The sequence below is a fragment of the Pecten maximus genome, chromosome 10, assembly GCF_902652985.1.
Source record: "Pecten maximus chromosome 10, xPecMax1.1, whole genome shotgun sequence".
Taxonomy (NCBI): Eukaryota; Metazoa; Mollusca; class Bivalvia; order Pectinida; family Pectinidae; genus Pecten; species Pecten maximus.
In genome coordinates this window covers 8,820,477-8,964,655 of record NC_047024.1, presented here as the reverse complement: position 1 = coordinate 8,964,655, position 144,179 = coordinate 8,820,477, and the positions used below count along the sequence as shown (strand labels likewise).

Genomic DNA, 144,179 nt, shown 5'->3' with positions numbered 1-144,179 from the left:
AACACTTATCAGCGCTATGACGAAAGTACATTTAGATCAATCATTGTTCTACTGGTGTTAAACAACAGATCGGGTGTACGGGGATGAGAGGGATCAACAAGGGCAAAGCGTTCAAAGGTCATCAAGTACAGTTCCTCACGTGCGAAAAAGTAATACATGATATTTTCGTATTAAATTCAAAATCTTGTTACAGACGGATAACCAGTGATATTTTGAGACGACCACATATTAACCCAGTCTGCCATGACGGATATTGGCTACTCGGCTTACAAACTCAACAGAATCATGTTCAGGCAACGCATGCGCACAACAGGTGTAATGATGTGGAGAGTACATCCCGCTCCTTCTATTTGACAATTACTCGGTTACTATACGGGGTCAGAGGTCAATATGAAGGAGTGTCTTTTCTGGTTTGTTTTTATCGACCAGCATTATGACAATTTGCCAAAAAATGAAGTCGGCCATAAATCAAGAACTGGCAGCGCGGATGGTTTAGTTCAGAAAAGCTATAACGTCACTAATCACAGGACATATATCCGTCAATGAAAACATTCTGGAACACGAGTCACTGATTTAAATCCGCTGCAATATTCTTATCGTCACAACTGTATATATATCTAATTTCCTTTTTTCACTTCATATGTAACAGTTATGTTGTACATTATTACACATACACGTTAACTTTAAATACTCGTCGCTATATCTTATGTCAATAGGAAAGGTTTTCCCAGATTGGAATTTCATTACAATACAACTGATTTTTTCTTGTTAAATCTATCTATTTTGAATACACATTATATAATAATATATCACTTAGCAATATCAATTAAATAGAAAGATGGAATTTTAAAAACGAGAAACGATATGTATTTTCTTTAAAGTTGGAAACGCGTAACATTTACGGGACCGACCATTACAAGGCAATCCCATACAATCACGCTAACAGTGCGCATTAAAAACAGTACTGAAAGAGTCAGAAATGTTGTCACAATCGGTATCAAGGATATTTTCATTCCGAACCACTAGAGGCAGGATGTAACACTTACCGAGCTTACAAACTCTTAAATACAAGTGCTTAGAGTTGAAATTGGAAATTTGTAATATCACTGTCTTTATAACATCGAAACAATTCGATCTGATATGTGGGTTCGATCCCTCCTCGGATATTGAGATCACAGACCCCACTGTGATGTGGCTGTGACCTTAGGTAAGACATTTTATCACGACTTCTCTGTAGTACATGCGACGGGCCTCCCGCACAGTATGTTGTTCAGTAATATAGTCATCAGCTACTGCAAGGAGACCCGCCTCAAAATGACTCCGCCTTTTGACGACACATTTCAGAAAAAAAAACGCATAATACGTAAATGGATTTAGTGCTATAACGATGTGTGCACATGGTAGTTTGGTTGGATGTTCGATCTCACAGATACAGTAGTCGCTTAATACATGTAGTATGTCCGTCAGTTCGTCAGTCCGTCCGTCCGTCAGTCCGTCCGAACTCACTCAGATATAGATGAATTAACGATTTACACTCCGTAAAAATATCTCTGTTGCAAACCAAATTGAGGGCACTGTCCGTAAACCCTTCGCTCTTATGTAATTACCTCTTGGTCCATTGGATTTATAATTTCATAAACTTAACAAAATAAAAGTGTAATCCCTACTGTAAACCTTGACAAGGCACTAAAGTTGAATTGGCTGCTGAACGCATTTCTACATTTTCTTCGTTACTTGGTGGAGTTTCCTTAAAAAAATATTTTCAAATGTGAAAAAAAACCGGTATGTATGCTACATGCATTGATGTTTAGAAAAACGACCACTTCTATTTTTCATTTGCTTCGTTAGCATCTCCTTGCAGGGAGGGCATAAGAATATTACCGCCTGCCATCATTGCATGATTCGTAAGCGGCGAATAAATTTGGAACCTTATCTCTTTCTTTTTAAACAACTACAGCGATACCACATATTATTTAGCAAAAGAATTAACGATAAATACTTTGGACCCCTTTGATGTCCAACACTGCTCGCCGACACTCAGCATGCAAAATGTTTCTGATTCGCTGACCAATCAGTGAGCACTACAAATTTGAATACAAACGTTCGATTGGCGTACAAAGTACTTGAAGATTTGCAAGTAGGCGGGGCTAAAATGGATACGTCCAAATTTCCGAATCTTTTTTTAAAAACTGATTTTTAAATATGCAAGTACCTGGTAAAATTTTACATGTAATTTTAAAGTAGTGTTTCTTATCAAGTGTTCTAGATATCACTCTCACATTATGTAGCGAGTAACTCTTTTATTTGCATAATACGAGGGGATGGTAGGCTTTAATAACCATATAAACTTTCAATATTTTTTTAATAGATTAGCCAATAAGTTAAAAAAAATCTTGTAACACAAAACGAAACATGATATATATCAGAGTCTGATATATGACACTGGCATGTATAGTATTTTGGCCAAAAGCTTGAAAAGTCTATTAGATCTATAAATGTATTATAAGCGTAACCTTTTGTTGTTATTATGTTAAAAATTTGAAAATGAAGAACGTTTCGGAATATCAAAATATGTATATTAAATAGAACTACAATAATGATAATTATTATCGGTTTACTTTTCATTGTTCATTAACTGAGTTGAACTTTTTAAAATTTAAATATACAATATTTCGATAATACTTGTGGATGTATGCCAATGATATTTCACGCAGTGCTTCGGAAATTCCAACTTTCAGATTGTCGAAACAAATGTTTGCGTATCTTTCCTGTTTGATGAATGTTTTCAGCTTCCAAAACACATTTTCAGAAGGATTAAAATCGATACACTGTACATCAATCAAACGTTTGTATTCAAACTTGTGATGCACATTGATTGGTCAACCAATCAGAAACGTTTTGCCTGATGAGAGTCGCCGAGCTGTGTCGAACATTTAAGAGAGAAATATTGAGTTCCCGGAACTCCAACTTCCGGTCTCGTCACAGAATCACAGAATCACAGTCTTCGTGTCGTTGAAAGCTTTAGATTGTTTGTTGACACTTGATTGTCATTTCTTTACGAGAAATGGTTACATCTTCGTTTAGCTGCGCGTGACTCATTTAAGGATTGAATAATGTTATGTTGAGGTGTGTGGGGGTATAAACCTCAATAGGTCTTGAGACAAATTGTATTAACTGTTTCGCAGTTCATAAAATTTGTCTCAAGACCTATTGAGGTTTATACCCCCATACACCTCAACATAACTTTAAACAATCCTTATATTTATATTTTTTTTTATATTTTGTACAAGATTTTGTCTTTGACAAATAGGGACTTGTGCAAGTCTACCACAGAACTTACCGAAATATGGTTAATACTTTCAGGATTTCTTTCGTGAACAAACTTAATAACGAATTAAAACATATATTAGTTTTAAAGGAATTTATCTCATATAAATATGATCACTTAGGAAAAGGAATTAAAAAAAATATAGTCCAAGCTCGACAAATGTATTCCTACGCCGGACTTGATATAGTTCATTGAAAAATGACTCGAGTTAACTGTGGTAGGTTCATTGAGTCTGAATTGAGTGGAAATATAAATATTTATTGTTATCTTAGAATTTATGCAGTTTTGATGTACATGTACAATGTACTTCTATGCATGTACTATCCAAAGTTAAAAAATAAATAAATAAAACATCTCTTAAATTATTTTTGCTATACAGCATACTGTTGTAGTCATTGACACCCCCAGTAGCGCAACCTAGTGTTGTCGGTATGATATGGCTGTTCTATTAAACTCGTCGCTGTTCAAACGATGTGTTATCATGTAATTCATTTTTGAGCTGTTTTAAGAAATGCGGGGGTTACCTTTGTAATGCTAAGGATGTTTTATGATGTATATGAAGTTAAAATGGCCATCCACCAGGGTGACGTTTATATTTATTACTGAGAAAACCACCTAGTGACTTCTAACATGAAATAATTTTTATGATTGCAAAGCAGTTGCACCCCTACAATAATGCCAACTACATCAATATAAAAATGAAGACAAAAAAGAAGCTATGCTAGCCTTAGTGGGGTTGACATAGAAAAAACGCCACAAAAACCTTCATTGTATACATGTACCATATGATGAATGTCTCCCCTACTATATATTTAACTTGGCCCGCACCACACTGTATGTAGTAACCTCAACATAAACACACTTCGACTTAACAATGCAACACACGTGTGGTACCAGATTTGTATATATAAAATCTTATCATCTTTTTAGATCTAGGGTGTAACGGTCAGGAGGAGGGGAATAAATGAAGCGTATCATTATTTCCTATCATTCAGGTAGAAAGCGTGATCTGACAAACAGTGATGTTCTGAAGTATAATTTGACGAAATGTGATGTGATACAATTGAGGTGATAAAGTGTGATGTGATAAAGTGTGATGTGATAAAGTGTGATGTGACAAAGTTTGATGTGATAAAGTACATGCTAAAAGTAATGTATTTTGATCATGTTATATATATATATATATATATATATATATATATACACGAAGGCGGATTGATATGTTGTGAACCTCATATTGAAGGATTTGAATTTTGCCAGACATAATCCCCTTCGGTATCTATACACTTTTGCCAGTGGACGTTTAAGGGCTTAAATGCCACTTTTATAGAACTCCTTTACTTGGCTGTTCAGAAAGTCATCCACTGCATGTATGACGTCATCATCGGACTTAAAGTTGGTGCCTGAAATAGCTGTTTTCAGTTTTAGAAATAGATGAAAGTCTGATGGAGCGAGATCAGGTGAATAAGGCGGATGCTCAATCAGTTTAAAGCCATACTCGTGAATGACAGCTATAGCAACGACAGACTTGTGAACAGGAGCATTGTCCTAATGGAATAACACACCTTAAGTGAGCTTTCCGCGGCGCTTAAGTTTAACATTTTCCATAACTGCCTCAGAAGTGAAGCATAGTATGTGCCATTGATTGTTTGTCCCTTTTGGAGATAATCTATCAGCAGAATACCATCTGCATTCCAGAAAACCGATGCCATAACCTTTCCAGCTGATGGAACAGTCTTTGCCTCCTTTGGCGGGGGAGAGCTAGGGTGCTTCCATTGTTTCGATTGTTGTTTGGCCTCTTGGATAAAATGATGGACCCATGTTTCATTCATAGTGACAAATCTCTGAAGAAAGTTAACAGGATCTTCCTCAAAAAGTTTAAGATTAGCATGCGCCTGGTGTGCTTCTGATCAACTGTCAGAAGTCTTGGTACCCATCGGGCAGAAAGTTTTCTCATTGCAATATCCTAAGTCAGAATGGAATGTACTCTTTCCTGTGAAACTCTACTGGCAATATATATTTCTGTGACTCGTCTGCTGTCAGTCATAACATTATCATGGTCTTTATTTACCATTCTTGGGTTTGAAACATTGACAGGCCTTCCAGGACGGGGATCATCCTCAAGGATCTGCCGGCCGCGCTTAAATTCCGCCACCCACCTTTTCACGGTAGCATATGAAGGGACATCATTCCCCAGTGTTGTTATCATATCAGTATATATATCCTTTGGCGTTAAACCTTTTTTATGCTCTTTCACCGATTTTATTCATTTTGCAAAAGCTGCTTTTTGTTAACTTTCGAGTGCTACCTCGTTGATATAAACTAACCAAATGAGACCAGTCCTGGGATACACGGCCCTATACAGTCAGAAAATAGTAGGACTTAAAAATAACATCTTTGAGTACCTCATTCAATACGACACATATCAATCATCCCTCGTATATATATTTATGTTAAATCCCAAATAAACCCTGCTCGTTCGTGGCATTACTGAATTAAGACAACAAGTCTGCAGTGTGTGTATATGTTGTTTATTAACTTTAAACGACGTGATACAGTTTGACAGTATTATGTGAACCTGGAGGCCAATAGCCCCATAGGTATATCCCAAATCAGAAAAATATAGGATCAGACCTAATGATATGAATATTGGATTGCCACGAAGGTGGGGTTCCAAACCGCCACCACACATTTGTTAAACCTCTTACACATTTTGAAAAAAAATCATATGTACTTTCTATAGGCCAGTACTTCTGAACCTAGACAGTAATTGTTATGAGACCTGTAATCCCAATGGCAAATATCCTAACAATTCAACACATTAATGTTCCCAATCAATTTTAATTGAGACAGTGTTCGCAATTAAAATATAACTTTCAACATCTTGAGTATGGCAACAATAGTCATGAGACCTATAATCTCAATGACAACAGTTCAACCCATTAATTCTCATAATCAATTTTAACTGAGACAGCTATAACATTCAACATCTTGAGTATGACAACAATAGTCATTGTTATGAGATATATAACCTCAATGACAACAGTTCAACACATTAAGGTACATGTCCACACTCCTGACATAAAATCTCCGTTCAGATTTATTTTACCTGTAAACCCAGGGCTTTTTACGAAGCGACTACGGTAATCACACCTGGCAGTATATGCCCAGGGCTACTTAGAGAAGCCTTTTGTAACACCGTCATGCTTGACCGCAGACACCATACCTGGCTTCCAAACAGGTTTTGCTGGTGAGGTACTGCATTGGGTATTTAACGAAACTGAAACACTTTGTTACGTAAGATTCAATTGAAACTGTATATTGTACCCGCAATGGACCCCAGGTTACCTTGCACTTTTACAATCCAAGGACATACTATCTGTGTATTTCACCTATACATTGCCCAATATTAGCAAATCCAATGGCAACATTTATTTTCTTTCAAAAAAATCCAGAGCCATTTCTGGAACTATCATCATTATAAAAATATAATTTAATAAAAAAATTTGTATGAAACACGCATTTTCATTGGCTGAAATAATTTTGTTATACCTCCATAACAAAATTTTTGACGTTGCGAAATGTAACGTCATTTTTGATTGGCTGATGACGTTGCGTAATAATTTATCACAGAAAAGAGTTCGCCAAAGAAAGTGAAATATCTTGGTGTGTATAAGACGAAATCAAATTATAAGAATTAACATAAATATTTTTTTCTGTTATACAGTCATAACATAAAAAACTGGAGTGTACTCTCTTCATAAACCGCTTCGCGGTTTATTTAGAGTACACTCCAGTTTTTTTCTGTTATGACTGTATAACAGAAAAAATAATTTATGTTAATCCTTAAAAAAACAAGTTGTTTATCAATTTGTCTGAAAGGTACTGCTATCAATATGTTACCCGAGTATTTATTATAAATACCTAAAAATCATTGACACATGTACCTACCCCCTCTGAAGTGTCTGTTGTTACATACGGTAGGTGAGTTTGCAACACTGAAAGTCAAAATCTAGAATGTACTTTTAGAATTCAAGCATAGGAGTACCTTTGTAAATGCCATATGGTTATCCATAGAAAATTATAATTTCGTACCTGTTGCCTGTTTTGAGATAGATTTTTTTGAAGTTTCTACTTATCCTCGCAGTAAACGAACCAACAATTTGGTTTAGTAAGAAGAGTTGGTAGGCGTTTGTGAATACAAAGTGTTCCATTTTCAAAAGAAACACAGGTAAAACCATAGCTAATCTCGCAAACACCCTGGTGTTTGTACAAACTATTTCAATAGCAAATAATATTTACTGGAGGTCTGGTCATGAACCTTAATGCTCGCAATCAGTTTTAACTGAGACAGCTATAACATTCAACATCTTGAGTATGACAACAATAGTCATGAGACCTATAATCTCAATGACAACAGTTCAACATGAAACGGGGTGGGGATTTGGGCAGAGGCTGATTGATAACCACAATGGCACAGTTCTTTTCACGTTTTATTCATAGACAACTTCAGTCAGACACCCTAAAACAGTAGAAACAAATACTATCAATTTACAGTAGATATGGACATCACAGATACATTTAACAATACAGTAATAAAACTCTACATATGACCACATACAGTTACCATGATAATAATACAATTACATCATCCCCAAATTACATTGACAATAATATGGATGATAAGGAAAATGACCTTATAACTAATTTGACATGTCTTATGTTAATAACACTTACTCTATCAATGTGACAGGGGTTCTCAATATCAACTCCGTCCTGTTGTTACAAAGAACCTGACAAAATGAAAAGACCACCATATACCACTATACTTTATACAGTGACAAATATATATATATCTATAAAAATACTTCAGAGATAATTAATATACCACTTAAAAGTGCTATATTGGACAAATGGCCTGAACTTAGAAATAATTAAGAATTATTTTCAATATGGCCGCCAGGCCCAACACCTTACATATTTTTGCAGATAACGTAGATACTGAACCTGAAGACAATTGATTACCAGGTAATATTGTAATTGGCTACAATGGTATGTACAAATACAATTTCTAAGTGAACTACAATACTTAAAACTAACTTAAAGAACTTTATGCATATACTTAAAAATACCTTATATTATCATGGCTCTGTGTGTCCCCTGGTGGTCCAACTATCTCTGTCCCAGCTCTGCATGTGCAGGGTGGGCCAGGTGTGCAAAAGGTGGTCACATGGTTACAGGTGAAGGGTATGAGGTCAAGGGTCACAAATACAAAACATAAACACAAGCACATGGCACTTGACATGGACACTGACACTGAACAGGACTTGATTACAGTTGACATAGACGGTGACATACAATTGACAGAAACTCACAACCTCACTATTATACTGTTATATATATATTATATATATATATATATGTTATACACACTGTTTAAAATATTATATGAAAATTGTATTTAATATTAATTTCCAAGACTGGATGTCTCCGCCACATACACCCCCTCAAGGTTGAATGACGTCCCGGAATTCGAATTAAGTCCTGCGGCTACAAGAAAATAAAAACATGCTTATCAAAACTGCTATGTCATGCTGAAATAAAAAAAAACAACTTACCCACTACTGGACAAGATGTCTACCAAACAGTTTGCCACCCGGTCTAGAGTCCGAGCATTGACCAGGCTACCACGGTTGATCAGCCTCTCGAGGATATCTGCCTTTTCCTTCCACTCGGGCTCCACAATCTGCTGAGCCAAGACATACTCCTCGCTTCTCATCCATTTGGGAGGCTGTCGATTCCTTGTGGGGCGGCCTTCCGGTTCTGCCTTCCCAGATAAATCTGACTCCGCTCCACCTCCTTCCGATGGCTCGGCCGTGACAACCTCCTCCTCCCGCACAGCCTCAACGGGGTCGTCACCACCGTCTTGCTGTTGCGGCAAATATTCCGGTACCGGTGTCTGTACTTCACTAGTCTCCTCCCTGTCCAATAAAGACCTCTCCTCTGAGAGAGGTTTCCTGACAGGAGTTACTTCCAGTAGAATTGAGTTTTCATCCTCATCTTCATCATCTTCATCCTCTTCACTATTTCCTTTGTGATCTTCCTGTTTCTCAATTATAAGTGGTGCCTGTATTTTCCGTGGCCTAGGCTTAGGCTTAGGTGTTGGTGTTTCAGACTCTGATATTTTCGGAACCTCTTCCTCTGTCGGAAGATAACCGATAGGTAGTAGATTATTTCTATGGAGTGTCCTCCTACGACCATCAGCTTCACTCTCAACAACAAAAACAGGGATGTCATAACTTGGTTGCTTTATGACTGTGTAGGGCGCATCCTCCCACCTATCCTCAATCTTGTGTTTCCCCTCAAACGCTAACTTCCGAACCAAAACACGGTCCCCTTCCTGAATAGATGCCCCTCTGGTCTTAAGGTCATAGGTTCCCTTCTGACGGCTCTGTCTCTTCCGTGAGGCTGCAGCCGCCGCCTCATAGGAATGCCTCAGCCGTTCCCGTAAATCCTTCGCATACTTCGTCATGGGAACGAATGAACTGGAGTCATCTTTCCGGAGATCAAAAGCGATGTCGATCGGCAACCTCGGATCCCTGCCAAACATCAAGAAATATGGTGTGTATCCAGTACTCTCGTGTCTGGTACAGTTGTATGCGTGAACCAGCGGGGCCACGTGTGATTTCCAATCCTTTTTCTTGTCTACATCTAGAGTGCCTAGCATGTCCAATAAAGTACGGTTAAATCGTTCGGTCATACCGTTTCCCATGGGATGATAAGGAGATGTTCTAGATTTCCTTATCCCTGCTAATGCGCAAAGTTCTGTTATAACCTTACCGACGAAGTTCGCTCCCTGATCGGAATGGAGGCGTTGGGGAAATCCATAATGGACCATGAAATTCCGAAAAAGGATATCAGCGGTGGTCCTGGCTGTTTGATTTTTCGCTGGAAAGGCCTGCGCATACCTTGAAAAATGGTCGGTTACAACTAGAATATGTTGATATCCCCCGATTGAAGTTTCCAATGACAGGTAGTCAATGCAGACTAATTTCATAGGTTGTCTAGATGTGATACTGACCATGGGAGCTCTGTCCACCGGTGATTTTCGTCGAAGACATCTCGGACATGACTTAACCCATTTCTCTATATGAGTAAACATGTTTGGCCAATAAAACCGATCTCGAACTAAACTCGCGGTCCGATCCCTTCCCGGGTGTCCCGTGTCAGTGTGAAGTTCCTGAAGGGCTCGCTCCTGGTAAGCTGTCGGCAAAACAAGCTGTATGTGCTCAACATCCTCTACCATTGTCACCCTATGCAAGACTCCTTGCCTGAACTTGAGATTGGAAAAATTCTTAAGCAACGCTGCATTCTCCGGCGTATGAGGGATATCCTTCCATTTAGGTCTCACTCCCTTTCTCACTACAGACATCCAGGGTGCTAGCCTAGGATCCTGTTCCTGTCTTTTCCTCCAATCCCGGAATGTTAACTCAGTAAGATTATACTCGTCAGGCTGCTCAAAAACATCCACAGCATCAACAGACATACTGCATTTCCCAATGATAGGCTCCGTGGTGATAGCTCCACATAAGGCCTTGATGGTATCTTCTGCAATACACTCCAGGCTGGGTTGCGATTCCTGCCTTGGTAGGCGCGACAAAGTGTCAGCATCTATATTGCTGGTTCCAGGCCTGTACCGTATCTCAAAGTTATAAGCAGCCAATGCAGCCAACCAACGGTGCCCGGTGGCATCCAACTTTGCTGTAGAAAGCACATATGTTAATGGGTTGTTATCTGTTAATACTATAAACTTCTGTGCTCCATACAGATAGTCCTTAAATTTTTCAGAAATCGCCCATTTCAATGCCAGGAACTCCAAGCGATGGACCGGGTAATTCCTCTCGGCCTTGGTAAGGCCCCTACTGGCATAGGCAATGACTTTCTTCACACCCTCTTGTTCCTGGTAAAGAACAGCGCCTAACCCATCTTGCGATGCATCTGTGTGTAACTCGAATGGCAAGCTATAGTTCGCATATCCAAGAATGGGTGGTTCTGCTAGGGCCTGTCTCAAGGTCTGGAATGCTAACTGTTGCCGCTCTCCCCATTCCCAGGCTTTCTGCACAGAGTTCTGATTCCGCTTGGTCTTTGATGTTTTCCGTTTTGGCACTGGCATCAGCTCCGACAAAGGCCTAGCTATCTTCGAGAAATCTGTCACGAATTTCCTGTAATATCCCGCAAACCCCAGGAAGCGTTGGACATCCTCTGGGGTTTTCGGAGTGGGCCATGTCCGTATAACCTCTGTCTTTGCAGGATCGGGCTTAATACCAGCTGCCGAAACACAATGTCCCACATAAACGACCTCTTCCTTGAAAAACTTGCACTTCTTTGGGGAAAGCTTCAATCCACTCTCTCTGATCCGCTGAAACACTTTTTGAAGTCTTTCCATATGTTCTTGGTATGTTCTTGAGAAAATAATCACATCGTCGAGGTATATGAGACAGATGTTCAAATTGTAGTCTCCCAGGATATCCTCCATTAGACGTTGATAGGTTGCTGGGCTGTTTGTCAAGCCAAATGGGAGGCGATTGAATTCATAAAACCCTAAAGGGCCCACTGTGAAAGCCGTTCTCTCCTTATGTACTTCAGCAACCTCAACCTGGTGGTATCCACTTTTCATATCGATAACAGAGAAGAAACGTGAACCCGCCAAACAGTCGAGGATATCCTCCACACGAGGAAGTGCATAGGAATCCCGTATCGACATCTTATTCAGCTCTCTGTAATCAATGCACATCCTGAGGGAATTATCTTTCTTCCTAGCTAAAACAACGGCTGATGCCCAGGGGCTGTGAGATCTTCTAATGATACCAGAGTTCAGCAGTGTCTGAAGGTGGGCTCTAACCTCATCATATAGGCCAGGTGGTATTCGCCGGTGTTTCTGTTTAAATGGCTTGGTATCTTCTAAGTTGATGTAATGTTGGACCGTGGTACTGTGTCCAATATCGGTATCCCCGTGAGAAAAAATGTCATCAAAATACTCAATAACCTTGGTTCCCTCACGAAATTCCTCATCAGTGAGACTGCCTTGTGTGAAATCAATCTTGGAAAGTGTTGAATCATCTTTCGCAGAGTCCACACGAGTTTCCAACTGCTCAATACTTACTGGTTGCAATTCGCACAACACCGCCCCAGGTGCTATCGTTACAGTGCGAGTAGAGAGATTGGCGATACTTACCTGCACTGGTCCTGTCCCTCTGTAGTTGTAATTGATAACTGTCGGTGCAATACTGAGGTCAGATTCAAGGACAGAGTCCTTACATGCTTGTAATAAAGCACATGACTTAGGATAGTGCTGACCTTTGTCCACGTATCCTGACACAACAACCTGTCGGTTAGGGTTAATGGTAATACTTCTGCGTTCTGCACTCTTTACAATTCCCAATCGATGATGATGACGGGCCATTCTCTGCTCCCTTAGGGCTATGCATCTAAAAGCGATATAAGATGGGGTATCCATGGAACAACGCTGCATAAAGCGTGCTCCATGACGTGACTGAAAAATAGACATAATCCTGCCAAGTACATTAGTTCCCAGCAGAACAGGAACTCGGGAATTATATGTACTCTCCGCCACCACTAACATCAGGCAAGGTACTCTAATACCTTCAGGCTGTCCATCCCACGAAAGTTCCACCTCTATGAAACCTTCATAGGGCAAAGGATTCCCATCAGCACATTCTATGTTTAACAAAATATCCAATGGCTTCACATCTAAGTGTGGAAAATTAGCCTGGTAAAATCCAGTACTGATGGTTGACACACAGGATCCTGTATCCAGTAAAACTGGTGTTGCAATATTTTCAATAAATACTGTGGTCTCGTTGGCCTCACCAACTAGCTGCTGTGACTCGGACTGGGCCGCTATATTGGGACTATATTGTTGGTACAGACCTACAGAGTGTCCCTTCTCATAGGTCCTTCTCAAAAATCCTGCGGTCGTCGGACATGATCCACATTAACACGACAGCCGTATTGCAGATGTCCACTCTGTCCACATCTCCAACATGTTGGTTCGTCCCTCTGTTCCCATGTCCCACCATCATTGTGGCTATGGTGTTGAGGATAAGTAGATCCACCCCAGTTGTTTGTTGCTTGTTGATGAGAAGCCCTATCCTCCCTGTGTTGGTTGTTTCCTTGTTGGTTTTTGTTGTGCTTGTTATGCTGAGACTGTTGATGTCTGTCTCCTTGTTGTTTACTCTTGTTGTCATACTGTTTCTTGGAATTCCCTTTCTTCAACTCAGCCATATCCACAGTAAGCTGCTGTACCATAACTGCTAACTTCTGAAGGGGATCCTCTTGAGCTGACTTTGCAGGTACGGACTTCTTCCCTGTAGGCTCCTTCAGTACATCTGCACTGGTGGCTGGAATCTTATGCTGCTTCTCAATACGTCTCAGGGCTATACGAAGATCGTCAAAATTGGAAATCTGATCAACCAAATACCCCGATATATCCTTGAGGTCCTGTCTCAACCCTGTCCACAGCATATTTCTCAACATCTTGTTGGCCGAATGAGGCAGGTTACACTGCTTCTGTACAGAATCCAGGACACTTTCCAGCCTACATCCCCAATCAGCCACAGACTCATCCTTGAGTTGTTTGGCTCCATAAAATTCTGCAAGGAGATCAGCCTCACTATCAATCTCTCCAAAAACGCTGTCCATCTTCTTCAGTATTTCTTCAATGGAAGCTCCATTCCTAATCCTGGCAAATACACTTGCAGCCTTACCTTGCAGAGATGAACGGAGAGCATCCATGATATCCTGAGCCTTATGGTTCTCCTGCACCAAACTGATGAGTTGATGTCTCCAAACTGCATAGCTATCCTTATCAGTCCCATTAAACTTGGCAATCCAGGGTTTTCTGTTAAGATGAACCTGAACAGGGGCATTTTCATCTTCAAAGACTTCGTCATCATTGGTAGTGCCCTCATCTTCCTCCTTAATGGGCCGGTCAATATCAGCAGTAGTTAGGACCCCTTGCTGCTTTAGATAGTTCACCATCCATGACTGAAGCTCCTCCTTGTTGCTAGTCTTGGGCTTCACCCCGAGTTTATCAAAAAATTCCTTCATTGGATCCACTTCGGAATCCGCAACCTCAGACCTGTCAACTAATGGTTCTTGTCCACCCTCAGCCATTACAAATGGTAAAATGTTAAACAAGAATAGAACCAAAGCTGAAATAAATAGAAAATTCTGAAAACCAAGTCTAATATAAGTCATCAGCTGAAAGGGGGGGGGGGGGGGGGGGGGGGGGAACAAAGTAAGGAATAATTAACAACAACAACAAGAGAAAAAAAAAATAAAAAATAAAGAGTTATTCCCCTTATAACGCTAAGGGTCAAACCCTATGCAATTATCTCCCCTTGATTGGGAGGGGCACCTGCTCACTAGTTGCTACCGTCGACAGATGACCAGAATGACACCAAGTATGGACAGCCACACTGGGTACCCACTACAAAGCAATTAATCATATATATATGCAAAGAAAAAAATGAATATGCCAATGTAAAATATCTAGCTTACCAGATCCACACACAACAAATAAGAACATTCAACACTGAGTCAACAAAAAACAAGGGTGTACTACATATAACACTGAACATATAAACATAAAATGCAAGTGTGAATGAATGAGAGTAAGTTAATAGGGTAATGGGTAGGTGACCTGCTTCAGAGCTTTAACCCACTGGTAGAATTTAACACTATGTACTTACCAAAACTATGACAGTATTGTAACACGAAATATGAGTAATCTATCTATCGTACACAAGTTACAACTAGACTCGATCTAAATTGTTTTAAAAAAAGAACACGCAAAAACAATATTCATACACAATTAATTTAACAGTTCGAGTCTCACGTAGTATTCCCGGTGATGTATGACATTCCTTGTAACAGTAATTGTTCAATGTTCCATAAACTGCAGTAATAACTTCTCGGCGATAGAATGTAAAGTTCTGTTTTCCGCAATCACTTCCGGTATAACGTTGACTTCCGGTGTGACGTAACCTCTTGTTCGATTAGAAACTCACGTACGCGTATGGGGTCACAGCACACGTACCCCGTGGAATTCACTGGTCTTCTGAGAAGCGAGCACTTGGCGACTTCCCATGAATATATATATAGTTATATTCAAAAATAGCATGTTGGTGAAGTTCATAGGTAAAATTGGTTAAAAGCGTGGCAAATATCGTGTCTAACCGGCAACCGGCGAGATAAAGCTAACTGTTACCTTCTTAGCTTCACTAGAACATCATATTCCTCTCCACATATGGAAACATGTTGAAAGTTCTCAGAACTGTTCTGTACTGATGTTGGGCGCCTCTGCCCCACGTTGGGCGCCAATGAAACGGGGTGGGGATTTGGGCAGAGGCTGATTGATAACCACAATGGCACAGTTCTTTTCACGTTTTATTCATAGACAACTTCAGTCAGACACCCTAAAACAGTAGAAACAAATACTATCAATTTACAGTAGATATGGACATCATGGATACATTTAACAATACAGTAATAAAACTCTACATATGACCACATACAGTTACCATGATAATAATACAATTACATCATCCCCAAATTACATTGACAATAATATGGATGATAAGGAAAATGACCTTATAACTAATTTGACATGTCTTATGTTAATAACACTTACTCTATCAATGTGACAGGGGTTCTCAATATCAACTCCGTCCTGTTGTTACAAAGAACCTGACAAAATGAAAAGACCACCATATACCACTATACTTTATACAGTGACAAATATATATATATCTATAAAAATACTTCAGAGATAATTAATATACCACTTAAAAGTGCTATATTGGACAAATGGCCTGAACTTAGAAATAATTAAGAATTATTTTCAATATGGCCGCCAGGCCCAACACCTTACATATTTTTGCAGATAACGTAGATACTGAACCTGAAGACAATTAATTACCAGGTAATATTGTAATTGGCTACAATGGTATGTACAAATACAATTTCTAAGTGAACTACAATACTTAAAACTAACTTAAAGAACTTTATGCATATACTTAAAAATACCTTATATTATCATGGCTCTGTGTGTCCCCTGGTGGTCCAACTATCTCTGTCCCAGCTCTGCATGTGCAGGGTGGGCCAGGTGTGCAAAAGGTGGTCACATGGTTACAGGTGAAGGGTATGAGGTCAAGGGTCACAAATACAAAACATAAACACAAGCACATGGCACTTGACATGGACACTGACACTGAACAGGACTTGATTACAGTTGACATAGACGGTGACATACAATTGACAGAAACTCACAACCTCACTATTATACTGTTATATATATATTATATATATATATATGTTATACACACTGTTTAAAATATTATATGAAAATTGTATTTAATATTAATTTCCAAGACTGGATGTCTCCGCCACAAACACATTAATTCTCACAATCAATTCTAACTGATACAGCTACAGTGTTTTCAGTTGAAAAAATAACTTTCAAAATCTTGAGTATGGCAACAATAGTCATGAGACCTATAATCTCAATGGCAAGTTATCATGATTACAAACAAAAACAACATAATGTTCAGTACTTGATATCTCAAAATAAAACTGGAAACCAGTTATTCCATCGCCTTATACAATCTGATAATGAATCTAAATTACATTTAGCCAGCTTATCCAGTAAATTGAGCTATTGGAAAGGCTAAATACACCATCCAATTATTACGATTCAACATCAAGAAAACGTTACTTTGTCTTGCTTTTAAAGGACAATCTTGAAAAATACAGAACTAGACATAGGAGGTAGGTGGGGAGGTGGTGGATTTTGACCAGTTAGCGTGACCTGAACCTTCTCTGAATCGGAAGTATACTGTAGTTGAGGGGAGGCTACTCATAACAGTTTTTCAAACTAAATTAAGGTTGCGTTCCACCATCTCTCCGACTCCTATATCAAAGACCTATAAATATGGTTTTCTATAAATATTTTATACTTTATGAAATGTTATATATGCATTACCTTCGGATCACAACACATAGTGCATATGATACATTGAGCTAATTATTTGGTATATAACATAGTAACACAACTGACGAGGGAAGACAACTTTATGATTTGTGCCTCGACCGGGCCTCGAACTCACGACTAACGGCACCAAATCGCCTAGCCAGAAATACTCGCAGCTTATACCGCTACGCAAAATCGGCGTTCTTAAAAAAATAACGTTTCAATGGCGCAGTGATGGTCGGCCCGATATCCTGATATGATCATAGTGGAAGTCGTCTATTAGATGATATGAATACATTGATCGCAAGATATTTACATACATGGATGCGAATTGATCACATATTATAAATGACAATGAACACACATATACTTACATATAAAGGAGCTGTGGTTGACTGTCCGTTCCTAACGTTTCAATGTGGACGTTTATTTGTTCATTGCGTCACATACATTGTTATGTCACAAATGAAAGAGACTTTAAGAGAAGATATGGCCATTTTGATTATTGAAATCAATCTTATCATGAATTGTTTTCACGAATGTTTGTAAATTTCATTTCACCTAAACTTAGTAGTTTGACGAATTTATTTGAATGGTTGCCAAACCGATAATGTTTTGGATAATTTTGAATACCAGGCCAAAATATGGTTGATGTGACTGGAATACCAGGCCAAAATGTTGACAGTTTTCGCCATAAGCTCAATTATCTTCAATATTCATGTCCTTTTATTTTGCACACGAACCCAGTCCCCATATGAGTTCCGTGCAAAACTAGGCAAATTACCACTTTTTCCCGCGCTGCGTATCCCACGAGATCTCGCGTTGCATGATAGTCAGATGGTTTGCCGATGTCATTAGCATTGCCACGTGATTGCAATTTGGCCCCCAATAGCAGTACGGACAGGGCGGTCGGTATTGATGACGATGAACAACTAGTGTTGACAGGCGCATTACACCACTAATATCACCCATTTTGGCGGCCGGCCTATAACATTCAAAATGGTTGCATGCCTATCTATAATATCTTCTCTACGTGTATATTAATATAATAAGCCGTTAGCAAAAATAGAAGTAGCAATTACGGAATGGGCTGAATGTCGCCGCCCAACATTACGTAATAATGATGATGGATGCCCCTAACCGAGCGCATACATCGATTTAAGTTTAGCGATACCAGATTTGTTTTCAGAATTGTGCAGTTCCATATTCCGAATACACACTGTCGTTATGTCTGTCGGGTCTATAACGAAAACAACTTTCCATTTGAAAAATATATATTACGAAATTGCCTTTGCGTACTGGCAATTCTTCATCGTCGATAAAGATATGATTACTTCTGTTTAGTGGCAATTACTGCTATACAGTTGTACTCTTGTTTTTTTGACCTATAGGATTGGTTACAAATTATGTAACGAAGCTGTAAACAGATCATCCTCTTAAGGTTTTTAAACGGGCCGTCATTTTACTACATTTAAGTCGTAAACAAAGCCGTAAACATGTCATCACCTTAGTAAAGCCGTGGGCAGTCGTCGTAAACATGTTGTCGTTTAACTAAGTCGTAAACAGGTTGTCATCTAACTAAGTCGTAAACATGTTGTCATTTAACTAAGTCGTAAACAGGTTGTCATCTAACTAAGTCGTAAACAGTTTGTCATCTAACTAAGTCGTAAACAGGTTGTCATCTAACTAAGTCGTAAACAGGTTGTCATTTAACTAAGTCGTAAACAGTTTGTCATCTAACTAAGTCGTAAACAGTTTGTCATCTAACTAAGTCGTAAACAGTTTGTCATCTAACTAAGTCGTAAACAGTTTGTCATATAACTAAGTCGTAAATAGTTTGTCATCTAACTAAGTCGTAAACAGGTCGTCATCATGATAGAGCCGTAAACAGAGTCGTAAACAGGTCGTCATCTTGATAAAGCCGTAAACAGAGTCGTAAACAGGTCGTCATCTCAGTAAAGCCGTAAACAGGTCGTCATCTAACTAAGTCGTAGACAGGTCGACATCTTATTAAAGCCAGAAACAGGTCGTTCGCTTAAAGTCGTAAACAGGCCATCATCTTAATAAAGTTGTTAAAAAGCAAGGCAACACATTAAGAAAGTCGTAAACAGTTCATTTTCTTAATAAAGTAGTAAACAGGTCATCGTATTGTTAAAGCGGTGAGCTAAAACAGGTCATCATCTTAAGAAATCCGTAAACAGATTACCATCTTTAAAAAAAAAGTTGTAAAATAGCATTATATTAATGAAGCCGTAAACAGGTCATTATCTAATAAGTCGTTATCAGGCCGCCATCGTACTAAGTCGTAAACAGGTCGTCATCTTTAAAAAGACAAATTACAATATTTCTCAAACCTCACAGGACACTAAGACAGACCATGCGACACAGAATTAACCCTGGAGCACCGTTGGACTGTCTGTGTAAGTATCTTGCCTGATAAGCAATAGATGGAATAATGACGTCATTGGTCCTTGGAGAATGTTTATGTAGAATTCATACGCTGTTGTTCCGTGCGTGAATTTATCTTTCCGCTTCCAGTCCGGTTCTTTTATTTACCAATTATTATACAAATAAGTATGGTATTGTTGCGTGATGTTATTGTTTAACATACTGTGGTATGATATTTGTTTGGTTTTGCTGGGCGGTTGACGTCCACTGAACTCATGAGCTCTATGTGTTTGCTGACTGGACTACTCAATGTTCACGTTAAAGTCATCATACTGTTGTTGTCTGGATTTTATTTCTATCTTCATATAGATGGTGAAATTTCTTAATCTACTGAACTTCTATCATCGACATAGACTAACAGCATGATACAGTTCCTGATCACTTGCCAAACCAAACATTCACTTTAGAATCAATGCAATAAGCCTCAATTTCTCCACAAATACACCAAACATTCACTTTAACATAAATCAAATAAGCATCCACTTCACCACAATGCGGTAAGCTTCCATTTCACCACAAACACGCCAAACATTCACTTCAGTATAAATGCCCCTACGAGAATTAAGATACATTTGTATATATATTTAAATATTGGTTTAGGTCAGAACTATTGTATAAATGCCACTTCTCTGCATCAATACAATGAGTGTATGTGTTATTTCTATTGATTAATAACGGCATGAATGAAGACACATACTGGCTATATCAGTATAATAAAACCAAATGTCACCCTTGTGGACGGGCATCTTCATTTATAATGAGTTGGTGCTGATCTCGCTGTGAGTGGAACTGCATCTACTAAGTAACTGGCATACCGTTTATTCCCTTGGAGGTCCGGATGTCTGTTGTCTGCAACTCCAAACTCTCTCGTTGATATTTCGCTTGCAACTGTTTCGCACTTCACGTACACTTCACATCTTTGTGTGTTATCAGTGACATTACCTGTCAGATTTTAAAAGTAAGACAATGTTTGATACGACACACACTGTTCAGACATATAGGTCCTATAACAGTTAGTCTGGCGATTGACAACGTTACGACACGTGGTGTCATATTCTTTCGGAGTAAATATTATAATAACTGTTAACTAGCATTAAAAAATTGTTTGGAAAACATTTATCAGAATACGCTTACTACTTTTTTTTTATGTCTTTGAAAATGACATCGCACGGACCGTGTTGTGATATTGTTGTGTCCTTGGGAAAGACACTTATCTTTAATTGTCCGAATTAAAAGTGACGGACCTGTTGATGTTTATCAGTGAGGGAACCACCAGCTGCTATCAGGAGACTCAAAACCACCCAGCAAACAATAACTACTAATTAGGTTACTCGACACTGTTGTTTACTGCTTGTGAATTAATACCTGGTACCTTCATTACGAACACCGCTTTAGATTATATGACGTATTCGTTCATTGAGTTATCTAAATTTTAAACAATGATCTATCATAATTTTCCAACGATAGGTGATTGATTAAATTCTAGCATAGTTCAGTTTATATTACCCATTTTTTGTTTGTTTATAATCGAATTATGATTTAAACAATTATTTCCAATAAATAACATGTGTACGACACTTCATATTCGGAATGACAGAATACTTCCAGTAGTGTTTATATTATATTTCGAGTAATTGTGACAAGGCGTTTTATGGATAACATCTAAAAGTTTAAATCAAATATTACAATTTCTTGATAATGAAGATGTAAGTCCTGTTTTTATGTCTACTCCTGTGACCAGCAGGTTGTGATCTTAAACCTATATGATTTTCTTAAGGAAATGGGCGTATATTCATCCTAAATTTTCTGCATATATAATTTTATCATGTTTAGCAGGTGCTATGAATTTGCTAACTTCATATTTTTTGATCATCATCATTATTATCATTTATGCCCTCCTATCCTTAGGTAGGTAATTTGTTCGTGTTAGGTCGAGACCAGATTTATTAATTAATTTCGCACCCTTTTAACGAACGAGTGATTTGGTTGTGTTATCGAGTTGCCGTTAAAGTACGCTACTTATGGTAAAGGGGGAGAAAGATCATATAGGTATTGTTTGTCAGGTGTAGGGGGGATAGATCATATAGGTATTGTTTGTCAGGTGTAGGGGGAGAAAGATCATATAGGTATTGTTTGTCAGGTGAAGGGGGAGATATATCATATAGGTATTGTTTGTCAGGTATAGGGGAGATAGATCATATAGGTATTGTTTGTAAGGTGTAGGGGGAGATATATCATATAGGTATTGTTTGTCAGGTGTAGGGGAGATATATCATATAGGTTTTGTTTGTCAGGTGTAGGGGGAGATATATCATATAGGTATTGTTTGTCAGGTGTAGGGGAGATAGACCATATAGGTATTGTTTGTCAGTTGTAGGGGAGATATATGAAATAGGTATTGTTTGTCAGGTATAGGGGAGATATATCATATAGGTATTGTTTGTCAGGTGTAGGGGAGATATATCATATATGTATTGTTTGTCAGGTGTAGGGGGAGATAGACCATATAGGTATTGTTTGTCAGGTGTAGGGGGAGATATATCATATAGGTATTGTTTGTCAGGTGTAGGGGAGATAGATCATATAGGTATTGTTTGTCAGGTATAGGGGGAGATAGACCATATAGGTATTGTTTGTCAGGTGTAGGGGGAGATATATCATATAGGTATTGTTTGTCAGGTGTAGGGGGAGATATATCATATAGGTATTGTTTGTCAGGTATAGGGGGAGATAGACCATATAGGTATTGTTTGTCAGTTGTAGGGGAGATATATCATATAGGTATTGTTTGTCAGGTGTAGGGGGGGATATATCATATAGGTATTGTTTGTCAGGTGTAGAGGGAGATATATCATATAGGTATTGTTTGTCATGTGTAGGGGGGATATATCATATAGGTATTGTTTGTCAGGTGAAGGGGGAGATAGATCATATAGGTATTGTTTGTCAGGTGAAGGGGGAGATATATCATATAGGTATTGTTTGTCAGGTGTAGGGGGGATATATCATATAGGTATTCTTTGTCAGGTGTAGGGGGAGATATAGCATATAGGTATTGTTTGTCAGGTGAAGGGGAGATAGATCATATAGGTATTGTTTGTCAGGTGTAGGGGAGATAGACCATATAGGTATTGTTTTTCAGGTGTAGAGGGAGATATATCATATAGGTATTGTTTGTCAGGTGTAGGGGGATATATATCATATAGGTATTGTTTGTCAGGTGTAGGGGGAGATAGATCATATAGGTATTGTTTGTCAGGTGTAGGGGGGATATATCATATAGGTATTGTTTGTCAGGTGTAGGGGGAGATATATCATATAGGTATTGTTTGTCAGGTATAGGGGAGATAGATCATATAGGTATTGTTTGTCAGGTGAAGGGGGAGATATATCATATAGGTATTGTTTGTCAGGTATAGGGGAGATAGATCATATAGGTATTGTTTGTCAGGTGTAGGGGGATATATATCATATAGGTATTGTTTGTCAGGTGTAGGGGAGATATATCATATAGGTTTTGTTTGTCAGGTGTAGGGGGAGATATATCATATAGGTATTGTTTGTCAGGTGTAGGGGAGATAGATCATATAGGTATTGTTTGTCAGTTGTAGGGGAGATATATGATATAGGTATTGTTTGTCAGGTATAGGGGAGATATATCATATAGGTATTGTTTGTCAGGTGTAGGGGAGATATATCATATATGTATTGTTTGTCAGGTGTAGGGGGAGATAGACCATATAGGTATTGTTTGTCAGGTGTAGGGGGAGATATATCATATAGGTATTGTTTGTCAGGTGTAGGGGAGATAGATCATATAGGTATTGTTTGTCAGGTATAGGGGGAGATAGACCATATAGGTATTGTTTGTCAGGTGTAGGGGGAGATATATCATATAGGTATTGTTTGTCAGGTGTAGGGGGAGATATATCATATAGGTATTGTTTGTCAGGTATAGGGGGAGATAGACCATATAGGTATTGTTTGTCAGTTGTAGGGGAGATATATGATATAGGTATTGTTTGTCAGGTGTAGGGGGGGATATATCATATAGGTATTGTTTGTCAGGTGTAGAGGGAGATATATCATATAGGTATTGTTTGTCATGTGTAGGGGGGATATATCATATAGGTATTGTTTGTCAGGTGAAGGGGGAGATAGATCATATAGGTATTGTTTGTCAGGTGAAGGGGGAGATATATCATATAGGTATTGTTTGTCAGGTGTAGGGGGGATATATCATATAGGTATTCTTTGTCAGGTGTAGGGGGAGATATATCATATAGGTATTGTTTGTCAGGTGTAGGGGAGATAGACCATATAGATATTGTTTGTCAGGTGTAGTGGGATATATATCAGATAGCTATTGTTTGTCAGGTGTAGGGGAGATATATCATATAGGTATTGTTTGTCAGGTGTAGGGGAGATATATCATATAGGTATTGTTTGTCAGGTGTAGGGGAGATATATCATATAGGTATTGTTTGTCAGGTGTAGGGGAGATAGACCATATATGTATTGTTTGTCAGGTGTAGGGGGGGGAGATAAATCATATAGGTATTGTTTGTCAGGTGTAGGGGAGATATATCATATAGGTATTGTTTGTCAGGTGAAGGGGGAGATATATCATATAGGTATTGTTTGTCAGGTGTAGGGGGAGATATATCATATAGGTATTGTTTGTCAGGTGTAGAGGGAGATATATCATATAGGTATTGTTTGTCAGGTGTAGGGGAGATAGACCATATAGGTATTGTTTGTCAGGTGTAGAGGGAGATATATCATATAGGTATTGTTTGTCAGGTGTAGAGGGAGATATATCATATAGGTATTGTTTGTCATGTGTAGGGGGGATATATCATATAGGTATTGTTTGTCAGGTGAAGGGGGAGATAGATCATATAGGTATTGTTTGTCAGGTGAAGGGGGAGATATATCATATAGGTATTGTTTGTCAGGTGTAGGGGGGATATATCATATAGGTATTCTTTGTCAGGTGTAGGGGGAGATATATCATATAGGTATTGTTTGTCAGGTGTAGGGGAGATAGACCATATAGATATTGTTTGTCAGGTGTAGTGGGATATATATCAGATAGCTATTGTTTGTCAGGTGTAGGGGAGATATATCATATAGGTATTGTTTGTCAGGTGTAGGGGAGATATATCATATAGGTATTGTTTGTCAGGTGTAGGGGAGATATATCATATAGGTATTGTTTGTCAGGTGTAGGGGAGATAGACCATATATGTATTGTTTGTCAGGTGTAGGGGGGGGAGATAAATCATATAGGTATTGTTTGTCAGGTGTAGGGGAGATATATCATATAGGTATTGTTTGTCAGGTGAAGGGGGAGATATATCATATAGGTATTGTTTGTCAGGTGTAGGGGGAGATATATCATATAGGTATTGTTTGTCAGGTGTAGAGGGAGATATATCATATAGGTATTGTTTGTCAGGTGTAGGGGAGATAGACCATATAGGTATTGTTTGTCAGGTGTAGAGGGAGATATATCATATAGGTATTGTTTGTCAGGTGTAGAGGGAGATATATCATATAGGTATTGTTTGTCAGGTGTAGGGGAGATATATCATATAGGTATTGTTTGTCAGGTGTAGGGGGAGATAGGTCATATAGTATTGTTTGTCAGGTGTAGGGGGGGGGAGATATATCATATAGGTATTGTTTATCAGGTGTAGAGGGAGATGGATCATATAGGTATTGTTTGTCAGGTGTATGGGAGATAGATCATATAGGTATTGTTTGTCAGGTGTAGGGGGAGATATATCATATAGGTATTGTTTGTCAGGTGTAGGGGGAGATATATCATATAGGTATTGTTTGTCAGGTGTAGGGGAGATAGACCATATAGGTATTGTTTGTCAGGTGTAGGGGAGATATATCATATAGGTATTGTTTGTCAGGTGTAGGGGAGATATATCATATAGGTATTGTTTGTCAGGTGTAGGGGAGATATATCATATAGGTATTGTTTGTCAGGTGTAGGGGGAGATATATCATATAGGTATTGTTTGTCAGGTGTAGGGGAGATATATCATATAGGTATTGTTTGTCAGGTGTAGGGGAGATAGATCATATAGGTATTGTTTGTCAGGTGTAGGGGGAGATATATCATATAGGTATTGTTTGTCAGGTGTAGGGGAGATATATCATATAGGTATTGTTTGCCAGGTATAGGGGAGATATATCATATAGGTATTGTTTGTCAGGTGTAGGGGGAGATATATCATATAGGTATTGTTTGTCAGGTGTAGGGGTAGATATATCATATAGGTATTGTTTGTCAGGTGTAGGGGGGGATATATCATATAGGTATTGTTTGTCAGGTGTAGAGGGAGATATATCATATAGGTATTGTTTGTCAGGTGTAGGGGGGATATATCATATAGGTATTGTTTGTCAGGTGTAGGGAAGATATATCATATAGGTTTTGTTTGTCAGGTGTAGGGGGAGATATATCATATAGGTATTGTTTGTCAGGTGTAGGGGAGATATATCATATAGGTATTGTTTGTCAGGTGTAGGGGGAGATATATCATATAGGTATTGTTTGTCAGGTGTAGGGGAAGATATATCATATAGGTATTGTTTGTCAGGTGTAGGGGGGGATATATCATATAGGTATTGTTTGTCAGGTGTAGGGGGAGATATATCATATAGGTATTGTTTGTCAGGTGTAGGGGAGATATATCATATAGGTATTGTGTGTCAGGTATAGGGGAGATATATCATATAGATATTGTGTGACAGGTGTAGGGGGAGATATATCATATAGGTATTGTTTGTCAGGTGTAGGGGAGATAGATCATATAGGTATTGTTTGTCAGGTGTAGGGGGGATATATCATATAGGTATTGTTTGTCATGTGAAGGGGGAGATAGATCATATAGGTATTGTTTGTCAGGTGTAGGAGATGTAATATAACCCAGTCAGCAGTAAGAACGTGTTAAAGTGCCCGACTCTTGATAAACAAGGGCACTTACTTCTATAAATGGATACTTAATGACAATCTTCGAAAAGTCTGTATGGATAAATATTTTCTTAACATAACCATTTTAGATAACTTAATATGTGACTGTGTAAGTACTTTTGTATATCATGCATGCATTCTTGAATTTTTTGTGTGCGGTATTAAATTACTGTCGTATTAACATATACGCAACAAATAATTGTACATTGTACTGAAAGAAGAATAAAGAGCTTTTATATCATGAAAGTGTCCAGAGGCTGAATTTCTAGATACATGTTTCAAAAGTCATCATATCACTTCAGGATAGAAAACAATGATTATAGTATATTTAGACTAATTACATATAATGCATTGTCGATTTTGAAATTCAAGATACACTGTATCCATGGTTAGGTTCCCCAATACGTACGGCTTGACAGCCTCCTCACTCTCTACCTACACACAAATATAGTTAATTGTTAATTATATATTGCATATGATACAGCAACTACATTATGTATATAACAAAGTAACACAAATGAATTAAGACAACCTTATGACACGTGTCACCAAATTGTCTAGCCAGAAATACCTATTAGCTAAATAGCTTATTTTAAAAGAACGTTTCAGCGTGGTTATTCGTAGCAGCAATGTTTTCATCATCCGCGATCGGCCCCATCTCCACCTTTTTTAAGAATTCGCAGTTTTCTTTAATTTTTGTATATATATGTGTATGTTACCTTTAGATATTCAAATACTGTTTTTTTTTTTTTTTTTTTTGTTACAATTATGTACTTTTCCTGTGTATATGTTGTTTTTATTATATATGTTTACATGTAATAATTACATATATCCCATGTTGTGTGCGTTTATATTCCTTTTTAATTGTTTCAGGCTCTTTAATATGTTTAATTAAGGCCTCACGGTGAAGACAACACCTGGCCAGCAGGTCTGACCATAGGATGAACCTACCTCAGGTTGGGGGTGCCATCTCGCAGCACCTCTTTGTACATCTGTTGTTTACTTGTCCTTTTTCTTTTTTTAGCTTTTATTCTACGACATCTATCATCACATTTTTTTGTTGTTTTTTTTTTTTTTTTTATTTTTTTTTGTTGTTGTTCTTGTTGTTCATTCAATAAATTTTTGAACTTCACTACTGTTTGTTGCGTTGTGTATAAATGTATATGTGTGAGTATATATTTCTGGCTAGGCAATTGGGTGCCGTAGATTGTAGGACAAGTCAGGGCGCGAGTCATAAAGTTGTCTTCCTGTCATTTGTGTTACTATGTTTTATATGTATTGGAGAAACACTGAAAACTGTGGAATAGAGATAATAGATAGTTCGAGGGCTTTTAGTGCCGAGAGAATTACCAGCGCATTACATTGCTTCTGAACGACGTTTGAACGCAAAATGGGTGAATTTCCCAAGGTTATTTAATTCTTTAACATTTTTTACACAAAGAAGTTGGATAAGTTTGAAAACGCGAGGTCTACGAAAATAGTATTTCTTTATATATTTTGCCCGTAAATCATCTTAAAAAGGACACTTTAAGATAAAATGGTACTCATCCTCGACGTCTCTGTTATCACATAACTACAAACTCTATTTTCCCTGGCTATTTTTTTTGTATCTTCCACTTTCTATATTTAACTTATGTGGCGACATTCTAATTTTTGATATACCTTTCTTGTATTGAATTTCTATAGGTGTCCTTAGATAAAATTGCAACCCCCAGTTGTCAACTAAATGCTGATATATCACCTTTTGAGGAGTTTTGAATGTTGCACAGCAGTTCATGATTATGAATTTCGTAAATTTACTTTCAATGAGCATGTATATCATTTTTCTATTAAGACTTCTATTCCACAAGTATCCTAATCATAATTCCAAATTTATATTTACAATCCACTCGTCATTATCTTGCAATTTTTGCTCATATCACGCTTTCAATATACAATTATCCGTACCTTTGAGTTTTGTCCAATATGAGGTGTTTTTCACACTTAAAACATGACATCCTTAGACTTGACTATTACACAGGTTTCCACTGTTCATGGTAAACTTTTACCTGTTACACTCTGTCACTTATTCACTTTGTCTACCTCACCAAAAACATACCTGGTACTATGGTGCTACTATTTAAACATTTACTGAGTTCATTTTTCACTGTTCAACATGGAGGACTGTGCACAGTACTGTAGCGAAGTTCTCCTCACAAAAACAAAAACAAACATTAATATTGACCTCAAAAGTGATCCTTTGTTTGTTATATATCGTGTGAAATCGATTAAGAACAGGAACGTAATCAAGCAATGCAGGAAACAGAGCATAAATTGGAGAACCAACATAACCGCCAGTGTCAGAAATACCGTGGCAAACTGGACAGTCATCAGTTACTTGAGACCTAAAGACTGACAGAAACAAAAAGGCTATTATTATTAATATTGTATCATTATAAATTTCATATTAATATGGATATTTTATTATGAATATATCAGTATGAATATTATATTATGAAAATTATATTATTATGAATATTACATTATTGTGGATATTATATTATTTATCACCTAGTTGTGCCATTTTGTAAATTTTATGTACATGTATATATTTGAAGAAATGATGCTGATTTAAGGTAAAATTCTTGTTTTTATTGTTTACTAGTGTGTAAACTGCTTTTATACAAATATTTTAATTGACGCAATTAAATCGACATTCTTGTTTAAGCGTTCTATGAAAGCTGGAAAGTTGTCAACTACAGGAATACACTAATATAGTTCTATGAAAGCTGAAAAGGTTGTCAACTACAGGAATACACTAATATAGTTCTATGAAAGCTGGAAAGGTTGTCAACTACAGGAATACACTGATATAGTTCTATGAAAGGTGGAAAGGTTGTCAACTACAGGAATACACTGATATAGTTCTATGAAAGCTGGAAAGGTTGTCAACTACAGGAATACACTAATATAGTTCTATGAAAGCTGGAAAGTTGTCAACTACAGGAATACACTAATATAGTTCTATGAAAGCTGGAAAGGTTGTCAATTACAGGAATACACTAATATAGTTCTATGAAAGCTGGAAAGTTGTCAACTACAGGAATACACTAATATAGTTCTATGAAAGCTGGAAAGTTGTCAACTACAGGAATACACTAATATAGTTCTATGAAAGCTGGAAAGGTTGTCAACTACAGGAATACACTAATATAGTTCTATGAAAGCTGGAAAGTTGTCAACTACAGGAATACACTAATATAGTTCTATGAAAGCTGGAAAGGTTGTCAACTACAGGAATACACTGATATAGTTCTATGAAAGCTGGAAAGGTTGTCAACTACAGGAATACACTAATATAGTTCTATGAAAGCTGGAAAGTTGTCAACTACAGGAATACACTAATATAGTTCTACGAAAGCTGGAAAGATTGTCAACTACAGGAATAAACAAATATAGTTCTATGAAAGCTGGAAAGGTTGTCAACTACTGGAATACACTAATATAGTTCTATGAAAGCTGGAAAGGTTGTCAACTACAGGAATACACTAATATAGTTCTATGAAAGCTGGAAAGGTTGTCAACTACAGGAATAAACAAATATAGTTCTATGAAAGCTGGAAAGGCTGTCAACTACGGGAATAAACAAATATAGTTCTATGAAAGCTGGAAAGGTTGTCAACTACAGGAATAAACAAATATAGTTCTATGAAAGCTGGAAAGTTGTCAACTACAGGAATACACAAATATAGTTCTATGAAAGCTGGAAAGGTTGTCAACTACAGGAATAAACAAATATAGTTCTATGAAAGCTGGAAAGTTGTCAACTACAGGAATACACAAATATAGCTCTATGAAAGCTGGAAAGTTGTCAACTACAGGAATAAACAAATATTGTTCTACGAAAGCTGGAAAGGTTGTCAACTACAGGAATAAACAAATATAGTTCTATGAAAGCTGGAAAGTTGTCAACTACAGGAATAAACAAATATTGTTCTACGAAAGCTGGAAAGGTTGTCAACTACAGGAATAAACAAATATAGTTCTATGAAAGCTGGAAAGGTTGTCAACTACAGGAATAAACAAATATAGTTCCACAGTAACATTGTTTTTTATATTCGATTCCTAAAATATTTTAAACATTTTATTTTCCGGTCGTTATATTTTTGTTAATTCTATCATATTTCATTGATATCTTATGGGGGAATCAGAAATGAAAATAGCCATTGTGCATTCACACTAATTGCACATCCTACTTATCAAAATTGATGTTTACATACTCGTAAACGATGTTTTCGTTAGTAAGGGGTTAAATAACGAGCACACACCGGAAATGTAATGTTGTAACAACTTGTGCTCAATTCTCGGGTCATTTCCTGACAATGCAATATGTTTAAACAAAAGAAAACGATCAACAGGCTTTGGACTTTGTTAAGGAAGATAATATATAAATTACCAAATTAACAGCTACGGAAACCATCCCTTGGTTTAATACACAAAACTCCAAAGCCTTTCTAGTGGTTAATTTTCTTATTCATATATTGAAAAATTACAAAAGCAATTATTTTCTTAAATAAATGCTTTTATTTAAATTGAACAATTTCTATAAAGTACAAATTTCGGTCATTTTAGAGTCTTTGTTACACAGCTATACCAAACTAATCGTTCATTCAAACATCTAACCGTTTCATTGAGAACGTCGGTATTCTTCTTAGGAAAAATCAATTCTCTATAGTATACGTGCCTGCTTGCACTGTGACTTCATATGTACATGTATAACACAGTATGGCAGTTCGTCTATAAACAATATGTATACCAATTGGTTTCTCTCGTGCATGTCTGCCCGTCTGTACTACCGTCAGACCTGGGGCTCCTGCCTCACACTGACTACCTCTAAGCGCCCTAAATCATCGATATCACCCATTAATTCTATCATTGTCACTATCGTCCCTCAGAGGGATCTGCATGCCACCACGTGACCGGGCCCCGTTGCTTTCGACTAGCAATATAATTGATCAACAGTGGGGTGCCATTTCTATTAACGTTTGAAACAATCATTTCATATTATATTACATCTATTTGTTGTATTTCCTCAACTTAATTTGCCCCCGTTGCTCTGTATGTCATTGAAGAATGGGGACTAGGGGAAAATCATATTACTTCAATTTTCTTAGTTGCAAAACGCACACAAACTTCCTGTCCCAGATGCTGGTAAGAGAAGGAGATGGCGTGTTCTGTCTCAAGCGGGCAGTCCTCAATCGGACCCGACAGCAGTTGTCTACGTTACTGCTATCCTAGATCGGGTGTTCCGCTGACGCTGACATAGACCGATCATTCGTCTACATTATTCAAATCTGAGAGATGATAAATCACGGAAAATTGTTGTATTTTGGTCAAATTATATCGTAATTGTGAATAAAATGATTGTGGATTTCTGAATGTCGTGATCAGGAAGGTCAGTACTGCTTTCAATACAAATGGTTACATGGCGGAAATCTGCGTCACCAACAGCAGAGATTCCCCGACAATTGTTCCGGAATCATTGGATCGGAATGTGGTTTCTATCATAGCCCCGTAAACCGTTAAAGCATACTTTCTGGACTGTTTCGTGACGAGAACCAATTTATAGAATATATCTGTTTCTATTTTTTTCTGACAAAAGTTGTCTATACCTATATCGTAGTGAAATCGTTCAAGTGCCTGCTATCATAGCCAAACGATTTATGGTAGGATTGATTACGAATTATGAAAGTTATTTTGTATGGTTGGTTAAATTCCACATTTACTTTAAGATATAAATTGTTAGACCCCAGTTCTTGATTAACTTGTTTTATGTAAGTATAGGAAAAACAATAACGACAGCCCGTCATCTGTACTTTGGTGGTGACAAGGCGCGTCCCCTTACTTTGGTGGTGACCAGGCGCGTCCCCTTACTTTGGTGGTGACAAGGCGCGTCCCCTTACTTTGGTGGTGACAAGGCGCGTCCCCTTACTTTAGTGCTGACAAGGCGCGTCCCCTTACTTTGGTGGTGACAAGGCGCGTCCCCTTAATTTGGTGGTGACAAGGCGCGTCCCCTTACTTTGGTGGTGACAAGGCGCGTCCCCTTACTATGGTGGTGACAAGGCGCGTCCCCTTACTTTGGTGGTGACCAGGCGCGTCCCCTTACTTTGGTGGTGACAAGGCGTGCCCCCTTACTTTGGTGGTGACAAGGCGCGTCCCCTTACTATGGTGGTGACAAGGCGCGTCCCCTTACTTTGGTGGTGACAAAGGCGCGTCCCCTTACTTTGGTGGTGACAAGGCGTGCCCCCTTAATTTGGTGGTGACAAGGCGTGCCCCCCTTAATTTGGTGGTGACAAGGCGCGTCCCCTTACTTTGGTGGTGACCAGGCGCGTCCCCTTACTTTGGTGGTGACAAGGCGTGCCCCCTTAATTTGGTGGTGACAAGGCGCGTCCCCTTACTTTGGTGGTGACAAGGCGCGTCCCCTTACTTTGGTGGTGACAAGGCGCGTCCCCTTACTTTGGTGGTGACAAGGCGCGTCCCCTTACTTTGGTGGTGACAAGGCGCGTCCCCTTACTTTGGTGGTAACAAGACCCGTCATCTTACTTTGGTGGTGACAAGGCGCGTCCCTTACTTTAGTGCTGACAAGGCGCGATCCCTTACTTTAGTGCTGACAAGGCGCGATCCCTTAATTTGGTGGTGACCAGGCGCGTCCCCTTACTTTTGTGGTGACCAGGCGCGTCCCCTTACTTTGGTGGTGACAAGGCGCCTCCCCTTACTTTGGTGGTGACAAGGCGCGTCCCCTTACTTTGGTGCTGACAAGGCGCGTCCCTTACTTTGGTTGTGACAAGGCGCGTCCCCTTACTTTGGTGGTGACAAGGCGCGTCCCCTTACTTTGGTGGTGACAAGGCGCGTCCCCTTACTTTGGTTGTGACAAAGGCGCGTCCCCTTACTTTGGTGGTGACAAGGCGCGTCCCCTTACTTTAGTGCTGACAAGGCGCGTCCCCTTACTTTGGTGGTGACAAGGCGCGTCCCCTTACTTTAGTGCTGACAAGGCGCGATCCCTTACTTTAGTGCTGACAAGGCGCGATCCCTTAATTTGGTGGTGATAAGGCGTGTCCCCTTACTTTGGTGGTGACAAGGCGCGTCCCCTTAATTTGGTGGTGACAAGGCGCGTCCCCTTAATTTGGTGGTGACAAGGCGTGCCCCCTTAATTTGGTGGTGACAAGGCGCGTCCCCTTACTTTGGTGGTGACAAGGCGCGTCCCCTTACTTTGGTGGTGACAAGGCGCGTCCCCTTACTTTAGTGGTGACAAGGCGCGTCTCCTTACTTTGGTGGTGACAAGGCGCGTCCCCTTAATTTGGTGGTGACCAGGCGCGTCCCCTTACTTTTGTGGTGACCAGGCGCGTCCCTTACTTTGGTGGTGACAAGGCGCGTCCCCTTACTTTGGTGGTGACAAGGCGCGTCCCCTTACTTTGGTGGTGACAAGGCGCGTCCCCTTACTTTGGTGGTGACAAGGCGCGTCCCCTTACTTTGGTGGTGACAAGGCGCGTCCCCTTACTTTAGTGCTGACAAGGCGCGATCCCTTACTTTAGTGCTGACAAGGCGCGATCCCTTAATTTGGTGGTGATAAGGCGTGTCCCCTTACTTTGGTGGTGACAAGGCGCGTCCCCTTAATTTGTGGTGACAAGGCGCGTCCCCTTAATTTGGTGGTGACAAGGGCGCGTCCCCTTAATTTGGTGGTGACAAGGCGCGTCCCCTTAATTTGGTGGTGACAAGGCGTGCCCCCTTAATTTGGTGGTGACAAGGCGCGTCCCCTTACTTTGGTGGTGACAAGGCGCGTCCCCTTACTTTGGTGGTGACAAGGCGCGTCCCCTTACTTTGGTGGTGACAAGGCGCGTCCCCTTACTTTGGTGGTGACAAGGCGCGTCTCCTTACTTTGGTGGTGACAAGGCGCGTCCCCTTACTTTGGTGGTGACCAGGCGCGTCCCCTTACTTTTGTGGTGACCAGGCGCGTCCCCTTACTTTGGTGGTGACAAGGCGCGTCCCCTTACTTTGGTGGTGACAAGGCGCGTCCCCTTACTTTGGTTGTGACAAGGCGCGTCCCCTTACTTTAGTGCTGACAAGGCGCGTCCCCTTACTTTAGTGCTGACAAGGCGCGTCCCCTTACTTTGGTGGTGACAAGGCGCGTCCCCTTACTTTAGTGCTGACAAGGCGCGATCCCTTACTTTAGTGCTGACAAGGCGCGATCCCTTAATTTGGTGGTGATAAGGCGTGTCCCCTTACTTTGGTGGTGACAAGGCGCGTCCCCTTAATTTGGTGTTGACAAGGCGCGTCCCTTAATTTGGTGGTGACAGGCGCGTCCCCTTAATTTGGTGGTGACAAGGCGCGTCCCCTTAATTTGGTGGTGACAAGGCGTGCCCCCTTAATTTGGTGGTGACAAGGCGCGTCCCCTTACTTTGGTGGTGACAAGCGCGTCCCCTTACTTTGGTGGTGACAAGGCGCGTCCCCTTACTTTGGTAGTGACAGGGCACGTTCCCTTCCTTTGTTGGTGACAAGGCCGCCACCCCTTTCCTTTGGAAGTGACAATGCGCGATCCCTTATTACCTGTTGTTCCTCCGAAGAGACAAAGCTCGTGCCCTCACTTTCAAAATGACACGACTCGTTCCTTCATTACCCTAGCGACATGTGCCGTCCATTACCTCCATAGTGACATGGTTCGTTTTATCTGAAAAGATAACACGGGTTGTGCCAGGTGTTCACCTATTGTATGTGTGTTGGGGGTAATTGGCAGTTTGGTTTACATCTCATATCTTTATTGGTTCCCTGTTATTGTCACTGTTATACATGTAGAGAGTAGTAGTTATTTAGATATGTTACAGACCGCTGTACACAAATAGCTAGATTAAAGCTACCTGCATCCCATACATGTATCGTCCAGATCCTAAGCTTGCCTACACATATATAGGGTAGCCTACAGGTTATACATTCTTGTATGCTGTTAACAGCTATAAATAGTTAAATAAACATCTTTGTTGCAGTGTGCCGTAATTACACGTGACAACTGAGGATTTACACGTCCAATGCACCCCTATACATATACGAAGTTCCTTAAATGGCTTCAGAGTGCAAGTTAGTTTGGTAATAGATTGTATGTCGTGTGTGCTTTGATTACAGACAGACGTGTCGTAAATATGTTGATGAGAGTATTTGATGGCTTAGAGATTTTATGCGTAGGGCCGATTTCCAGGAAATCTAAATCAGAAAAAAACAAAGGAAATATACGCTCACGTAAATACAAAGAACACGCAACTTGAAGGAGCTTGTCGTGGTTTTGTATAAAACATTTGACACCGTCGTAACTTTTCCTGTTGTTACGTACAAAAGAAAACGTTTATACTCCTCGGAACCTTCTCGGTGGTCCATGCAAAAACAATACACCCTTGGGAAACTGCATCAAGTTACACACATCCCTCTTTCGACTGTCCACGTGGTTCAGTACAAGGTAATTCAGGTGTAAGAGGTCAAATGGGCTGCCATTTAGAACGGAAATTTGTAAGAGCTTATCATATAAGAAACTCTGGATAAATAACTTACATAGAATGATGCGCAGATACTTTCTCAATGTTTATAAATTCATCAATAACTGCAGTGTAGAAAAGAGCAACCGATATAAAACTAAAATTCCGTCAAGAATTAGGAATGTAAGAAACAAACGACAAGAACGCTTTGGCTAAGCGTGAGAACAATCCTTCTCATACAGGAAAATCTCCAAAACAATTAAAATGTTAAACTAAAGTAAAAATCCTTGACTGACTTTAAATAATGGACCGGAAATAATGGTTGTCTCTGTGCTATCGATTGCAGTCGATACTTGTTATATGTACCCATCGATCTGGCCGTACTACCGATAGGAAACTGCTGGGTAAACAATAATCGCCTGGGGACATTTTGTTAATTTTAAATTAAATTCTAATTGAATAGACTTGTCGGGTGTTGATGCGGCCATCTGTCTCCCGGTTGTTTCATGATGACCTGGCCAGGGAGTGTAGATCCTGGCCAATGGTCAGTGTTAAAGTGCTGCCATTACGACCTCGCCTGGTCAGATGTTTAATTAATGTGTCCTCCGGCTTGTATGCATACTAATTTTACCTATTGACGTGAATTAAAAACGTTTAGGTCCGCCATGTTTAATCCGCGTGATGATTGGTCTATATTTTTACTGTTATTGTCAATACAGCATGGTACAGACAACATAGGTGATCATTATGTTAGACAAAGCTAAAAATATATGTGATTTGACGAATATACTGATAATTGGTTATTAATAACACTCTAGTTTATTTAATCACGCGTTATGTCTTAATGCCGTGGACTTGACAAATACATTGTATGTATAATTACCCTAAATTACATCACCATCTCAACATGAGAACAATATTGTTGACAACAATATAGCTCTGATACATAACTGGTGATTTTTGACTCGTCAATTGCATGTCCTATATATCAGAGTTATCTTGTTATGTTGTCAACACCCTTGTTCTCATTTTGAGAATGTGACATAACCTGGATTTGAGCTTTATTTCCATGAGAGGTAATATCGAATTAACACAAGACTCTTACTCTCCCGAATCACCTGGTCTTATTCTCCTTGCTCTTTAGCAATGCTCCATGCGAATCGATATTATTGTTTATATTTTACCCCCGTATTATCGATTTTAACATAAATGATGGTTGCGTTATGATGTCGATATTCTTTATTGTTCTTGTGAATATTTTCATTGTGTAATCATGTGATGTTCCAGGTGTGTTGGAATTGTAGATGTATACTGGTATATATTTTATAAGAAAGCTCTACATAACCACATTGTCATCATATACCGCATACATAACTCTTACAATGATAACATTGATATTATGTCGCCAATTTTTCAACTAAGGAATAAAACAAATATTGTTCTACGAAAGCTGGAAAGGTTGTCAACTACAGGAATAAACAAATATAGTTCTATGAAAGCTGGAAAGTTGTCAACTACAGGAATAAACAAATATTGTTCTACGAAAGCTGGAAAGGTTGTCAACTACAGAATAAACAAATATAGTTCTATGAAAGCTGGAAAGGTTGTCAACTACAGGAATAAACAAATATAGTTCCACAGTAACATTGTTTTTTATATTCGATTCCTAAAATATTTTAAACATTTTATTTTCCGGTCGTTATATTTTTGTTAATTCTATCATATTTCATTGATATCTTATGGGGGAATCAGAAATGAAAATAGCCATTGTGCATTCACACTAATTGCACATCCTACTTATCAAAATTGATGTTTACATACTCGTAAACGATGTTTTCGTTAGTAAGGGGGTTAAATAACGAGCACACACCGGAAATGTAATGTTGTAACAACTTGTGCTCAATTCTCGGGTCATTTCCTGACAATGCAATATGTTTAAACAAAAGAAAACGATCAACAGGCTTTGGACTTTGTTAAGGAAGATAATATATAAATTACCAAATTAACAGCTACGGAAACCATCCCTTGGTTTAATACACAAAACTCCAAAGCCTTTCTAGTGGTTAATTTTCTTATTCATATATTGAAAAATTACAAAAGCAATTATTTTCTTAAATAAATGCTTTTATTTAAATTGAACAATTTCTATAAAGTACAAAATTTCGGTCATTTAGAGTCTTTGTTACACAGCTATACCAAACTAATCGTTCATTCAAACATCTAACCGTTTCATTGAGAACGTCGGTATTCTTCTTAGGAAAAATCAATTCTCTATAGTATACGTGCCTGCTTGCACTGTGACTTCATATGTACATGTATAACACAGTATGGCAGTTCGTCTATAAACAATATGTATACCAATTGGTTTCTCTCGTGCATGTCTGCCCGTCTGTACTACCGTCAGACCTGGGGCTCCTGCCTCACACTGACTACCTCTAAGCGCCCTAAATCATCGATATCACCCATTAATTCTATCATTGTCACTATCGTCCCTCAGAGGGATCTGCATGCCACCACGTGACCGGGCCCCGTTGCTTTCGACTAGCAATATAATTGATCAACAGTGGGGTGCCATTTCTATTAACGTTTGAAACAATCATTTCATATTATATTACATCTATTTGTTGTATTCCTCAACTTAATTTGCCCCCGTTGCTCTGTATGTCATTGAAGAATGGGGACTAGGGGAAAATCATATTACTTTCAATTTTCTTAGTTGCAAAACGCACACAAACTTCCTGTCCCAGATGCTGGTAAGAGAAGGAGATGGCGTGTTCTGTCTCAAGCGGGCAGTCCTCAATCGGACCCGACAGCAGTTGTCTACGTTACTGCTATCCTAGATCGGGTGTTCCGCTGACGCTGACATAGACCGATCATTCGTCTACATTATTCAAATCTGAGAGATGATAAATCACGGAAAATTGTTGTATTTTGGTCAAATTATATCGTAATTGTGAATAAAATGATTGTGGATTTCTGAATGTCGTGATCAGGAAGGTCAGTACTGCTTTCAATACAAATGGTTACATGGCGGAAATCTGCGTCACCAACAGCAGAGATTCCCCGACAATTGTTCCGGAATCATTGGATCGGAATGTGGTTTCTATCATAGCCCCGTAAACCGTTAAAGCATACTTTCTGGACTGTTTCGTGACGAGAACCAATTTATAGAATATATCTGTTTCTATTTTTTCTGACAAAAGTTGTCTATACCTATATCGTAGTGAAATCGTTCAAGTGCCTGCTATCATAGCCAAACGATTTATGGTAGGATTGATTACGAATTATGAAAGTTATTTTGTATGGTTGGTTAAATTCCACATTTACTTTAAGATATAAATTGTTAGACCCCAGTTCTTGATTAACTTGTTTTATGTAAGTATAGGAAAAACAATAACGACAGCCCGTCATCTGTACTTTGGTGGTGACAAGGCGCGTCCCCTTACTTTGGTGGTGACCAGGCGCGTCCCCTTACTTTGGTGGTGACAAGGCGCGTCCCCTTACTTTGGTGGTGACAAGGCGCGCCCCCTTACTTTAGTGCTGACAAGGCGCGTCCCCTTACTTTGGTGGTGACAAGGCGCGTCCCCTTAATTTGGTGGTGACAAGGCGCGTCCCCTTACTTTGGTGGTGACAAGGCGCGTCCCCTTACTATGGTGGTGACAAGGCGCGTCCCCTTACTTTGGTGGTGACCAGGCGCGTCCCCTTACTTTGGTGGTGACAAGGCGTGCCCCCTTAATTTGGTGGTGACAAGGCGCGTCCCCTTACTATGGTGGTGACAAGGCGCGTCCCCTTACTTTGGTGGTGACAAGGCGCGTCCCCTTACTTTGGTGGTGACAAGGCGTGCCCCCTTAATTTGGTGGTGACAAGGCGTGCCCCCTTAATTTGGTGGTGACAAGGCGCGTCCCCTTACTTTGGTGGTGACCAGGCGCGTCCCCTTACTTTGGTGGTGACAAGGCGTGCCCCCTTAATTTGGTGGTGACAAGGCGCGTCCCCTTACTTTGGTGGTGACAAGGCGCGTCCCCTTACTTTGGTGGTGACAAGGCGCGTCCCCTTACTTTGGTGGTGACAAGGCGCGTCCCCTTACTTTGGTGGTGACAAGGCGCGTCCCCTTACTTTGGTGGTAACAAGACCCGTCATCTTACTTTGGTGGTGACAAGGCGCGTCCCCTTACTTTAGTGCTGACAAGGCGCGATCCCTTACTTTAGTGCTGACAAGGCGCGATCCCTTAATTTGGTGGTGACCAGGCGCGTCCCCTTACTTTTGTGGTGACCAGGCGCGTCCCCTTACTTTGGTGGTGACAAGGCGCGTCCCCTTACTTTGGTGGTGACAAGGCGCGTCCCCTTACTTTGGTGGTGACAAGGCGCGTCCCCTTACTTTGGTTGTGACAAGGCGCGTCCCCTTACTTTGGTGGTGACAAGGCGCGTCCCCTTACTTTGGTGGTGACAAGGCGCGTCCCCTTACTTTGGTTGTGACAAGGCGCGTCCCCTTACTTTGGTGGTGACAAGGCGCGTCCCCTTACTTTAGTGCTGACAAGGCGCGTCCCCTTACTTTGGTGGTGACAAGGCGCGTCCCCTTACTTTAGTGCTGACAAGGCGCGATCCCTTACTTTAGTGCTGACAAGGCGCGATCCCTTAATTTGGTGGTGATAAGGCGTGTCCCCTTACTTTGGTGGTGACAAGGCGCGTCCCCTTAATTTGGTGGTGACAAGGCGCGTCCCCTTAATTTGGTGGTGACAAGGCGTGCCCCCTTAATTTGGTGGTGACAAGGCGCGTCCCCTTACTTTGGTGGTGACAAGGCGCGTCCCCTTACTTTGGTGGTGACAAGGCGCGTCCCCTTACTTTAGTGGTGACAAGGCGCGTCTCCTTACTTTGGTGGTGACAAGGCGCGTCCCCTTAATTTGGTGGTGACCAGGCGCGTCCCCTTACTTTTGTGGTGACCAGGCGCGTCCCCTTACTTTGGTGGTGACAAGGCGCGTCCCCTTACTTTGGTGGTGACAAGGCGCGTCCCCTTACTTTGGTGGTGACAAGGCGCGTCCCCTTAATTTGGTGGTGACAAGGCGCGTCCCCTTACTTTGGTGGTGACAAGGCGCGTCCCCTTACTTTAGTGCTGACAAGGCGCGATCCCTTACTTTAGTGCTGACAAGGCGCGATCCCTTAATTTGGTGGTGATAAGGCGTGTCCCCTTACTTTGGTGGTGACAAGGCGCGTCCCCTTAATTTGGTGGTGACAAGGCGCGTCCCCTTAATTTGGTGGTGACAAGGGCGCGTCCCCTTAATTTGGTGGTGACAAGGCGCGTCCCCTTAATTTGGTGGTGACAAGGCGTGCCCCTTACTTTGGTGGTGACAAGGCGCGTCCCCTTACTTTGGTGGTGACAAGGCGCGTCCCCTTACTTTGGTGGTGACAAGGCGCGTCCCCTTACTTTGGTGGTGACAAGGCGCGTCCCCTTACTTTGGTGGTGACAAGGCGCGTCTCCTTACTTTGGTGGTGACAAGGCGCGTCCCCTTAATTTGGTGGTGACCAGGCGCGTCCCCTTACTTTTGTGGTGACCAGGCGCGTCCCCTTACTTTGGTGGTGACAAGGCGCGTCCCCTTACTTTGGTGGTGACAAGGCGCGTCCCCTTACTTTGGTTGTGACAAGGCGCGTCCCCTTACTTTAGTGCTGACAAGGCGCGTCCCCTTACTTTAGTGCTGACAAGGCGCGTCCCCTTACTTTGGTGGTGACAAGGCGCGTCCCCTTACTTTAGTGCTGACAAGGCGCGATCCCTTACTTTAGTGCTGACAAGGCGCGATCCCTTAATTTGGTGGTGATAAGGCGTGTCCCCTTACTTTGGTGGTGACAAGGCGCGTCCCCTTAATTTGGTGTTGACAAGGCGCGTCCCCTTAATTTGGTGGTGACAAGGCGCGTCCCCTTAATTTGGTGGTGACAAGGCGCGTCCCCTTAATTTGGTGGTGACAAGGCGTGCCCCCTTAATTTGGTGGTGACAAGGCGCGTCCCCTTACTTTGGTGGTGACAAGGCGCGTCCCCTTACTTTGGTGGTGACAAGGCGCGTCCCCTTACTTTGGTAGTGACAGGGCACGTTCCCTTCCTTTGTTGGTGACAAGGCCGCCACCCCTTTCCTTTGGAAGTGACAATGCGCGATCCCTTATTACCTGTTGTTCCTCCGAAGAGACAAAGCTCGTGCCCTCACTTTCAAAATGACACGACTCGTTCCTTCATTACCCTAGCGACATGTGCCGTCCCATTACCTCCATAGTGACATGGTTCGTTTTATCTGAAAAGATAACACGGGTTGTGCCAGGTGTTCACCTATTGTATGTGTGTTGGGGGTAATTGGCAGTTTGGTTTACATCTCATATCTTTATTGGTTCCCTGTTATTGTCACTGTTATACATGTAGAGAGTAGTAGTTATTTAGATATGTTACAGACCGCTGTACACAAATAGCTAGATTAAAGCTACCTGCATCCACATACATGTATCGTCCAGATCCTAAGCTTGCCTACACATATATAGGGTAGCCTACAGGTTATACATTCTTGTATGCTGTTAACAGCTATAAATAGTTAAATAAACATCTTTGTTGCAGTGTGCCGTAATTACACGTGACAACTGAGGATTTACACGTCCAATGCACCCCTATACATATACGAAGTTCCTTAAATGGCTTCAGAGTGCAAGTTAGTTTGTGTAATAGATTGTATGTCGTGTGTGCTTTGATTACAGACAGACGTGTCGTAAATATGTTGATGAGAGTATTTGATGGCTTAGAGATTTTATGCGTAGGGCCGATTTCCAGGAAATCTAAATCAGAAAAAAACAAAGGAAATATACGCTCACGTAAATACAAAGAACACGCAACTTGAAGGAGCTTGTCGTGGTTTTGTATAAACATTTGACACCGTCGTAACTTTTCCTGTTGTTACGTACAAAAGAAAACGTTTATACTCCTCGGAACCTTCTCGGTGGTCCATGCAAAAACAATACACCCTTGGGAAACTGCATCAAGTTACACACATCCCTCTTTCGACTGTCCACGTGGTTCAGTACAAGGTAATTCAGGTGTAAGAGGTCAAATGGGCTGCCATTTAGAACGGAAATTTGTAAGAGCTTATCATATAAGAAACTCTGGATAAATAACTTACATAGAATGATGCGCAGATACTTTCTCAATGTTTATAAATTCATCAATAACTGCAGTGTAGAAAAGAGCAACCGATATAAAACTAAAATTCCGTCAAGAATTAGGAATGTAAGAAACAAACGACAAGAACGCTTTGGCTAAGCGTGAGAACAATCCTTCTCATACAGGAAAATCTCCAAAACAATTAAAATGTTAAACTAAAGTAAAAATCCTTGACTGACTTTAAATAATGGACCGGAAATAATGGTTGTCTCTGTGCTATCAATTGCAGTCGATACTTGTTATATGTACCCATCGATCTGGCCGTACTACCGATAGCAAACTGCTGGGTAAACAATAATCGCCTGGGGACATTTTGTTAATTTTAAATTAAATTCTAATTGAATAGACTTGTCGGGTGTTGATGCGGCCATCTGTCTCCCGGTTGTTTCATGATGACCTGGCCAGGGAGTGTAGATCCTGGCCAATGGTCAGTGTTAAAGTGCTGCCATTACGACCTCGCCTGGTCAGATGTTTAATTAATGTGTCCTCCGGCTTGTATGCATACTAATTTTACCTATTGACGTGAATTAAAAACGTTTAGGTCCGCCATGTTTAATCCGCGTGATGATTGGTCTATATTTTTACTGTTATTGTCAATACAGCATGGTACAGACAACATAGGTGATCATTATGTTAGACAAAGCTAAAAATATATGTGATTTGACGAATATACTGATAATTGGTTATTAATAACACTCTAGTTTATTTAATCACGCGTTATGTCTTAATGCCGTGGACTTGACAAATACATTGTATGTATAATTACCCTAAATTACATCACCATCTCAACATGAGAACAATATTGTTGACAACAATATAGCTCTGATACATAACTGGTGATTTTTGACTCGTCAATTGCATGTCCTATATATCAGAGTTATCTTGTTATGTTGTCAACACCCTTGTTCTCATTTTGAGAATGTGACATAACCTGGATTTGAGCTTTATTCCATGAGAGGTAATATCGAATTAACACAAGACTCTTACTCTCCCGAATCACCTGGTCTTATTCTCCTTGCTCTTTAGCAATGCTCCATGCGAATCGATATTATTGTTTATATTTTACCCCCGTATTATCGATTTTAACATAAATGATGGTTGCGTTATGATGTCGATATTCTTTATTGTTCTTGTGAATATTTTCATTGTGTAATCATGTGATGTTCCAGGTGTGTTGGAATTGTAGATGTATACTGGTATATATTTATAAGAAAGCTCTACATAACCACATTGTCATCATATAACACCCATTATTACATAACTCTGTACAAGAGTGTAAATAATAATTGTGTCAGTTAGAGGTGTGATTGGTTGTTGGCTCTTAATCTTTCAGTTCATGATAACTCGTGGCCAATCGAAACATATCGGCCAATTCCGTCAACGCTCGGAATTGGGCAGATGATGCGTGGCTTCATGACGTCACATGTATTGAGTAATGCCAATTAATTAATTAATAATTAGAGAATTCAATGTTCTCATGTAAACTTCACTACAAATGCTGGCGACGTCAGCAGCACGTCCGATTAATGTTGCTATCTTTTTGTCACTCTCGTTAGAATATGTACACTAGGCATTTACTTTTCCTTGTGTAATATTTTCATGAATTACAGGAATTCATTGTTTACCCCTGTGAAATCTGTTTTACATAATATTTTTTTTAATTTTATCTGCCTTATTTCTTTTTTCTTTCTTTTTTTATACAATGGAATACAATGCTGCTGGAATAAAACGAAAGCAGAAATGTGACATTGTTACATTTTTATTTCATTTGACACAAATGTACTTGCTCTCCCTTGCCATACAACATCAAAGACGTTTTGGTCAAAATCTTACATTAGTCAGTGTGTTCATGTTTTTGAAGAAGCAAGCTTTACTGTAAAAGTCAAGATCCTACCTGTTGGGGTTAATTAAATAGATAAAGTCTCATGAGGTTAAGGTTTACAAGACGTTATATCAAGGTACAATATAACAACTATCACATGACAGTTGAGTATGTAAAGGTCAAAAGTTCAAAGTTCTTGGAAAAGGTATATTGAATAATATCCTATTTCCGGTCAATCCTACATACATTCCCAATATGTGTCTCAGCTACAATGTCGGTATGATACTTTAATGTTGTAAATACACCATCAATGTATACAATATGTCGCGTCCTAAGTATATTAATAGGTGATGATGTTAAGTACCTATGTAGGGCCACCCTCAAACACCTGGTGTAGTGTCGGCCATATTTATATATATATATATATATGCTCACGTGAAGGTCCTGTGTGTCCGAACTGTTCATTAACCACTGCAGTCAGCGGCGATTTAAAGGACGCTAATTACTGACTTTATTGGTTTGGTGAAAAGTGTAATTACGTCAATTACGGGGGAATGTGAGGTACAGGCGTGTTTCCCTGTGGTAGACAATCGTGTGATGTACATTCGTAACAGTTGGAACTGTAGCGGACTTGCGCAGGCAACTATAACTGTCTTGGTTTGAATTGTTGACGTACACACGTGCAGTAGCGAAGACAAGTATGACATATTATACTCTTCCTGTAAACTAGAGTAGCGTGACCTACAATGTTGATTGCTTGATAGATTACACAGCCCACTAATTGTTGAGCAATGGCCAAGGATGGGTCACGCCGTCTACGGATATACATTATTCATGTACAATTCGTGTACAATACCAAACATAGGTAGACATATCCAATTGGCGAAACAATTAATCTGATGATCATTATGGCTTTGTCTATTCCGATGTTCTCCACGCGTCAATGAATTGGTCGTCACGACAACACCTCCTTTGGCAACTTTTAAACAGGACGAATTAAACAGTTTTGGCTTAAGACATCATTGACACAACTAAGAATCAGGTTGAAAAAGAGAATAGGCAGGAATTTCAGAAGATCCGTCAAACATTTGGAGGGAAATAATCGACAAAAACATGACTATCAAAGGTCTTTTCCAAAACAATTGACAGGTCATTGTTTTTGTATTTCTCATTAGTATAAGCTTCAACACTTACTACAGCTCAAATGAATCAGTTATCTCCGACGGTAGCAACATAGCTACACATACAAACTACTAAAACAACTTAAATAAATTAACTACCTTCATATCCAGTTAATAAATGACCAATGTTGTTTACAGCCGCTACACTAACATACCTTTATGTTAATTACAGTTCTTACAATTTAACTCTATAATAGATATGTACTTATATGACGAATATTACACGGTATCACAGTAAATAATAAACCATCTGATAAATTACAGATATCGAAGCGTCAGAATACCATTTTAAGAAATAAACAAATGACGTAGTACATGCCGAAGTTAGACAGCATTGAGAGGGAGTTTATCCTGACCACATGGCGTCAGTTTAGGATAAGTGATAAATCGGTAAGGTTCCCTGTTCTATAAATGACGACCTCTGGGAAATTGGGGAGGGATACGATGCTAAACAACATCAGAATGATATTTGAACCCCCTAATAGATGTGGACAAACTGATTAACTACCAACATTATGCTGTTTGTCGGAAGTCGGCCTGGTCAGACATTGTACAGTGTCCGGACGGCGATAGCTTCTGTATAGTATTGCACACTTATACAGGAATTCTGTTATCATATGTGTTTGTCTCATAACGGCATACGGTTAATGATTTCACAAACACACTGTAAGCTTTCCAAGTTATTACATAGGTTACTATAAAGAGGTGGGCTGTATCATCTTATATATGATGGTTCGTGATTAAGGAATATCAGAGTCGATATATTATCATCTCGAGCACGTGATGACATCACTAGACCAACAACACATATTACTCCCCTTTATCGCCCTCAGATATTGGTCTCTACCAGCGGGATTGGCGCCATCATATTTACTTCATCCTGACAAAATGATTTTTTCTTGAGAAACATAGCACTTACCTTTGGCCATTTTATGGGTTTTGCAGAGGTTTAATGCTTAAAATGTCAAACTAAACATTTCCTTATATTCAGAGAATGTTGACTCTCTCATTTATACAGCTCCACTCTCGGTAGTGACTAACGTTCTCTGTCACAGCATGTAAGAATAATGCTTATAGCCAAATTCCACCATATCATCATAACTTTGATTAGGTGAAACATGCCATATTAATCCATGGAAGAAGCATGTTTATAATATACAAAAAAAATTCTACATATGCAATCAAATTAAGAGTTTTGAAGAATTTTAAATTAATATTAGATTAAGTAGCTACCAATACACACTGGTTTAAGATTTGATTAAGTAGATCAATTTATCAGATTAAAAAAAAACTTATCGACAAAACCGATTACACTATAGTTGTAATGATGGAGTCTTCCATAGCATCAATATTTCTACACAATATAATTGTGAAGTCATGTGGACGAAATAGTCCTTATCAACTTTAAAATCTAATTTTAGGCCAACATTGATAAAATAATAATAAAGTGTCTCATTGATACAACTAGAGTTTAGACAGACCATTGTTATTTATTGTGTATCTTGTCCCATCCTTTTGTTCCCGTTTTATTTCTACAATAAAGGCTAATGATGTCTAGCTGTTGTCTGACTCTTAACTACGTGTACATACCAAGAGAGTTGCACGCTTTGTTAAGACAAAGGATAAAGTCTTGTAAAATCTTAAATCCGAGGTTAAACAGTTCTCTACAAATCCTGCGAATTAAGTTTGTCTACAGGTCCAGAGAATGGGGTATGTTTTATTATCTTGCTTGATAAATTGCTGTCTTCCGATGGTAGCGGTTAGTTTTGATTGGAACAAGGAAATACAGTTTTGATATGTAACCTTGTATTTGTAGTCATCAGCATATCAATATTCCAATGGTTATATTAAGGGATGAAGTGGTCTCGTATATGAATGAAAATTGATTATATCAAAATCGTAAGAACACATAAACAAAATCAAAACTCATTGCCGTCTTTTCATCAAATAAGTATTATATTTCCAACTTACCATATTACAAGTTCTGTATCTAAAAACGTCAAAGTTCCTTTTTTAAAGAAAGGAAGGAACGTCCTATTTCCCCGCCTAATATTAGATGTTATGAAACTTACAAGTGACCCTTGGGTGACCTTGTCATCTTAAGACACCATCCCACCTGCTGCAAAGACGTGAAACCCAATCTATCGATCGATATACATCAGATACCGCTATATCTTATTGTAATATTGTAGGCTTGTAGGCTGGTAATGTGACACGTGACAAAAAAGTGACCAATTTACCTCAAGGATATTAATTAGAGATGAAATTAACTAACGGAGGGTGAAGTCACGTTCAGTGTTAAAACGTTACTCAGTTGTTATACCATAGTAAGACATGGTGGAATTATAGTAACATCTCATGTTGAAAGTTTTATATTCAGGTTTAGAACAATGTATCAAAGTTTTATTTTCAGATTTATTACAATGTATGTAAGTTTTATATTCAGGTTTAGTACAATGTATCAAAGTTTTATATTCAGGTTTAGTACAATGTATCTAAGTTTTATATTCAGATTTAGTACAGTGTATCTAAGTTTTATTTTCAGATTTAGTACAATGTATCAAAGTTTTATATTCAGATTTAGTACAATGTATGTAAGTTTTATATTCAGATTTAGTACAGTGTATCTGGTGACCAAACTAGGATTACACCTTGATAGTGCTTATAAAGTCTGTGGCTGGTAAATAGAATGTGTTGATGATTAATATTGACAATTATGACGAACGTCTGACATCTTGTTTTACTGGTAGAAACATTGTTATAAATATAATGTGTATCCAATGTATTGTGGAGTGTTTTGTAAAACAACAGTTTTGTCTTAACACCACAGCAGGACATCCCGACAATGACAATGGTTCTTAATTGTCCACTGCTCAGTAACGCTGGTAATGAATGTCCACTCAGATTCACTTTCACGGTATTTTGCCGTAAGAGGTTCCCAGCGAGCTTCCACTTACATGGCGGTACATGTAACACTCAAGAGTGTAGAAAATGGCATACAAAGTGGCCAAACTATCGAAAATGTATAACAAACAAACACTGAGTACGATATATCGGGGGATCTCACAAAAAAAATCAAAAGCAGTAAATCGACATTGGTTATATATTGTCCATAGAAACCAGGGCGAAACTCAAACATGGAGTGACCATCAAATTTAACAATTTTTAGATTTTTACATATTACAGTTAGCTTTTCTTATAGAATTTGTACTTTATACCAATTGAAATAGTCTAATTATTTTAAATCGCAGATTATTGCACAGACACATATCTCGCCTGTTTTACTATTTTGCTTACAATTAGAGTTTTGAACTCTCTAAATCGTCAAATCCGTTATTCTCAAAACGACTTTGTATTTCTGGGCTGTCCATATCGAAGATACGCCCATGTTCCTCTAAACATTCATTTATTCAATAAAATTTACCTTAGTGTTACCAAGAAACAATTATATTGTTCTTATACTATGAGCAATGTTTGACAATTTGAAATGCGAAGAGATGTTCTTTTTCTATAGAATCTATCATAAGGAAATTTTAATTCGGCTTGTTATGTACAGTTTGGTAGAGTAAAGTTCGCGACTAAAATTGCTAAGATGATAATTACAATGGAGATTTCACCTTTTTTTGATAAGTAACATTATATTGCATTAAGATCAGCAAAAACCTATGTTTTTTTTAATTTATGTTACTGTTTATCACACCCATTGGCTTAGTATTCTGTATGTTCAATTGATTCATGCCAACATAGTGACGTTGAAACACACCAATTTGATATGTATTAGTAAGGAGAGGAAGACAAATATCTAATGAATTGTAACACTTGGACAGTAACACCGTAACTTATTGTTGTTTCTGGTGGCTGTTGTTAGAGGAGTGGCTGATGTCAGTTAGAGGAGGGGCTGTGGTCAGTTAGAGGAGGGGCTGTGGTCAGTGGTCGAAGTCTGTAATCATATACCATACTATGGAACATACAGGAAGGATAAAAAAAGAAAAAGGACACTGATAATTTTATCGGGGCCTTTTCAATTTGAATACATTTAGCTGAGTTGTCTAATATATCTCTGCTGATTCAGCAATGTAAGTAAGGTGACAAGATGATATATAGTATGGGTAGGGCTCTGATGTTATGTATTGGTATCTGGGATCTCTCCGTTTATCATATGGAAAGATCTCATTTACCTTGTAGATTAGCATATCATTGTCTTGTAGATAGGGTTCTGTTTTGTTTTTGTCGTAGATAAGGTTCTGTTTTGTTTTTGTCGTATATAGGGTTCTGTTTTTATTGTTGTAGATAGGGTTCTGTATTTATTGTTGTAGATAGGGTTCTGTTTTTATTGTTGTAGATAGGGTTCTGTTTTGTTTTTGTCGTAGATAGGGTTCTGTTTTTATTGTTGTAGATAGGGTTCTGTTTTGGGTTTTTTTCGTAGATAGGGTTCTGTTTTTCTTGCTGTAGATAGGGTTCTGTTTCTTGTCGTGGATTGGGCTCTGTTTGTTGTGGATAGGGTTTTTCCTGTAGATAGGGTTTTCCTGTAGATAGGTTTTTCCTGTAGATAGGGTTTTTCCTGTAGATAAGATTTTGTTTTGTGTATAAAGTCCTGCTATGTTTACAGCGACGTAATCATTCCAATAGGTTATCTGTGTCTGGATTGTATTACGCACAAATAAAATAATGTTTCTTATACTGAAGCATTGTTAGTACTTATCAAAGAACATTTCTCTACACACACCTAAAATAGATTTGGCGGCAGAGCATGTGTACAAATAATGTCGTTACGGAAATTTGTTTGTTCCCTAACACGTGATGTGTAGTCTCGTCAATCACGCGCCCGCCACACACTCAATCTGCGCGCCGTCTAGTGGCTAAATGTTTAAACTAAATTCTCTAGTTGTTTTTCTTCCGATTTGTGTAAGTTAATAAATCTTCTGTAAAGGAGGTAGAATGGGCATCAAATTAGGAGCGCGAGCTGGCGATCAATAAGCGAGATTGTTCCGGAATTACAACCATTTGTTCTCGGCGCTGTCTGCCTTGCGCTTATGACATTTATACTATAAGTTAATTTGGCGGCCATTATCAGACGTTGGCGGTGCGATGCCGTCTAAGATACCCTGTACGATGGGGATCCAGTACTTACGAGGACCCGATACTACGAAGGGCCGGCCTCTCGGGGTAACGCTCCAGACCAGTGTCAGCGATATAGAATACTGTTTGTACTTATTTAGTCATCCCCTGAACGCCCACATAGAGGGGAATCAAAAGCTTTTTACCATTCTGAGTATTATTGCGTTTGATTGTCATGATAACGATTGCAGTACAGATTTAGAGATAGGTGGACTGTAATAAAGACAAGAAAACGATTTCGAATGTATGTTGTACTGAAATGATCTGGGATCAGTATGTTTTAATACACTTATCTTTTCATCGTTATGAGGTTAACTTAATGTTTATTTTCAAATCAATGCCTCAATAATGAAACGAAATCAAAGTAAATGAACATTAGTAAAAGGATATTGATATCAATTCGATTCGAAACAAAACGAAGTGAAGTCCAGTTGTTTATCCCTGTTTTACTTTGTCCCCCTTTGTCTGGTTAAACTTGCTCTTTGTATATTATTGCTGTCTTTATTTTGTACTTTGTCTCATTTTGTCTGGTTTATCCTCTTTGTACTTTGTCTCTTATTGTCTGTCTGTCCCCTTGTAGTTTGTCTCCTATTGTCTTTTTACCCCCTTGTACGTTTCTCCCTTTGTCTGGTTAATCCCCTTTGTCTGGTTTATCTTGTACTTTGTCTCATTTTGTCTGGTTTATCCTCTTTGCACTTTGTCTCTTATTGTCTGTCTGTCCCCTTGTAGTTTGTCTCCTATTGTCTTTTTACTCCCTTGTACGTTTCTCCCTTTGTCTGGTTAATCCCCTTTGTCTGGTTTATCTTGTACTTTGTCTCCTTTTGTCTGGTTTATCCTCTTTGTACTTTTTCTCCTATTGTCTGGTTTACCCCCTTGTACTTTGTCTTATATTGTCGTCTTTATCTTGTACTTTGACCCCTATTGTCTGGTTTATCCCCTTAGCATTTGACCCCTATTGCCTGGTTTATCCCCTTTGTACTTTGACCCCTATTGTCTGGTTTATCCCCTTTGTACTTTGACCCCTATTGTCTGGTTTATCCCCTTTGTACTTTGACCCCTATTGTCTGGTTTATCCCCCTTGTACTTTGACCCCTATTGTCTGGTTTATCCCCCTTGTACTTTGACCCCTATTGTCTGGTTTATCCCCTTGTACTTTGACCCCTATTGTCTGGTTTATCCCCTTTGTACTTTGACCCCTATTGTCTGGTTTATCCCCTTTGTACTTTGACCCCTATTGCCTGGTTTATCCCCCTTGTACTTTGACCCCTATTGTCTTGTTTACCCCCTTGTACTTTGACCCCTATTGTCTGGTTTATCCCCTTTGTACTTTGACCCCTATTGCCTGGTTTATCCCCTTTGTACTTTGACCCCTATTGTCTTGTTTACCCCCTTGTACTTTGACCCCTATTGTCTGGTTTATCCCCTTTGTACTTTGACCCCTATTGTCTTGTTTACCCCCTTGTACTTTGACCCCTATTGTCTTGTTTACCCCCTTGTACTTTGACCCCTATTGTCTTGTTTACCCCCTTGTACTTTGACCCCTATTGTCTGGTTTATCCCCCTTGTACTTTGACCCCTATTGTCTGGTTTATCCCCCGTGTACTTTGACCCTTATTGTCTGGTTTATCCCCTTTGTACTTTGACCCCTATTGTCTGGTTTATCCCCTTTGTACTTTGACCCCTATTGTCTGGTTTATCCCCCTTGTACTTTGACCCCTATTGTCTGGTTTATCCCCTTTGTACTTTGACCCCTATTGTCTGGTTTATCCCCTTTGTACTTTGACCCCTATTGTCTGGTTTATCCCCTTGTACTTTGACCCCTATTGTCTGGTTTATCCCCTTGTACTTTGACCCCTATTGCCTGGTTTATCCCCTTTGTACTTTGACCCCTATTGTCTGGTTTATCCCCTTTGTACTTTGACCCCTATTGTCTGGTTTATCCCCTTGAAAGTCTATATTTTGTTCACATTTCACCATGTTTTTATTGATGCGTCGTTTTTTTATGCGAGTCGGATTAAACATGTATCCAGCAATACATTACTTATGACTATACATTTAGTATGTTTGGAATGAATCATGGATATTAAAAAATTAAAGACGGTTATTTATCAAAATTGTACACCAAATATGGTTAACTGACTCAAAGCAGAAGTATTTGTATATAGTACTCTAGCTTGTAGAAAAAATGAAAACGATAGCACGATTCTAAACAATGTCCTATTATATAGAGATGAAATGAACGTTATCTGTTGCACCTACATCTTTTGGACGAATTCAACCGTTTACCATATTGACGATGGAATACGATAACCATACGAGAATCTACAACAGGGAGAGTGTATATGGCACAGATTGCTGTCCTAACAATAAAATCAATTATGATAGCAGCAGAAGTGTTTTCTGTTTTCATTTTTCATTTTATACTTTTATAATTAATTTTTTTTTTCATGGTAAATACTCAAATGTGATTGGTCGAAAAATTCTTTTCATTCTTCTGTGAAAGAAATTCCGAGAATGGCGCGAAAAATGTGACGTCACAATACGACGTTGCGTATTGATTTGAGAAAAAGAATCCCATTTAAAAACCAGTAAAATTGTACATAAAACATGTTTTAAATTAGAAAATCATTTTCAAAAATTAATTATAAGCGTTGATGTCAATTATTTTTTAGTTTCATCGGGGTATAAATCAAATTTTGTTTGCAAACTTCTGTAAGAATCCGCTACGCGGATTCATACAGTTTGCAAACAAAATTTGTTTCATACCCCGATGAAACAAAAAAAAACATGACATCAATGCTTAAATATTAAACAACAATGTTGCACGTCAATAGCGCTCTGTTATAATATCATTTATAGTCCTTTATATACTTAATAAAGTCACCAGACATACAGGTGGCCGTACTGATGAAAGCGTATACGTCAGAGTACCCAGAAAATGGACCAAGCAGGGTCGCTACTTTACTATCGTCCTGTATTACAAATACTGTTGTGGCAGTTTAGACAAAGTATCAGGACCCGAAACGAAATTTACACAGTAGAATATCATACGATACAATGGGTTTTTTTTCCGTTTCGGATCTACGTATCTAATTATCTAATTACCTCTCAATTTGTATTGAACTGTGCCAACATATTGTGTGTCCCCGAGATTACAAGTACATAAGTAATAGACACTGTTGGCGCACTTTAACCCTCACACATGTGCCCTCTAGAGCCAAGTTTGATTATTATCCGACATTAATATCTACCATTCATTTATAAATATTATATCCATTACTCCATCCTGTATATCAAAGTTGTATGTGTGATTTCCCTCCGTCGTTTACCTTGCTGGTCTCTCCTGTAATTTTGTATGGGCCGTTGAAGCTGTTTTTTATAAATAAGGTGTGTTTTTGCCACCATGAAAAAGTGATAAATCCTTATCTTATTTTCACGTCTAAATCTTACAATGCTTCCTGATCCTTTTTGAAGAAGTATCTTCTATATGATCATTTAGTAAACCACCACGAAAAATGATTTTGAAAGGCAAACATTTTTATCCTATTTATATATTTACCCACTGTATAATTTTTTTGAAATATTCATGTGGTATAAATCAATAATTTTTTTAATTTTTGTATATGCGTCAATGATAAACTCGGGTCATGCCTGCGAAACACAACACATTGATTGCTAACTAATTCATATCAATCAGCTATGAAGGATACTCTGTATGCCTCACTCTTTCAGAGCTCCAATGATGTGATTTATAGTTGATCGTCGCACTCTCATTAGCTATAGTGAAATGATTTATTATCGATAATTATCAACACTGAAAGGATAATTGTTATTTGTCATAAAAAATCTCAAAGAAGCTTCAAATCGAGTGTTGACGGGCTATTTGTTATTATTGGTGCCGATTTCATCTTCTAGATATCAACGACGATACAGAAAATGTAAAGAATGATCACGATTGGTATCGATTCAAATGAATCCTTTCGAAGTATAAACTACGAACAAGAGAAGATTGTACTTGTGTGGCGCAATGACAAACATTATTCATCCTCTTTGTTTTCAATTATACACTTTATGGACGTAAGTTCATTATCTATCATCAACAGTGTGTCTTTCTTTAAAAGATGACAGCTTATTTCAGCGTATTTTTATAATAGCAATGATGATTATCAACTTAAATTTGGAGTAATAAAACCTTATAAAACTTTAGTAAGTTATTGGAACAATTGTATATCATACTCGCAAACAAATATTCAAAACCTAAACCTGTTACCTGTTAATATGTGTACAATTTGAATGACTCAAGCTACGTGTTATTAAGTGTTCAATTTAAATTATTCAAGTCATGTGTTAATATGAGTACAATTTGAATTATTCAAGGTACGTGTTACTATGTGTACAATTTGAATTAAGCTAGTTACGTATTAATATATATGTATATGACTTTAATCATTCAAGTTAAATATTAATATTTCTACAATTTGAATTATTCAAGGTACGCGTTGATATATTTACAATTTGAATTGTTCAAAATCAAGGTTTTTTTGGTACACGTGGTAAGGTTCATAGGTACACGTGGTAAGGTTAACTGGTACACGTGGTAAGGTTAACTGGTACACGAGGTAAGGTTAATTAGTAACGAGGTAAGGTTTATTGGTATACGTGGTAAGGTTTATTGCTACACGTGGTAAGGTTAACTGGTACCAGAGGTAAGGTTCATTGGTACACGAGGTAAGGTTCATTGGTACACGAGGTAAGGTTTATTGGTACCCGAGGTAAGGTCAACTGGTACACGAGGTAAGGTCAACTGGTACACGAGGTAAGGTTTATTGGTACACGAGGTAAGGTTTATTGGTACACGAGGTAAGGTTAACTGGTACACGAGGTAAGGTTAACTGGTACACGTAGTAAGGTTAACTGGTACATGATGTAAGGTTAACTGGTACATGATGTAAGGTTAACTGGTACACGAGGTAAGGTTCATGGGTACGTGAGGTAAGGTTAATTGGTACAGAGGTAAGGTTAATTGGTACAGAGGTAAGGTTAACTGGTACACGAGGTAAGGTTAACTGGTACACGAGGTAAGGTAAACTGGTACACGAGGTAAGGTTACTTGGTACACGAGGTAAGGTTAACTGGTACACGAGGTAAGGTTAACTGGTACACGAGGTAAGGTTAATTGGTACACGTGGTAAGGTTAACTGGTACACGAGGTAAGGTTTATTGGTACACGAGGTAAGGTTTATTGGTACACGTGGTAAGGTTAACTGGTACCCGAGGTAAGGTTCACTGGTGCACGAGGTAAGGTTAACTGGTACACGAGGTAAGGTTAACTGGTACATGAGGTAAGGTTTATTGGTACCCGAGGTAAGGTTTATTGGTACATGAGGTAAGGTTAACTGGTACACGAGGTAAGGTTAATTGGTACACGTGGTAAGGTTAACTGGTACACGAGGTAAGGTTAACTGGTACAAGTGGTAAGGTTAACTGGTACACGAGGTAAGGTTCATTGGTACACGAGGTAAGGTATATTGGTACACGAGGTAAGGTTCATGGGTACACGAGGTAAGGTTAACTGGTACACGTGGTAAGGTTAACTGGTACACGAGGTAAGGTTCATTAGTACACGTGGTAAGGTTTATTGGTACACGAGGTAAGGTTTATTGGTACACGGGGTGAGGTTTACTGGTACACGAGGTAAGGTTCATTGGTACATGAGGTAAGGTTTATTGGTACAAGAGGTAAGGTTAACTGCTACATGATGTAAGGTTCATTGGTAAACGTAGTAAGGTTCATTGGTACACGAGGTAAGGTTCATGGGTACGTGAGGTAAGGTTCATATGTACATGATGTAAGGTTCGTTGATTCAAGCGCTGTTGTAAATTGATGCTCCTGTTGTGTTTCCTGGTTTCTTATTCTTTTCATGAACATAAAACCTTTTTGCCTCTCTGTCCGATACAGTCTATTATCTTTCTTATGATATGTATTAGTCATTTATGACACTACATACAATTATATACAAAAGTACAATATATAAACCGATTCAAAGGACACTACAGAAGGTCATTACAGCACAAACAACTATTGACGACTACAAAGTATAACATAGTAAGGACATAATGACAGAAGAAATGGTGAAGATACAAAAATAACTAGGTACTAAACCACACAGCCAGAACATCTGTCGTCCCTCAGTGTTAAGTGAATCAGCTTTATGAGTCGGACCTCTGCTGAGTGGGGAATTGGTTGCATTCGATTAATACACGACGAGCATTCATGTTAGCACATAGGCATCTGACAAAAACCAATAATAATGTATCTGTGGAGTAAACCTACCAATCGTATTGTCTGTGTATGCTAACTTTTCTGCTCTATAGATTCTATGTGAGCCTAGCACCTCAAACTGTTGTACTGAAAGTTTAACACACGAAGAACCTATGTTCGAACTGTTCTTGTCTTCTCGTTCTCGTAAATAGGGATATTTTCGGATGTCCAAATTTGTAGTTTGCATAAACTCTGCGATTTCCGATAATCATGTTGCAATAGACCTACCGATTTCAATCATCTGAGTCGGAGATAACATGTTTTCCCCTTGGTGCCGTTAAAGTTTTATTACCGTCATCCGCTATTGCTTTTAAAGTCCTGGTGATTCACAGACCACGAGATCTATTGTGACCCATATTATTATGCAAACATATTATTAATGCTTACATATATATTCGTCTGTATAGTAATTAATATAGCCGATGTAAACCAATGTATTGGTACCTTTCGGCCGATCGAATTTGATCAAAGAATCGATTGAAACCGCATGAATTTACCTGCTACAGTACGAGCAGTGATCATGTTTACAAAATCAACATTTTAAGCGAAAGTTCAAAAGGACAACCGTTACATACAAAATAAAATATTAACTAAACCTTTATCGTAGAATACCAGAACATCACATACTCTAATGACCGAACCAGTAAACGGTACTTCCGGAATATTCGGCGACGTTATAATTTGGTGTGTTGGGTATTTACGGTTTGGTGCCCGGCACCAAATAAACCAAAACAAAAAATTAAAATTAAACATCCCAAAATTTCTGCATGTAAGCGTGTAAAACACAGCAGTGTTCCGTCAAAGAAACGGTGTCACCAACCATATTGTATATCGGTGTCACCAACCATATTGTATATCGGTGTCACCAACCATATTGTATATCGGTGTCACCAACCATATTGTATATCGGTGTCACCAACCATATTGTATATCGGTGTCACCAACCATATTGTATATTGGTGTCACCAACCAAATTGTATAACCGTGTCACCAACCAAATTGTATAACTGTGTCACTAACCAAATTGTATAACGGTGTCAACAAACAAATTGTATAACGGTGTCACCAACCACATTGTATAACGATGTCACCAACCACATTGTATAACGGTGTCAACAACCAAATTGTATAACGGTGTCACCAACCAAATTGTATAACGGTGTCACCAACCACATTGTATAACGGTGTCACCAACCAAATTGTATAACGGTGTCACCAACCAAATTGTATATCGGTGTCACCAACCAAATTGTATAACGGTGTCACCACCAAATTGTATAACGGTGTCAACAACCAAATTGTATAACGGTGTCACCAACCACATTGTATATCGGTGTCACCAACCAAATTGTATAACGGTGTCACCAACCACATTGTATAACGGTGTCACCAACCAAACTGTATAACGGTGTCACCAACCAAATTGTATTACGGTGTCACCAACCAAATTGTATAACGATGTCACCAACCACATTGTATAACGGTGTCACTAACCAAATTGTAGAACGGTGTCACCAACCAAATTGTATAACGGTGTCACCAACCAAAGCCGAAGGCAGAGATGAACAAACCCTTGATCAGGTCTGTATAGTCTCGTGTACACCGAACACAAATGGCAATAACTGTTTTGTAATATGGCCAACTAAAATGAATGGAAAAAATATCAAGGCTCGATCCAGTCCAAATCATGTTGACTAAAGTTTTCAAAGTCGGCATGCAGACTGACCTTTGGAACTTAAATATGGCCGGAATAGTCGTGTTGCAACTGAAGTATTTGTCCGGATGTTCAACAAGTCTTTTTTCTTCAAAATATCTTGTAATTCCCTCCTCGTTTATTGTAGCGAAACGTTAATGGGATACATTTTGTATCTCGTCTGCAATATTGTAAACAAAGTGATGGCGAACAATCGTTTGTTTCCAGCATTCTGATTGGCTGTTGTCCAACTTTACACGTTGCGTGATTGGAGGCAAGGATTGGGGAATTTCCCATCTGAGCTATTTTTAGCTCGAACAGGTCTACTCACTGATGGGTACTTGTGAGGGAAACAGGAAATTGGCCAATGAATATTAAGGAAACACTCCAGCCATATTACAATATTTACAGTACACCGTCTCTTTGAAATGCATGCAAATAAGCAAAAGCCAGTGTGTGCCTGAATTAGCGTATTATAAACACATGTAATAATCATCAGCATAAGTCTGAGTTAATATATTTATCACCGACAAAACACCTTGTTACTACGTTAAAATCACAAAAACACGGCCTTTATACAATCAGGGCAATGCGAAAAAAGTATCAGCGCAATCGATATAACTTATACGAAATTAACAAGGAATAAAAAACGAAAAATGTAGGTTTACACAATTTCCTTTAAAACAGAAAAATGACAATAGATGTTCCGGAAAGATGACACAATTCTGACTCACAAGATGAATTCCAGGTAATGTCAAATTATCACCATATGAAACGGAACCGTCAGATATAGCTACTAATAATGAAATACCACATACATCAAAGTATATTACGAAGGGATCACGATCTCGACTGTAAGCATGTCTGTGTTCATTATTTATTAGCTGTTGACATCTAACATAGAAATATCATATTACATAGGTTTACAGGATTATCGACGTCTAAAATACCTCCCAGAGTATCATATATTATCCTTGCACTTTTCCAAGACATTTATGTAAATCTTTCTTTCGCACTATTTTTCGAGATTGAGCTGTGGATTTCGTTATATAGAGTTTGAGTTATATATTTTGTTGTATCGAGTTTGGTTTATGAATTTCGTTATATCGAGTTTGATTTATGAATTTCGTGATATCGAGTTTGAGCTATGAATTTCGTTATACCGAGTTTTATTGATGGATTTCGTTATATCGAGTTTTAGTTATGGATTTCGTTATCTCGAGTTATTTTTATACATAGATATATCGTGATATACAACTCTCATCCACATATTACGTATAAACATCTCGGACATGTCCTTACACTGAGCAGGAAGGGGTAGACTGGAAATAAGTAATTCCACCGACATGACTACTCCTAGTTTAGTTCAACGCAAAATACTTGTTACTACGACTCAGGTATGCATTCAAATTGTGTTAAATAACTACCTTTGTTCCAAGTCATTTTGAAGTGATGAATTAAGAATGTACTGAAAATTATAGTTTTGATATAAAAACACAACATTTCAGTATGGTATGTCTACACTTTAGAAATTGTTAAGGTAATATTATTTTCAAGAAGTGCTTGCATACAAAATGCATATATTTTTATAATTATTAATAACCTTAGTTTCAAGTCAAAGTGAACTTACATGTAAACGATGAAGATGGAATGAAAACGACAGTTTTAATGTAAAAATACTTTTTAATCTGTTCTTCTACACCTAACAACTTGTTTTCAGTGTAAGTGTAAAGTTTAAGGGGTTTTTTCATAGAAGTACATACATATGTACAGTATATCTTTATTACAAATAGACAAATAAGTTTACCTTCGGACTCCAAGTTTTTACTATCAATACAGTCTCGTGCACTCTTAAAACAATAGTGATTTCTCATAGAAAAAGGCTCTAACAGTGTTACTTTACCTCCGTTAATTCTCCTTTATTAATATTTCAACCTTTGGCTGATACTTTAAGAGGTGCATGTCTGATCCTCGTCAAAAATGCATGCAATCATCCGACGTCGTCACCTTGGACTGTGAGAACATATCGAATAGTCAGACACAAAGTGCGGCCTGTTGTCCATATGTAGCTTAACTCGACCCGTTATAAATTAACGTGATTTGTTTTGCTTACTTTATTTGTTCATTTATAATATTCATATCTACAACGAACAAGAAATACTACACAGGGAGCGTACAGATCCCTAGAGGATTCGTGGTCGGAAGGGAGACAGCGTATATCGAATGATCGTGCCCGCTAGATTGGAAATGACCAAATGTCCAGCAATTCCTTATCACTCTTGGCAGCCGTAACGCCGGTCAATTCTGTTGGGCTCGCGTGAGAACGTGCATCACCATGACAAAGCCAATACCCAGTCATCTTTTACAATTGTCGAAAACAAATGAACATCGGTAACTAAATACACTACATTGGGAGGCCAGTAATTTAGTGTAAACTCCCCTGGACTCTGGGGGTGTCCCAGCTTCTTTAGTTACGTAGAACTTGCGTGCGTAACCATTTGTCGAACGGTCCATCGATCGAAACGCAAGTGAAATGTGGGAGGTGGCAGGCATCCAATAGGATCAGCGTCACAACACCACGTGACTTTGTTCTATTTAAACTCATCGATATGTACATTTGACTAACAACTCGGGATAGTACACTTTTTGGAGGAAAGTTTTCACTAGACTTTACACCGTTGCTCATCGACAGAGAGTTACATCGAAAAAGGTTGGTGTGATTTTGTCTCCACTTTTAACGTAGGACCAACATATTATACATTGTGAACAACTCTTCAGGTAAGTTAGCATTTAAAGAAAACGTCTCGTTTTAACATTCACCAAGAGTGTGAAATATTCCTATAGGAAGGATTTAATTATATTTCTATATTAAGTCATTTCTATGAATTTCGCTGCAGATTTTTAGCAAATACTTCCGACTGGTCGTTCAGCGCTATATTGAATTTATGAAGAAATCTGGAATTTCATGCAAACAGAAGTATTATACAATGTCTCGTCTTATGAAAGTATAGGCCTTGACTTACAGCTGGGTATTTAAAGATAAAAAATCTTTCATTAAATTTAAACTTCATCCTAAATAATATCATGGAAAACTTGTTTGCATTGATAGAACGATTCATCTCTGTAGTAATTGATAATACAGCAATATCTATACATGTATATTTAACTCTGAAGTAATTGATAAAACAACAATACCTCTAAATGTAGATTTATCTCTGTAGCTACTGTGATACAGTAATATCTATATATGTAGATTTATCTCTGTAGCTACTGTGATACAGTAATATCTATATATGTAGATTTATCTCTGTAGCTACTGTGATACAGTAATATCTATATATGTAGATTTATCTCTGTAGCTACTGTGATACAGTAATATCTATATATGTATATTTATCTCTGTAGCTACTGTGGTACAGTAATATCTATATATGTAGATTTATCTCTGTAGCTACTGTGATACAGTAATATCTATAAATGTAGATTTATCTCTGTAGCTACTGTGATACAGTAATATCTATATATGTAGATTTATCTCTGTAGCTACTGTGATACAGTAATATCTATGTATGTAGATTTATCTCTGTAGCTACTGTGATACAGTAATATCTATATTTATCTGTAGATTTGTATCCGTATTCATTGATAAAACAACAAAACCTCTAAATGTAGATTAATCTCCGTAGCTATTGATAATACCTATACATCTATACATATCTGTATATTTATCGATTGCCGTTTCATGATCATGTATGTTAAACATAATTGCAAAAAACTGAAACTTTAATATATTGAGTGTGTATAGATTAGTATAAGAGAAGCTATGTTACATCGGGATATGCACGGCACATAATTCGAGGGTATAGTGAAAATGTCAACGCATTATCGCAACACTTCTGAACGCATCGCATCACCTTAATCTCACAAATACTGTACATACAAATTAGCCCAATGTTGTCTGCTCCGTGCAATGTTTCCGCTCCTTTTAGACATAAACGACTAGATGGTAACCGAGGCGAGTATCCTGTAATTAGAATAGTTTGTTTAGGATCGCACTAGCAATATCAGAGGCCAAAAGTCGGAAAAATATTTGATTTATGTCAGATATTTCACGAAGTGTGGTCATCATTTCTCATATAGCCACATTGCACGAACATTTCGGGATGTGGAACCCACAGACGGCGAAACTGTTCTGAGAGTATCAATTATCGTCGTACCGGAAACACCAAGCCACATGGTGTTGTGTAAATACGATTGAAACTTCAGTTGTTCTAGGAGTATCCGATGTCGCCATAATATCATTCTCTAACCTCTACATCAAAATATAAATATGTTTGCGTGTCTTTTGGTATGATATGTTCCTATAGTTTTCATTAGTATTTGTTGTTTGGATAGAAAAGTAATATCAGTCTTTCTCTTTTCTAAGATTTTTTTTCTGAAGCAATAGGCAAAAACATGCATATTTACAGAAAAGTGATCAATTTTGTATTGCCTTAACGCAAAAGTCATTGTCTTTGTGTGGTGTTCACGTTGTCGCAAGTTCGCTTTACGAATAACTTTCAGTATTATTGTCTAGCAGTTATTTATTTGACATAATGGCAATGTTCTAACAGTGGATAAACGAGTTAAAAATAAACTTATATCTTTAAGTTAAATGTCAGGTAAGCCCACACCAAGGCGACCTCTGTGGAGAACTGTTCTTAAACATGACACGATGCATGTCGACCCGTCCTGGTTGCCGGAGATTACTGCTTATTTTCCCAGGCGGATGCTGGGATTTCATTTCCAATATCGTCATATAAGAGCTTAATCTGGCAAGGATGAATTAGTCAATGTTATAAATACATCGATGTGCCTTAATATACCTCGGCTACGGTTACTTCATTAAGGTATCTACCTGTACAGCGCCTCACGCACGCGCCGCCGATCCATATACTCAGCACACCTTACGCTATCATTAGGAGAACCAGTTGGTTGTTATATAATCTGCCCTGGCCCAGTCCCCATGAGATCTTAGCGCAATTACTCGATATTTTATAGTGTGATTGTAAATAAATCAAGATTAGTAATAATAGACCTGACTTTAGTATGCATCTGTGTGGGACATAAGCTGCAGACGAGGTTATCATAACCATATATGGTAATCAAATTAATCACGGCATAACGCCACGAGGTAATTAGGAACATGTCTCCGTAAACAGAGTCAGGAATGGAATGACCGTTAAATAAAATATAAGGTTAAGTTATAATAGCGCACTAAACAATTTAATACCTGTTGTAGATAGATATAGTAATCATTTATATTAATTGCTCAATTTTTAATTACTGTACCTACACGGTTCGAACCCTCAAATTCCTAAAGAGACCGTAGCTTAGTGACAGCCTTATCAAGTCTATCAAAATGCGTGATATTTTTATCAAATATTCGGTTAAAATTACTGTTTTTAGCTTTGCGATCATAAATACGAACGTTTAAAAGTAATACCTGAAACTGTTTTGAATGGTAAGATTGACAGAAATAATTCATTAACTATGGTACGAACGAGAAATATTAACAAATGCCAAATCATCGCTTGACCGATTTGTAGGAATTTGAAAAAAAAAAAACTGAGTAAAATGGTAATGCGTCTGTTAGTCTTCCAAACTTCATGAAACTGTTATTCATAAACAAATAATAAAAAAACACCAAAAACTAATTCTGTATAACTGCATACGCCATGTCATTCCCCAGAAATATTACATAACTAATGTTACTGCAGGTTGTGTAAGAACTTAAACGCTCATTCGCTGCTTCAAGCATTTCTTTTGGAAAGGTTAAGGTTCTGTAAAAGATCTACAATAACACTAGTAAACGTCACCGCTTTACTAAGTCGCAGGAAGTGGGAAACAAAGGCAAGATCTACGGGGATTTTATACAATATTAGGGCGTTATATATCATGTGCATCTAGTCTATGCATGAAGTTAAGTCAAACTTGTTACCCCAATCGCTTCTTGTTATACCGTTACTCACCAGCTAAATATACTACTAAGTTGTTATATTTACCGACTGACCAATAGTTAGATTTATCATTGCTAACACGAGTTTTGTGAGGACGTCGTGGTGAGGTTTTGACTGACTGATATATTTTCTGTAATTCACAATAAGATAGTAATCTATCACACTTATGTCATCTTTATAAGTCTGAGTAAAGAATGAAGTGCACCTAAATGCTTCCTTGAAGTCTGCCAATAGACGCCTTGACTCATTTATCTTAAAAAGATCATGTATGGTTTCTGTATGAGTGATGTTGTATGGGTATGAAGTCTGTCTATAGACACGCTACTGTATTTAGTGTGTATGGATGGTGTGTATGATTCCTGTTCGACTGACATGACAGTGATGTTGTACGGGTATGAAGTCTGTCTATAGACACGCTTTATTTAGTGTGTATGGATGGTGTGTATGATTCCTGGTCGACTGACATGACAGTGATGTAACCCCTGTCTATAGATACACTACTGTATTTGGTGTGTATGGATAGTGTGTATGATTCCTGGTCGACTGACATGACAGTGATGTAACCCCTGTCTATAGACACGCTACTTTATTTGGTGTGTATGGATAGTGTGTATGATTCCTGGTCGACTGACATGACAGTGATGTAACCCCTGTCTATAGATACACTACTGTATTTAGTGTGTATGGATGGTCTGTATGATTCCTGTTCGACTGACATGACAGTGATGTTGTACGGGTATGAAGTCTGTCTATAGACACGCTACTTTATTTGGTGTGTATGGATAGTGTGTATGATTCCTGACTGACATGACAGTGATGTAACCCCTGTCTACAGATACAACGTGTTTACAGAAGAGTTATAGGCAGTTAAACCACCATTTTACAATACTCAATTCTCCTGTGTTCTTCTCGTAATAACAGTTCGCCATCATAACAGCGGCTTCAAACGGCAGACAAAAACCGTTGCAGTTGATGAGACAATTTCCCCAATATGATAAAGTAGCAATTTCAAAAAGATAAAATAAATAAATTTTATTTCTGTCGACATTTCTTTAAGATGAAAGAATCATCTCAAAGGAGAAAAAAATCAATTTTTCACGTTAAATTGAAGACAGCACCATCCGTTAGACCTATAATTGAAGGCATTCAAGTAGGAATGATATAAGGTTTATTATATTACTTCAGCATTTAATGCAGGCAAATATGAAAGTCCATTTTCTATAATCGCATGTCATTAACGTTCTGATCCGAATGTCGTTGAACCGTGTACCTGATCTAAGGTCAAACTACTATCTGCATGGTATTATTTAATACGCATGCGTCGTGATAATAAATAGCAACAATTAAACACTGTGACTCTTGAAAAAAAGTATTGTTATCATAACAAGAATACAGAAAGGTATTGTAAAACATATATGTGAAATATTAAGGATAAACTATTTGAGGAAAAAAACTTGATCTTACGCATTTATTTGTATACCCAACATATGGAATATAAATGTATTCAAAGCATGTAATGATACCAAACATATCCATCAACTTATCTTATTCTGGAAGAAATTAACGTTTCAGTTGTATATAATGCTTATATAGTACAGAAACCGCCATTCAACCTATGCCCGATGTATCAAGTAGGAATAATCTCCAGTAAGTGTAAAGTACTGTAATTAGTTTTGGTATTTAGATATTTCAATTGATAGTGGGCGTTTCTTTTGTAACTACTTACCAGGAAACAGTTAAACTGAGCTAATAGATATCAATTGCCGTTTTCGAATTTAAATGAATGTCGGTCTTTATACTATTAGGATTTCTCTAACAAGTCGATAGCTACACGTGAATTTTACAGAGGACCATTCACGTGCACCTCCATTAATGCCTCATTTATGTGTCACGAAGCATGATTCGCCCCCTCGCAGCAAAAAATGACAAACGTCTCATTACTGCTTAAATAACGAAATAATAATCAAGAGAAACTGAACTTTATCGATATTCACAATCAAACAAAAATACTTTTGAAGCAATGATAACAATCTTAATAATATTATTATATTTAAATTACAGACACAAATCCTAATGATAATATTATAAATCAATGCCGTTTTTATTCTCTCTGGGCGTTGTAATATATCTATTAATGGGATTTTTTCCTGAACGATATGTTGCTCCAGTGTAACGCCATTACTACGATAGGTTAAATGCCTAAGTAGTAATCCCTGTGGAAAAAGGATATAAAGTGCATCAACATATATTACAAGGTGATTTATGATTGATAAGTGTTCAAAGAAATAACCAGCATATGGTAAAAAAAAGTCCTCTGTATGTACAACCCAAAGGTACTTCATACATTTGAATTTAAAAAGCACAGCTTCTGCGTTGAGTGAAATTGAAATAGATTGCAAGATGTTTGTTGTATCCTATACAATGGTCAGATCCGGGAATTACGATATCACGGATGTAGAGATCTTATAAAGGTGAATGGAAGCATATAGCCTTCTATACTAGAAAAATACAGTTAGTGTCGCCATCTTGTCAAGCCTCTAACCAATCAATCAACGTATCAACCATCTTAACCTTCAGTTCTATTAAATGTTTCAGATTCATTTTTAGGACAAAAAAAATATTCGACACATTGAGTGAATTTATCTCGTATAATTGTGTTCTTCACACTATAACGAAGGGTCAATAATCAACTGCAACAAAGGGTGCACTCCCACGAGGACATTTACGGGAACACAAAAGAGTTTTATTGTGCTTTAGAGAGGCCAAGTGTTAATTGAAGTTACGTTACTATGACCTTTGAGTGTCCTTCGGAAAGCTACAAGGAACTGAGGCCATTAAATGTCAGCGTATTGTTGTAACACAGACTCCGATTACAGATCCGGAAACCGTTTACTTATCACTCAAGGGAAAAACAAAATCGACAGTTTAGATATTTAAGAAAAAAAAACATACATAAGTTGTCAGACATGATTATGTTATCTGAGTCTATTCAGTAGTAATATTTTCTTCCTAGTTTCTTTGTCTCGCGTATTGTTTGTCCGGGAATTGAAATTTTATCATCACATCTCTATCTCTCCTGCTGATGTGAAACCCTTTAAACATGTTTATTGCGTGTTCAGGTTAGAAAAACAACAGACTATTAACTCCGTAGGTTATTTATTGTTTGTAATGTCTAACCTAATAAAGCGTCACACTAGCACCAATATACATAAACATATATAACGCTTGGAATTGAACATGTGTTAGCTTAACTAACCCTAGCAGCGAATTTGTGACGGAGTTTGACTCCAACAGCACCATCACAATAGAGTAATTAGAGCTGCCGAGGAAGACATCGATTAGCAGCCATTTGTATTTCTGCGTTATACCAATTATGGCCGGTGAGTGATTATCATATGGTGGGTATCCGGTTAGTTCAATTACAGGGTCCAGAGGGGCTGGGTATATCGGCTAAGAGGTCAGAAGGACATCGCCGACACTGTGAAGTCCAGAAGTTGATATTCTTATGAATGACCGCTTGATATCATGGCGGTAAAATTCACGGCTAACTTGGACAAGTTTTAATGAAGTCAACACCGGAAATGACGTAACCTAGTGTACAGTTACGTAACAATGTCTGCCGGCAATACAGCTGCATTATCTAAACCACACAGCATCGGTTTATCCCTTTCATCCTACGACATTAGAATTGAAGAATTTATAAAATTTCATTGTTTAAGCATACAAGTACAATATAATGAAATAAACTTTTTCCTTGATACTAAATATAGTAAACTCCATACGTCAACAAAAGTATTGAAACCAACAAACCAAATAAGGCGTTAGTAGTCATATAATAAACCTCTACATATACTACAGGCTAGTCAGGTATGTCATACGTATTATTTTGCGAGATAGATATTTTGCAGACACGATGGTAATAAAGAGGTAGAAGACGAATATCTTATTTACGTCAGTTACTTTAAAAAATTAAATGCTGTTTAAGCGAAATATGTCGCCACGAACTAGGTTGTGATATTTAAATCATTCTGCGGTATTAAGCGCAAAATAAACTGTACGTCGGCGCGATCTAGCCTATCGGATTGAAATTACGAAAATGAATCCACAGGAAAACAAATTAGTTTGCAGTAGTTTAACCCTTCATTGCATCATATCAAGTGTACTTTACAACACAATGGAAGATAAAGATGGTTCTTTTTGTATGTACATCGTATCTATATTTCTACAAAATACCAGTAACTTGTAGGAATCACGTTCAAAGACCTTCCGAATTAATTTTTTTGTCTAAGTAACCGCAATCTGTAAATGGATCCATGTTAGGCTATTGTTTTATTAATTGGACAGGAATTCCTTAAAAAACGGAGATGTTTTTCAATACGAGTACCAAGCCTGAAGTCATACTATATATCAAACATCAGATGAAAACAATATTAATTGTGAGAGTGTAAACGTTAACTTAACATTCTTAAATAAAATTGATTTCTAACGCTCTTCTCATCCTGTTCTGACTCAGCAATGTTTACTTCCTCAGACATTTCAATACATCCAACTTAATCTGTAGTCGTACAGTGTATACCACGACTTTTGTATTACATTTACTTGATATTCAAATCCCTTACATTTGTGGATAAGACACCAATAATCAGTTCAGACAACCACTCGAATTTTATCAAGAGAAATAAAGATATTTTGATTATTTATGTTTTAAAATTGACGTCAGATGTCAGTTGTCATGATAATAAGTACTTTTCCAATTCTTATAGTTTGTGAGAAGCAATTACATCTAAGCACTAACAAGGAAATTAAGAAATCAAATGTGATGGAAGCGTCCCTGTTACTGTCACAAGGAAATCAAAAAAAATGCACTTTGAAGTGCATGGAATAGGAGCGATAATTGGTCCTTCTATATTGAACACACACATATATATATATAACTGATAACTGACAAAAGAAGACATTTTATTACATTTTTACCAGTGAAATATCAAAAATTATTCATTCTATAAAAGTGATATTTTCACTAGTGAAAAATATCACTTTTGCTGATTTGACCAATCAAATTAATGATTAGAAAATACCAAAATAATTGACCAATCAGAAAGCCCGACATATATGTCAGCACCTGGACAGGGGGAACTACTTTTTTTGTTTACATTAGGCCTAGTTAGCATATGGGGTAGGTTTTTCGTTGATAAAAAATGTAATAAACAGAATATCTAACAGTGTCTTCAGTAATACCAAATATATTTCACTCGTGTGGCTAATATTTTGATATTTTTCACTCGTGCTGCGCACTCGTGAAAAATATCAAAATATTAGCCCCACTCGTGAAATATATTTGGTATTACTGAAGACACTGTTAGATATCCTCTATACATTTTGCACTATCGCTTTATATATAATCAATCATCAAGTAATCTGGTACTGCCTGATTGCAATGTCTGTATAATAAATATAGATCATGTTCAGTTGGTATACCCCCGGGACAAATGCGTACCTATGTTAATAAACACATCGCAAACAATGACATGTTAAGGATTTATTGAGCAATTTTCGTTTTAATGCACTGTTGAGTATTTTTATTTTGAAATGTATCCACGGTCCAGCGTGACGTACTGTTTTTATACCGTTTGTAGGGGAACGACTTTCATACATTTATGATTGACGAAGATATTTGTAATATAAAAGATAAAATGAAATTATTTTAGACCAATCAACAATATTAGACGGACCACGATTAGATGTACCACTATTTGACTATCTTATAACAATACAATACTTGTCAAATAACACGGTATATATTTACGACAATGATCTGATATATCGACAAGGCCATAAAATGTCGTGCTATGGACATATCAAAGAGGATTGTGAAAATGTACTACTAATGTAATGAAAAATATATTAATTTTAAAGATTAAACATTTGTCATTTCTAAAACGTCGTATAGGTAAAAATATACAACATCATCATGAAGTTATATGTATCATTTTTTTTCAAAACCATGCAAGTAACAATACTAAAACAGTGTGCAATAAAATGTCTACAGTTGTAGATACTAACCAGGTATCGCTCTTAAAATGATTTCTCAAAAGACGCATAATATTTTAGCACATTCCAAATCCACATTAGAGACAAAGCATAATTTGCATTATACAGCTGTTTCGCCTTTTAAGACTCTTCCGTTATGCTATGGACTGAAATGTTTAAAGGAGATGACAGACTCATAATTCAGTAAATTTCATTATTTTTAAAATTGAATTTGAAAAGAACGCGAAATACGTAAAATCTTTATCATGTAACATTTATAAATAACATCCGGTTAGCACGCGCACTGCCTATATAACCAATACTCCTGCATTAACAATACGCCTGAAATACCTTACCGTCGACCGTCGATGGTAGTAACGGTAGGCTCGATACTGTTTACATATCTCAAGGAAAACAGGAGCGCCCGATCTTTAATTTGCATAAAACTTCGCGTACCGGTAATTATAAAAGGTAATTAGACATCGATTTTACAGAACGCTGAAATAACTCTAGGGGACGCCAAATGCAGCGTCCAATCCACCTATCGAGGTAGGAGATCTCCATCACACCATAACAGAGACACTTTATTCAATAAATCCATTGAAAATCAGAGCAGGTTCATAGCCACTGTCAAATCCTATTTTTCAACTGTTATAAATGAGCTCGACGTGCTAAGATTTTACAGAACATTGTGCTAACAAAAACAAATGCATTAGAGAAAGTGGATTTCGCAAAATTGTTGATTCAAGCAAATGGAGAAGTCCAAATGGATAACTATTTGTTTTTCTGATGGGAATTTTAATTAGTCTTGTCATAAATGCACTAAGCGTCAAATAAGAATAAATAGTTGTGATAGAGAATAATAACATTTTTTTCCCATTTAACATAACATAATTTCTTTAGATACAACATGTTAACAAACGCAATAGTTAGGAAGGTTAAGTCATAGTCACAAAACATATAAATTCTAGGCTGATACTAATACGCACTCCACTCACCGATATCTATCTCATTCTTATTCTCTCATTCTCATCCACGTATCAACAGAAAGCATTTTTTCTTTCAAAATAATTTCTTTATCTTATGAATGTTGTACTATCCGTATCTTCAAGCTGTGTTCAGATTGCACTACTAATCTATACGTATGAAATAGGTATATTGGAATGTACTCCATCATTTAATTTTATTCTTGTTTAATCCTCAGAGAACAGTGAGGACAAGTGATGAGGACGCTCAGCTATGTGGGTTTGCTAGCGGCTGTTCTGTCCAACTGGGTGTATGGAGGTGCTCTGGCGGACGACCTTACCGACTGGTGCCTCGACAACCAGGCTGCGTGTAATGGAATCTTTGCTGCAGCTTCAGGTTCGTCTTAATTAGTTTGTTGTTCCATACCTACAGCATATATATAAATCGTCACTGGAAAAAAATCTACTTTTTGTAAGATGTCTAAAAAGTACAGAGCTTTTTAGAAACAAAGGTGAATGACATGTATCAAACCATCGTGGAAACGACCTTGTTGTCTATTCAGATAGCACAATGAATCTCCGTACAATACAGCGACACGTTGTATGTACATGTAGTTGACAAAATGAATTGAGAATGCCGACCTATCTCATTAAGTTAGCTAGAAAACTACTCAAAGGTAGAAGAATTAATATTTAATATTTCTGAAATGGCCCTGTCAAAATTTATAGTTTTCTTATTCATCATTTTTATTACTTTATTTTCTCACATGAACTAAGCATTCTCCAAGAGCAATAAATAATGACATTTGCCACCCCGTAAACGTTCTGTATAATCGAGTAACACTCGCGTGAAGGCCATCGTATATATTGTCTCATGGCAGTGAAAGATAATCATACCGCATACGGTACAGGTGTAGGAGAGCCATAAATCATACTGTACAGGTGTAGGACAGTCATACCTCATACGGTACAGGTGTAGGACAGTCATACCTCATACGGTACAGGTGTAGGATAGTCATACCTCATACGGTACAGGTGTAGGATAGTCATACCTCATACTGTACAGGTGTAGGACAGTCATACCTCATACGGTACAGCGTAGGAAAGTCACACCTCATACGGTACAGGTGTAGAATAAGTCATACATTATACGGTACAGGTGTAGGATAGTCATACCTCATACGGTACAGGTGTAGGACAGTCATACCTCATACGGTACAGGTGTAGGACAGTCATACCTCATACGGTACAGGTGTAGGATAGTCATACCTCATACATTTGTACGATACAGGTGTAGGATAGTCATACCTCATACGGTACAGGTGAGGGATAGTCATACCTCATACGGAACATGTGTAGGATAGTCATACCTCATACGGTACAGTGTAGGAAAGTCACACCTCATACGGTACAGGTGTAGGATAGTCATACCTCATACGGTACAGGTGTAGAATAAGTCATACATTATACGGTACAGGTATAGGATAGTCATATCTCATACGGTACAGGTGTAGTATAGTCATACCTGATACGGTACTGGTGTAGGATAAGTCATACCTCATACGGTACAGGTGTAGAACAGTCATACCTCATATGGTATAAGTATTAAAATTTATGTTTGTTTTTGTTCTACGAAAAGACTCAAAACTCAAAATTTGGGTGACTACTTCGATGCAGAGTTCTTGATTCAAATCTTGGGCATAATGTACCTTCCTCAATCGGATGATAATTATCTTTTTTGATTATATAGTCTTATATTTATTGCTCTTATCTGAAATGTAAAAAACAAATTAACACTGAAGACAAAAATTAGTCAACTCTCTGCGCACCTGTTGTAATATTTATATACCACAAATTGATCTGTCGTTTGTTATGTTTTTCATCACTAATCCTTACATTTAATGTATTTTAGACATCATTTAATAATTTGTTTGATATCTCTTAATAATCTGTTTTCAACATTAATCACGACACATAATATCACTAGTTGATATGTTTGATACTACTAAACATTGGTTTTAACCTCGAATAGATGTGTTGGATTTTACCTATTTTCCATAAACTAATAGATATGTTATTAATCTGTTGATATATAGAATAACCTTTAATTATGATTATTTAATCAGTTTGCTATCATAACCAAAATAACCAATGAATCACAATAATCTATCCAGACCTTTGCTTTCATTTTGAAATGTTTACATAACTGTCACGATAAAAAGTTAATACGACGTTTGATGTTCTTATGACCCATAAACTCGACACTTTAGTATTCACATTCCATTACTGAAGGGAAGATTATTTGACTTATTACAAGAATTAAACACGTGTATATTACTCTTGGTTGGTTTCTGCTTGATGCCACTGTTAACCATACTTCAGTGTGGGGTTGTTTGTCATCATAGCAGATGTTTTGTGATAGCGCCAAACTCATCATCATCTGTTCTACACTCTGTTAGGCTGTCTAGTGTTGACCTTAAACTCCTAAAAACCAAAGTTTACACACACGTCTGGTCGTAAAGAAGTCGTAACCTTAACGGCCAGTGGAAATAAAGTCTAACAAATGATTACTGCAAAAGAACAATATAATTACTTTTTGAAATTGCAAACTTTATTTCCTTAAACGTTATTTCGCGGCTGACCCTAGGCCTATGTAATACCGAGAGGCAATACATCATAGATAAGGAGACATTTCAATTCGGTGTTTTAGGCAGCATTGGAATCACAGTCAATATATGGTGTGTTTTATGATAGCTTTATTATCACTGTGTAGGCGAAGGAGTAACAACGGAACCATTCCTAGCCATATCAACCTGAAATTGTCACCTAAGTCAACAGAAGGTCATATCAACAATGGCTATCCATATCAAACAAAGCATTCACAAACAAACGACTAGTTTATGTACAGTTTACAATTTGACGGATATTTATAGGTAAGCAAAATGGAAATCTCCATTGGGAAATGCATTTACATAATTTTCCTTAGTATCAATCAACATGTTAAAATTCTCCAGAATGTATAACACTTATACAAAGAAACTGCACTGTTGTGACGGCAACACTGGTTCCCTGGGGTTTTGTTTGGTTTGTTTGGTTTGTTTTTGTTTAACGTCCTATTAACAGCCAGGGTCATTTAAGGACGTGGCAGGTTTTGGAGGTGGAGGAAAGCCGGAGTACCCGGAGAAAAACCACCGGTCTACGGTCAGTACCTGGCAACTGCCCCACGTAGGTTTCGAACTCGCAACCCAGTGGTGGAGGGCTAGTGATAAAGTGTCGGGACACCTTAACCACTCGGCCACCGCGGCCCCTTCCCTGGGGTATCGATAGCGCATTATAGTTGCTTTAGAAATGAGACTTCTCGAGTTTATTCTCGAACACGGAACTCCCGTTGATTAAACATCATTGTCCATGTTGCAAGCTAGCCAATGTCCGGTTTCACTCACCACATCAATATTGTTCTTCTCGAGCTATCCACGCTTTTGTCTTATCTCCATGGTTACGGTCGGTGAAAGGTCAAAGTATACATATCACCAACTGATATGTTTAAGAGCTTACGCTGGATTGCATTCGACTATCGGACTTTCCACCAAATGATACATATTACAAATTATGATATTTCCAAATATTCTGCCGCTCTCATCGGTAATCTGTATCTAGAATTAATTATTAGTTGATCATTCTTTTGTTAATACGTGTATTAATAAACGCGATGGTCACTTCTGTATAAATCTAGTTCTCAACCTTCGTAGAACCGGCAAGCGTGTCAACTGTCCCAGACCTTCAGCAGTCCGACGGTATCTCCATCCCTCGACTGACAGGCCAGTAGAGAAGTGGGAGATAATCTTACATTACGTGCGTTATCGCGTCAAACAAGCACCATATTGATATTGGATGTTTTGATTTATAATTTTGGTCTTAACCGACACTACTCTCTATTGGGTTTCCAAATTATTCCTCCCTGGTATGGCATATTATTTAACTGTGTATAAGTTTCTGTACAGGGCTTTTCCCATACTCCTGATTTCAATCGACCTTACTCGAATCTAGTCTGATATTTGATTTTACAGGTGTTTTGTTCACAATTGCTGTGTAAATACAGTTTATGTCTTCAACTTTTAATAGTTGACAGGATTATCAATGACGTCAGTGTAACAACACTTGTTCTCTGTATATTGCCCTACCAGAAGGTTCATTTTTGATTCGTGATATAATACATAAGATCTTTAGGTACCATTACTTTGAGGAGTATCAAAGTACACCTCTATCAAACATTATCACAAGATATCATATTCTTCAAGACGCGATTCCTGTGATACCAAAGTTAAAAATAAATAATAAAGTATTGTTCTATAGCATTATTGATGATTTCTGATCCATTTAAATATAGTTCTGGGCACGTCTGGCAACGTAGTGTATATCTCACGTGGAGGTGCTCTAAAACCTGTGCTGTAAGGCCATTGTTTTGGAACCGATTACGTAAGATACCCTACGTCAGGAGGCACTACCAGCACGATAACTATTAATGATAAACTTTTTTTATTATTTTTTTTTTCAATCTTTTTTACTTCAAGTGATTATGTTCAGAGAGGCGGTAAGCTTTTCTCCGTGACCGTATGCATCTCCACATGACTTCCTTCCAGTAAAAGAGAGTCTTGATTGGGTTATTTACATGTTATCCTTTTAAAAGAACTATTTTAGTCGCTCAGAAATAGGACATTATACAATGTTATAACTTGTACAGTTTGAAGAATAGGAACAAAAAAATGAAATAACAAATAACATCTAAAGTGCCTAGTTACATGGTTTGACCGTTCTCAATCCAGCTGTGTGGTAGGTAACGGTGTTTCTGTCCAATACGGCATGTCTGTTCAACTCATGTATTTCATTTTCTTTATATTTTGAAGGAAAAATAAACTTTAAAAATACTTAATTGTGAGATTACAAACCGCAAGTGTGATTTTTGTTTATGAAAATTAAACTGAAATCAAATTATGTTGCCCGCAGAGACAACCATGTGACGTCATAAATATATTTATTATAAATTATTATGAAGTCACAATAGTGTTATTACACATATGTCGTACAATATTTACGACATAGCCGTATTTCATGTCAGTTATGTGAAGGAAACTTCATCTGCCATGCGGTAAAAGTTATCAGAAAAAAAAAAAACCAAAGAGAAACCGAAACCATCATTTCAATTCAAAATGAGGGTTAAATATCAATAGAAATATACATTTGAGGCAGTTATCTAAACATTAATTTCTGATATTAGTAAAATGATGTTCCATGTCTTTTAAAAACGTTACTTCATTTCCATGTCTTAAATAATTTCGTTAGGTTAATTTAATCTCTTACGTACTAGATCGATGTATCATCACGTCCATTGTAGCATTCCTAGTGCCACCATGCACAGTCGGTAATTTGTGAATCGTGCTTGTCGGGGAAACACAAACAAAAAACGTAAGAAAGCACTTTTTCTGACAAAAAGCAATAACGTCATAATCCATAATTAGATGCACATTTGACCTGCAAGATAAGAAATAAATGAAAACAAAAACTCACTTTCTTCTTTAACCACGTGACATACCTATGTATATCTCTCTAGATGAAACCGTTACTTTATATCATCTAATAACCGATCTGGAAGTTTTGACCTAATCATCATCAAGAAAATTCTTTATTACATACCAATACCAAAATAACATTTCCCGTGGGTCACATCAAACGAGCGATTTGATATATACAAATGGCAATGGCATTCCGTTGTTTGTTCGGGGGAGACTTTAGTTTGAAGTTCCTAGATTTGTAGTTCGATAGGAACACAGCCAGATTGCTTGCGTCGCGACACACAACTGTAAAAACTTGGATTCCAAACAGTATCGTTGCGTGCGTGCTGTGATTCGGATTGTATATTGAACAGAAATTTTATGATTTCATTTATTTGCCATTTAGAAAATGGCCCGGTCTCATCTAATGACTATGTTTGTGTAAGAGCAAGTTACTTATCTAAGATATAAAATTCATCGGAGTACGTCACTTTGGGATTGCGAGCACCGTGTTCACATAGACTTATGAGACTATACTGATGCTATCTATAAAAACGTTTTATCTTTGTTACGTGTAGGTAATAAAGTCGTTATCATGTTTTTTTTATCGTTAATGAGATTTCCAGTTCTCAATAGATGTAAAAAGACTACAATAAAAACCAAAATAAATATCCTGCCATCGTTTTTTAAATGTTAAGTTGCCTTGATTACCCCAGTTCGTACTTAGAGAACATGCTATTACTAGCATTCCTGGTCTGATTTTATGTACAGCAGTTTCTTTAAATCAGTTTTGGTATATTTCATACTAATTTTTCCATGACGTAATATATTCGCTACAATTTTTAGCTGCTACATTGTTTTAGATTTGCTGATATTTCATTCCAATTTTTCCATGACATGAAGTATTCGCTGTATTTAATATGGATGCCACAATCATATATTACGTGCGTGTCTCGGTATATCACTGTCCGAACGAGCCTTGGTTTACAGACCCATTACCGTGTGTAACACCATTAAATATAGTGACCACTTACGTTGCCACGATTTATGTCCTTCTGTATATTCTATGATTCTAGGAAAGTTATATTTTGCTGAATCCTAGTAAACGATCTGTTGATATGATTATCGATATCCGTTGTATAGGAGATGGTCATATATGGCTGTAGATAACCAGCTTTGACGTCTGTACGACCTATGGCCACGCAAGGACAAAATCAGCTCTGATTGGCTGTGACTGTTAGTCAGACCTTTGGGCCTCCGCCTCATCGTGAGAATACACGGTGGCGGCAACGGATCAGATAGCAAACTTGACATTGGCGCTCTGGGTTTCCCTTGTTGGTGCTTAGCTCACAAGGACAATGTAGAATATTTCTTTTTTTCTGAGAACAGTATGGCAAATGGCAATTTATTTCTCGTGTGTCTATAATCCCAATGGACTCCGCGTTTGCCATTTTGTAAATTGTTTGTGATAGGCTTCATTCTCTCTGACAATATCACAAACCTCATATAAATCAATCAAGGTCCTTTTGAATATATTTAGGAGTATGATGTATGGACATGTGCTAAAGACAAAGTGTATACTCCCTCAGTTATCCACTGAGGGGATATAACCTACTATCTACCGTCCAGCACAGTGCTGCGGTTCTGTAAATTAATCAATTTTCTTTTCTCGGTGATTCATACGATTTCACTTTTACAGGTCTTTGAATTCGCAACAAAATAAAACGTCTTGATATTTCCTCTGAAATCACTTCAACGAGCTACGCTTTTTTGTGTTAGATCCGCACAGATAGTAGAATTACTAGCGATAATAAACCGAAGTAACTTAATTTGTTTTAGCAGCAAATGATACAATATCCATTATTATCCCCGATACCTACGGCCGAAATGATGTTTCATTTTCATTGATGCCGTATATACCTTTGACTTATAATAATATACATGCCAAGCCATAATTTTATATGAACATTTGATCGTTACCTGTTAACTGTCGACAATAGAAAAAAAAATGTCACGTAGTCATTTCTTTAACTAAACAATAATAGACATTTGATACTCGCATCACTCAATCATCAATCCGAGAGTTTCACATATAGCGAATAACAGGATATCAATAGATGAACATCTACAATTCTTATGACACATTACGACCAGGTCATCTGTCAGGACAACTTTTTTTGTGGTTTGTCAAATGAGAAAATACATAATTGGTATACCCTCTTCCGTCACTTCATACCGTCTAGCGTAGACCGTGGAAAAGGTTGAACCCATAGTGTACAAGTGTACGTCCTTAAGGCAGCTATCAGTAATTGACGTCCATGACTAATTCTAGGAAATCTAGGCAGGTCTATCTTGATTTAGCATGTCCAAGGTTGTTTAATGTCTAATGGGTAAGTAGCCCTAATATGCAGGCTATTTACATACTATACTAAACGAAGTGTTGTGTATCCTCTTGCGGTAATATTGTAGGCGGACGGTCTGTTTGGATAGACACCAAGTTGTGTATTCTTATAAAGATATTCACAGGCAGGTGATCTTTTCAAAGATTTATCAAACACGAAAACATATATAAGTTTTACTGGAACATACACTTATCCTGTGGTCATTTATGTATTTTTAGGAGCCGATGAGGACACTAAAGACAAAAGAACATTCCTGCGCTTCGGACGTGCACTCGCCGGAGATGCTTTCTTCAGATTTGGTAGAAATCCAGTCCAGTTTGAGGACAAGCGTTTTCTCAGATTCGGCAGAAACGGTGGAGGTGAAGGAGTAGGTGAACTGCTGAGACATGCTCTGAACAAGGTTGAAAGTCTAGAGCGAGCAACAGGGTTGAAATTAAGACGAAAGCGTTCTGCAGAACCTATACAGCCAGTTAAGAACGTCGACGAAATTGTAGAGGCAAGTAAACAATCGGCAGATGCAAAAGATACAGAGAAAAAGAAACGCGATGCAGATGATACGAATGAAAACAAGGAGAAACGCTTCATGCGCTTCGGACGTACCCCCGACGACTCTACCTCAGATACGAGCGGCGATGAAGAGATGAAGAAACGTTTTATGCGATTTGGTCGATTTATGCGATTTGGAAAAAGCGGTGACGAAAAACGCTTCATGAGATTTGGTAAAAAATCCGATGATGAGATGGAAGCTGATAAACGGTTTATGAGATTCGGTAAGAGATCAGATGATGAAATTGGGGCTGATAAACGGTTCATGAGATTCGGTAAAAGATCAGACGATGAGATGGAAGCTGATAAGCGGTTTATGAGATTCGGTAAAAGATCAGACGATGAAATTGGGAGCTGATAAACGCTTTATGAGATTCGGTAAAAGATCAGACGATGAAATGGGAGCTGACAAACGGTTTATGAGATTCGGTAAGAGATCAGACGATGAAATTGGGGCCGATAAACGGTTTATGAGATTCGGTAAAAGATCAGACGATGAAATGGGAGCTGACAAACGGTTTATGAGATTCGGTAAGAGGTCAGACGATGAAATGGAAGCTGACAAACGCTTTATGAGATTCGGTAAAAGATCAGACGATGAAATGGGAGCTGACAAACGCTTTATGAGATTCGGTAAAAGATCAGACGATGAAATGGGAGCTGACAAACGCTTTATGAGATTCGGTAAGAGATCAGACGATGAGATGGAAGCTGATAAACGGTTTATGAGATTCGGTAAAAAATCAGACGATGAGATGGAAGCTGACAAACGCTTTATGAGATTCGGAAAAAGATCAGACGATGAAATAGATGCAGACAAACGATTCATGAGGTTTGGACGTGACTCTCAAGCAGATAAACGCTTTATGCGATTTGGTCGTGACGGCGCTGAACAGAAACGGTTTATGCGATTCGGGAAGAAATCTGATTCTGAAAGCGATGCAGAGAAGGAAAAACGGTTTATGAGATTCGGTCGCGACGGAACTGACATGGAAAAACGATTCATGAGATTTGGAAAGAAATCTGATGAAACAGATAGTGATATGCAAGAAAACAAACGTTTTATGAGATTCGGTCGCGACAACAATCAGGATAAACGATTTATGAGATTTGGAAGATCTGGACAAAATGAAGACAAGCGTTTTATGCGTTTTGGCCGCTCAGGCCAATTAGAAGATAAACGTTTCATGCGTTTTGGACGTTCAGGAGAAACACAGGATAAACGCTTCATGCGATTTGGACGTTCGGACAGTTCTGGTGATAGTGAAGCAGAAAAACGATTTATGAGATTCGGAAGATAGACCAAAAAATTAAAAACTATACAATAGGGTACCACATCTATGCTTATGAGCCAAAATATCACGTGACAGAAAAGAGTTGATACGTTGTTATTATACTGTAAATAAATTGATAATGTATATACAGATTGTGATTGTTCTTTCCGGAAAGAACACATATATTGATATTACTATGAGATATGTTAACAGAATATTATTTTCATATGTATATTTATCTTTTGAAACTGCTCAGTATTCTTAGGGGTTGGCGTATAGGGGCCCGTTCACCAAAACAAATGGGTTTCTGTGTGTAATTTATATTGTGTTTCAGCATTTTGTTGATTTTGTTGTTTTGTTCTTAATGTTTATTGAACAGAATGTAATATTGAATAAAATTGATCAGAACAACATGGAAATAAGCTAATTATCTTTAGTATTTTCACAGCCGAGTCAAACTTACAATGTAAGACATTTATATTTATATTACTGAGTCAGTTTATCAGCGTTTTTATGTCTAGCTTTAGCTGAGCCCGCCCTAAAACATATTTTATTTTAGACATAAAATGTAGCTGAGCCTGTCCAACAATGTTATATACTTCTGGTTTAAGGTAGGCCAGTTCTGTCTTGCAATATATCCCTTACCTTACGTTTAGCTGATAAAATTCCACAATAGAATTATCTCTAACTTATGATCAGCTATTCCTACAATGCAATGTATTTCTAGCTTTAGCTGAGCCAGGCAAACAAGGAAACGGTCTGAATTATTGTTTGGCTTCGACAAAATTGTTATTTCAAGTCATCTAAAAACGCAATGAATTTATGGTCAAAAACAGCAGTTTACATTTTATCAAACTCGAGCCAGAATTCAATTTTCTTTTGTATACATTATGCCAAATAAATCCTTGCTTGAATTTGTAATTTATAATGCAAACCTCATCAGTTGTATTCACTCCTGAATAAACCGGAGCATTCAACAAAGGCTGCTTTATGAATGTTAGTTACAGAATACACGAGTAGTCATACATTTCTACATACAAAATATAGTCTGATTAATCAGTACAGATGGCATATAACAAATAAAACTCCCGAAAACCGACAACGTCTGGTGGAAAATTACTTACATGTGGAAAAAGGAAGGACGTCATAGGTCTTCACAATATACTTAATTTTTTTAACAAATTTTTATTTTGACCTGACTCTACCCGTCGTTCATCACATCATTACTTTTAATGGCATGTCAGCTATCTCTACTAGTCTGCTAATCGATAACGGAGTATTGCTTATGTGACGTCATCAAATGAACAGTAGTGTGTTTTCCTGTATTTTGTCTATGTTAATAAAGATGATACATTATGTTATACAGATATGGAGCTTACACTAACACATTTTTAACTCAAATGGACATAATGTAATTGTAAGAAGAACAATCAGACATGAAAGAGAAGTCTTTTATGAAGCTTTGGTAGGGATACGTTCATTACTCATCAATAAATTGGTAAAGTTAAAACATGGTTCATCAACATCAATGTATTAGACACGTGTTTATCCAGCGACGCTAAAGACCGCGCTTTTGAGGTAACTAAGGAGTGTAAAAAGGGCACTTAAATCCTACAGGAATTCATGGTCCATCAAAAATGGCGTATACCTTGGTAATTGAGAATATATATGATCAGAAATATATTGACGTCGTACCCACTGAACCTATCTCTCTCTACCAACACTACACGGTAAATAGAAGCTGTTGTCCACAACACCACCATCAACACCTTTGTGAGTATACATTATTGTGCTTATACCATTTTATTAGATATTACTTTCCTTTACTAACCTGCCTAAATAAGGATTTGCAATTTTAGGTGGCTTAAATCTTTTTCGATAAAAACAAAACAAAAAAAAAACAAAAGAAAAAACAAAGATGCTCCATCCAAATATCAATGATGGTGATGATTCCTTTTTTTTTTTTGTTAGATAAGTAAAATGTATAAAGTCTACGAAACATGGATACGATGTTAAATTACAATCAATGATTACCTACATATGAAGGAAGTCATACATATATGTACAATATACTTAATTACATATCGTTGTGTACATTGCACCACTCTCTATATAACCTTATCAGAGACATTGGTCGGCCATCGGTCAACATTTGTCTCTACGGTATCTAACTCTCAAACTCTTTCCTGCATATCATATTATTGTGTTTATTTAGTATGAAATTATTGAAAATGTAATAATCTGGTTTTACAAAATCTGCAACTAATTAATTAATTTCAGTAAATATCACTGAGACTAAAAGTTATTCAGCGAACAACCTGTATCGATATAAAAAAAAAAAGTGTTTAATAAACATTAAACATAACTTAAGCGCCTACATACATCAAGGATATGTCGGAGTAAACATACAAACATACACTGAGCAGCAATTATCTACAACACTTTATGTACAGCTTCCTAATGTCGTACACTACATCGCATATCACCATTCAAATACTGCATTTCTTCATTGAAGATCAATGCTATGATACCTTTTAAATTATGGCTTTGGATATATGTCGGTACACTAATCAGATATACACTAGCGGGAATTAGAAACACAACATCTTGGTCTAAATTTAACCTCTGTGCACTTTCAAAATGTTCTCTGCTCGACCCTGCATGTTTTATGCATTTTTTTTTCAAGAAAGCGTGCGTCCGGGGTAATTTTGCACCATAATTGCTATTAAACCATTACAAATCGAACATTGGAATATTACAGTTTAGTTACACTTCATTTCTTTTCGAAGTTATTGTACAGTGAAATATGCCGTGATTGAGTGAAGTCGATAAGGGTAGTGCCATTGTTCTGATAATGCAAGGGCATTTGCAACGACATGTAGCCTAGCAATATGGTGTTAAAGAGACAATATCCCGTTTAGTTGGGCGTCTCAAAGCCACAGACACGACGTCAAGGTAGAGTAAACGTTTCTCCCATCTCCATACCTGATTTCAGACGACGACGGAGACGGCACGTCAGGTTGTCGGCACTCATGGTAGTCCAGTGTGTACAAAATGGTTAAGAACCTGTTGTGGGAGATTCATTTCAGGCCACGACATCTCTGTGTTGGTCCGTCACTTACGCAGTGTTGACGCCAACGTCGAGTGGCCACATGCACGTAATCGGTTTCGTTTTGCCAATTCCTCGTCTTATCCATCAATGTAAACTTACGTTGCAGCAGGACAACGTTACGCCCCATGTTGCTAGGGTTTGTCGTGACTTTCTGGCTCAAAACAGCGTTCCCGTTCTTGATTGGCCACTAAACAGTCCATGTATATCCCCAATCGAGCATTTGTGAGATGAGCTATTCAGTAGGGTTAGTCAACGTCCCATATAACATCTCTCGGCTCACACAGGCCCTTATTCAGGAGTGGAATAATATCCTTCAAAGGGCAATAAACACCTTGATGAGGTCAATGTAAAGAAGAGTAAGAGCAGCGACTGGTGACAGGGGTGGGCACACACAACTGATTTGGATCAGGAAACGGCGTAGGGTATCTTTGTTTTAACAATATTCACGCAAACACCGTCTGTGATATCACAACAAAATTCATTAAAACTTATTCAGTAATGATGAAATTATCGAGAAACCCACACCGTAAACACATCATCGAAGAATCATGAAAATAATAATTATCCAAAATAAACTTGTTTATTAACGCAACGTTTATTAAACTTTTTTCCCGCTGGTATAGATCGGCTGACAGGTAATATAGGATGTGTATATTGGTTATTTATAAATATCATGTTATTTGTACTTATAAACCATACGCTTACTTTATCTTAATAAAACAATGAGAAAATATGAGAAAATGATGTAATATTACGGACACGTTTGAAAAAGTAAAGGATTGTATGGCTAGATGCTACTGTACAAACAATGGGAAAACTATAGGCTTACGACGACGAAAAGGTACATGGTAGCATGGCCTTTTCACCAACGACACCCGACATGTAAAGCTGCGTCAAGCCAAGTTAATATCACGTCCTCAATGTGAGAACGGAGACAACGGAACATTCATCGAGCATCAGACACCTCTAACACCATAACCATCAAGAAAAAGAATACTTCCTGATAAAAATTCTGAAATGTTCTGAAACTTCAGCAGACCACCATTTGTTTATAGAGAAGAGAGTTGTATGTCACAGATACATAACGTAAATATAGATTATGACCATACATATTGCCTTTGTTTAATAATGCCTGTCTAACTAAAGTATTGAGTTTGTAGAATAGCTACAGACAAATCAATAGCGACCATTGTTTGGGTATGAGAAATTGCTGGCAATATATTCAGGAGAAATTTGAAGACATATTCACTACAGCCTAATGGAAAATAACTATCGATAACTTCTACTTCTAGATATCATTTTGGAATCCAACTGCACGTTTTAGTTTTTCCTGTTAGCCGATTTGTAACAGCAAGAAAAAAAAATCAACAAATGGGATCTTGTTTCTGTTTTCTTTTTCTTTTTTTTTTTTTTTGTTTTGTCTTGTTTGTTTGTTTGTTTGTTTTTTGTTTTTGTTTTTGTTTTTCGGGGTTTTTTTTAACTCAAAAGCGTCAAAAGCAGCTACAAGTACCACGACTCTGTAATCAAATTTCATACTCATTAACGTCTTATAAACAGAGAAATATGTATGAGATATAGCAAACACTGACGACCCCACACAACGTTCTACTGACGACCCCACACAGCGTTCTACTGACGACCCCACACAGCGTTCTACTGACGACCCCACACAGCGTTCTGCTGACGACCCCACACAGCGTTCTACTGACGACCCCACACAGCGTTCTACTGACTCCCCACACAGCGTTCTACTGACGACTCCACACATCGTTCTACTGACGACCCCACACAGCGTTCTACTGACGACCCCACACAGCGTTCTACTGACGACCCCACACAGCATTCTACTGACTCCCCACACAGCGTTATACTGACGACCCCACACAGCGTTCTACTGACGACCCCACACAGCGTTCTACTGACTCCCCACACAGCGTTATACTGACGACCCCACACAGCGTTCTACTGACTCCCCACACAGCGTTATACTGATGACCCCACACAGCGTTCTACAGTGGACCCCACACAGCGTTCTACTGACGACCCCACACAGCGTTCTACTGATGACCTCACACAGCGTTCTACTGACGACCCCACACAGCGTTCTACTGACGACCCCACACAGCGTTCTGCTGACGACCCCACACATCGTTCTACTGACGACTCCACACAGGGTTCTACTGACGACCCCACACAGGGTTCTACTGACGACCCCACACAGCGTTCTACTGACGACCCCACACAGCGTTCTACTGACTCCCCACACAACGTTCTACTGACGACCCCACACAGCGTTCTACTGACGATCCCACACAGCCTTCTACTGACGACCCCACACAGCGTTCTACTGACGACCCCATACAGCGTTCTACTGACGACCCCACACAGCGTTCTGCTGACGACCCCACACAGCGTTCTGCTGACGACCCCACACAGCGTTCTACTGATGACCCCATACAGCGTTCTACTGACGACCCCACACAGCGTTCTGCTGACGACCCCACACAGCGTTCTGCTGACGACCCCACACAGCGTTCTACTGATGACCCCACACAGCGTTCTACTGACGACCCCACAAAGCGTTCTACTGACGACCTCCCAGCTGTAACGTTATGGTTTTGCACTGATTAAGATATTTACAAAAACTAGTCGGGGACACTTTTAAATTCATAATAATAAGAAAGTCTCTTGATATCTTTTCAAAAAAATTATTTTTGATTATATTTTCTAGCGACGAGTCTTACAGTTAAAGTAGCTTTAAAATCATAAACAAAAGCCAGATCTTTCTCATCCCTATGTCAAAGGTACACTCAATAGGCTACAAAGTGAGCTGATTCTTACTCATAGTCTTCAAATATTAGCTCTTGTTTCCTGCTCGTAAAATACTGTAGAGCATCATAGTATCTGTTTTTCAATGACGAAATAGTAGCTAATTATGCCTCATTTTCCCTCCAAAGAACTTTTCATTTCACGATAGTAACATCCTTGCTTTTGCAACATTGGTTGTTTATGTGGAAATTGAATAATCAAATGGTTGTTACCATGGAAAATAGATAATCTATTGGTTGTTACCATGGAAAATAGATAATCAAATGGTTGTTACCATGGAAAGGAGATGATCTAATGGTTGTTCCCAATTCCACGATCTCCGTTTAGATATCGAAGGGCGCGGGTTGATAATTACTTAGGGGAAGTTTAGAGACGTCAAGATATTAACGGGACCTATTATATTCCTTTATGTGATACGATGGAAGATTGTTAATATAGTGTTCACTTGTTTTACTGCCAGAAGACCGATGTGATCAATGTTACTGACAATGTCCAATTACTGCCGCTTGCAGGATTTCAAACACAGAAAGACCAAAATCAATGCTGCATTGATATAAGAATACGGTTTTACTAATAGAAAAACGCCATCATATTATTCGGTATTTTGTTCGTTTCAGTTTTGAAATTACACATTAAGGATCAAGTAAAATATGATAAATGGTCTAACGATACTTAAACGGTCTACCGATATATAGTCATATAGTCTACCGATATATAGTCATATAGTCTACCGATACATAGTCAAGTTGTCTACCGATATATAGTCTAATGGTCTACCGATATATAGTCAAATGGTCTACCGATATATAGTCATATAGTCTACCGATATATAGTCATATAGTCTACCGATATATAGTCAAAGGGTCTACCGATATATAGTCAAATAGTCTACCGATATATAGTCAAAGGGTCTACCGATATATAGTCATATAGTCTACCGATATATAGTCATATAGTCTACCGATATATAGTCAAAGGGTCTACCGATATATAGTCTAATGGTCTACCGATATATAGTCAAGTTGTCTACCGATATATAGTCATATAGTCTACCGATATATAGTCAAGTTGTCTACCGATATATAGTCTAATGGTCTACCGATATATAGTCAAATAGTCTACCGATATATAGTCAAAGGGTCTACCGATATATAGTCTAATGGTCTACCGATATATAGTCAAGTTGTCTACCGATATATAGTCAAGTTGTCTACCGATATATAGTCAAATGGTCTACCGATATATAGTCAAAGGGTCTACCGCTATATAGTCTAATGGTCTATCGATATATATTCAAAGGGTCTACCGATATATAGTCTAATGGTCTACCGATATATAGTCAAAGGGTCTACAAATATATAGTCAAATGGTCTACCGATATATATAGGGATTGGATTTCACTTTTATGTTAACCATGCTTTTATGGAGCAATTCCTCTAAGAATATATTCTATGGGGAAGCGCCCCATTTAGAATATATTCTTAGAGGAATTGCTCCATAAAAGCATGGTTAACAATATATAGTCATATGGTCTACCGATATATAGTCATATGGTCTAACAATATATAGTCAAATTGTCTGCCGATATGTTGTCAAACGGTCTACCGATATATAGTTTTTAAATGGACTAACAATATATAGTCAAATGGTCTACCGTTATATAGTCTAATGGTCTACCGATATATAGTCAAATGGTCTACCGATATATAGTCAAATGGTCTACCGATATATAGTCAAATGGTCTACCGATATATAGTCAAATGTCCACTGATATTTAGTAAAGTAACTAAAGTTCACTATTTTGTAGTTTACTCAGATAGAAAATTATTAATCCCCACACGGGGTTATCGATTTGTGCATACTAAGAGTGATGTGTTATCTAGTTCACTAATTAATCATCAATTAAAGACATATACTACTGCATTAAGTAAAGCTTCAGTTATACTGACTTCGAATGAAGAAGTTGTTCTCTATCTCGTTATGACAACGTTTTTGAAAGAAAAAATAAACAAACAGTAGAAATATATATGTAGGCGCTAAATGGCTGTGATTTGGTGGTGGTTAGAATCTAACAAACGGTTATAATTGATAAATGAATGAACTGTGAAAATTGTTGTGTTCACTTGTAAACATGTATGTAATGATAACCATACAACTCCATACACACACAGTAGCCTCTATGATAATTGGTATACTTGTTTATGTTTTGTCCCCATTTTATCGATTTTGAGTTGAATTATAATGATAGTGTTTGCTGTGTATTTTATATAGATTATTAACACCATCTACACCACTGTACACAATTCGACATAAACAGTTTATATTAACACATCTACACCACTGTAAACAATTCGACATAAACAGTTTATATTAACACATCTACACCACTGTAAACAATTCGACATAAACAGTATTGTTAACACCATCTACACCACTGTAAACAATTCGACATAAACAGTATTGTTAACACCATCTACACTACTGTAAACAATTCGACATAAACAGTATTGTTAACACCATCTATACCACTGTACACAATTCGACATAAACAGTATTGTTAACACCATCTACACCACTGTAAACAATTCGACATAAACAGTATTGTTAACACCATCTACATCACTGTTCACAAGTTTTGTGAACACCAGCTACACCACTGTACACAATTCGACATAAGCAGTATTATTAACACGTCTACACCACTGTACACAATTCGACATAAACAGTTTATATTAACACATCTACACCACTGTAAACAATTCGACATAAACAGTTTATATTAACACATCTACACCACTGTAAATAATTCGACTTAAACAGAATTATTAACACCATCTACACCAGTGTACACAATTCGACTTAAGCAGTTTATATTAACACATCTACACTACTGTAAACAATTCGACATAAGCAGTATTATTAACACGTCTACACCACTGTACACAATTCGACTTTAACATAATTATTGTAAGAATTGTACCTGATGCCCCCATTGCATGATCGTAAGAGGCGACTAAATTAGGCGTTTTATCTTTTCTCTTCTTTCTGAACAACTTTCTTCTTCCTAATGTCTCCCTTAACAATGCCTCACTTTTGGTCTTCAGTTGAGCGTTCACCCCTGTAAGGAAGGCTTTGGGTTCTGTCCCCTGGTAGCAGTGTACAGTAAAAATGCCAAATTCTGAAAAATATGGCACATGTTTAAGATATGTAAACATTGCCAGTTAACCTTACATATAACCTCCAATAAAGTATATATATTTGAAATCTGTACAACATTTGCAATTTTAATAGAGCTCTGAAGGATAAGTAAAGTGATATTTTCTGTGATTTTTAGAGCTGGGAATACCATGGTAACAGCTTAAAAAATTCTCAAAGATTGCAAAATATTATGATATTTGACCCAAAATGGCACAATTCTCTACACAATTTTTGTTCTGAAACCTATTTAAAATTAAATATCTCTATCCCAAAGACAGAATTAATCTTGTTTGGACATATGTTGTAAATTGAGTTTTTCCGCTATCTTACCTTTTCTGTGGGCTTCCATTTTGCGCTGTAGGCAAAACTAAATTTCCTGTGTAAACACACGTTCGGAAAATCCGGATATTTAAAATCCGGAACCAATTTATTGATTTTTGTTTTAAAAAATGTGAAGCCTGTATGTACTACTTCATACTGAATATACCAATTATAGTGTACATTTATTTTTTCGTTTTTTATGCATATCCTAATACAGGAGTTATTTGCTTAACAAAAAAATTGCCCATGGCCAGGCTGTCTTACTGTGGTGTGCTACCCCTGGTCGAGACATACCAGAGTCATTAAAAATGGTAGTTGCTACTCCTGCTTAGCGCTCAGCATGTTAGGAGTGGGACGACTGGTTCGCCCGTTGTCAGTATAATGTGACCGGGTGGGGTGTTCTGCTGGGTGTCTTCGGCAGTATGCTTCAGTGAGGTAGCACTATATATCGGCAAAAGTTGCGGCCTATCACAAGTAGACTTAACAGGAACATACCGCAGCCTCCCAAAACACACATGCGCACTCACCAAACGCATGCATGTCGCACGCACGGGAGGCCGTCCTTAAATGACCTTAGCTGTTAATAGGACGTTAAACTAAATAAACCAAACCAAACCAAACCAAACCAAATTGACACCAACTACATCACTGAACACAATTCGACATAAACAGAATTATTAACAACATCTACACCACTTTACACAATTCGAAGCCAATACTGGGTATATGTAACACTACTCACGCCCCCCCCCCCCCCCCCAAAAAAAAAAAGAAAAAAGATTAGCATCATCAGATTAGGTTAAATGATTAGAATTGAAAAAATACCAATAGAGTGGAGAGTTAGATAATTCATTATAGCTTAGAAAACCACTTTCAACCTGATTTCCCCATCTTAATGATTTACAGAAGTTTTTTGAAATTCTGATTTAAATTAAGCACGTTTCCTGTTTCGAGGAAAAGAAACTAAATGCTGGCACTAACGATCCGCCGCAGGTGTATGTACATCTAAGTGAGTATGCCCTAATGCACAAGACACTTCAAAAAATGAAAACACCAATTGCTCTTATTTTCATTCATTAACTAATAAACACATGAAATAATTATGGAGTGATATTTGAACAATGAACACCTCTTGGTTTAGTATCATTTTTACTTTCTATTTTTATGGGGGGGGGGGGGGGGGGGGGGGGGGGGGGGCAGATATAGAATCGGGGTTATAAAGGTAATGTTATCTGACTTTTTATTGAAACTACATAGAAACTTCAACGTAAATGTTAGAGATAACTCAAAATATGCTTTCGTTCCTAAATTGCCAATTTCGGATATTAAAAACAAGATCCACAGCGGATCTATTGCCGTCTTGGCAGGCAGGACAGTTCTACGTGTCAAATTTAATTTCCTGGAGCAGATGCTCAGGCGGTGTTGTAATGTGCGAATTCCAGGACGTAATTTGGCCGCCGGGACCAAAGGGAATTCTAGGAGCTTCTAAGGGGCCACACCTCCTGACACTGCTGTGCTGTGGATTGAATTAAAGGGCAGATAAATGTGTCATGGCTTCACGTTGGATACAAATTGAAGACTAGGGGGTGAAGAGAGGAAAACGTCAGCTCGTCATACATTCTCATCGCGTTAGTGAAATGCACGGCCTTCACTTTGTTGAATCAGAATATATCGTCTTCAGTACTGTTTGCTGCTGGTTAAAATATCGCGTTGTTGGATATTAGTATATTTGGATTTTTGGATTTCCAGGCAATGCACATTTTAAAATGTCAAAAACATCAATGGAGGAATTATTCTCCATCATGCATGTTATTTCTTCAAATACTACGTATACTGAATTCGAAATATGTAGCATGATAGTTGAGTGAAGATCTCAAAATAGAAATGAACTGGTTGTCCATCGTGAGCTATGCGAAATGGAGAGTTTATGAATATTGTATCCTTATACCAATCATTGTTTAGTGAAATTGAATATTGTAAAGTGTATCGTATTATCATTTACAATGTCAAAGAATATAAAATGTTGATGATTTTTAACTAGAAGCCGCCTGGAATACCGTACAGTTGTCAGTTAAATAATACGGGCTACATGTAATATTTCGCGTCTGTCCCAGTCCGAACTAGTTCGTTGGCATTACAATACATTACAGTGTATATATTGATATTCGCTCGGTATTTATTTTTTCGCTATATTTAATGACACCGAATGCAGCGAAATTAAATCCTCCGCGAATATAACCAACTATACAATATATGATCAGCATTGCGAACCACAAACAAGGTTGATAAAATAATACTTATTTTCGTATATAGGAAGTTCCCACTCCATATATTTATTAATTAAGACAATCCCTACAAGCCCCAAAAACACATTTTTAATTTAGGGATTTGATTCGGATAAAACATCAGCTGATTGGCTGAATTAGTTTTGTGAGTACTTTTGTCATCAATATCAGGGCAGGTGTGCTTAATCGGTATATCCCACCATAATATCAGGTCAGGCATACTTAGTCGGTATACCCCACCACAATATCAGGTCAGGCGTACTTAGTCGGTATACCCCACCACAATATCAGGTCAGGCGTACTTAGTCGGTATACACCCCACCATAATATCAGGTCAGGCGTACTTAGTCGGTATATCCCACCATAATATCAGGTCAGGCATACTTAATCGGTATATACCCCACCACAATATCAGGTCAGGCATACTTAGTCGGTATATACCCCCCCCCCCCCCCCCCCCCCCCCCCCCCCCCCACCCCCCACCCCCCACAATATCAGGTCAGATGTACTTAGTCGGTATACTCCACCACAATATCAGGTCAGATGTACTTAATCGGTATATACCCCACCACAATACAGGTCAGGTGTACTTAGTCGGTATACCCCACCACAATATCAGGTCAGATGTACTTAGTCGGTATATCCCACCACAATATCAGGTCAGGCATACTTAATCGGTATATACCCCACCACAATATCAGGTCAGATGTACTTAGTCGGTATAAAAAAAAATAAAAAAAATGTTGCATTATCGTCTCTACAGTGATTGATTAAATATCGTGTACAAATCTGAAAAACTTTAGAAAAATATGTTTTAGATCATTAGAATTATAGAGAGTGGTGTGAAAAAACTACTACAAATATTTATCAAGACTGAAAATATAAGAAATACGAATGCCGAAGTGTCTCTACAGGACGCTACGGGAAACAGACGATTCGGGCCAACTCGGACCAAGATGCTGTTGCATGATGGCGGGAGGCGACTAAATGTGAGTCTCAAAGAGCAACAATGAATAGATGCCCCAAAAAGTACAGCAATTATGAAAATTTTAATAAATTGAATAATTAACTACAGGAATAGTCAAATATAATGGTCAGATGGAGAGTACATCCAGAAGACGTTTTTAACGTTCGTTCATACCCCGAGGGTAGCAGGTTTGGAGATTGGTAATCCAGTATCTTTCTCTGGAACGACGTTTCGTTTCATTCCAGGTAGGACAGTGATCAATGGCGACCACCTGCATATCCTTCCAACTGTGACTAGGTAAATTGAAATGCCTTGCCACAGGAAAGTCTGGTCTGTTTTGCTTGATGTATTTGAAGAGATATATACCTGTATATGGAGAGATATATACCTGTATATGGAGAGATATATACCTTTATATAGAGAGATATATAATACCTGTATATAGAGAGATATATACCTGTATATGGAGAGATATATACATGTATATGAAGAGAGATATATACCTGTATATGGAGAGATATATACCTGTATATGAAGAGATATATACCTGTATATGGAGAGATATATACCTGTATATGGAGAGATATATACCTGTATATGAAGAGATATATACCTGTATATGGAGAGATATATACCTGTATATAGAGAGATCTATACCTGTATATAGAGAGATCTATACCTGTATATAGAGAGATATATACCTGTATATGGAGAGATATATACCTGTATATGGAGAGATATATACCTGTATATGAAGAGATATATACCTGTATATGAAGAGATATATACCTGTATATGAAGAGATATATACCTGTATATAGAGAGATCTATACCTGTATATAGAGAGATCTATACCTGTATATAGAGAGATATATACCTGTATATGGAGAGATATATACCTGTATATGGAGAGATATATACCTGTATATGAAGAGATATATACCTGTATATGAAGAGATATATACCTGTATATGAAGAGATATATACCTGTATATAGAGAGATATATACCTGTATATGAAGAGATATATACCTGTATATGGAGAGATATATACCTGTATATGAAGAGATATATACCTGTATATAGAGAGATCTATACCTGTATATAGAGAGATCTATACCTGTATATAGAGAGATCTATACCTGTATATAGAGAGATCTATACCTGTATATAGAGAGATATATACCTGTATATGGAGAGATATATACCTGTATATGGAGAGATATATACCTGTATATGAAGAGATATATACCTGTATATAGAGAGATCTATACCTGTATATAGAGAGATCTATACCTGTATATAGAGAGATATATACCTGTATATGGAGAGATATATACCTGTATATGGAGAGATATATACCTGTATATGAAGAGATATATACCTGTATATGGAGAGATATATACCTGTATATGGAGAGATATATACCTGTATATGGAGAGATATATACCTGTATATGAAGAGATATATACCTGTATATGGAGAGATATATACCTGTATATGAAGAGATATATACCTGTATATGGAGAGATATATACCTGTATATGAGAGATATATACCTGTATATGAAGAGATATATACCTGTATATGAAGAGATATATACCTGTATATGGAGAGAGATATATACCTGTATATGGAGAGATATATACCTGTATATGGAGAGATATATACCTGTATATGGAGAGATATATACCTGTATATGAAGAGATATATACCTGTATATGGAGAGATATATACCTGTATATGGAGAGAGATATATACCTGTATATGGAGAGATATATACCTGTATATGGAGAGATATATACCTGTATATGGAGAGATATATACCTGTATATGGAGAGATATATACCTGTATATGGAGAGATATATACCTGTATATGGAGAGATATATACCTGTATATGAAGAGATATATACCTTTATCATATGACTACCGTTATATACGGTGTCATAAACCCATCACATAAATTTTCTTTATGACACTAGTGTAATAACACCTTTCGCTACGCTGATTGGCTGGTTCCGTGAGAACTGTATTCATACGCGTGGGAACGACCTACTTCTTTTTACTACGACTCGTAAAAATGGCGACTTGTGCTTGTAAACTTTGAAAAAAAATCAACTGAACGACAAAATGGTCTATTAACATAACATATTGTACAATCAAAGATAAAATCCAAGATGTAAACATCCTAAGTTTTTTAATTATATTTATACTATAAGATGTTAAATTAGGCCTGGCAAACATCTATTTTATGACCCCTAGTAACATATTTCAACTCCGATAGAAAATTGCGGTTGCGTTGTCCGATGAGACATATCTAGTCTAGATTCTTTTCAAATAAACAAATAATAACATTATTTAATAAAATCCTCATGAAAAACGGCAATGTAGTTTGTTACAACTTGCCTTCAACGGTTACTCAGAATAACATGCTGACACTGTCGTCGACAAACACGTGTAATGTCAAAACAAACAACACTGCCAACAAATCGGCATCCAAAGTCGCTTTTCACGGCAGTCTGAACACAATGCTCAGTGGGAATATTCACGGTGGAACATTTCACATCTCCAAAAACTCCCGCGAGGACGAGGATAAACACAAAGCAGTGAAAAGGCGCCGTGCAATGGTTCTGTACGACAGCGACAGCGAATAGACATTTGTACAACGAAGCCTCCATTATCGCGCCAAGTGACGTCACGGCTTCGTCACATCAAAAACAGTCGCTCATGAACTTTCAAACTAAAATATTTTCCTCATTGTTTCAAACACCAAGGACAATTTATCTATTATAGATTAAATGAAAAAATGCTGAAATTTTGTTTTGAGACGTGTATTTAATAAAATGAATCCTTTTCAAGAGTCAGTTGTGTTAGAACTATTTCTTCTCTCGTCGGTATAATTGACCTACTTCGAAGGTTCGGGTGATTTGGTTGAGATGTGACGATTCAAGGCAAAAGAGAAAATCAGTTTTTGATGGGGAACGATGAAAGAAAACGTCATATGATAAAAAGAATCTGTCATTCGTTTCCCTTCATATTAGATTTATGATACTCGTTTAGAATTTTATATTTTTGCTCGCCAGAGGCTCGCAAAAATAAAAAATTCAAAACTCGTATCATAAATCTAATATGAAGGGAAACTCATGACAGATCCTCTATGTATATGAAGAGATATATACCTGTATATGAAGAAGGAAGACAATGGTATGACCGAGCCTCGAACACACAATCTACGACACCTTATCGTCTAGCCAGAAATACCTACAGCTTATACAATTGCACCACTCAATGGCGCAGTGATTGTTGGCCCGATACCCTATCAAGTTCACAGTGACAAACTGTCTATTGGCTGATTTACAAGGATGGATGCAAATTATACACTATACGATTACGATAGGGAATTCAACCTTCGGAGTAACAACGCAAAATGCAAGTTACACATTGTGTTAATAATTAGATACATAACATAGCAATACAAATGAATAACGACAACTTTATGACTCGTGCCCTGACCGGGCCTCAAACTCACGATCTTCGTTATCGCCTTGTCAGAAATACCCGCATTTTATATAAAAAAAACAACACTTTCTAACCTGTATCGATGTATATATTGTTTAGTCTAAATTGGATCATAACACATATATATCATTAAAACCATAATTTGCAAATATTCCAATGACAGTTTCCGTTAGTCGGTAAAACTGAAAAAAAAACTGTGCCCTCTGATACCCTCTAGAATCCGATAGCTGTAATATAGTCTGTTTCATAGTTTAGAGAGCTCGAGGTTTTGATGACTAACGGGATTCGCATCAGATAGCCTTTACCTACAACATATACCGGTAACAGATATATAGACTATCGATAGAAATGCTATAAGTAGCGTATAAAATGCGTCTTAAAATGTTCTTCTTTATGAAAAGTTATCTTCAAGTAAACCCAATCAAATAAAAAAAAAAAGACTCTATCACCTTTTAATAACAATGTAGGGTAAATGGTGCTTGTATATTTGGCATGTGTGTCAGAGCATTAATGTTGATCAGTAAACTATTTATACTCACGTGCTAACACAAAAGTATATATGATAATGTATTTTCATCGCTGGATAGCCTACTGATAACACACATATCCAGTATGGGAGTCAGCAATATTCAGGTACAACAACTGTTCTAATTACAGGTGATATATCGTTGACATCCGGGAGTATATATACCGTATTTGATGTAAAACCTAGCCAGTAAGGTGTCGTTGATACCATCAGTACAGTTAGTATAATAAGAAGGCTGAATAACCTTTAGGATACGTACATTGTACATGTAACTTTGCTTTGTGAGGTTTCATTTTCTTTTGACACAATTGAAGATTTTTTTTCTTGGACACATCAGTCGTCTGTGATCATCTGCCCTACTAGCAGCGTCAAAATCCTTGCACTTTTGTTAGCTTGGAATATACTTTAAATATAACAAGAATGAAACATATACATATGTATTTCATTTTTTAAATTAGAAAATCATTTTCAAAAATTAATTATAAGCGTTGATGTCAATTATTTTTTAGTTTCATAGGGGTATGAAACAAATTGTGTTTGCAAACTTCTGTAAGAATCCGCTACGCGGATTCATACAGTTTGCAAACAAAATTTATTTCATACCCCGATGAAACTAAAAAAAAAATTGGCATCAATGCTTAAATGGATATACTTAGTTAAAGATCGCTTATGTTTTGAAATATTACCTTTCTTTAATTGATACTAACACAGAAATATGTACATTGATATAAATTATTTTGCCACAAATTCACAATAACTAAGGTTTGTGTTGATCCATGTTATGTCGGAGTTCCACTGAGATATATAAAGGGAAGCTACTCGTTTAGCAGAGTGTGTGTCGGGTCATACTGTCGCGTGAAGCAGATGCTGTCTACATATCTAATCAAAATTCTATTTTCAATTAACTTATGTAACCATTAGGAGGTAAACTCAACATTGGATTTGAATTAGATTGGTATTTTGCAACATTACCTGATAATAATGATGTTTAATGAATACATTTTGATGGATGACCTTTGAAATCTGTATCTACTTATGATCATCCTACATTGAAAGATCAATTTACTTTGAGGATATGCTCTAATTTAGTCTTTTATTTGACAACTGAATTGTAGAATGAAAGTGAGTGAGTAAGAAATATATCTGTTGAATTGTTTAACTGTCACTTTTTACTTTTTAAAAATAATATACTGAAATATTAAGTTGTTAACCAATGTGCATTAGAAGTCTTAAAACAGAAATACGTTGTCTAATCCTGATTGATTCCCGATCCTTATTGATACAATACAATATACGGTAGTATTGTTAATACGTGATCTAACCTTGATTGAGTTCTGTTCCTTTTTATCTCGCTATGCTATACCCCGGCGTCGGCGTCCGTAAAAAGCTACATACATTATGTAGTTTTAGTTAAACAGTGCTGTTTCAGTACAAATAATAGTGCAAAAAAAAAAACTATTAAAAATGAATAGAGGATATCTAACAGTGTCTTCAGTAATACATGTACAATATATATATATTATATATTGGTATTATTGAAGATATTGCGAGGTATTCTGTTTATTCCCCTTCATAAGAAATTTTATTGAACAAGTCTTCGAATATTAAAAAAAAAAATAGGAGGAATTAATAAATCAGAGAGCCATTCTGTTGTGCGTTTCACAATTCATGATGTCACGTTATTGTCGAGTTTATGACGTCACAAGCGATTGCTCGCTCGCCTACCCAATGCAACACTCCCATCACACTATACGAAAAAAACATACCGTCGGAAACAAAATTCGCCTGATTTAATATAGAAAGTGATTTGAAATTTATATTCTTATATCAGTTATTTTATTAACCAGAATTAGTACTAGTGACTTTGTCATATGGAACTTATTAAATGAGTTCTCTTCTTATGCTATTTGAAATATTTGAAATTGTTTGATAAATTCTTTAAGACGTATATAAGATCTTCTGTCTGTATTGTTTATTATTGTAGAAGAACGATTATTAGTATAGCTGTGCTTTCCCAAACTGTCACATTAATTGGGTAAATTACGCTTAACAAGGAATGTTTCATTAAAATTTGTACACAATTCTTTGTCTATTAAAGGGACAATTTAGTCAAGCATGCTGTTTATAATTCAAGCAGAATCGATTGTATTGCTTCTGTTACATAAAAGTAATACAATTGAAATTATCTGAATTGCAATTGGATGATAACTATGTCCGTGACAATTTAAAATAATCATAAACTTGATAACTTAATCGTTCATATGTGGATAATATACTTTCCGTTTAAAGACCCGTCATTCCTCTATGCTTGACAGGGATGTAGACATTTTCCAAAACACGTGTATGTTAACAAATTGTTCCTATGGTAACATCACTGAATATCATATTTCATATTTAAATTTGAGTGACGATCCCTTTAGCTCTCTGTTCAGAAATTCGTCAAAGTGTTCGTTTTGAGCAACTGTGAACCAGTTTTTCCAGTCACCGACCATACCTGTAAATACAATACTAGTTGTTAACGATGATTATTGTGATACAACCAAGGTAATTATTCACAACATCTTATTGCATTTTGAACCTTAAATGACGTTCAAAGGATTCCCGATAAAATGCTCTCGTCTATCACAGAATCAGTTTGATCATAACAGTAGATACATAATTAATGTCTTTAACGTACTTTGCTATTCCACAGATATGTAGATTTTGTACCCTGTATTTTATCTCCCTTATTCCACAGATATGTAGATTTTGTACCCTGTATTTTATCTACCTTATTCCACAGATATGTAGATTTTGTACCCTGTATTTTATCTACCTTATTCCACAGATATGTAGATTTTGTACCCTGTATTTTATCTCCCTTATTCCACAGATATGTAGATTTTGTACAATGTATTATATCTACCTTATTCCACAGATATGTAGATTTTGTACCATGTATTATATCTACCTTATTACACAGATATGTAGATTTTGTACAATGTATTTTATCTCCCTTATTCCACAGATATGTAGATTTTGTACAATGTATTTTATCTACCTTATTACACAGATATGTAGATTTTGTACAATGTATTTGATCTACCTTATTCCACAGATATGTAGATTTTGTACAATGTATTTGATCTACCTTATTCCACAGATATGTAGATTTTGTACAATGTATTTTATCTACCTTATTCCACAGATATGTAGATTTTGTGCAATGTATTTTATCTACCTTATTCCACAGATATGTAGAGTTTGTACAATGTATTTGATCTACCTTATTACACAGATATGTAGATTTTGTACCATGTATTATATCTACCTTATTACACAGATATGTAGATTTTGTACAATGTATTTTATCTCCCTTATTACACAGATATGTAGATTTTGTACCATGTATTATATCTACCTTATTCCACAGATATGTAGATTTTGTACCCTGTATTTTATCTACCTTATTCCACAGATATGTAGATTTTGTACCCTGTATTTTATCTACCTTATTACACAGATATGTAGATTTTGTACAATGTATTTTATCTCCCTTATTCCACAGATATGTAGATTTTGTACAATGTATTATATCTACCTTATTCCACAGATATGTAGATTTTGTACCATGTATTATATCTCCCTTATTCCACAGATATCTAGATTTTGTACAATGTATTTTATCTCCCTTATTACACAGATATGTAGATTTTGTACCGTGTATTATATCTACCTTATTACACAGATATGTAGATTTTGTACAATGTATTTGATCTACCTTATTACACAGATATGTAGATTTTGTACAATGTATTTTATCTCCCTTATTCCACAGATATGTAGATTTTGTACAATGTATTATATCTCCCTTATTACACAGATATGTAGATTTTGTACCATGTATTATATCTACCTTATTCCACAGATATGTAGATTTTGTACAATGTATTTGATCTACCTTATTACACAGATATGTAGATTTTGTACAATGTATTTTATCTCCCTTATTCCACAGATATGTAGATTTTGTACAATGTATTATATCTCCCTTATTCCACAGATATGTAGATTTTGTACAATGTATTATATCTCCCTTATTACACAGATATGTAGATTTTGTACAATGTATTATATCTCCCTTATTACACAGATATGTAGATTTTGTACAATGTATTATATCTACCTTATTACACAGATATGTAGATTTTGTACAATGTATTTTATCTCCCTTATTCCACAGATATGTAGATTTTGTACAATGTATTTTATCTCCCTTATTACACAGATATGTAGATTTTGTACCATGTATTATATCTACCTTATTACACAGATATGTAGATTTTGTACCATGTATTATATCTACCTTATTACACAGATATGTAGATTTTGTACAATGTATTTTATCTCCCTTATTCCACAGATATGTAGATTTTGTACAATGTATTTTATCTACCTTATTCCACAGATATGTAGATTTTGTACAATGTATTATATCTCCCTTATTCCACAGATATGTAGATTTTGTACCATGTATTATATCTACCTTATTCCACAGATATGTAGATTTTGTACCATGTATTATATCTACCTTATTACACAGATATGTAGATTTTGTACAATGTATTTTATCTCCCTTATTCCACAGATATGTAGATTTTGTACCATGTATTATATCTCCCTTATTCCACAGATATGTAGATTTTGTACAATGTATTTTATCTCCCTTATTCCACAGATATGTAGATTTTGTACCATGTATTATATCTCCCTTATTCCACAGATATGTAGATTTTGTACAATGTATTTTATCTCCCTTATTCCACAGATATGTAGATTTTGTACCATGTATTATATCTCCCTTATTCCACCGATATCTAGATTTTGTACCATGTATTATATCTACCTTATTCCACAGATATGTAGAGTTTGTACCATGTATTATATCTACCTTATTCCACAGATATGTAGATTTTGTACCCTGTATTTTATCTACCTTATTCCACAGATGTGTAGATTTTGTACAATGTATTTGATCTACCTTATTCCACAGATATGTAGATTTTGTACAATGTATTTGATCTACCTTATTACACAGATATGTAGATTTTGTACAATGTATTTGATCTACCTTATTACACAGATATGTAGATTTTGTACCATGTATTTTATCTACCTTATTACACAGATATTTAGATTTTGTACAATGTATTTTATCTACCTTTCCTAAATAAGAACGCGATTCCTCCTTCCGTAACCGGGATATTCCCAGTTTTTATCGATATTGCTGCGTTTTTTAAGTTTTTGAACGAACACTTATCTGCGATATCCGTCACAAGTTCCTCGTCGACAGGCACTTCTAAATAACCAGCTAGACGTTTGATCTCAGCCACTGGATCCTGTAAATTACGTATGTATATATTTAAATGTTTATTAGTTGATCAATATAGTATTTTGATTTACCCAATTCAAAATATTACATTCTTAGAAATAATGTTGAGGTGTTTTCTTCCCTTTTATGTTATTCAACAATATATCCCATGTTTTTAGTTTAAATATATTTTATTGGCATATAATAATGACAAAGGGATTAGTCAGCAAGTTTTTCCAACTTATAAACGACTTCTCCCATGATAATAACAAAATAATAAACAATAACATAGTCACATGATGGCATATACAAATATTCCGAAATTCGATAAAGAAACGAAAATATAATGAGGAGAGAGAGAGAGAGAGAGAGAGAGAGAGAGAGAGAGAGAGAGAGAGAGAGAGAGAGAGAGAGAGAGAGAGAGAGAGAGAGAGGCGGGAAGGAGGAGGAGATAGGTACATATAAAGTTAAATGACTGCATCGGGAAAGATCACGACATATAAATGTTTGGAATGAATTCAAATATACTTAATCGATAAGAAGAAAAAACATTTATATATTATATGGATAAATGGAGCGTTTTGGATTAAGTTTTTTTTATTATAGGAAAATAGTATGAAAAGAAGGGGGGGGGGGGTAGGAAGTGATGATTAGTCGAATCTTCCCGACCTACTCAAGAATTTTTTGCACAACTTTGGCGATTTTTATATTGTCAGTTGAGGAGATATTCGTGTCACCATTGCAAAGTATATTTACATTAACAGGACCGTACCAGGCTAAATCAGCAATAAGAGTTCCTCTTAAGTTGTTATACAGGGGACAGTTAAAGAAAAAATGATAGGAATCTTCACAGGGATGTCCACATTGACAAGCAGGTGAATCAACGAGATTATCCCATGTACCAATAATCACATGTACCTTCTGAAGATCCTCATAGAACATGGTGTGTACGTTAGTTACAGCTTTGGTACGTTTGGCGACCTCCCAATCCTTCTCGTATTTGATGAATCCATCGTACATATCTATAATGTATAAAGCATAAAGCAATAATTCATATAGTATGATAGTAATAAAATTGTAGATAGTGTGATGAGGTAGTTAATAGCAAAGTCCCATATCACTGAACAACCTTTACCTGGATAACATATAAATGACAAAGATTGCAATCAATTGTACAGCGAAAACACACAAGATAATAGCACCATTTAAAGTAAATTGAAGGTGTGAAGTTCTATCAGCTTGATTAGAAATATTGATAAAAAAGAGGCAAAACGACAGATGTCCAGACCGTTGTAACGAGGACGATATATTTAAGCAATTATCAAATCTATAGTTCAGGCGATGACGTATCTCATCAAAAGTCGGAATCAGCTATGTATATTACTTTATACATTAGTAATAGTTATATCATTTTATTGATTATTGATTAGCATGGATGATTCTGACAACATATCTAAACCTACTGTGTTATGTTATATACTATATTGTATTGAATGCTGACAACATATGTAAACTTACTGTGTTTGTTTTCCATCTGGTCCTTTAGGAAGTTTTCCCATGTCCCCGGAAACTCTCCTTCCTCAGCTGTACTTGGGTGACGAAGACGGGAGTCTAATTTACAGTGGTTATACCACGATACCAGTGTGTCTTTTGGATTCCTGAGGACGTGGACTATCTTGCATCCCTTGGTTAAGTGTTGCTTGGACAGATGTCGGAATGGGATGTGAGTATTAAGTACTCGTGGTGACGCCATATTTGCCAAGGTATTTAGGTCTATGGTTTCCAGCATTCCGATAGTTTTAAGATCCTTGAGGTATGAAGAATGACCTTGAAGCAGCATAGAAATGATCTCATAGGTCCAGTTTGTACCTAGTAACACAATGAGTGGAACATTGCCGTATGATAAGGCTATCAACGAGTCATCAATATTACACTCTACGAGTGTTGCAACTAACTGGGCGCAATAGATATACATTATGTTACAATAAACAGATTGAGGAGATAACTATATATATATATATCTTTGAGGGGGCTTTGGAAATTTAACACATCCTTATTATACCATGAAGAATATTTACAACTAGTTAAAAAAACTATTTTGGATATAAAAACTCAATATTGTCTTCCAGTTTACAACCTTAACAGTATTGCCAACATTCCTGATACAGATTTACAGTATGTAATTAATGATCAACTCTTTCTTGAAATTTTGTTAATGGAAATTAGGGGGAAAACAATATCTTATTCATCTTATAGAAAGAAACAACAAACGCAGACTGAAAATAACCTAAGACAAGCCATTCAAGATATTGAAGAGCAGGAACAGGTAGATGTGGAAGAACTTGAAAGAAAGAAAAAGGAATTAGAAAATATCAGGCTTAATAGGATTAAGGGCAGTTTTGTAAGGTCTAGGGCAAAATGGCAAGAAGAAGGAGAAAAACCGACAAGTTATTTTTTTAATCTAGAAAATAGGAATTTCACATCCAAAATAATACCAAAAATTGAGAAAGAGAATAATGTAGTTATTTCGAAGCAGGATGATATTCTTGAAGAGATTCGTTCATTTTATGAAAAATTATATGCAGACAATGAAACAATTGAAGATGTAAATTTGATGGATTTTTTAGATACTTTTAGTGTAAGAAAATTAGATCATGGTGATTCTGAAAGCTTAGAAGGCATTATTTCTATTGATGAGGCAGCAAAAACTTTGAAGAACATGAAAAATAATAAGAGCCCTGGTTCAGATGGCTTCACTGTGGAATTTTTTAAGTGCTTTTGGAAATATCTAGGGGTTTTTATTATAAGGTCTATAAATTTTGGATATAAGAAAGGTATGTTATCAGTTACACAAAGACAAGGTATAATTACGTGTATTCCTAAGGGGGATAAACCTAGACAGTTTTTGAAAAATTGGCGACCCATAACATTATTAAATATAGTCTATAAAATTGCCTCTGGATCTATAGCAAATAGAATTAGAAATGTTTTAGATAAACTCATAAGTGATGATCAAACAGGTTTTCTTTCTGGCCGATTTATTGGGGAAAACACTAGATTAGTTTATGATGTTATGCAATATGCTGAGGAAAACAATATTTCAGGAATGTTATTAATGATAGATTTTGAAAAAGCTTTTGATTCTGTTTCTTGGAGATTTATTGATAAGGTTTTCAAATTTTTCAATTTTGGTCCTGACATACAAAACTGGATAAAAGTACTGCATAATAATGTAAATGCTACTGTAAATCAAGGGGGCAATTTGTCATCTTTCCTTAATATTAAAAGAGGCTGTCGGCAAGGGGATCCAATCGCTCCATATATCTTTATCCTTTGTGTAGAAATTTTGAGTATTAGACTAAAAAATAACAGTAGAATTAAAGGCATAAATGTTAGTAACACTCCAATCCTAATCTCACAGTATGCTGATGATACCTCTCTGATATTAGATGGTTCAGAAAATTCTTTAAGGGAGTCCATTTTTGAATTGAATACCTTTGCAAAAATCTCTGGTTTGAAATTGAATATAGACAAAACACAGGTGATTTGGATAGGGAGTAAAATATATAGTGAAGATACTTTTCTGCCAGAGTTAAAATTAAAATGGGGAATGGCAAAATTTACCCTTCTTGGCATAGAATTTAGTGTTAATCTTCATGAAATTCCCAAATTAAACTTTGACAAAAAGTTGATCAAACTTAAATCTATTATTAAGATATGGAGTAGGAGATTACTTACTCCAATAGGTAGAATTCATCTCATCAAAACTCTGTTGTTATCTCAATTGAATCATTTATTTATGTCATTGCCAAATCCAGACAATCACTTTTTGAATAATCTTAGTCAGATACTTTTTAATTTTTTGTGGAATAGTAAAACAGACAAAATAAAAAGGGATGTATTAATACAGGATTACTGTGATGGAGGACTCAAAATGGTAGATATTAGACTTTTTATTGATTCTTTGAAGCTAGGATGGGTAAGAAGGCTATTTCAGAAGTCAGGTAAATGGCAAGTCATTTTAAAAACTATTATTGATCTACATATGCTATCCACCTGTGGTAATGAATATATTCGGGAGTGTCTAAAGAAATGTAAAAATAGTTTTTGGAAGGATGTCTTTCGAGCTTGGATAAGATTTGATGAATGTGATAGGGTAAAACAAATTAAGAAGAAAAATATCTGGAAAACCCCATTATGGTATAATAAAGACTTAACCATTGGAAAAAGAAGTATTTTTTTCAAGACCTGGTATAATAAAGGGGTAACAATAGTAGATGATCTTGTTAAAGATAATAATACCTATACTTTCTACACACTCCAAGAATTTATTCAAATTTATCAAATAAATACACACTTTCTCCAATATCAAGGTGTAATATCTGCTATTAAAACATACTTAGCAAGGGTTGATTTTGAAAATTATAAATTGCTTTATCCGATAATTCCAAGTAATATTGATTGTTTCATAAAGAATACAAAAGGAACAAAAGATATATATAATCTTATGGTGAAAAATAATATTGCTTCGACTGGTAGGAACAAATGGGAAGCCATAATGGAATTAAATGATTTAAACTGGGGAGTGATTTATAAAAATATTTTCAGGGCGACAAAGAATACAAAACTGCAATGGTTTCAGTACAGATTAGTCCACCATATTTTAACTACAAATTCCTTAATGTTTAAAGTAGGGCTAGTGAACAACCCATTTTGTACACTCTGCAATCAAGAACGAGAAACAATACTACATATCATGTGGGAATATCGAGAGGTGCAGAGTTTTTTACAAAGTATCGAAACTCTGTTAGATGCATTTTTTATTCCGTTCTCATTTAATAAAAAAACTTTCATTTTTGGCTTATTTATAAATAATGAGTCTGCCATAGGTAACGCACTTGATAATGAAGTATTAATTATCATTAAATTTTATATATATAGGACAAGATGTTTACATAAAACTTTAAGTCCAGATGCTCTGATTAATTATTTGAAAGATTATTACATATTACAGAAATATATAGCTAATAGTAAAGGAGAGCAGGCAAAAGCAATATTGGACAATGAATGGAGAAAATGGAAACCACTTTTAGAAATTGCAGCTAGTTAATTATTTCATATACCCTAAATCTAATTATTCCATTTAATTACTGATAAAAGTTTCTCTTTCTTGTATCTCCATCATGTGTTATTTTTGTTTCTTTCTTTTTCTGTCTAGAACCCTTAATAAAGATACTTTGCTCACTCTATTCCTAACATTGTATTGACTAGCCCAGCTCTTTCTCTCTCTCTCTCTCTCTCTCTCTCTCTCTCTCTCTCTCTCTCTCTCTCTCTCTCTCTCTCTCATATGTGTACGTGAATGAGATTGTTTTGAATGTGATGTACAGTATGTTGTTTTGCTTTTTTATTTTTATTTACCTTTTTTTGTGAGAGGATATGATAGATGTAATCGACTGAATCAGTGTGGAGCCTGGTCAATCATGTCAATGACTCTGTTGATGTGGAAAGAGTTGATATGACCAACACAGATACTTAGCCCTTGACATGATTGATCAGGCTACCAGGAAACTGAATATGTTTGTGTGTGTTTGTATATTCTGTGTCGGTGTATGAGGATGTGTGTATGTTCTGTATATATGTTTGTCATTATATTCATGATTATGAGTATGTATGATGAAGATGATGATCTGTTGATGGATGATGATATATATGACTGTTATTGCTGAGTATGATGATGATGATGGTTGTTTGATGAAAATGTTTGTTGAAAATGATATGATGATTGTGATTATTGATGATGATGATGATGATGATGGTTCATGGACGATGATGAAGATACTATGACGATTAGTTTGATAATGTGATGATGATTGTGATGTTTTGTTGAAGACGATGATGATGAAAAAATGATGAGATTATGATGAGATTTTGATGATTGCATGATGATGATTACTATGATGATAATTATGATGATGATAATTATGATGATGACCATGATGATGATGATTATAATGATGATAATTATGATGATTTGAATGATGATGACCATGATGATGATGAAAATGATGATGATATTATGAAAAGATTATGATGATAAGATTGTGATGATTAGTATGATGATGAGAATATGATGTTGATGAAGATACATGTACTATGATAATGAGATGATTGTGATATTGTGATTATAATGTTGATTGTGATGATGATGATGATGCTATGAAGATTAGTTTGACGATAAGATAATGGTTATGATTAGTTTGATAATGTAATGATGATATGATGATGAGAGTTTGATGATGATTATGATGATGATAATGATGATGATGATGATGATGATGATGAAAGACAGTTTGTGATGATGGTGAAAATGATAGTGTGAAAAACATACCGATTGGAATCGATGTATGTATGTGTGTGTGTGTGATTATTCATGTATTTATATATTAAAAATGTCTTAAAAATTAAAAATTAAAAAAAATATATATATATCTTTGATTATTTTTTTCGCCAAATTAATCATTTCTGTTTACGCATGTGGTTTAATGTTGATTTCATAACTGAACAGAACTAAAAGCATTATGTTTTAAAATAAATGCATTCTTTATTAATTTCCTTTTCGATTCTGTTTGTTTTTAAGAACCAGATTTCAATATTCGATGTCCAAGGTCCTGGACGTTTTGGGTTATTTTTCGCTTCTCGTATTCTCGCGTGGTCATGTGACCAATACGAAAGAGTACATTAACACTTGGTCGGTAAATATGGCCAGAGCACCTCATTCACATATGTTTTTCATATAAATAAACGTGATACTCTTGTTCATCGTACTTAGAAACTGGAGAAAGGTGTTGTACATTCTTCGTATATTTACATTCTGTGTTGCATTTGCCTATATGTCGTTAGTATAAACCAAATTGTATTCATGAGACTGTATACTACAATTTACAGTGATTCGGTCAGAGTAGGAATACAGCCCCGGGTGTTGCTGGTCAAAACAATGGCCGCCAGTTACTTTCGGCCTGGAGATATTTCGAATGCTAGCATTTATAATCCACAACACGAAAAATAAAGCAACTTCACAAGTTATGAGAGTAATATTTTATAATTAAAACAAAATGTAGCCAACACAAAATAACTAAAGCGCCGTTCTTGATCTAAGAATTATCAAAATGTCAATGTCGTCACACTCACAGGGGCTCGTTTCCGAATTTTCAGAAATGTAAGACGCGACAACATTAAAAGACAGTCCAGTATTTATAAAAAAAAAAATAATAATAAAAATTTTGTGAAAAATCGGGAGCATCGACATGGTTTCCGGTTGTGTATTGTATATTGGATTTTAGTTTTTTGGTTATTCACTGATGTTAAAGGCCTACCTTACAAAATCGAGCCCGTGTGAAGTTGAAAGTCGTCTGCTAAGATGCGACTGGTTAGACTTGAATCTGTTTCGAACGAAATATCTTTGGAATCGTTTTCACCTACTGTCAAGACGACTTTCATTTAGAATCATTTAGATATGTCCTGTGCAATACCGCATTACTTCTAAATGTTAACCGTATAGCATTGCGCCGAAAAACGGCTTTGATTTTAAACAATCAGAAATTATGCAATTGTGAATAATTTGACGATATCTACAAACGTTTATGAAATAGAAAATAAAGCTAAATTTGTGCAAAACCATGTATTTGCTATTAATTACGACATGAGGGACTATATCAATCCTTCTGGAAGTTTCAGCTGTTCCGGTATTTGCACCTGATGACGTCAGTGATAGGGGAAGCGGCAAATTTAAACGCGTCTTAAGCTACAGTTAATAAAAAAAATATGAATGTAAATATAAGCATTGAACATTTACGTAGTATACAGTCGATATGAATACAATTTGGGTGACAGATAAATAGAATGTCGCCCGTTAGGGCGACATGAAATATTTATCTGTCACCCAAATTGTATTCATATCGACTGTATACTACGATTTGGTAACAGCTCAATGCTTAAATATTTACGTAGTTATTCAACGGCGTTAAAAACTTGCATTTATTGAAAAAAAACGCTAATTTATTGATTTTTTTAAAAAATGATTTTAACATGGTTGACATTTTCATCAGAATGTACAGCACTTTTCGTTGTTCACGTACAAATACCTTCACGCTTTTATCTGTTTCATATGTGTTCATTTTTGGCTGTCGAGTGTGCTAGTATCATTTATAAAGCAAGTGTTAATGTTCATGCTTCGGTGATTGAACTCTTTAGTGTTTTAAATATCGAAGTCAGCATACAAAAACGAAAACATCTTGATAAACGAATGCAATGTATCGTTATCAATTAATTTATTTACATATAATTTCCAAATGATATACGTTTGAAGAGTTTTCACTGTAGTAAATCCACCGTCCTAATCGTTGCCTTGGCAGCCGATCCAAGCTGGGATCACAAATGCAGTGACAAAGTGAAAGTTGAAATTTTATGCCCATCATTCCGTTTTTTGTAAAACTGCATTCATTCCTCTATTTATTGATATTGGTTTATCATATCTGATCACTTCAAACAGAAAAAGTTAACAAAACACTGAAAAGACAAAATTAAGCTTCGTGTCACAAAGCCGGACGTGTAAACAGTGTGAAGTCTCCGGAATTAGTACAAGTTACAAAACGTGCAACAATGTATACTCTACATGAATACACTATTGGGCAATATGTAGGGATTAAATGGATTTCATGTTTCTTTTCCATTGCGGCTATGAATAATATTATCCATAGCCGCAATGAAAAGGTAAAGAAAGATCCGTTCAATCCATACATTTATTTAAGGGTGATTTGGAATAAAAAAAAATAAACAACAGAATCATTTTTGAAACTTTTGATTGCTGTAAACGAAAAGATGCAAAATTAATGGAACAGTCGGTGACACTTTAAAAGTATTTTGAATATTTTAAGTGAGACGGGAAAACTTTCAAACTAAATGGCTCGTAAACAATCTTTGCTATACATTTAATACCATTTTACCTTCCATATATCATCATCACAAAATTGACGTTTCGTGTATGTATGCGAGATATTACGGAATAAACTAATACTGGGAGTATGACGCAAAACAGCACGTCGGGGCATGAACATGAAGAATTCGTCACGTAATGTCTAGGCCTCTTACCTGTTTTGGGAAAATTGCAGATCAGAATGTCAGTATCTTCTGATTCCATGTCTCGTATGGCAACCATATGTCTGTCAGCATTTGGTACCATGGTTGGAAACAATGGCAGCATACATCCATCATATACTGGCATAGGACTTTTCCCAGATGTACCAGCCATATTAACGTATGTAATGTTATCTAGTCAGTATAAAAATCGGAACATCTGAACTACCTTTATCTACGTTAGATGACGTGTGTTTCTTAAGGGTTTCGTGTAAGTTAAACAACTGTTCTGGATGTGCCCGCACATACTAAACAACGTATTGACTATGTTTATTTGTTCCATATCTTGACGATGTACATGTACAAACAGGAATTTGACCCAAGTGACAGATGATGTAATAAAGTGGCCAACAACTTTTTTTTTACGAGTATCCTTCACTGATATAATGCTCCAGGAGCGAGTTGTACTTTACACCATGATTGACATACACAGTGACTGTATATATAGTAAGTGAAATATATAAGTAATAAATGTGTATTGATAACAACCACCCAATTGCAAAATAGACTTTTGAAACTTGCTCCTGTTTATATCAATTAGGATAAAAGTTCAGGTCAAAATAATTAATTTGTGAAAATTTAAGATTTCTTAGAATTTTTACTGCAGATTTCACCCAAATTCAAAATTGCTACCATAGAAAAAGTTTGAGCTGAAGGGCCCATTTTTGTAAATGTCCTATCTGTAAAAAAAACTTTGAGCCGAACATGAGGCGATGTTTTACACTGTCATCTAATAAACATTCGTTAACTTTCCTGATAACTTGATATGTTATAATCGCCGAAGATATTCAAATTTCATTATAACCAATGCTCTTATCATCCTTGTATATCAACCATGTCAACTAATTTGTTTTCTACCACAATACGCTGTTATTCCACTCTCAACCATTATATAATTGTGTCGACTGTTGGATACATATATGCTATATACGTTACCACTAGTAGTATATGACCTTCCGGTCTTTTGATTGGTCAAAATTTCGAACGTTGACCTAAGCTGCAATTGTTATTGACGTCATCAATAATCGAATGACGTCACATCACCGGGTCCCGGACGTCACCGGTACACTTTATTTGCATACGCGAAATTATACTTGGTCATGTTTCCCTTTGATTCAAGCCGATATTATTGTGGTAGAAACAGGTCACACGGCTCTTGATTGTTGGATATGGAATTCTCACACTCTTAAGTTATATTTTAAAAGTTGCAAAAGACACTCGCTTTCACTCGTTGTGTAACCTCTATTTACCTTTAACCTCTCTACTAAGAATCAAGTGCAAGATTAACATGTTATGGTATGTTATGTTATCTTTGGTATGTTTGGTTAATTTATTGTTAGGTTAGGTTAAGTTAATGTTAAACTATGTTATCAAAATGTACGTTATGTTATGTCATTGTTATGTTAGCTTTGGTTATGTTATGTTAGATTATTGTAAGGTTATGTTAGGTTATGTTGGTTTGTTATGTTATGTTATGTAATGTTATGTTTTATGTTATGTTAATTGTGTTTTGTTTCTTCGAATTAGGATATTAAATATGTTTTCATTTTCATTTCTTATCTTAGTTTTCCACGTAAATCCTTTGCACATAGGCAAAAGTGAATTTTAGCTGGAAGAAATAAAAATCAAGTCTTACAATGTATTAGAAAGCCAGCGGTCACAAGCAATCACACACGCTACTGTTAACATTGGTGCCAAACACATTCTTTACGAGTCATTCAAGCGTAGGAATACAATTCACACGGCATCAGCCTATCTTACCATTGATAAGTTACAGATTGTATGTTACACGAGTGTGATAAAGACAATATGGCTCAACATGACATTGTTTTCGTGTGATATTTACAGTTATTCTATTGAACGAGTTTTAGAAGTTTGAAAGTCAAGATATAATCAAATAATAATATAAGAATAATCAAAACGAGACAGCCATTTCGTTCCGCCAATTCACAATTCATGATGCCACATTAATGTCGAACTTATGACGTCAAAGCCGATTGCTGACTGACCTACCCAATGAAAAACCATATAGAGAAAATTGCACCGTTCGAGACGAATTTGAGATTTAAAAATATGCACTTTCATTTTTTCACGTCAGTTTATTTATTAACCAGAGTTTTACTCGTAACTATGTCATATGTAATTTATAAAATAAGTTAAATAATTTCAAATGCAACAAGCCTTTATCTTTTTGTGCTATTTGAAATCACTAAACTAGTTTAATAATTCCTTACGGTTTAGCCACCATGTGTGATATAAACGATTATTGGTATAGCAGTGCTCTTCCCTAAGATATGAAATTATGTCACACTAATTTTGTAAATTTCACGAGGCAATGAATGTTTCATTGAGATTTGTACACAATTTTTTTCTGTTATAACGGATATGTATCATTTGATAATGAAACCCACTTCTCCTTCTTCATTAGAGTAATATCAATTGGAATAATCGAATTGTCATCTTAATTGAATGCTAAATTTGAAATGACTCGATAACATAATAGTTCATATATTAATGATTTGATATTCATCTATACTTGACAGTGATATAGAACTCTTCCAAACACGTATATGTGAACAAGTTGTTCCTATGACAACATCACTGAATATCATATTTCATATTTAAATTTAAGTGACGATCCCTTTAGCTCTCTGTTTAGAAATTCGTCAAACTGTTCGTTTTGAGCAACTGTGAACCAGTTTTTCCAGTCACCGACCATGCCTGTAAATAAAATACTATTTGTAAGAGACGATAATTGTGATACAAACAAGATAATTATTGACAACATCTAATTGAATTTTGCACCTGAAATGACGTTCACATGATTCCCGATAAAATCTGCTACGGAATCAGGTTAATAATAAATCAATATCTAACATATTTTAACACTCAGAATGCCATATCAGTCTGTCGGCTGATGTCCTCAAATAGAGGAAACCAAGCATTATTTAGAAAACTACTATCTTGTAATTCCACAGACATACTTCTTGTTTTGAGAAACAAATTAGAGAATAGCTATAACTTTGATGTGAGACTCTGTGGCATAAGAAAAATCCATACCGGTTCATTTCAAAGATTTTACTAAGTGAAACACAGAATTGTATTACATCATATGCTTGTTAATCACGAATGATTGAGGAAAGGACATAAAACGTAGAGCAGAAAGAATGTGTAGCATAATGTGGAGGTCTTATTCCACAGAAATTTAGGTTTGGTACCATGAACTACATCTACCTTACTACACAGATATGTAGATTTTGTGCCATTTATTATATATACCTTGTTATACGGATATGTAGGTTTGGTATCGTGTATTTTATCTACCTTTCCTAAATAAGAACTTGATTCCTCCTTCCGTAACCGGGATATTCCCAGTTTTGATCGATATGGCAGCATTTTGTAAGTTTTTGAACGAACACTTATCTGCAATATCCATCACAAGTTCCTCGTAAGCAGGCACTTCTAAATATCCAGCTAGACGTTTGATTTCAGCCACTGGATCCTGTAAATTACGTATGTATATGTTCAAATGTTAATATAGTCTATCATTATAGTATTTTGATATACCCAATTCAAACTATTGCATTCTGTAGATAATTTTTACTTCCCTTTTATGTTTTTCAAAACATAACCAATGTAATGATAATCACATGTACCTTCCGAAGATCCTCATAGAACATGGTGTGTACGTTAGTTACAGCTTTGGTAAGTTTGGCGACCTCCCAATCCTTCTCGTATTTGATGAACCCATCGTACATATCTACAATGTATAACGTATAAGGCTGTATATAGTATGATACTAATTAGATTGTAGATAATTTCATATATTAAGTAGGATCTTATTTAAATAGTAGATAATTTCATATATCAAGCTTGATATGAATTAAATAGTAGATGATTTCTTATATTTAGTATAATATTAATTAAATCGTAGATAATTTCATATATTAAGAATGATATGAATTAAATAGTAGATAATTTCATATATTTAGTATGATATTAATTAAATAGTTGATAATTTCATATATTAAGCATGATATGAAACTTTCTTATATCTAGTATGATATTATTTGATAGCAGATAATTTCATATATCAAGCATGATATAAATTAAATAGTAGATAATTTCATATATTTAGTATGATATTAATGAAATATTTGATAGTTTCATATATCAAGCATGATATGAATTAAATAGTAGATAATTTCATATATCAAGCATGATATAAATTAAATAGTAGACAATTGAACATAATTACTATTATTGTAAATAAATTGTAGATAGTTTTCATACGTATGGTATGATAGTAATTGTCGATAATGTAGTGCTATAGTTAGTAGTCACGTCTCATATCATTGTACAACCAACATTTTTCAGTCATATTAGTTGGTCGTCAATAGTGAACGTTTGGAACATGTCTTAATATACTGTGTTATATTCTGTATTATATTGTATAGTATGCTCGCATCATTTCTAAACATACTATGCCATATTATATATTATATTGTATTGAATGCTGACAACATGTGTAAACATACTGTGTTTGTTTTCTATCTGGTCCTTTAGGAAATTTTCCCACGTCCCCGGAAACTCTCCTTCGTCAGCTGTACTTGGGTGACGAAGACGGGAGTCTAATTTACAGTGGTTATACCACGATACCAGTGTGTCTTTTGGATTCCTGAGGACGTGGACTATCTTGCATCCCTTGGTTAAGTGTTGCTTGGGCAGAAATCGGAATGGGATATGAGTATTAAGTACTCGTGGTGACGCCATGTTGGTCAAGTTTGTAAGGTCTATGATTTCAAGCATGCTATAGTTTTAAGATCCTTGAGGTATGATGAATGACCTTGAAGCAGCATAGAAACGATCTCATAGGTCCAGTTTGTACCTATTAATATAATGAGTTGCAATAAATGAATATGAACTACCTTCAGGCAATACTTTTTCAATTAAGCCATATGGGTTTTATTTACAGTACTTACAATATAACATATTGGTACTTTTTCATATTGGTTTGCTGTGACAGTTATACCATAGCCTCCAGACTTATAATAATTACAATAATTTTCCTTTCAGATCTTTCCCAACCAACATGTGGCTCCAACTATTTGCAAAACTTAAGAAGAATAGGATCCATATATTGATGTTTCACTCATCGTGTTTGTCACTACGCCTGTGTACATCCGAAACAAAAAGATACTTCATTACTGATTGTATCGATGTCGAAGTTGAATCCTAGCATCATTTAAGTTGTTTATATAAACTGTCAATAAAAGCCGAGCTGAGACGTCCCAAAACGGAACCATGAATACTTTGTCAGATCACATGTGTAAAACGGTTTAGTACTAGCGCCGCGCGTCGAATAACAAGAAACGAATTTTTCCTGGATTGCTTTAGTTTCGATGAAATATGCAAATTGCTGACAGAGTAGATTAAGGATAATTCGATTACCGCAACAGAGAAATATAAATATTTTAAACAAAGTCAGGACTTGTATATTTCCATCTTGACGCCGTATAAACTACCTTTAGATAAATTAACCGCGATTGTCGTATCATATTAACGATAATAACTGTTTAAAGTATTGATGCGAGATTCTAGAATTCCATCCTGGATTAAACTTAGAACGATATTATTGTGTCAAGTTAGAGCTAATGAACATAAACCTGAGATCAAATCCACGCTTCTTACCTGTTTTAGGAAAGGTACATATCAAAACATCGGTGTCATTTGATTCAATGTCCCGTATGGCACCCATGTGTTTATCCGCAGTTGGTAACAGGGTTGTAAACGTTGGTAGCATGTCTCCATCATATATCGGCATAGAGTACTTTCCATTTGTAGTGGACATTTTAGATCCGGAGATGTTTACATCGCCAGGTAAAAAATCACAAAACTGTTGACCTATTAGCATTGCTCCTAATTGTCGACTGGCTGTACACTGACATATCTTTTTATACGTTATTTAGGTAGGTTAATACACTCTTCTTGATGTCCCTGCACACACCAAAGAACTTTATAGAATATATCCGCTTGATTATTTTTTAGATTATGTACGATCAGGAATTTGGAGCTGTCCCATTTGTCATCTGAGAATCCTGAACAGATATCTTGCTCCGGGAACTCCACACAATTAACAAAACGAAAAATAAAATTCTACAGTTGCATCATATATAGTAAGTGATAAGTGTATATATCGGCTGTCTTTATCAATGTATTTTTTTCTGTCTACTCACCGATATGAGTATGTATCTGTATATGTCGAAAGTCCAAATACACTTCGTAGTCAGTAAGATACGTAACACAAATTGTAGTCATTAAGCCACTAAGTACACCTGGTAGTCAGTATGACACGAAGTTCACTTTATAGTCAGCATGACAAGAAATACACTTTATAATCAGTGAGACACGAAGTACACTTTATAGTCAGCATGACAAGAAATACACTTTATAGTCAGTAAGACACGAAGTACACTTTATAGTCAGTGAGACACAAAGTACACTTTAGTCAGTGAGATACGATGTACACTTTAGTCAGTGAGACACGAAGTACACTTTAGTCAGTAAGACACGGGGTACACCTTATAGTCAGTAAGACACGAAGTACATTTTATAGTCAGTTTGACGCAAAAAACACTTAATAGTCAGTAAGACACGAAGTACACTTTAAAGTCAGTGATACACGAGGTACACTTTATAGTCAGTGAGACACGAAGTACACTTTAGTCAGTGAGACACGATGTACACTTTAGTCAGTGAGACACGAAGTACACTTTAGTCAGTAAGACACGGGGTACACTTTATAGTCAGTAAGACACGAAGTACATTTTATAGTCAGTTTGACGCAAAAAACACTTAATAGTCAGTAAGACACGAAGTACACTTTATAGCTAGTATGACACGAAGTACACTTTATAGTCAATAAGACACGAAGTACACTATATAGTCAGTATGACACAAAGTACACTTTATAGTTAGTATGACACGAAGTATACTTTATCGTCAGTTTGACGCGAAAAACCCTTTATAGTCAGTAAGACACGAAGTACACTTTATAGTCAGTTTGACGCAAAAAACACTTAATAGTCAGTAAGACACGAAGTACACTTTAAAGTCAGTGATACACGAGGTACACTTTATAGTCAGTGAGACACGAAGTACACTTTAGTCAGTGAGACACGATGTACACTTTAGTCAGTGAGACACGAAGTACACTTTAGTCAGTAAGACACGGGGTACACTTTATAGTCAGTAAGACACGAAGTACACTTTATAGTCAGTAAGACACGAAGTACACTTTATAGTCAGTAAGACACGAAGTACACTTTAGTCAGTGAGACACGATGTACACTTTATAGTCAGTGAGACACGAAATACACTTTATAGTCAGTAAGACACGAAGTACACTTTATAGTCAGTAAGACACGAAGTACACTTTATAGTCAGTAAGACACGAAGTACACTTTATAGTCAGTGAGACACGAAGTACACTTTAGTCAGTGAGACACGATGTACACTTTAGTCAGTGAGACACGAAGTACACTTTAGTCAGTAAGACACGGGGTACACTTTATAGTCAGTAAGACACGAAGTACATTTTATAGTCAGTAATACACGAAGTACACTTTATAGTCAGTAAGACACGAAGTACACTTTATAGTCAGTAAGACACGAAGTACACTTTAGTCAGTGAGACACGATGTACACTTTATAGTCAGTGAGACACGAAGTACACTTTAGTCAGTAAGACACGAAGTACACTTTAGTCAGTAAGACACGAGGTACACTTTATAGTCAGTAAGACACGAGGTACACTTTATAGTCAGTGAGACAATAAGTACACTTTATAATCAGCATAACACGAAGTAACTCTATAGTCAGTAAGACACGAACTATTTCATGATGTACAACTATTTATTGGTAAATCCAGACTTTTTTTTTTTTTTTTTTTTTTGCTAAATCCAAACATTTTCATCTCTGTATGATCTAATCAGCCATGAATTTATGCTTTTTATTTCATTTTGTATGACATCATGTACATTACACAACAAATCAAGAAAAGATTATTTCTCCTCTTAAATTTTTTCTGTAAATTCTAGTCTTATAAGGATATCATGAGTCGTCCGCTGAGCTTCCGTATAAACTCACTATCTGTTTAAATTAAAATGTAAATAACTTAACAGCATTGACAGCTATGACAAGTGCAAATATATGCACCTGTACTTTTGGTCAATGTCTGTCAATATCTGAGTGGCATGTTGTTTAGATAATATGTTTATAATAATCAAATAATAGCTGTTAATGTATTATGTGTGTACTATGTTAAGAAATACGAATGAGTAATCTCCCTTCGACTGTTGTATTTTTATAATTCTCATTTCAGAAACTGTAATTTACAAAATATCAATGTATTATTTTAGCCACAATCGGAGAGAATTTCTATAGGATTGGCATGTTATTCGATCCTATTGACTTTAATCATCTTTGTCAATAAAATGAAATGAAAAGAAATTTCACTTGAAACGATATTGGCCTCTCATGCGGCAGGGACGAATCACTACAAGGCGACTTCGCATCAAAATGACCACTCACTACATAGCTGATGTCCGTGGTGTATTTTCTTTGTCGCTTTTCGTAACACCAATTGGAAATGGTGTTGGTGACTCGAGACAGCTTTTATTTGTGTTTTGTTGTTGTTTTTTAAGCGGTGTTGAAGCTGTATTTACAACGAACATCTTATGAACAATCTTTGTCGGAGAAAAAGAAGATATTTAAAATTCATGAGAACAAACTTCTGATTATCGATTTAAATGTCTATATTGTCCACTAATTAGTTTTACCTTTAAAAGCTCCCCTATGTGTAAAATGCATGATATTAGCATTAACCAGTATCGCACGTAATTAATTGTATATGTTAATAAGAAATAGTATGACATAACATTTTTGTGATAATTAGAAAGAAAGAACGAAAAAAAAAGAAAGAAAGAAAGAAGAAAGAAAGACTTTAAAAGAAAGAAAGACAGAAAGAAAGAAAGAAAGAGATGATTAAGAATGAGAGCCCGCTTGTATGAGGACACATTATTGTCAAAGAGCTGACCCCGGGGCTCCCCAACCCCGGCAGCTTTCTAATAGATGGGGGGGTTAAAATTGATTTGTTGGGGGGAAAAAAAGAAAAAGAAAAAAAAACATTTTGTTGAATTTGAACAACGACAGAAGAAAAAAAATGTGACCGACAGTCACAATCAACGTCTTGATCAAATGAATACATTATTTGTCTTGTTTCGTATTTTATATGAATGACTACTAGTATAGTCCTCTCGAAATGTACAAAGTGATGAAATGCTTCCAATTACATAATTAACTAAACACTTATTCTTACAATGTATATGTAGATAACGTGCATTCCATTTAATTACTCGACATTCATCAGAGATAACGATATTTCCAAACTCCCCGTGTATGTGAATACGATAAAATAAGGCCTTGGATATCCTGATCTTCTTATCAGAGAAATGAAAGCAGAAAACTATTAGTGACGTAAAAAATAAAATAACAGAAATAGTCCCCACAACCATGTCACTGAAGATCATATTTCATATTTAAATTCCAGTGTCGATCCCTTCAGTTCTCTGTCTAAATAATCGTCAAACTGTTCGTTTTGAGCAACTGTGAACCAGTTTTTCCAATCTCCGACCGTCCCTGTAAGTAGAACATTACCTGTTAATGACAGTGTGTAACGCAAAGTAGTAATACAAGGTTATTGTAGTTGCACCATGACATGACGCCCAAATGAAGAATGTTTACGTCTGCTACAGAATTACATAACAGTAGATTAACGTTGCATACGATCAATAGATAAATTACTGATAAATAACGAACATTTTAATTAAATGTGTAGAATTTCATATTAGTCTGAAATCTAGCAACAGAAAGATTGACCACTTGATCTCGGATGGGTTCGGGTCAGGATCAGATGTGAATAATATACCTTTCCTAAATAATACATTTTTGCCATCTACGATAGTCTTCGGCCCATCAGTTTTAAAAGTTTCTGCAGCGTTTTGAAGCTTCACGAATGAACATTTTTCTGCGATGTCGCCAACTAGCTCCTCATTTGAAGGTACCTCTAAGTACTTGGCCAGTCGTGTTATTTCGGCAATAGGATTCTGAAAAATGATTTATGATTGTTAGAATCCCATCAATTATTTTTGGTTCAAAACACAACACAACTAAGAGGAGTATACATCCAACCAATATATATATATGGTAGATTAACAAAATTAAATTGTGGACGAGTGAGATATTTATAAGATATTTATATGAGGTAACAGCACTAAATGCATTATTAAGTGATGACAGCAAAGGAGAAACTGAAGTCAAAGCGGTGTAGTAATATCTTATCAAAAAGAGACATGGGGAAGCTACTCCGAAGCAAGAACAGATTAATGGCCATAATATTCGGCGGACATCTCACACCTATATATCGTTTCCTGTCAGCATTAGGCATCAGAACCGTGGTACTCTAAGCAAGTCAATGAATGCTGAAACAGCTGCCACCCGTGAACACATTGAATGGGGAAAAGTAGACTGTGAACACAGGTAGAGATAGTTCGAGGGATACTGCCATTAACAAATGGAATGCATGCATTCATCTTGAGAAAATCATACAATCTAACTCCCTAAAAGTATGGTCTACCAGAAAGTTTACAGTTTAACGAGTGCATCGTTTATGTCGGTCTTCTTTCTTGGTTATGAAAAACTTGAAATATATTTTAAGAACAGTAAGACGTTTCATCAGTTTGGCAAATGTTCTAAAGAGAAAAACAACGTTTTAGAAAAAACGTATAGCACGACTGTTATCCTAATTAAACGGATCTAAGTTAGGTAGGTGAGAAATTCTGATCTTTTCTTTGAGCATCAGGAAATAAATAAACAGTAAACAATGTTGTTAGTATTGGGATTCTTAATGTTATCATCAAGCAAAGCAGTATGATACTTGACACATGTAATGCAGATGTCCAGCAGCACCATCGTTCAGACCAGGTTATATGATGAAAATGTACATTATCACCAATTTTAAAATGTTTTGCAAACACAAACAATGTGTTTGATATATTCACATGTGTTTACTTCTGGTTAGTATTAAAAGAAAAATATTACTCCCTACTCCTACTACATTTTGGTATATCGATAATGTGTGTAAGGGCTAATATTCTGTCTAAAAATACTTACCAGCAGCAGACGCCTGTGATATACATATATGTGTGTGTGTGTGTGTGTGTTTGCTCAAAACCGCTATAATTTGCTGGAGTGCAACGGGTTATTAAAACAGAGAATACGGAAATAAATGAAAAAGTGGTAATAACTCAAATATGTACAATTGTTTTTAATGCCCCCCCCCCCCCCCCCCCTGAACGCATACAAGCAATGAGAACAGTTGTCTTCTACAAACTCCTTACTAATTATATGTGGGACAACATTTTTAAACGTTAATGAGATTGAGCATGCGCATTGATGGTTTTACAATGGTGAGGGGAGGACTAAAAAGTAAACGTCGATGTTTTCTATAGATACCTTCCGAAGATCCTCATAGAACATGGTGTAGACGTTAGTTACAGCTTTGGTACGTTTGGCGACCTCCCAATCCTTCTCGTATTTGATGAACCCATCGTAAAAATCTGTGTATAAATAGATTATAATACAAAATCAAGATGTACAATGTAATTTATGTTAGTACTTAGTAATGTTATCAATGCTGCGAATCATAATATTCCTCCTCAGCAAAGAAATGCGTTTTCTGATAGCCAAATTTCAACTGCAATTTAGCATCGAAATGCATGATTAACACAAAGACAGCAGAGGATAAGGTTAATTTATGTCATGTGACCAGTACAGGTATGCTAAAGACTACAAAAATGCGGTACACACCTAGTTTATAAGCAATATTTTCAACAGCAAAATCACTGGTTAAAGTAGATATCGATAAGGTTTCGCAATGTCGTATAGTTGGCTGTAGTTTCGGCAGGAGTTGCTTAATTTTCCTCCATATAAGTATACGAAAAGAAATGAAAGACTAATTTTTACTTTAGTGCTGCTGCTGTCAAATTAAACATCGTTATGTCATCAAACTTACTATGCTTGTTTTCAAAGAAGTCTCTGAGGAAATAATCCCACGTTCCAGGAAACTCATCTGCATCACAGATGTGCTTGACAAGAGGTGATTTACATTGGTTATAAGCGGACACTGTGACGTCTTTCGGATTTCTGAGGATGTGGACGACTTTACATCCCTTGGCCAAGTGTTGTATTGGAAGGTGTCGGAACGGAACATGAGTACTAAGGACACGTGGTGACGTCATGTCGGCCAGGGCCGCTAGATCTGAGACTTCCAGCATTCCGATAGTTTTAAAAGCCTTAAGATATGTTGCGTGACCTTGTACCAGCATAGAAATGATCTCATAAACCCAATTCGACCCTGGAATCACAAAACATATACACATCAATTCCTGAAGCACAATTCATTTAAATTACAAGTTCTGAACAACAGTCATATAAATCAGAATTTCTGTAACATAAAGCTCATTCGAACTGGTGTGATGTAACATAAAGTTCATAAGAATGTAAATAGGTGTGATGTAATATAAAGTTCATAAGAATGTAAACAGGTGTGATGTAATATAAAGTTCATAAGAATGTGAACAGGTGTGATATAATATAAAGTTCATAAGAATGTAAACAGGTGTGATGTAATATAAAGTTCATAAGAATGTAAACAGGTGTGATGTAATATAAAGTTCATAAGAATGTAAACAGGTGTGATGTAATATAAAGTTCATAAGAATGTAAACAGGTGTGATGTAATATAAAGTTCATAAGAATGTAAACAGGTGTGATGTAATATAAAGTTCATAAGAATGTAAACAGGTGTGATGTAATATAAAGTTCATAAGAATGTGAACAGGTGTGATGTAATATAAAGTTCATAAGAATGTAAACAGGGGTGATGTAATATAAAGTTCATAAGAATGTAAACATATGTGATGTAATATAAAGTTCATAAGAATGTAAACAGGTGTGATGTAATATAAAGTTCATAAGAATGTAAACAGGTGTGATGTAATATAAAGTTCATAAGAATGTAAACAGGTGTGATGTAATATAAAGTTCATAAGAATGTAAACAGGTGTGATGTAATATAAAATTCATAAGAATGTAAACAGGTGTGATATAATATAAAGTTCATAAGAATATAAACAGGTGTGATGTAATATAAAGTTCATAAGAATATAAACAGGTGTGCCACGACATGCCATTATAGGTATTATATAAGTTTTAACTTCCATGTCGATTTCGTACCGTATGTTTGATATTTTGTATCCCCAGTTCTGTATATTGATTCCATTGTATTGAAACTTGACTTGTGCCGTCAAAACAATATGTGTAATATTCATTTCCAAACTTCATGCAACAAAGGTATGCTGCTACGGTTGGTGCTAGCTCAATTCGCGGCCATCACACATTAACTATTATTCCGTATTTAAGTATGTAAATGTCAAAAAAAATGTTAAAACTAGAACATGTTTTTGTATAAGTATGTAACTATCAATTTTAATGTTAAAACTACTACCTGTTGTGTTTAAGTATGTAATAGGCCATTATAATGTTAAAACTAATACCTGTTTTTGTTTAAGCATCTAACTATCGATTATAATGTTAAAACTACTACATGTTTTTTTTTATAAGTATCTAACTATAAATTATAATGTTAAAACTACTACATGTTTTTTTATAAGTATCTCACTGTCAATAATAATGTTAAAACTACTACATGTTTTTTTATAAGTATCTAACTATAAATTATAATGTTAAAACTACTACATGTTTTTTTATAAGTATCTCACTGTCAATAATAATGTTAAAACTACTACATGTTTTTTTCATAAGTATCTAACTATAAATTATAATGTTAAAACTACTACATGTTTTTTCATAAGTATCTAACTATAAATTATAATGTTAAAACTACTACATGTTTTTTTTATAAGTATCTAACTATAAATTATAATGTTAAAACTACTACATGTTTTTTTATAAGTATCTAACTATAAATTATAATGTTAAAACTACTACATGTTTTTTTATAAGTATCTAACTATAAATTATAATGTTAAAACTACTACATGTTTTTTTATAAGTATCTAACTATAAATTATAATGTTAAAACTACTACATGTTTTTTTTATAATATCTAACTATAAATTATAATGTTAAAACTACTACATGTTTTTTTTATAAGTATCTAACTATAAATTATAATGTTAAAACTACTACATGTTTTTTTATAAGTATCTAACTATAAATTATAATGTTAAAACTACTACATGTTTTTTTTATTATATCTAACTATAAATTATAATGTTAAAACTACTACATGTTTTTTTCATAAGTATCTAACTATAAATTATAATGTTAAAACTACTACATGTTTTTTTTATAAGTATCTCACTATCAATTCTAATGTTAAAACTACTATTTGTTTTTTGGATAAGTATGTAACTGTCAATACAATCTAGTTAAAATCTAGATGGTCATTCTCACTAAGTTACATGAACATCTAACAACATCCCATTATGGGTCACGTCAGGTTGACATTTAAGATGTGTGTATTTCACTTTCAGGGCGAATTTTCAATTTGTCGATGTAATCGAAGCAAGCGATTTCGTCACAATACATCTGAAGCAAACCATTTCGGCACAGAATGTAATAGCTATATGCGTTGTGGGACGAAGTGACTTGAAACAAATTGACAGATTATGCAAGCTATATGCACTCTAGCCATGCTAATTCAGACTTATAAATTCACTTCCAAGTTTCATGAAGTAGCTTGGCTAATCCGAAAGGTCTAGCCGACGTGACCCCTAATCGGATGTTGTTAGATGTTTATGTAACTTAGTGAGGATGGCCATCTATTTTTTTTAATTAGGTTGCTGTCAATTATAATGTTTAAACAACTACCTGTTTTTAGATCAATACGTAACTAAATAATAATGTTAAAACTCTTACCACTTTTTGGATAAGTATTTAACTTAAATAATAATGTTAAACATATTACCTGTTTTTGGATAAGTGCAAATGAGAATGTCGGTATCCTCAGACTTGAAGTCCCGGATAGCAGTCATTCGTTTGTCAGTATCCTGTACCAGTGGTGGGAACTTTGGTAACAGGTATCCGTCGTATTCTGGCAGAGGACATTTGTCATGTGTATCCGACATGTCTGAAGACAGCCTGCTCTCGATTAAAGTGGAGTGTAGGTTTAATACAATTAAGTGCAACCGATTGGTATGTATTGCAAAAATACATCTTCATTATTGGCATTTGTCATGTGTATCCGACATGTCTGAAGACAGCCTGCTCTCGACTGTATTAAAGTGGAGTGTAGGTTTAATACAATTTAGTGCAACCGATTGGTATGTATTGCAAAAATACATCTTCATTATTGGAATTTAATTAATGACAAATGTATAGTTTTTTAGAGTATATATATATTTGGCCTTGCTATAGGACTACCAGATGTCGCTCTATGTCAATAGCATGACTCTCGGTGATCTCTTTGCACTTAAAATGTTCACAGATTGCCGGAACGCTGTATTGGAGCGGTTGAAAAACGCATAATTGTTGACTTAACTCTTCCTTGTTTATCACAGTAATCTGATATTCATTTTGCTTTTTTGTTTGTTATCACTGATGAACGTCATTAATCAATTTCAGCCTGATATAATCGACAAATTATCAGCGGTCGCAAGATGTCCAGAGATATTTAATGATTTAGACAAATTAGACACAATGATTTCTCTCTTACAAGTATTTATCAGATTTCACACGCTTGAAAATCACGATTATCCTTGTTATCTGATATACACTACAATGAGGTACAATATAGTATCAATGACGTCTGTTCATCTGGTATCGAAAGGATCTGGCAACACACTTGATATGTCTAACCTTCTTAGTGTATCACTGAAACTGTTTGGAATAACTATATATTCATTTGAAATACCCTCACCATTTTCGTTTAATATGTCAAAGATATACATGGCTCGGTGTTTTGAACACCATTTCCGTACCACAAACGGGTCATAGCAATCAATAATATCTCGGTCAGTATTTATGTGAATAAGGTTTTGTAGAATAAAGGCACCAAAAGCTCCAAATCCGTGTATTTGTTTTGGTGATGAGGTATTCATTATGATGAGGGATTCCATCTAGGTGGACAGACAAATGTTTACATAGCCTTATCTTCCTAGTCTACTAATTATTTTTATGTTTTTATTCGTTACCTCATAACTTTCTCAATACCACCAACTTCTTTGTATGAACACTCATTGGGAAAATGAAATATTTACCTTCACATCAATATATAGCAATCTTAAAATATTATAGTTTTTTTTCTGAAGAGTTGAACCCTGGGCTCGAAACCACCCTCTTTGTGATGTGCTACCCATGTGAACTGTTTCCTTTCTGTTATAAAGTTTGCCGCCACCTTTCAACATATTTTCCATATTGTTGTATTTAATGCATGCAGTCTATCATGGTAACACATGCGCATATCCTGTGGCTTGTGTTACATCTTTACAAAATAATTCATCATGTCAGGCAATACTATTTATCTAAGTATTGTCAGTTTGTCCTAGTCTAACTGCCACGTGGTAATATAAGCATTATCAGCTTACTAACAATTCTTGTTACAGTTAAACCTGAGAGTGCGGGTTAAAAAGGTTCCAACTGAGGTTTAAACAAAAATATACAAGGTCACACACAGAATTCAGAAATCGTTTTCAATTTCGTTTCGAAGTGGTGACCGTGCGCCCGGATCCGACCCCTACAGAAGCTCGTTACAATTGCTTGCATTACAATATGGACTTACGTCTTTCCGTATCGATATCCAAGACTGGTTCGGATCAATTAATTAATAATTCAACATTACTCTTTGTTCTTAAATAATTAAACGTTCACAAATTTTTTAAGTTAATAGATAATATTATAATTATAATTATATCTAGCACATGTCACCGTTTGTTCGTGTTGCACGTAAATATATGTTTCAGGATTACGTAAGCAGTGCACTTCTAGACGGCTAGATTTGTTTGGGGGGTGGGGGGGGGGGGGGGGGGGGTCAGAAATTAGTTCAGGTAAGACATGTATCACTAGCTTTAAGATATTGTGTTCATCATTGGTCGAATGTGTCATTGCGTGCGTAATATAATCCGAGTGCAATCCTCGCTACCGGTCCTTAGAGAGCGGAGCGCAGCCCTGGCGGAAAGTAGTGAAATAAGGGAGGGAACTAATCTACTGCGCACGGTCACCGAGGTTTAAATATACCGGATGTATAAACCTGATATTTAAGGAATTGACATATCACTCGTGGATATTCCGTCGGTGTCAATGATTTAAACCAATTTTTACAAAATGATTTAAAATGTGTTATTTCAGAGCGAACATGCTATAAACGTGTACACTGGTATGAGTAATACATGAGTAATACACAGACATGCAAACCTACCTCTAATGTTCGTCCTTGTCCAGCCGAGCCTAACGTCTATGTTGTTTAACCCCGAACAATCGACAGATGGATATGTGCACGCACTTGCAAACAAAATTATGTAATTTGTTTACGTTAAGTTCCGAAAATAAAATCTTCATGCGGCATGTGATATCAGATTACTATCATTCAACACCACGCCCTTTAGCGAGCTTTTACTCTGTTGCGTTCAGGTCACATGGCCTGAATACATTTGCTGATCTCGTTTAGGGACGTCATAGTCTTCAGTAAAGCAGAGCATTTTAAAAATGTTATATCCTGTATTGTTCGTGTCGTGAGCTAATTATTCGAAATGAAGTCACTTGTGAAGTATTGTGTACACTTATACATCGCTCTTCTTCATAAATAAAGAATACAGACATTATAATTTACTGTCTACACAGGCAATATTCATTCATGTGAAATTCAATTGAAATTCCTGAAAATTTGATGTGAATTTCACTTTGTTGCCCTTTTCACGTGATTCTCATGTACATTTTCATGTGAAATTCACGTGATTTTCTTGTGAATTCCACATGAAGGAATTTTGCTTGTATATATGAGTACGACTTTGGTGACTGATAGATAGAGTCCTTTCTCTGTAGTGACAATATCGTCTATTTTTACAGTGCATTAGCAGGGAACCATGAGTATATATCATCGCGTAGTTTAAATTATGATCTATTTAGTGTAAACATCGTTGGACATTCCAAATATAGTTGTGGTGATCCATATGAGAATGTCTATCATATTTCAATGCTCATGTAACGTTTAAAATGGACCCTCATTGAAAATTGACCCGAGGTCAGTTTTTAACGTTGAATGTTTACCTCGAATGTTGTTGAAAATTGAACCATCAGCGCATTCTTCACTCCGACCCGTAGAATATGGACTGACTCCATTACTAATGGTTTGCCATTTCATAACTAAACTTATTCTGTCGACTCGATAATATGACCAAATCGACCAAACCAAATGTCAAGGGCACAAGGTTAAAGTTCAAGGTCAAGCGATGACTTTTATTTATATTTTCGTTTCTTTATCCCTTTTTTGAATATTTGTATATGCCATCATGTGACTATGTTATTGTTTATCATTGTGTTATTATTATGGGAGAAGTCGTTTATAAGTTGGTAAAACTTGCTGACTAATCCCTTTGTCATTTTATGTCAATGAAATATCTTTAAACTAGAAAGCAATGACTTATTCATTTATCGATTTCATTTACGTGAAGCATGGTCAAGATGTATTCACTAGCCAACGAGGGAACTTTTGAATGTCTTGTAGCTCGTCATACGACATGCAACATTCATAAAGAATCCATCAACTGGGATAAAACAAAGTCTACCAAAACGGTATTGGAAATTTATCTCATAAGAAACTCTGAATGCATTTTTGTCGACAATCACCTTGGCGAAGTATCTGTATGAAACACGGCCACAACAAGGACGTATTTGTCGTATACAGATGACCCAAACAAAATTGAGGATGACATTGAGAATTTCGGAGAGATACATTTTGTAGTTGCACATCGTAATGTCGAAGTAATCGTAAGCTTCATGTACATGCGCAAGTCATATTTCATATAAAACTGAAGGAACGGAACATGCCATGGTTAGGGACATAGCGACAAATGTGTTTAATCTGTTATGTGACATTGGGAATTTTGCAGAGAAAGCTGTTGTGAAGTCGAAAAACTTCCTGTATTCGTAAAATACATGTACATTTGCAACAGTCAAAACATCCATCCAAATCGAAGCATTGAGGTAGTCTTATTGTCTGTGTAGTAAAGGAACTGTTGAGTTTAAATAAACTATTCGGAGAAAAAATGATATATTTGTTGGCTGAGATACAACATTAGAGGGTGATTAAATAATCCCATATAACATAATCCGTAGTAACAAGCTGATCGTCAGAGCGCATGAGTAATAAAAATTAAGTTACACAAATGTAATTGAATATAAATGGATGTATCTGCTCGGTATCGAACCCGGTATCTATGGCTTGCCACTCTAACACTCAACCGGACGAGCTATAGAGAAGATACATGTATCTCTAATTAAGTGATACATTGCGCCTATCATTTACCAGGCTTACATACGGATGACTGGACAATGTACATTTCATGCACACAGTTTAAGTTCGAGGGTTGGTCGATATGTTGTGAGCCTCGTATTGAAGAAGGTACTCAAGGATGCTCTTTTAAGTCCTACTATTCTCTGACTATATAAGGCCGTGTACCCAAGGACTGGTCTCATTGGGTTAGTTTATATCGACGCGGCAACACTCTAAAGTAAACAAGACCAGTGGCTTTTGCAAATGTACAAAATCGGTTAGGGTTAGGGTTAGGGTAAAAGAGTCTGGCATTGCCATGGCTGCCATTCACCATTGTGGCTTTAAATTGATTGAGCATCCGCCTTATCACCTGATCTAAAAACAGCTATTTCAGGCATCCTTACCCTAACATGCAGTGGGTGACTTTCTGAACAGCCAAGAAAAGGGAGTTATATAAAAATTGCATTGAGGCCCTGAAACACTGTTGGCAAAAGTGTATAGATATAAGACAGTATCACAAATGTTGAACATGATTCTTCCTCCACAACTACACTATAAGCATGGAGGAAGCACATTGTCAGTTACTGTGTATAAATGTACATACTTATTATTGTACACAAAGTGTTACGCACTATTACATCTATTTAATGCTGACGAACAACCCTAGCCGACTAGTGTTAGTCATATCGGCCATTGGTTGTGTCTACATGTAACTAGAAGCATTAAAGTTTTCCAGGATGTCTGCAATATGGTTTGTATACATATATGTACCTGTATGATATGATTCAGTAATATTTCAACTGTTCGTTTGTGAAGTATATTTATATACCAAAAAACTGTTATGCTCGAGAAACTATTAAATGTCCTCTCTATAAGGTATATTTTACATGTGTGTGTTTGTATGGAATTCTGATACACCAGAAAGATTTGTATCGTTCATATGCTTTGGTGATATTGCACAATTGCCGTTTCCTTCCCTACAGATGTTTTGGATTCTATTTCAACAGAATCTCTATTTATTCCAGTGATGATATTCTAAGTATAAAAATTACATCATTCTACACCTATGATATTTTTCTTATAGAAAAAGACGACGTTGTACATCTGCATACCATTTTTAGCTGGGATGCTCCTGATTCTGTTCATGGCTAGATCCGAAATATCTACAACAAAATGACTGCCTTGCATCACAACCCCAGCCAAGAATAACGTTGCAGCTAACGATAGTTTGTTTGTCGTACCATCGCCACCGACGCCATTGATTGGGTTCATCGTTTATGACTGTGGTAACCAGCATCCGGGACCTTGTGGGGGCTGGTCGGACCGCATGTCTGGCATGTTCAGTGCTTACGTCATTTCCGTTTTACTTCACAAACATTTCCTCATTAGGTACAGTAATTTGACTGACTATCTTATTCCAAATTCATTTGATTGGAAATACAACTCATCTATTTTTGCAGGTAGGACTGCTTCCTATCAGAATTTCTATTGCAAGACTCCAAATGCTATCAGGAAAAAGAATTTAACAAGTCTTCATGAACTTTTCAGTATGGATATTAGCTTTGTCCGTATGAACTGGGACTACACTGCACACTTTAGAGAATTCACAGATCTACGAAATGCTATCCCATGGGTGTTAAATTTGAAATTTGCTGATATATATTTAAAGTTTTTCAACACACTTTTCAAGCCTACGAATGCCATTACTGAAGCAGTAGATAAGGTTGTAGGAAATGTTACAAAGCTGGCCTGTGCACACATTCGTATGGGTAGAAGTGACACGATACCGTTCGATGATAAACATACAGACGAAAAGCAACTCAAGCACGTGTGGCACATCTTAAAGACAATGGAAGAAAAGAACAATTACAGCATCTTTATAGCGACAGACGCTCAGTTCGTGCGGAATACAGCGAAGGCTTTATTCAGTCACCTTCTTGAGGTCGAAGGACGAATCCTGCATATAGACCGTCGTCTAGGTGGGGAGGGAATGGTCGATGGCTACAGAAAAGTGTTTGTGGATTTTTTTGTTCTCACGAAATGTGATGTGTTAGTATTAACGAAGAGTGGGTTCGGAATGATGGCCGCCTACCTCAATACCAAGGATTCCGAACTGTATTGCCTTACGCTTCACGAAGTTGTTCCTTGCTCTCGTTACACCTTGCAACGTTTTTACCCAAACGAAATACTCTCCCCTGTTTAGTGAATGGGAAAATCGTCAAAACCCAGATTTATTGGATGAATTTCAAATTAGCCTTCGTCAAATGGACTTTTACATATTAGAACCTACTGTAGCGAATGTAACTTCTGTTTAGTGACCATACAGGCAACTGAATATGGTCTAACAGTTCTAAAAGTTACACGAATGTTCATTTTAGATTAGTTTATACTATTAAACAACTCTATATATGTCAAATGAAAAGACTACTTTAACTAATAAACATATGCAAAAGTTTACATATATTTCCTAATTCAATCAATATCGGACCTTTGTTTTACAATACATATTTTAATGTTATAATTTTGTAATTTTAAGACCATGTTATTTATAAAGATGTACATGGATTGTAAAGTGAGAATCTGTACGCCATGTTAATACATATGTGTTCTATAAACCTACGTGTAGGCTGCCATACGGGTTAAACATATCACATTGAAGACAATAGTTATCATATGGCCGATCACCTAATACATATAAATCCTACCGCGATCTGTTCTGCACTGTTAATTACACTTAACAAATAGATAATAGGCACTACTCAATGAGTGTGTGGAGTGATCATGGTATTGGACGTATAACTGGTGTGGTGGATACATCTATCTGATATCATGACCAGGATATATCTAACTAACGTGTTTCAGTGGAAATCTACTTACACGGTATGTATTACTAAGGGGGGATACACGGTATGTATTACTAAGGTGGAGGGATAACCGGTATGTATTACTAAGGGGGGATACACGGTATGTATTACTAAGGTGGAGGGATAACCGGTATGTATTACTAAGGGGGGATACACGGTATGTATTACTAGGGGGGAGGGGGGATAAACGGCTTGTATTACTAAGGGGGCGGGAGGTTAAAGATACACGGTATGTATTACTAGGGGGATTTTAAAGGGGGAGGCCTTTTCAAAGGGGGGGGGGGGGGTGGGAGGGCTAAGGGGGGTTTTTGGGAAAATTTTTTTTCTTACAAAGGGGGGGGGGGGTTTAATTTTTAACGGAGGGGGTTTTCAAGGGGGGGGGGAGGAAAACCGGGGGGATTCCAAGGGTTGGGGCCTAGTTACAAGGGGGGGTTTGGAAAATTAAAAGGTTTTTCCCCAAAGGAAAACTTTTTTTATGGGGGGGGAAAAAAAACCCGGGATTTTTTTTCGGTAAATTTTAAATTAGTTTCTAAAGGGGGGGGTTGAAATAAACCCAGTGGATTTAAGGTTTTTAGGGATAAACGGAATGTTTTCGGGGGGGGGGTTGAAATTAAAGGGAATGTTTTTAAAGGGGGGAAAAAAAAAACTTTTTTTATGGTAAATAAAAACTTTTTTTACTTTAACTAATAAACTAGGAAAAGGGTTTTTTTTCCTAATAAAAATCCCCTTTGTTTACTTACTTTTAAATTTAAATTTGTTTTTAAGGGGGTTAAAAAAAGAAAGTTTAAAGGGAGGGGGGGGGGGAAAAAGGGATGTTATTACTTGTTTCCTCCGGGGGGGGTAAAAAGGGTTTAAACTAACCTTAGGAAAACAATAGTTTTATGGGGGGGTTTTAAAAAAACCCCGGATTTTTTTACTTTAATTTAAGGAAAAAAAGGAAAATGGTTTACTAAGGGGGGTTTTGGAGGATAAAAAGGTAGGGACAAAAAGGGGGGGGGGTTTTGGGATAAACTATGGTTTTCCTAAAGGAATTTTTAACAAAAGGGGGAAGGGGGAAATTTTTTTATAAACGGTATGTTTTAAATAAAGGGGAGGATAAAGGTTTTTGTTTTATTTAAGGGGGGGGGAAAACCCGGTATGTTTTATAAGGGGGGGGAAAAAAAGGGTAGTTTACAAGGGGGGGGGGGGGGTTTAAACCGGTATGTTTTACAAAGGGGGGGGGGTTAAAAACGGTATGTTTTACAAAGGGGGGGAGGGGGGAAAAAAGGGGGAAGTGGGGGGGGTTAATTGGAAAACCCTAAGGGGGGGTTGGGAAAAAGGTTTTTTCCCGGGGGATTAAACCCACGGTATTTTTTACTGGGGGGGGGGTGGGGGGGGCCCCCTTGAAAAAAAATAAACGGTTTTTTTTTTTTAAAAACAAAGGGGGGGGTTAAATTTTTCGGGGGGGGGGTTAATAACCGGTCTGTTTTCCCCTTAAGGGGGGGGAAATCAAGGGATTTTTTATTAAGGGGGGGGGGGAAACCGGTAAAAAAGGTATTTTCTGATACTACGGGAGGGGTGGGGTTTGGCCCCTTAGGAATTAAATAAAAGGGTTTATGTTTTACTAAGGGGGGGGTTTGGGGAAAAATTAAAACGGATTTTTTACAAAGGGGGGGGTTTGGGGAAAACCCTTTAGTTTTACAAAGGGGGGGGGGTGGGAATAAACGGTATGTTTTACTAAGGGGGGGGGGGAAAAACGGTATGTTTTACTAAGGGGGGGGGGTTGAGGATAAACGGTATGTTTTACTAAGGGGGGGGGGGGGAAATTGGAAACCCGGGATGTTTTACAAAGGGGGGGGGGTTGGGGGAAAAAACTTTATGTTTACTGGGGGGTTGGGGGAAAACGGGTTTTGTTTTTTCCCAAGGGGGGGGGGGGGGGTGGGAGGAAAAAAGGGTAGTAAATTTAACTAGGGGGGGGGGGGGTTTGAGGAAAAAACCGGTTTTTTAAAAGGGGGGAAGGGGGGGGATAAACGTTGTTTTTACTATGTATTACTACGGGGGGAGGATAAAGGTATTTTTTTAATTTTAAGGGGGGGGTGGGGTTTTTTTGGGGGGGGGGGGAAAGGAAAATTAAAACGGATGTTTTACTAAGGGGGGGGGGGTTGAGGAAAAAACGGTATTTTTACAAAGGGGGGGGGTTGGGCGGTTTAAAACATTTATTTTTTAAATAAGGGGGGAAGGGGGGGAAAGGGTTGGGGATAAAACTATGTTTATTTAGGGGGGTTGAGGAAAAACCTTTTGTTGTACGGGGAGGGGGGGGGGGGAAAAGGGTTTTATGTTTTACTAGGGGGGGGGGGGGGAAAAAACCGGTTTATTTTATTTTACTATGGTCATTAACGGGGGGGGAAAAAAACGGTATTTTTTTACTTAGGGGGGGGGGGTTGGGGAAATAAACGGTATTTTTACTAAGGGGGGGGGGTGGTTTTTTAAAAAGGGGGGGGGGGGAAAAAAGGGGTTTTAAACTAGTATTAATAGGGGGGGAAAACGGTTTTTTTTACGGGGGAGGGGGGGGTTTAAAAAAGGGTTTTCCTTATTTTGTTTGGGTAAAGGAAAAAGGGTTTTACCTGGAAAAGGGGGGGGATATAAACGGGGAAAGGGTTTTAATAGGAAAAGGGATAGTCAAGGGGAAAGGGGGGGGGAACCCAGGAAGTTTACAAGAAACCCCGGGAGGTCCCCCCCTAATTTTTAAATAAAGGGGGGGGGGGTTTTTAAAAATAAAGGGGGTATTTTACTTTTTTCTCCCCTTCCCCCTTTTTTTTTCCCCCCCAAAGGGAAAGGGGGGAATAAAAACCCGGTTTTTAATTCGAGGATTACCGGAGGATAAACCCCCAATTTCCCCTTGGGAAAGGGGGGGTAAACCCCTAGAACCCATTTTTACCCCCTAGGTTTTTAAACCCCCTTTTTTTAACAAAGAAGGGGGGTTTAAACAAAACCCCCTTGTTTAAATCGGTAGGACCTAATTCCCCCCGGGGGGGGGGTCCCTATTGTTTCTTTAACCCAATAATAAAGGGTTAAACCCCAAGGGAGAAAATTAAAAAACTTGGTTTTCCCCCAAATTTTTTACCCCCCGAGGGCCGGTAAACGGAATAAAACAAAAAGGGGGGGAAAGGGGAAAAAACATTTTATTCCCATGAAAAAGGGGGAAAAGGAAAAAAATAAATTAAAACGGAAAAAAAAAAAAAAACGGAAAAAACAGGGAGGAAAAAGGGAAAAAGGGGAAAAAGGGGGGGAAATAAAGGAGGCCCTTGAAACCCAGGTGGGAAAAGGATTTTTTTGTCCCCCCCTAATTTTAAAAAAACTATTGGTATTTAAGGGGGTTGGGTTAAGGAAACGGAAGGATGGGGGGGGAAAAAAAAAGGGTATGTTTCTAAATTTTGGGGGGGTTTTGAAAAAATTTATGTTTTAAAAAGGGGGGGGCTTTAGAAAACCCTTGTTTACTGGGGGGTAATTAAAAACCCGGAAAATGTTTTTAAGGGGGGTCCCATAAAAAAAGGTGTTTTTTCCCCTGGGACCAAAAAAACTTTTATTAATGAACAGGGTGGGGATAAAAAAAGGGTTTTTCCTAAGGGGGGGGAATAAATTTTTTTATGGGAAGAAGAAATTTAAAACCTTTTAAAAAACCCTAGGGAATTACCTTTATTACCCCCCCGGTAATAAAACCCTTATTTTTATTTAAGGGGGGTTTTAAAAAGGGGGGTTTTTTTATGGGAAATAATAAAACGGTATTTTTACTGGGGGGGGGGTAGAAAAGGGTTTATGTTTTACAAGGGGGGGGGGGTGGGAGGAAAACGAAATTTTTTAATAAGGGGGGGGGGGGGGTTGAGGATAAAACGTATGTTTACAAAAAGGGGGGGTTGAGGAAAAAACAGTAGTTTACTAAGGGGGGGGGGGGGGGGGATAAAAAAAAGGTATGTAAAAACCCGGGGGGGGGTAATTAAAAACTTTTTTATTTAACAAAACGGTAAAGGTAAAAAACGGTTATTTTTTTTATTTAGGGGGGGGGGGTTTGAGGATAAAAGGTATTTTTACAAAAGGGGGGGGGGTTTGGGGGAATATAAAGGGTTTATTTTTAAGGGGAAAAGGGGGGGGGGGAAAAAAACGGTTGTTTACAGATTACTACGGTGAGGATAAACGGTATATTTTACGGGGAGGGGGGGGGAATAAACGGTATGTTTTACTAAGGGGGGGGGGGGGGTTTAAACGGTTATTTTTACAAAGGGGGGAAAAGGGGGGGGGGAAAAACCCGGGTTTTTGTTTTAAACTAGGGTTTGGGGTTTAAACGGTATTTTTATAAGGGGGGGGGGGGAAGGGAAAAACGGTATGTTTTACAAAGGGGGGGGTTGGGTTTAAACTTTATTTTACTAAGGGAGAAGGGGGGGATAAACGGTATGTATTACTATGTATTACTACGGTGAGGATAAACGGTATGTATTACTAAGGGGGGGGGGGATAAACGGTATGTATTACTAAGGGGGGGGGGGGGAAAAACGGTATGTTTTACTATGTATTACTACGGTGAGGATATTAACGGTATGTATTACTATGTATTACTACGGTGAGGATAAACGGTATGTATTACTAAGGGGGGGGGGGTGAGGATAAACGGGATGTATTTACTAAGGGGGGGGGGGGGGTGAGGATAAACGGTATGTATTACTAAGGGGGGGGGTGAGGATAAACGGTATGTTTTACAAGGGAGGAAGAGGGGGATAACGGTTATGTATTACTATGCTATTACTACGGTGAGGATAAACGGTTATTGTTTTACTTAGGAGGGGGGGTTGCAGGATAAACGGTATGTTTTACTAAGGGGGGGGGGGAGTGGTGAGGATAAACGGTATGTTTTATAAGGGGAAAAGGGGGGGGGAATAAAACGGAAAATGTATTCCTATGTATTACTACGGTGGGATAAACGGTTTTTTTATTTGGGGAGGGGGGGTGGTTGAATAAACCCGGGGTAATGGTTTTTAAAAAGGGGGGGGGGGGGGAAAAAACGGTATGTTTACAAAGGGGGTTTGAGGAAAAAAACGGTTTATTTTACAAAGGGAAAGGAAGGGGGGGGAATAACGGTTAGTATTATTTATGTATTATAGGGTTGGGATAAAACGGAAATTTTTTTAAAAGGGGGGGGGGGGAATAAAAACGGTTTTGTTTTACTAAGGGGGTGAGGAAAAAACGGTTTTTTTTTAAAAAAGGGGGGGGGGAAAATTTTTAAAAAAACGGTATTGTTATTACGGGGGGGGTGGGGAAATAAAACGGTTTTTTACAAGGGGGGGGGGGGGAAAAAAAATAAACGGTATTTTTTTTACAAAGCTGGTTTGAGGAAAAACGGTATTTTTAAAGGGAGGGGGGGGGGAAAAAAAGGGTTTATGTATTCATGTATTACTAGGGTTTGAGGATAAACGGTTTTTTTTTTTACAAAGGGGGGGGGGGGGGGAAAAAATTATTCCCGGGGGTGAGGATATAAACGGTATTTTTTTAAAAGGGGGGGGGGGGAGGGGGGGAAAAACGGTTTGTTTTAAAAGGGGGGGGGGTTGGGGAAATAAACGGAGTTTACTAAGGGGGGGGGGGGGGAAAAACGGATGTTTTACGGGGGGTTAAAAAACGGTTTTTTTGGGAGGATTAAGGAAAAACGTTGCCCCGGGGGGGGAAAAACTTGTTTTAAAACCCGGGGGGGATAAAAATAAAGGGTTTGTATTTTTCCCAATTAAATTTGGGGGGGGGGGTGAGGAAAAAACGGTTATTTTACAAAGGGGGGGTTTGGGGGAGGGATAAACGGTTTTTTTTTTACTAAGGGGGGGGGGGGAAAACGGTATGTTTTACTGGGGAAAGGGTGGGTTTAAAAGGTAATTTTAATTAAAACGGATTTTTTACAAGGGGGGGGGGGATAAACGGTATGTATTCCCACAAAACCCGGTATTTTTACAAAGGGGGGTTGGGGGTAAACGGTAGGGTTTTATTTAAGGGGGGGGGGGGGTTTTTTGAGGAAAAACGGTTTTTTTACTAAGGGGGGGGGGGGTTTGGGAAATAAACGTATTTTTTTAATAAGGGGTGGGGGGGAAAAAATAAACTTTTGTATTCCCAAAGGGGGGGGGGGGGGGGGAATAAAGGGTTTGTTTTTTGCTAGGTTTTAAATTTTTACGGGTGGGGATAAACGGTTTTTGTTTTATTAAAGGGGGGGGGGTTTTAAAAGGAAAACGGTATTTTTAAAAGGGGGGGGGGGGTTGAGGAAAAAACGGTATGTATTACTAAGGGGGGGGGGGGTTTAATAAACGGTATGTTCAAAGGGGGGGGGGGTTTTGGGAAAACGGTATTTTTTCCCTAAGGGGGGGAAAGGGGGTTTTTGTGGATAAAGGGTATGTTTTACTAAGGGGGGGTTGAGGATAAACGATTATGTTTACTAAGGGGTTGAGGATTAAACGGTTAGTTTATAAGGGGGGGGTTGAGGATAAACGGTAAGTTTTACTAAGGGGGGGGGGGGGTGAGGATTAACGGGTTATGTTTACTAAGGGGGGGTTGAGGATAAACGGGATGTTTACGAAGGGGGGGTGGGTTGAGGATAAACGGTATGTTTTACTAAGGGAGGAAGGGGGGTTGAGGATAAACGGTATGTATTACTAAGGGGGGGTGAGGATAACGTATGTTTTACTAAGGGGGGGGGGGGGGTTGAGGATAACGGTATGTTTTACTAAGGGGGGGTGTTGAGGCTATAAACGGTAAATGTTTACTAAGGGAGGGGGGGGGGGGTGAGGATTAAACGTAATGTTTTTACTAAGGGGGGGGAGTGTCGAATTGGTAAGAAGTAGCGCAATAAATAGTAGTTTTAGCCAAGGGAGGGAAAAGGGGGGGATAAACGGTTTGTTTAAAAGAAAGGGGTGGGAATAAAGGGGTTATTTTTTACAAAGGGGGGGTTTTTGGGTGGTTTTTTGGGAAATTTTAATAAAAAGGGGTTATGAAATTACAAAGGGGGGGGGGGGTGGGAAAAAGGGTTTTAAGGTTTTTTACAAAGGGGGGGGGGAAAAAGGAAAAAAACTTTTTGGTTTTACTAAGGGGGGGGGGGGGGGATAAACGGTATGTTTTACTAAGGGGGGGGGGGGGTTTTTTGGGAAAGGAGGGGGAAGGGGGGGGGGGATAAACGGTGTTTACAAAGGGGGGGGGGGGTGAGGATAAAAAACCGGGATGTTTACTGGGGGGAAAGGAACCCTTTGAAATTTTTGTTTTACTACGGTGAGGAAACGGTTTTTGTTTATTTTAAGGGGGGGGTTGAGGAAAAAAAACGGTATTTTTATTTGGGGGGGGGGGGTTGGGGGAAAACGGTTTTTTTACTAAGGGGGGGGGGAGGAAAAACGGTATGTATTACTACGGTGAGGATAAACGGTATGTATTACTAAGGGGGGGGTTGAGGATAAACAGTAGTATTACTAGGGGGGAGGTTGAGGATAAACGGTATGTTTTACTAAGGGGGGGTTGAGGATAAACGGTATGTTTTACTAAGGGGGGGGAGGAAAAACGGTATGTATTACTACGGTGAGGATAAACGGTATGTATTACTATGTATTACTACGGTGAGGATAAACGGGTGAGGATAAACGGTATGTATTACTAAGGGTGGGGAGGAATAACGGTATGTATTACTACGGTGAGGATAAACGGTATGTTTTACTAAGGGGGTTGAGGATAAACAGTAGTATTACTAAGGGAGGAAGGGGGGGATAAACGGTATGTATTACTATGTATTACTACGGTGAGGATAAACGGTATGTATTACTAAGGGGGGGGGGTTTGAAGGGAATAAAGGGTATTTTTACAAGGGGGGGGGGGGGGGGGTTTGGTTTTTGGGGTTTTGGGGTTTAAAAACGGAAATTTTCTAAGGGGGGGGGGGAGGGATAAAACGGTATGTTTTTTAACTAGGGTCGGGGTTGGGGGAAAAAAACGGTGTTTT

The 144,179-nt window shown here is 37.0% G+C and overlaps 5 protein-coding genes across 6 annotated transcripts; 2 read left to right on the top strand and 3 right to left on the bottom strand.

The window, feature by feature from the left end:
• Positions 1–62,213: 62,213 nt before the first annotated feature.
• LOC117336810 (FMRF-amide neuropeptides-like) lies at positions 62,214–82,820 on the top strand. The gene is given in 4 exon segments (XM_033897463.1): positions 62,214–62,346; positions 72,870–73,027; positions 80,800–81,479; positions 81,481–82,820. Coding segments are annotated over 3 exon segments (1,767 nt in total). The 5' UTR covers positions 62,214–62,346; positions 72,870–72,888; the 3' UTR covers positions 82,429–82,820.
• Positions 82,821–100,628: 17,808 nt separating this feature from the next.
• Positions 100,629–106,527, bottom strand: LOC117336808 (sulfotransferase 1A1-like). Its single transcript, XM_033897459.1, has 4 exons — positions 106,028–106,527; positions 105,428–105,531; positions 104,360–104,537; positions 100,629–101,653 (listed from the first exon to the last, which is right to left on the bottom strand). Exons 1-4 carry the CDS (start codon positions 106,482–106,484, stop codon positions 101,541–101,543), a joined length of 852 nt encoding a protein of 283 aa, XP_033753350.1. The 5' UTR covers positions 106,485–106,527; the 3' UTR covers positions 100,629–101,540.
• Positions 106,528–116,204: 9,677 nt separating this feature from the next.
• Positions 116,205–120,132, bottom strand: LOC117336809 (sulfotransferase 1C3-like). 2 transcript variants are annotated; one of them, XM_033897462.1, is made up of 5 exons: positions 119,393–120,132; positions 118,240–118,589; positions 117,358–117,461; positions 117,026–117,203; positions 116,205–116,422 (listed from the first exon to the last, which is right to left on the bottom strand). In XM_033897462.1, the coding sequence occupies exons 2-5, from the start codon at positions 118,508–118,510 to the stop codon at positions 116,310–116,312; spliced, it is 666 nt and encodes a 221-aa protein (XP_033753353.1). In that variant the 5' UTR covers positions 118,511–118,589; positions 119,393–120,132; the 3' UTR covers positions 116,205–116,309. The 2 variants fall into 2 exon arrangements, with proteins under 2 accessions (XP_033753353.1, XP_033753352.1); XM_033897461.1 differs by having other exon boundaries at positions 118,240–120,132.
• Positions 120,133–121,622: 1,490 nt separating this feature from the next.
• LOC117336807 (sulfotransferase 1C2A-like) lies at positions 121,623–131,460 on the bottom strand. Its single transcript, XM_033897458.1, has 6 exons — positions 131,262–131,460; positions 128,814–128,986; positions 125,835–126,176; positions 125,276–125,379; positions 123,690–123,867; positions 121,623–123,400 (listed from the first exon to the last, which is right to left on the bottom strand). Exons 2-6 carry the CDS (start codon positions 128,971–128,973, stop codon positions 123,288–123,290), a joined length of 897 nt encoding a protein of 298 aa, XP_033753349.1. The 5' UTR covers positions 128,974–128,986; positions 131,262–131,460; the 3' UTR covers positions 121,623–123,287.
• A 2,511-nt stretch (positions 131,461–133,971) lies between these two features.
• LOC117336806 lies at positions 133,972–135,789 on the top strand. Its single transcript, XM_033897457.1, has 2 exons — positions 133,972–134,085; positions 134,419–135,789. The coding sequence occupies exon 2, from the start codon at positions 134,662–134,664 to the stop codon at positions 135,535–135,537; it is 876 nt and encodes a 291-aa protein (XP_033753348.1). The 5' UTR covers positions 133,972–134,085; positions 134,419–134,661; the 3' UTR covers positions 135,538–135,789.
• Positions 135,790–144,179: the final 8,390 nt, after the last annotated feature.

Excerpts from the sequence above, each read along its gene's own strand:
- LOC117336808 (XM_033897459.1), bottom strand. The coding sequence starts at position 106,484 with ATGTATATCTATTGCGCCCAGTTAGTTGCAACACTCGTAGAGTGTAAT. Across the intron at positions 105,532-106,027 it reads CCAGATGGAAAACAAACACA|ATATGTACGATGGATTCATC; the intron begins GTAAGTTTACAT and ends TATACATTATAG. Across the intron at positions 101,654-104,359 it reads CGCGTTCTTATTTAGGAAAG|GTATGGTCGGTGACTGGAAA; the intron begins GTAGATAAAATA and ends TTGTATTTACAG.
- LOC117336806 (XM_033897457.1), top strand. The coding sequence starts at position 134,662 with ATGTCTGGCATGTTCAGTGCTTACGTCATTTCCGTTTTACTTCACAAA.
- LOC117336807 (XM_033897458.1), bottom strand. The coding sequence starts at position 128,973 with ATGTCGGATACACATGACAAATGTCCTCTGCCAGAATACGACGGATAC. Across the intron at positions 123,868-125,275 it reads TCTATGAGGATCTTCGGAAG|AATCCTATTGCCGAAATAAC; the intron begins GTATCTATAGAA and ends ATCATTTTTCAG. Across the intron at positions 123,401-123,689 it reads AAATGTATTATTTAGGAAAG|GGACGGTCGGAGATTGGAAA; the intron begins GTATATTATTCA and ends TTCTACTTACAG.
- LOC117336809 (XM_033897461.1), bottom strand. The coding sequence starts at position 118,510 with ATGCTTGAAATCATAGACCTTACAAACTTGACCAACATGGCGTCACCA. Across the intron at positions 117,204-117,357 it reads TCTATGAGGATCTTCGGAAG|GATCCAGTGGCTGAAATCAA; the intron begins GTACATGTGATT and ends CGTAATTTACAG. Across the intron at positions 116,423-117,025 it reads CAAGTTCTTATTTAGGAAAG|GCATGGTCGGTGACTGGAAA; the intron begins GTAGATAAAATA and ends TTTTATTTACAG.